At 36.9% G+C, this 133,972-nt stretch overlaps 8 protein-coding genes and 1 long non-coding RNA gene across 16 annotated transcripts; 6 read left to right on the top strand and 3 right to left on the bottom strand.

Moving 5' to 3' along the window:
* Positions 1-41,412: 41,412 nt before the first annotated feature.
* On the top strand, positions 41,413-52,738 carry LOC110850323 (mycocerosic acid synthase-like polyketide synthase). Its single transcript, XM_035851770.1, has 11 exons — positions 41,413-41,827; positions 41,919-42,232; positions 42,374-42,446; positions 42,530-42,692; positions 42,761-43,164; positions 43,237-43,735; positions 43,896-43,971; positions 44,266-45,755; positions 45,820-46,317; positions 46,424-51,860; positions 51,933-52,738. Exons 1-11 carry the CDS (start codon positions 41,673-41,675, stop codon positions 52,310-52,312), a joined length of 9,489 nt encoding a protein of 3,162 aa, XP_035707663.1. The 5' UTR covers positions 41,413-41,672; the 3' UTR covers positions 52,313-52,738.
* A 7-nt stretch (positions 52,739-52,745) lies between these two features.
* Positions 52,746-55,119, bottom strand: LOC110849691 (putative fatty acid elongation protein 3). Its single transcript, XM_022097125.2, has 7 exons — positions 54,633-55,119; positions 53,694-54,042; positions 53,508-53,627; positions 53,347-53,445; positions 53,216-53,243; positions 53,036-53,144; positions 52,746-52,961 (listed from the first exon to the last, which is right to left on the bottom strand). The coding sequence occupies exons 1-7, from the start codon at positions 54,676-54,678 to the stop codon at positions 52,819-52,821; spliced, it is 894 nt and encodes a 297-aa protein (XP_021952817.1). The 5' UTR covers positions 54,679-55,119; the 3' UTR covers positions 52,746-52,818.
* Positions 55,120-56,050: 931 nt separating this feature from the next.
* Positions 56,051-58,618, bottom strand: LOC110850322 (acyl-lipid (8-3)-desaturase-like). The gene is made up of 3 exons (XM_022097756.2): positions 58,110-58,618; positions 57,059-57,623; positions 56,051-56,770 (listed from the first exon to the last, which is right to left on the bottom strand). Exons 1-3 carry the CDS (start codon positions 58,348-58,350, stop codon positions 56,293-56,295), a joined length of 1,284 nt encoding a protein of 427 aa, XP_021953448.1. The 5' UTR covers positions 58,351-58,618; the 3' UTR covers positions 56,051-56,292.
* A 1,422-nt stretch (positions 58,619-60,040) lies between these two features.
* LOC110850321 (ankyrin repeat domain-containing protein 6) lies at positions 60,041-71,176 on the bottom strand. Of its 4 annotated transcripts, none has more exons than XM_035851789.1 (11): positions 70,920-71,176; positions 70,786-70,863; positions 70,200-70,295; positions 69,110-69,214; positions 65,620-65,632; positions 63,357-63,473; positions 63,038-63,134; positions 62,301-62,367; positions 60,965-61,534; positions 60,610-60,889; positions 60,041-60,477 (listed from the first exon to the last, which is right to left on the bottom strand). In XM_035851789.1, the coding sequence occupies exons 2-11, from the start codon at positions 70,816-70,818 to the stop codon at positions 60,344-60,346; spliced, it is 1,512 nt and encodes a 503-aa protein (XP_035707682.1). In that variant the 5' UTR covers positions 70,819-70,863; positions 70,920-71,176; the 3' UTR covers positions 60,041-60,343. The 4 variants fall into 4 exon arrangements, with proteins under 4 accessions (XP_035707682.1, XP_035707683.1, XP_035707681.1 ...); XM_035851790.1 differs by having other exon boundaries at positions 70,926-71,176; XM_035851788.1 differs by having other exon boundaries at positions 70,786-71,176.
* Positions 71,177-82,334: 11,158 nt separating this feature from the next.
* On the top strand, positions 82,335-83,667 carry LOC110850141 (hepatitis A virus cellular receptor 1). Its single transcript, XM_022097623.2, has 2 exons — positions 82,335-82,494; positions 82,609-83,667. Exons 1-2 carry the CDS (start codon positions 82,419-82,421, stop codon positions 83,547-83,549), a joined length of 1,017 nt encoding a protein of 338 aa, XP_021953315.1. The 5' UTR covers positions 82,335-82,418; the 3' UTR covers positions 83,550-83,667.
* Positions 83,668-84,647: 980 nt separating this feature from the next.
* Positions 84,648-87,943, top strand: LOC118435611. The gene is made up of 7 exons (XM_035851912.1): positions 84,648-84,672; positions 84,773-84,800; positions 85,318-85,753; positions 86,338-86,658; positions 86,868-86,948; positions 87,290-87,379; positions 87,491-87,943. Exons 1-7 carry the CDS (start codon positions 84,648-84,650, stop codon positions 87,539-87,541), a joined length of 1,032 nt encoding a protein of 343 aa, XP_035707805.1. The 3' UTR covers positions 87,542-87,943.
* A 9,693-nt stretch (positions 87,944-97,636) lies between these two features.
* LOC118435938 lies at positions 97,637-102,862 on the top strand. 4 transcript variants are annotated; one of them, XR_004835055.1, is made up of 5 exons: positions 97,637-101,126; positions 101,293-101,610; positions 101,682-101,765; positions 101,855-101,944; positions 102,034-102,862. XR_004835055.1 is itself a non-coding variant. In XM_035852480.1 (5 exons), the coding sequence occupies exons 1-5, from the start codon at positions 100,878-100,880 to the stop codon at positions 102,085-102,087; spliced, it is 795 nt and encodes a 264-aa protein (XP_035708373.1). In that variant the 5' UTR covers positions 98,844-100,877; the 3' UTR covers positions 102,088-102,862. The 4 variants fall into 4 exon arrangements, 2 of the variants coding, with proteins under 2 accessions (XP_035708373.1, XP_035708372.1); XR_004835056.1 differs by having other exon boundaries at positions 101,840-101,944; XM_035852480.1 differs by having other exon boundaries at positions 98,844-101,126.
* Positions 102,863-109,037: 6,175 nt separating this feature from the next.
* LOC118435871 lies at positions 109,038-109,917 on the top strand. Its single transcript, XR_004835043.1, has 3 exons — positions 109,038-109,118; positions 109,228-109,317; positions 109,405-109,917. It is a non-coding gene; the product is annotated as an uncharacterized LOC118435871 (long non-coding RNA).
* A 6,259-nt stretch (positions 109,918-116,176) lies between these two features.
* LOC110850099 (ABC transporter G family member 23) lies at positions 116,177-120,735 on the top strand. 2 transcript variants are annotated; one of them, XM_035852380.1, is made up of 14 exons: positions 116,177-116,563; positions 116,643-116,672; positions 117,484-117,601; positions 117,662-117,816; positions 118,004-118,111; positions 118,174-118,267; positions 118,324-118,631; positions 118,740-118,959; positions 119,018-119,195; positions 119,284-119,399; positions 119,505-119,575; positions 119,636-119,898; positions 119,958-120,044; positions 120,308-120,735. In XM_035852380.1, exons 1-14 carry the CDS (start codon positions 116,469-116,471, stop codon positions 120,520-120,522), a joined length of 2,058 nt encoding a protein of 685 aa, XP_035708273.1. In that variant the 5' UTR covers positions 116,177-116,468; the 3' UTR covers positions 120,523-120,735. The 2 variants fall into 2 exon arrangements, with proteins under 2 accessions (XP_035708273.1, XP_021953274.2); XM_022097582.2 differs by lacking the exons at positions 116,177-116,563; positions 116,643-116,672 and having other exon boundaries at positions 117,667-117,816.
* Positions 120,736-133,972: the final 13,237 nt, after the last annotated feature.

Genomic DNA, 133,972 nt, shown 5'->3' with positions numbered 1-133,972 from the left:
GTGATGGGACGACGACTCGTCTCTGGAGAATAGGACATGGAAGAGGAGATGACGTGATGTCATTTATATTCCTTCACGCCAACCACCCACACCGACAACACCACAGACACAACCCTTTCGAGCTATCGTGTTGCTTAAGGAAATCGATAAATTTTTACTTCCTTTGATGTGCACAAAGTCGTAAAGTTGTTGCTGCTGGAGAGTAAAACGTGTAACTGGAGAAAGTGGATTTACAGCCTGGGTGCGTAAAATATATGTATTTACAACTTTTGCAGAAATATGTATGTACTGTGTCCGAAAGAAGAATCGTAAAACTGCAAGGAAAAATTTTTTTCAAAAGATAAGTAGTTCCTGTTTCTTGGGTTTCCGAAATGATTTTTGTTTGGGATTCAGTTTGTTTAAAATTCTTATAAAATTTGTGATTTCCTGAAGCCTACAAGTTTTGCTGAAATCTTTCAATTAAATTTTCCTCTAATAATTGAATAATTCCATTAATTTGCCAAATTATTGGAAGTTCGTTGCATAGAATTGCCTGTCTAATACTTCAAGGCAAATAATTAAGTTGTACTTAATTTTATTAATGCCATAACAATACTCATTTATTTATGGAATGTTGTAACCCACGCACACGTTTTGGATCTTATAAAACTACCCGTCTAATATTATTTAAATATTTATTTCGATCATGCATATCCAACTACGCAATTAAATTTTCCCGAAATAATATACATGGATTTTACAGCCGGTTTAATTTTATTTAACTAAACTCCGAGTTTCGTGGACTTAATCGAATAACTGAACATTGTTCCTCAGAGTCTAACAGGACGAGAAAGTAATGAAATTCGTGAAACTATTTTCACAACTAGAGTTCTGCCCACCACTTATCTGTTGAGTGGGGCATGGAAAGTGAGGCAGGAGATGGATTTCCGGAGGACGGGGCCACTTAATTGGATCGGAAGTTGGTCTCATTCAATGGCGACTTTCTCCATAGTATATTCAAGTGTGAAATACGTATTCATGCTAAATCTTGACAGGAAATTTTCAAAAGGCATATTTGCATACATCGTTCCGAAGTTCATTTCAATGCAAAATGAGTAACATTTTCCAATAACTTTGGCTTTCTCCTAAGTTTCCAAATGTATAATAAGTATGCGACTTTGCAAAATTTTGGCCTCTAATAAAATGCAAATTCCGAGTTCATGAGATGCAAAAACGCATGTCAAACTAGCGTTGAAATATTGTAATGAATTTTGACTTGGGGAAAGTCCAATCTATAATTTTTTGTGAAGTTTGGCGCAAGTTTGATTACGTCCAAGTTACACAATTTTTTTGATTTCTTCGTAAAGTGCATTGCAAACTACTTACTCGTCTGTCACCAGTTTCTCGCGGTCTGAAGAAAAAGTTGAGTCTATAATGGAAAAGTCATTATTTTTAAAGTTAGTTTCTTCATAGTTACGTAAGAAGCACGTACTTTAGCGTCGTCCGAGATGCACTCTTGAGAAAAGTTGGTCTCGTTGACATGACCGCAGGTTTTTGTTTAAATTACTTCTGGACTGCGGATTGGACAACTAAAAGTGGTCCAAGTTATGCAACACGAATGAATCTAAAGAAAGTGAATATTACAACTTGGCAAATGTGAAACTTTTGAAGGGCAAACGTGTTCCGAGTATTTGGATGAAAAAATTATGAAATGCTGAAATTTATAGTAGGAAATATTTTGTGATTCATGTTCCTTTTAGCTACAAAAGTATAATGTTTCAAACATGGCATATTTTTTCAACTTACAATTTGTCACATTTTGATGTAAATAAATATTGAGGGTATTCACAATGTTGTCGTTTTATCCTTAGTATCGTAAAATAGTTACGAAGATAAATTCGAAGATAAAAATGGGTTGTATGTATATGGAGTAAAATTGGGAAAAAATCAGGAGTATGCATGTAGTACCGCAATTTTTGACTACAAAATCTTACGACGCTTACAAAATCTCGTACTCGTCGCAACTTATTTTACGATCCGAAGAATACTAAGGATACTGAGGAATAATGAATACCGTACTAGCATTCATGCAAGTACATATCTGCAATCAAAAGTTTAGAATTTGTTACTTGATTTCCTTTGTTAACGAGATAAAGTAAATAAGTCAGGAATCTCAATGTGCATCAAACGTTGATTGCAAAGGTTTTTGTCGGAATGCAAACTGACAGAAAATCTAACACTAAAAATGTCCCTATAGATAATCTCCTTCAAATTACGAGTGTGGGCGTAAGTACATATGCATCCGCGGAATTTATTTACTTAATTAAAAGGGAACATTGCATAAATTCTTGCGTATTTATTATGTAAGCATAACCTACATATATATTTAATTGAATTGCGTGGGACAATAGACTTTCTCCATCTTCACTATTGACCAATTCAGCTAGAATTTCATTCCAAAAAGTCAATCGAAATTTGATCTCCATTCACTAGTTCGACATCCAAATCAACTACAAACCGAGTGGGATGATTAAATTGATCACATCTGATCTCTCCAAGATCAAAAGAGAACACGTCCATTTCACTTTTTTTACGATATATGTATCTGTAATTGGTATCACAAGAGATTGGGTGGTCGTCGTGTTCTGGTACGTGGACCGCGAAACTGTTGTGCAACTGACCATGCAATTCATCCTCATCAGATAAAAAGAACAACAGTACAAGTTAAAGTGAAAGTTCAGCCATCATTTGAAAAAAATGTCTCCTGTCCCACATTTTGGGGTAGGGTTTAGCTTTTCAATTTTGCAAAAAAGATTGTCTTGCTATTTTTGCGTAAGATCTACAAAACTCCTTCAGGCTCACAATTGCATCATGCCATCTTACACTACAATCTACAAAAACCAACTTTCTCCGATCTTGCGATGTCATGGTCCACTTTATTCTTAAATGGCTTTCCCTGACTGAGAAGAACATCATTTCGGCCAACTTTTGGATCTTTTTTCTTTCAACGACTTTATAAGGGCTTATCCATATATTACGTCATCAAAAATTCTCGATTTTATCACCCACCCACCCAACGTAAACATTAAGGGATAGGGAATTTTAACATGGGAAAGATAGGAAGACCAAAACCACCCACCCACTAAAATGATGACGTAATATATGGACGTTCCCTAAAGACAACAATTTGAGTGCACTACAAATTCAGTAACGTCCCCCAATTTTATTTTAGCTTGATAAAAGCGCTCTATCAAAAATTCGTACATAAAATTATATTAGTTTCCATGTACAAATAGAGAAAGTTTAAACATATTTACAGCTGTTGCATACAAGATATAAATAATTTGCACATTAAATATTATCATCATGCATACATACATGGTCGAATCTAGTGACATACATTTAAGTAAGTAGATAGCAGTTCCGTCCAAACCAATACTTTCACAACACAAATCTTTCCAAATTTCGTAAACTGCGAAAACGTGGCAAATGTGGGGAACCAAGTTTGCAATAATCGCCTCCAGCCAGGAGGATGAAAAGTTTGCACACGATCTGGACACAGGTGCAACGCGGAGCCATTTCGTGTGCCTGGAACTTTCTTCGGAATCAAGTATCCCATATAAGTTCACACAGAAGTGTATGTAGGTCCTCGAAATCAGTCCTCCTCCGACACAATAATGTCTCTGCGTTCACTAAACTTTCTCCCGCGTCGTCCAACCTACTTTCTCCACAACGACAGACGTGATTCCCTACGTGGCCTGGGCATCGCGCCGTATTTTCTGCTCCGTACGTGGGCATTATTATCGTCATTCTGCCACATTAAATACGATACCACAACTCCCGCGTGGTCTCTTATCATGATCGTATCGATATCAAAGTGACAGTGGGACAGATAACCTCGACAGAGCCGTACCGTGAAATTTTCAGGCCTGGTATGAGCTTCAGTGCCGGGCCCTTCATGTTCAATATATTCGATATTACGTAATCGTTTTCGCTCCAGAATACTAATAGTATCTTGGAACGAAGTAATATTTTACCTATTTAGAGCACACTATTTTCCCAGATCCACGGGAAAATAGTGACAATTAAATTGTAATTTTAAATTGCTCACACACCAAAATTACCCGAACCATAATTTACGTTTTCCTGCAGGACAACATTCATGAATGTTCGTGTTTTCGGTTGTGGCAGAATTTGTGAATATATTTAAGCCAAATCAGGGTTTTTCAAAGTGATAAACTTTGACCCCATTTCAAAAATGAAAGAACATTTTTGCACATAATTACATTGAGTTTAAGAAACTTCCACAATTCAAAAACTTTTGATTTTTCGAATTTTCTGGTCTGTAACATTTTTTCAAAATTTCGAAATAGCATAAAAGTTTCAAACATTAAAAGTTTCTCCAAAAACAGTTTTAGGCCTTTTAAGATGGCCTTATAGATTTGTCAAGATGTCTGTCTGTCCGTCCGTCTGTAGACACGATAACTCTCTTTAAACAAAAGCTATCGAGTTGAAATTTTGCATGCTTCATCTTCAGGTAAAAAGTAAGGATGAGTTCGGAGATGGGTATGATCGGTCAAGTGGTTGGCCAGTGGATGTCATTTCCACCCAAATGTGTTGCCATTAACTATCAAGATGGCATTAATACCATCTTAAAAGGCCCCGCAAAGTTGCTTGGAGTAGGTTTTTATAATTTTATGGAGGTAATTTTTTAGAAAACATGTCCCTTGATTTTTGAAATAGCGTTCAAATTTTAAAATTAGCAACTTTTTGAAAAATCCTGCTTTGGCTGAAAATGTATTCAAAAATTCTTCCACAACCGAAAACACGAATATTCAGGAAGATGAAAATTACCCTTCGGGTTACTTGAGTGCGTGAGCAATTTAAAATTGGTCGGGTCAAAATTTGAGGAAACCACTTCATGCCGACGCATTTTAACCTTATACGAAATTATCATGGAATTCGTATGCGAGAATCTGTATTTTTCTCCCTGAAAAATGTCAAGGTAAAAATGAAAATTCTCGCTCACGGATTCCGTCATAATTTTATTTAAGCTGAGCATTACGAAAAATCCTGGAACACATGTTCAATTACTTATTTGTCTAAGGTTACATAATTATCGTGGTTTCGTCAAAATCGGAGCAAGACCTCTGGCGTCATAGCATTGTAGATTAAGGGTCCTAAGTTTATACCAAAGTTTGTCCCTAGGTTATGGTAAATTTGCCCCCTAGCAAGGCACATTTCAAGTTGCCATAAAACATGTAGGTTCAGTTAAAATGACGATTTTGCATATTAATTAAAATTCGAAAGTCAGACTATTAAAATTAAAAATTGTCCAGTATGTATGTCTGCCCAAATTCATACAAAAATAATTACCCATGAAAAACAAATAATATCTAGCAGTTTAACGTTAGATACATTCAAACAAAAATTATTCCACACAAATAAATTTTCTTACATGTAAGAAATGAATTTTGGATTTTTTTTGTAAAATCTTCAATACACAAAAGTCTATTATACCTAGTGTAAAGCTAGCGACCCGGCCCGGGCCCTTACGGGCCCCGGGCCTGGTATTTGCTACCACCATATACCACTGTTGGTACGGTACTGAACCTCGATAACCTTTTCCTACCATCGGCTCATAAATATAAAGGAAATACGAACAATTCTGATTTTACTTATTTTGACTTTGCGAAAGAGAAAGTTACGGAATATTTCTGGGGAAATTTTGCCACGAAATTAACTGTAGAACTTGAAGGGGAAACAGTAGTAACTACTACTTTCACTCTGACGGGGTCTTCATCTCTTGGGAGTTATTGGGCTCTTTCGTGGCATGGAGAAAGTTTGGTTGGTTTGACCGTAATGAAGGCAGAATCGATCGTACCGCACAAATATTTGAGATATTGTATTATCGACATTGAGGTCGAGGAGGAAGGAAGAATTTGATTTATTCAGTGTAAATGGCACATAGTTTCAAAGGAAGTTTGAAAAGTACGAGTGCAATGAAGTGGACGGATAGTACTCGAGAGATTTGGAAATATTTAGAAAGTTTGGTTTCCTTATTTCAATCTATTTTCAGTTCAGAGAAAAGGTGAAGTTTTTCTATTTAAATATTTTTATAAATACATTTTTATCAGTGTTTCAGTACTAATCCATCATACTCCATTAAGAAGACGTGATGCGTACATAATTCAATTTCTTTATGAAAATTTATATATGAAAAAGTATTCATAGATGAAAAATAAAACGTCTAAAACTAAAATAACTTTCATAAAGTGAGGCTGAGCTTACGATAAGCCAAATATAAGTTCAGATAGGCATGAAACTAACAAATTTATGTATCATCCAAGCCTTATTTTTCATAATTTTCGATTTGCTAGTAATTTATGTACCCCTTCAGAACACGAGAAGCTGATTTCACCCGACTTACAAAAAAGGAACTTTCCCCATAAAAATAACCCATCAACGCGGAAACAATGACGATTTAAGAATTTATTATGCAGGCCGAAGGATAAGAAGGAGGCCTCATTTTATACCAAACTTAATGGAGAAAGTCGTCTATTACTATGCATTCCAGGCCAGAATTTGACCTAACTTTCACGAACACACATTATTCTACTTTCTCCACAGAGGGACGAGCAAGATTGATGAGTGACATTCCGGGTAACTTCATTGCCCGGATTTTGCCAGGAGAAGGCTGGTCCCGTTATTTGAACCGACATTTAGAACTCTATTCCCACGACACTTCCCATTCCAGCTAAGACATTGAACCGAAAGGTGGAGAAAGGCGAAGGTGGAAGGCATGTTTTCGAATTTTGGGTCAAAGTCGAGAAGCTACAGTGTCGAGTGAAAGTCAATAAAGGGAAAGTGCAATTTTCACACTACACACACTCCCCGTGAAGTCGTGTGATTTATGAGTTTGCCAAATTCTCAAAATACCTTTGTATTTCGTGCGCAAATCCAGGAAACTAGTTGTGCCTATTTCATCCTAGTGCTGTACCACGTGTGACACATATTTGTATGTATCTACGTCTTGGGAACAAGTTCGTGCGTAAAAATTTATAATACAGTTTAAACTAGTTATATTTTTGCCTTGAAGGTTTTCGAAATTCTGAACTATCTCTTGTTAGCAATAGCGACAATAAAAAATTTCTAAACGCAATTCATTTATCAACTAGTTTGCAAACTAAACTTGCGAAATGAATACCCAATTTCTAGGTAAACTTGCAACGACGAGTAACATGGTTTTGTATCTAAATTTTGAAACACTTTACAAATTATTGATTTATTAAACTTGTGTAATTTGCGAGCATATTTACGCGTGAATTGAATACGCCCATGCGTATATATCTTCAGAATAAATTAAATTTTCAGTTTCCTGTAAAGTGGTCATGAAACGCAAGGGAACTAAAATAAGCCATGCACTAAGGTCGAATTACCAATGAAAACAAAACTAGAGCAGTTCAGATTGCAGCTCATAATTTCCACCGTTTTCAATTATGGGTAATGAAAATGAGAGCGAAAGTGCATAAAGTTTATGTAATAGTTTCTGCCATAAAGCAGAATATGAGAAAATCCATAAGGTCAGATTTATTCGCTTTCACCCTTACTTTCTCATTAACCGAGTGGAAATAGGGCAGGGCGGCAATTATTCCTGTCATAACCATGTTAATTAGACATAAATTGGAGAACTTCTCCATACATTCGTACATATGTTCATCCTGCCCAAATGTAACTTTTCATCGTTAATTGTCTTCGTGGGCCTGTCAAAGGCAAACCATGTCTGTGGAGCACGATTGCACGAATTTTGGATGGAAAATCTATACCTCAGCCAAAAAGTGTAAACAGATCTATTAATCTGTGCATAATTTTCCCCAGGATTTGATACCCAACTCAATTTCGGTTCCTCAAAGTGTCGGACCCTATTTGCATGCGAGTGAAAGTAAGTGAGTGGGCTGGTAAACTAGATAAATTGCCCGACATGAAAATGGTGTAACCTGCTCAAATGTAAGATATTACGTAGTCATGTCCCCAAATTAAGCTCAATTTGTCCACGTCAACATTTTTTGGTTGGTGAAAGCACACAAGACTGGTTCTGACTGGGGGAAAGGATTATTGGAAATGTGTGATTAATAGAACCATTACAGACTTGAGACTTCCCGACTTTATGAACACACTTACTTCACCGGAGCACAGCTACTAAAGCCTCACTTAAAAAAACAGGCTGTCAAATTCCATCACAATCCAATCCACTCCATATGACCGGATTTCCGGGGAACGTGTTAAGCTGGCCGAAAGTCGAGTCAATCATTACAAGAAGGAGAAAAATTCGGGCATCCGCACTTTTTGTAGGGATTTCGGAATCATGGAATTATCGAAGAAGTTTCTTAACCTCTTGGCTACCAATTACACACATTTGTGTAACGATTTTTTATCACTTGACTACCAGTCCATTTTTCGCAATATTACTTTGCCTACCAATTACACACATTTGTGTAGCAAAATTATTTTTCTTAGCTACCAAAATATTTTTTGGAAATTTTACGTTGTCCGGCATTACACAACTTGATAGCTTTCCATTGACTACCAGAATTTTTAAAATCCACTCTAATAAAGCGTTAGTGTTAAGTCGCTGCCTGCCTGCGTCGGTCCGTCTTCGCAATGCAACTTGCCCCGTCGTTGACTAAGAGATCAAATTTAAGTTGCATGCTCCGCTTGAACCATTGAGTGTACCCATGATGACTCTACCGCGACACTTCGTTCTCTCTCGCTCTGGATCTAATAAACAGACCAGCAATAACACATTTCTCTACGTTTTCACTCCCACCTCCTCCTCCCACTAACCCAACCAATATAGCACGTATACAACGACAATATACACACGTATATATTTAACTAATAGTTCTTTTTAAATAAAGCAAATGATAAATACGTCATGTTATTTAAAATAAATTTATTTTTGGATTTTTCCACTAACTCCCCAAGAGCTAAGTGTATTTTGCATTTTGCGAATTTTTATTTTAATAAAGCCGATTTAAAGTGGTTGGATTTAAAATATAAAGCATTTCAATTCAATTTTTCCTCATATTAATCAGTAAAGCAAATAAATAGCTTCAAGTTAATCATTTCTAAATTGTCGTGTCATGCTACCTCAAACAAATAAATTTATTTCATAACTATACTGTTACTGCCAGGTTTTAAATAATTGCCACAGCTCCTCCAAATTTTTTTACGACTATCTCCTCCCACTAAATCAACCAAGACCACCGACATAAATCAACATACATACAACTTATATAACTTTGGAATTAAATTATAGAGTGATATTTGCTACTGGGGGAATTAAATTGCAGTATAATCTGGGCAAAAGGAGAAGGGGGAAATTATTGTAGTGTCACCTGGGCAGAGGGAGGAAGGGGGAATTAAATTGTAGTGCAACCAGGGAAATTGAAATGCATTTTGACTTGGACAAACCCTCACTATTATGTATGTAGTATGGAAATGGACAGAACCTTAGGGGAATTATTAAAGTGTGGAGTTTTGGCTTTGGGCACACCCCTACACGGAGTCTAGAACCCGTCCTTTGGGCGGGCTAACACTCTTGTCCCCGATATAATTACACACATTTGTGTAACTGGTACGCAATGGAAAACGATCTCGTGTGTAATTGGTAGCTAATGGAAATAATTGTGCTACACAAATATGTGTAATTGGTAGGCAAAGTAATATTGTGAAAAATGGACTGGTAGTCAAGTGATAAAAAATCGTTACACAAATGTGTGTAATTGGTACGGAACGGAATATTCCCGAGAAATAACTGGTAACTAGGAGGTTAAGAATAATAAGATTATACGTTACAAGCTTTCGTGGCATAAATCACAATTATAAAATCAGGTCAAGTGAATTTTATGGATTTTAAAAAATTAGAAATACCCTACAATTTTGGCTACGATAGAGTACATTATTTTTTATGCAACTGTGCAACTGTCCCTCGTAAAATCCACCATGCATGAAAAAAACAAGCAAAACAAGTAAAACTGAAGTCGAGATTATGCCAAAAAATATACGCGATGGCCTAAATTTATGCGCATTAAAACGTTTTATATCCTAGCTTATAAATTCATCCGCCCGTCTGAATCGCTGTGGGCGGATCTGTCCCTCGTTTTTTGGAGATTGATGGCATTCTGAGAGAAGATAATAACTTATTTTTTCCAACAAAATGTAAATTTCACGAACCACAACTACGTACATGCAACACAAAAGCTGGATCAAGAAATACACGTAGTTACATAAATAAAGCATACTAACAACAATCGCCCATGTTACATACGTAAGTAGGCTCATTAAGCACCATGTATCATGAGTTGACTTTCACTTTTCCTACACTTTTCTCCGTTTCGTGATATTCTATGTATGCATACACATTGTCGATTTGTCTTAAAGTTATTTAGAGCGCACAATTTTTTGTTATGCTAATGTACCAGCACTGATTAAATAGCCTCGGTCATCTAATCACGCATTATTTATTATTGCCATACTTTATAATATTTCATAAGTAATTGAATATGTATATTGTTGTACGAGATGTATTACACTTTTCTAAATTAATGAGTGTATTCACTATTCATAACGAGTTTGCATGTTCGCATCGCAGCACAATTTTCAAAAAATTGTGAACTAAAGACCAGCCTTAGAGATGCGCAATTTCGAAAATGAATTTCCAAGTCATTTTTTTTGCTATAACGATGCGAACTAGTAACACCCGCAATCTACATATAAATACATACGTGTGAACAAAAGTAAGTACGATAATGCAAACCTTTAGGGGGTACATATTTAGTTTAGACTCCTTAAAATAAAACATCTCCTTTCCATCCATCAAACAGTACGCAGATGTCCTTCAACCATATAGATCCACCACTCCATAAATACCATCAAGAACATCGTCTAGTAATAAGGTGCCTAAAATACTTATTGTTAGCTATATAAATCTTCTCTCTCTGGTATCTCACAGTCTCACTTTCCCTCGAGATGCTTACATACATATTCCCCAAACTTATCCTGCCTACATACATCCCATTTTCACCAAACTTGTTGTACTATGTATCAAAGACATGTCCAATGCAGGCCTGAAAATGAATCCCGTCCAGTCCCAGATACATTAGGAGCAAATGACTTTCCACATTATCTGAGCAATTCTCTTCTCCACAGGCTGCAGACGTGACTCCCTGATGCGGCTTTGCTTTCTCCAGTCCGCATACATAGCAAATGCACAGTATCATTTAAAGCTATAATAATCACTCACGACGAGTTGTGCTACACTGCACAGGAATTTGGATATGTAGGGACGACATTTTGGGGGGATGGAAATGGGTCACTTTGCCTGTGGTCTGGTCTGGTGGGATGCTCTCGTTGCTTATTTATTCTGGGGAGAAAGCGAGATGATGATGATGATGATCTCTGGTGGGTGACAGATGACGGTCGATTTATACAACTGTCCGGTCCAGGCAAGGTTCCCACGGTGTAAGTGATCTTATCGGTTAACTGCATTTTTTTAGAGTGAAGCGAGGAAAAAGTAACGTGGATAAAAATTTTCACTTGATTCGTAAAAGTGCAAACCCTTGTTTCGGGTTTTAATCGGTAAGAAGACTAAGTAAATTTAGAAATTTAGAAATGAAACATTTTTTGTAGGTGAATTTCTGTGGCAGGATTGAAGGTATTCATTAAGGCCATCTAACAGTCTATTTGCCTACATAATGATATCCTTCTGGGGACACATGAAATAAAACCGATAAAAAAATTAGATAGCACATAATGCACTCCTTAGACGATGATGCTCATTCGTCTTCAAACAACTACAGTTACAACCTCGCTTATTTTTACGCCAGAAACAAAATTTTCTCCAAATGAATGGCACATAAAAAGTGTATTATTCCCCGCTCTTTGACTCGTGATCTACACGACTCTCAAGAAAAAGTGATGCCCCTCAAAAACCGATTTCATACAGCTGTCACCAATACAAATGTTGGAATAAACTAATTTCATAAATTCAATTTCTATCACTTTCTCCTCAAATGCATTTTCACAATAAAAAGCCAGTCACCTAAATACAATTCAACAGAACGACGTACTTACATCAAACTGACAATGTCCATCTGACAAAAAAATTATATTTCATGTCTCAAACCATGTACAATACAACTATACAGCTGGAGGAAACCCAACTACATATTTTTACACCCACTTGACAGGAAACTGACGACACTGCTGTTACACATTATCTCCTACGAGGAGAACATTCTCACCGTAAATGTCAACAACAATGCACCTCTTGCCAAAAGATGACACACTTTCACTTCATTCTCCCCATAAAAAGGGGCCATACTCGCCAGCAAAGTTACCTAAGTGGAAGTTACGATAAAGAAAAACTAAAATAAAACTGATTTACAAAGGTTTTGAGAAGACTGAACGTTTTCTCAGTTCATAAACGAGGCCAAGAAAAATTGGCGAGTTGACCTACTTAGTTGGCGAAATCTTGTCCTTATATAAATTCGCATTCTTCATCACGCCATTAATTTCGAGTTGTAGGAATTTTGTGGGATGTTTCTTTCAAAGAATTCGCCATAAAATGGTGACCTTATCGAGGAATTCTTGACCCCGAATTGCTAAAAGTTTGTACAAGAAAGAATGATGCGTTTTACCTTTTCTTGACAAAAATTGGAATTGTAAGCCATTGAGAGGGGAGAAAGTTGAAAGAGAAAGTCGAAAGTGAAAGCACCACGTCACCCGTTTGGCACAATGTCAGTGAAAATTTTGATTTATTTCCAAACATCGATTCCGTCCCTTACTCTTCATTCTGGTCACGACCAAGGTGAAAGTCGGACATGTACGCACACGAGTCTTACGAGATTCCTGGCTGCATTGTCATTACAGAGTTCATCGACAATGGGGATGGCCTACGATGACATAGATCTGATACCTAATGATATATGTATAGGACTCGCATTATGCTGGTAAAAATTCATGATTTTTTCTTACTGTATGTAAATATCTATTACTTGCAATTTTTCGAAATTCCGTTGGATTTTTTTGTGAAAATAAGCATTTTCTGACTAGTTTTAGTATAATACTATGAGTTTTTCTATATTATAAAAATGGTAATGTGGGACGTTTTCATGGGGATACGGGTTACTTGTCGAATCCTATGTCGTCGAAAAGGTAAGTCGTCGAAATCAACTTGTCGAATGAAAAACTCGTCAGAAAGGCAAGTCGTCGAATATAGCTGGCTATAGCCGTAAATTTGGGACCGCAGTTGCAACACATTTTGCAACAAAATTTGAACGAAATCTAAATTAGAATATGGGTAAGGAGTTAATGTTAATGTTACAACGGATCTCTGATATGTCCTGTTGCCAATTCAGAATTTTGAAATTAACACAAAGTTTTGTTAACCACTCAGAATTTTGTTAATGCCGCGTTGACTTGTTTAAGAGTGACATTCCGAGAATTGAAGGTATCGTTCAGTTTTAATGGTCAAACTAAACTCGAACTGAATGAATTTTTTTAGTTATGTTCAAAAAACCTACATCGGTACAGTATACGATCCACTAATGTTTCCAATTCTCTTCTGGAATGTGCACCAAAGTGTATTAGATAATATTTTCAGAACCAATAATGCAGTGGAGGCCTGGAACAGGCGGTTTGGCGTTCTTGCTGAGAGTTCTCATGTAAATGTTATTTTATAAAATTATAATTTATATTTAGAATCGTATTTTATTTAGAAAAATACTGTCGACAAGTATTATTTTCGACCACTTGCCCAAATGACGAGTTACCCTTCAGACGACTCGTCCTCGACGAGTTACTCTTTCGACGACCATGTTTTCGACGAGCTACCCTAGACCCGTTTTCATGCATTAGTTTTTAGAATAGTGGATCAGAAACGGGACGAAATTATCCATGTCTAGTCGCTGACTCGTACTTTCATGACATTTAGATATTTGAGTATCTCACAAACTACTTATCTTTAAATGCACTATTTATTGGATCTGTTTGTCTCAAAGTTTTGCCAAGTATGCCCTAAAATTGTTTAATAGCAATAAAATTGTTCCTCGATCGCGAAAAACTTGACCAGACTTTGCGAATAAAATTGCACACTGCTATGTAACAAATCTTAATAGAAATGATGTAATTGACCGCAAAAATATTCTAGGCACAGAGTGTTAATTGTCTTTCGCAACTTGTCGTTTCAGAAAGATTTCATGTTCTCGTAAATTCATCTTGCATTCTCATTTCTCGAATCGTACTGTTCATCAGTCCGAAAAGTATTCACTTCGAATGGAAAAAGTTGGGAGAAAGTTTCAACGTGCTTTTATCCTGAGAAAGTTACTCCTTTCTTCAACAGATCTCTAGCTGCACTTTCATTTTCGTACATGCATATAATGCAAATCTTGAAATACAATCTACGTAGCCTTATCTTCACTCAAGCGTGCATTCGAGAACGATGCGTTGCGTAATTTTGTCAACAAAGTTCAGTCTCGAAGAGGGCTGTGAACTGTGAAAGTATGTCTCCAAAGAAATATGTATATGCATACTTTTCGTATCCTTCCAATGCTATTAGGCTCCTCCTCTTTCATATCTCATAATGCTAAGTATTTTTTCCGTACTTCCCATCGTAATTAAACAAAACGGATGTCAAAATTACTCCTTTAAAATACACGATATTTGCGAAGCCGAGGTGCGAATAATATTTATTTGCATCTTTGCACGTAAGCTTCTCGTGATTTGTAAGGATTTAAATCAATTCATACATGCATTCGTATAGTCGCAATATTACAAATTCTTATTTACTGACTACCTTTCAAGCAATTCCTCGTCCAGTTTTATTTACATACGTAGCTATGAAGTTTAGACGGAAGTAGAGCAAATGGGAACACGTGATGAATAAATAATGAGACGACTCGCCTCCTTGGAATGAATTAAGGGCACGCAAGGCCAAATGAGACCAAGTCATTTACATGTTTTCATTTCACCCAATATTCATCCAGCTTAAATTGTTTTATATTTACTTTGATGTATAATTATTTGTTCTTGGTATAATTAAAAACTAATGAAGGAAATAGTCAGTCGTGAAATAGAGTGTACAATGTTGGAAATCTGGTAGAGTCAGGTAGGTATTGATTTCTCGGTATTAAAGTTGCTACCGTTTGGTACTAACATTAAAATTCCTACAAATTTGCTACAGATATAGTAACATTTTGATACCAGGCTATGAGTACACGGTATTACTTATTGATACGGCTTTGGTCAAGACATATATGAATATCGCTTGGTATTATTTTTATGCTGGATTTTTAAGTGTGTTGGTAGACCAAGCACAATATTTAAGTATCTATTTGCACGTGCCTACCGTAATACAGGTTGCGGTTCATTATCTGATTTTTATTACTTGTGTTTTTTGCATGTAAATTTACTATTCATTTTTTTGTCACTAGGATTCGCGAGCGCAAAGTGAGGTTTCCATAAAAAGATTCAGGTGAGATTTCCGGGAGGCATAATTGCTGATAAAAACCACACTGGTTTGCGAACCTTGCCGAAAATGTATAAAATTCTTTAATTAGCCAAGATTTCTAAGGAAACTTTCTCCATTAGTTTCCAAACTTTTAAACAATGGCTCATACATATAAGTGAAACCCACTATACAGTTCGTTATGTAGTTATATATAGGTGCAAACTCGTAATTAGTCTGACATGATTCTTCCGTAAACAGAACTAGAATACATAAACGCTAAGTACCGTAAAATTGGTCGCCATTTTATAGTGATTATTTTATATATCTCGTATGCAAATATTTACTTTAGCATAATTACATACAAAATTTGATAATATCCGTAAAATCAGTATGTCTCAGTTTAAATTGGTCACCTAAATGTTTCCTAAGGTTAGTTTTTTTTCTCAAAATGTAATTTAAAAAGTGCACAATATTTATAATTTTTTTTTCAAGAACTTATAATAGATTATTTAGAGCAATCATATTTCTTGGTAGTATTGAATAAATTTATGTATATGTTCAATCAGAACAAATAGATTAGTTTTACGATTTGTTAAATCATTGTACTGCATTTTTCGGGCAGTGTACAACATTTGCATTCACAAATGTTTATGGTTATTCTACAAACTTACATAAATAATATCAGCATGCATGATTTATAGTTTCTTAGTTCGGCAATCATTATAACCTACAAAGCAAGTAAGTAGTTAATTACACAAGTTTATGAACCGTAAATTTCTTAAATTTATAGTTAACGTGACCCCACAAGTTTTCTTCCTAGCACTTTTGCCTATTGTATGTAAGTAGGAACGTTTGGTGCGGGTAGAATTTAAACTGCGTAATTATTACACGAATCTCTACATAATTAATACATAGTTTGCATGGTGTCGCGTGTACTTAATCGGGAGATGGATCAATACTATTCTCCATACATTATTTGGAGGAAAGCGACTATGGTAGAAAATTACGAAAATATTCTTGCGAAATATTTCAGCATGCTTCCGTGTAGAATTCTTGGTGCCCTGCATGGACGGAATAATTTCTAGATAATGACTTAATTAGGCTGGAAATTGATTTATTTAAGAAGATTCCTGAAAGTTCATTTTTACACAGCCAACGTCACCCTCGATTTCCCTCCGACTGGATTAAAGATGTGCTCAACTAATTAGCACAGGGCAAGCATGCTCACGTCAACTTTTATCTCGTGTTGTATCTACTTGTTTAATGTGTAAAGAAAATTTAAAAAATATTTTCAAAATATGTATTTAGGAACACGATAAATTCTGAAAGCCAAGATATAATTGCTTTATTAAGACTTTGTGATTTTGTATTGTTTGTCATGCAAAATTTTGCATTATCTCTTCCCGAACTTATTTAACCTGTTACACTTGTGTGACCAGATTTAACAAGAACAACGCAGCGAATAGTTTGACTAAAATTTTGATTAATAAAATTCGAATGTCTACCCATTTTTAGTCCTGTTTGATCCATTTTGTTATGCACCTGTGCATGTCAACTAGAGTTGGAAATTGATACATAAACAACAATTTATACCACAAAATTATTCCGTTTACATGGAAAGTCGACAGGATATAATATAACATTGCCCTAAAAATATGTTGGCCAACTGACCCATAATTTCTTTGTCAACTTCACAACAAACTACATTTCAACCTTGTTTTTTTAACTTTTCTTCAAGTACTTTCTTCAACTGGATGATTTTTTGAGCTGGATGATTATGAGTGTCTTCTCTTCGTCAATAAAGTTGACGGTTAAAGAAACTTTCGCCTTATTTTTTTCGTTATGTAACATCAATTTTTTTCCTTGTTAAGGAAACTTCTTTTACCGACGTGACTCTGGACTTTTTGTTGACGGGTATTGTATTGCATAACGTAACAGAAGTAAGTAACATCAATTTATTCTCTAGTTTATTGGGATTTTGTAAGTACTTTGGTGAGTTAGTCTGGTGCAACGAAATTTTACGAAATGACAGTCTGACATGGTTAATGTATACAAAGGTTGTGTAATAATAAATGAAACAAGTTTTTACATGTAGATAGATAACCGCACGCTAAGAAATTCAGTGAAAATATGTGAGTTTATACTGGCGTGGTAACATCGGCGAATGATATAATGATAATGATGAGATAACCGGATAACACTTACATTCCAATCACGATATTGTTTTCACGTGATGATAAATAAACTATTTCCCATCAGATAATTGTCACCGCTACGGTAGCAATATTTTTTAGAGTGCAGATACATATTTATATAGAATTAGAATTGCTGAATCTTGTCTTCCCCCGAGATTCTACGGGAAATTACATCATCTTATTTTAGGCATTTCAATCCCCTTATGTAATGCGCCGGTGCATAAGTAATTACATAGTTTCCACCTTTATGTATTTTCAACTTTAGTCATACATAGGTATTTCATTCACCATCAAATTTTGCAAGTAAAAGTTCCAAATTACTAAACTTATGTATGTATGTGACAATAAATGACAATATTAAGTTGTTTCAAACTTGAGATATGTATTCGAGGTAAAGAAACACAAAGAATTCTTTTTTAAGGGTATTGCTTTTTTTTGTTTTCACCTGCGACTGAGAAACTGATACAGCAGAACCAGGGTTCGGAAAAACCCAGGGTTTTAATCAAAAATTATAAAACCCATGGGTTTTAATGGGTTTTACCATGTTAATTGGGTTTTATTTGGGTTTTAATGGGTTTTAATGGGTTTTATTGGGTTTAAATGGGTTTTATTGGGTTTAAATGGGTTTTATTAGTTTTAAGTAATAACTTAACAAAAATAATTAGGAATTTGTATCTATTCGGACATTATTTTTGTTTTATAACACTTGAAATCTGTGATGCTAAAGGATGGAGTCAATTATTGAATTGTTCCGAATTTTCATATATTAGAATAGTAATGAAATAAACTGCTTTAGAATGAATTGAGATAACGTCTTCTAACGTATAGGAGATGTATTTAACTTTTAGAATGTAGTTTTAAGGTAAAACTCAATTAAAACCCAATAAAACCCATTAAAACCCAAATAAAACCCACTTAACATGGTAAAACCCAGTGGGTTTTATTCATTTATAACCCATTAAAACCCATTAAAACCCAATAAAACCCAACCCATTAAAACCCAGGTCGGAATACCCTGAGCAGAACACATAAATATATGTAAATATGACAGACAGCCAAACTGAATGCGTAAGTAATACCAATTTATAAGCACATACATACATGTTTATGTAAATTTGTATAACACGTATTTATGCTAAATATCCTTGAATAAACTTCGAAATTGAAGGTAGCTTATTCTCAATAAGTGTTGGGGTCACTGTTGAATATTGTATTTCGCGTAGAATGCTGAAAGATTTACCTGCCTTGAATATAAATCTTGACCACCTGCTGCTTTTACATTACATACAGATAACCGTTACATAAGGTCAAATTTCAATCTTTTCTATTCCCCACTTCGAATAAAAATCTCTCCCGAAAATAAGTGTTGCCATTAAAATACGTTGTTTTCTGTATTCTCTCACCTGGAAATTGAACCGTCGTTATGCCCAAGGGATAACTGCTGTTGATTCTTTTTTTACGAATGGACTGTATTCAATAACATCGTTATTTACTCGTCACGGTAGAAAATCAAGTTTAACGTTGCACATTGTCAGGTGGACATTTGCATAATTATTTTGCACTCCTTACGGTGTACTGAATTCTAAGTAAGGGGAATTGTTACCTAACCTGCAGTCAACTGATGTATCATGCATCATGCATCCACTTACCAAAGACCAAAGATTTCGTAACAACATCGTCAAGTGGCAGAGGGTTTTGAGCTTCATTGTATTATACCGTTTTAAGTAGTCAATTTCCCGTATTACGTAAGCTGCATATTGCACATAGTGGTCCATTGTAGATAAGTATTAGGTCAGGTCATGAATTTAGTCCTAAGTAGATAAGTGACCCTAAATTGGATTTCCCAACACCACACCTCATCCATGATGCAACGTATTAGCTGATAAAATCCGATTTCTTCCATTTACTCATTTGCGCCATAGGTGTACAGAAAGTGTGTTTGTTATCCCAACCGCGAAATTGTTGTCTGCCCAATATAAATATTTTCTACCTTATACTGCCCACCCGACCAGAACTGTGTTACGTAAACAAGGTCGCTCTTCTTAACCAATAGAACAACCAAGTCCGTTTTTACGAAGCTATATTTTTTCAATTTCAAATAAAACGTCGTGATTTGATTGTCTTCCATTTGTGATGATTTCCTCTCCACGAATTGTGCTTTTATGGTCTTGCGAAAACATTCGTCAGTATAGAAAAGAAAGCCAACTGACTTGACTTTCTCCCAGGTTACGTCATGCTCCAGTGGCCAACTTGTTTCTTTTTTTGATGCTTTCTTTGTATGAGAGTTGTTCTTGTTGATAAAATTGAGCAGGCACCATTAACTCGATCTCGTACTATCTTTCTTTCTTTGATCGCTTCTCTCTCAAAGCTTTCTTCCGAGTAAAGTTTGAATTGCCTAAATTGAGTAAACTACAACAATTTGTCTCAACTTTGCAAACTTTATAAAGTTGGATATATTATGTATGTATGTTACAAAGTGAAAGCAGAATACGGAATATGTACTCGTTATGCTAAAGTAGAATTTAAATATTATTATTATTACGAATACATAGCTTTTCACAAATTCAGTGTAGAGAAAGTTTGTCCTTGATCTACAACTTGTACACAGGGTGAGGTCCAATATGCTAATGGTTTCGTATGCTGGGGTGTTGAAGTGTAATTTGAATGAGCAAATTTTTACAAATGGTGGAAACGTGGCAAAGTTTGTGGCAATAATGGCGAAAGAAATGGAAAAGGGTGGCAAAAGTTTAGCCAAGTTGGAGACACAGGTGCGCCACAATGTAATTTCGAGATTTTCCTTGTGAACGGAAAGAATTCTGGGATATGTATGAACTTATAAGATGAGGGACACTCAGAAGAAGCCAGAGCTCCGTGTCGTACAAGAGATATGAAAATATTAAGGATCAGTCTTGGGGTCAAATCCATAAATTGCTTATCTCGTCCGTCTAACTTTTCCCAGCGTCAAGTATGTATGTGTGGCTCATGTCCACGTCCCCATGGCATTCGCCATTTACAGCAAGTAAAATTAAATATGAAAGTTGTCACTACTACATATCATTCATAATAAACACTTAATGCTAATTTGTCATGTTATGTTCGCATTGAAACTTTCTCGATATCTTTAGAAATCACGTATGAACTTTGATAAACTCTTGTCAGCCAACAATTTTTGTACTCACGTACATAAATATGTATTAAATTATTTTCACGGTTCAGTTGGAATAGATGGCGAGTGAAAGCTTTTGAATTGAGTTAAGGACAGGGAGCGTTTAGAAACTGTATACTGTGTACCTGTTCTGCTTGCGTTGCTTTCATTTCTGCTTGTGTATCATGGAAAGTTTGGAGAAAGGCAACAAAGTATGAATACTTGATTCTAAAAGGTTGCTGTAGAATATATATAATTAAGGCAATATTTTTCTTTCTGTTGGCATTAACTTAAATCATGCACGTAAGCATGGTATCATAGTGAGTAAAGTATGTATAGTAGATGGTTAAAGTGTGATGACATTTTATATCTAAAAATAGAGTAAAATGGATAACCTGCAGGGCTGATAAGTTACGGTTTTTCTACAGTTGGTTGAATTGAATGGTGTAGGACTGTAGGATGGCTAAGTAAAATATGGATTTACAAATTGGTTACATATTTTTATTTGCATATTTGACACCCCATCGTGATGTGGGATTGTTTAATCATAATCCATCAAAAATATTGAACAGTTAGGTATGAATAAATGTTTAATGCTCTGCTTTTCAAATTAAAAATATTATGCTACTGCACTTGTTTTTATTATGAATGGATGTAGACAAGCTGTCTACGTCAGATAGGTTTAAGTAAAATGGTTCGCACAAATTCAAATTCAGGACAAATTTTGTTAATAGAATATAAGTACATCAACATTGAAACGAAGATCATTTAAGATATGTTTTAATCCAGAGATATGAAGATGTATATACAAATAAGTTCCTTGACTAAGTTACTCCGCAAGGTTATTATCTACTCTTCCACTTTCAGCCGTAATTTTTCCCCTTTCACCCACATTGAGCACACACTGCCCCACTTTCTCCAAAAAAGTACCGTCACAAAAATATATGAATGAACTCGACACCACTCCGATTTCCTAACCTCTCAGCCCTCCCAGAATTGAAAGTTGTTTGGCTCAAGCCGCCTTGTTATTTGACCCGACGTAGAAAAACTTTCTCTTCCTAGAGAAAGATACGTATCACACGAGTAGAGATTTTTGCGACGGGGAACGGAGGTGGTGAAAGTTGTGGAAGGTGTGATGATTTTGAGATTTTGGGTCAAAGTAGAACATGAGACGGTGAAAGTGAGGAAGGAGAAAGTGTGATCTTCTTCTTCACACTGCAAAAAATTTCGAGGAGAAATAATTTGATTTATCTATTTTCCACATGCTGAAAATTCTCTTATCTTCCATTCCGTCCACGCATCCAGTCAACCAGATAGATCTTATCCTGACCCCAATACCTTTTTACGACACGTTGGACAAATAACACATTTAAATGCAATTCTATTTCCCCAATTTTTCAATTCAGGAGAGAGTTTCGCCTTTTTGAAGGAGAATGCATAAGTGAAAGTCGGGTCGAGAATAGTAATATTTCTGAAACATATTTACATGCACAGTTACATATTTACTTATCATTCTATCGGTTTACCTGACTTACGTAATTAGGGAAAGGCTGCCAGATTCCTAAAATAATTGACTGTCTGGAAAAACCTGTCAATCAATTTGGTAACTGACACTAATTGATACGCTTGGTCGATGCAATACATTTCATGACTTTCATCTCATCCGTTATTATATAGTTACTAGCGTATAAGCCCGTCTCCCGCCGGGCGAGAATTTATTTGATTACCAAGGAAATTGAATGGGATAGTGCATAATTCCACCACATTACTTTTTTATTTCATCCATATTATTAGCTAGAAATAACTGTTGGCAAGGGAAGTGAAAGTAAATGATCCTCAATGGAAGCAAAAGTAGCTTCCATTTCACTTTAACTTCACCTTAAAGTACAGTGGCCAACATAACCAATATAACCATTATTAACGATTCAAGATAACCATCCAAAACGAACCATCGCCACACCCCTATTCCCAGATAACCACTACCAGACATCCAACCGCAGACGAACTGTGTCAGCTTTGCGCACAGCACAATCGTCGCCGTGACGACGCAACACAACTCGTCGACCCTGTGCTGACATGACACTATAATTTTATTTAGTGCAAACATGTGCACACTAAACAAACAGTTCATGACTCGACACTTCAATCTTGTTTAGTGCAAACATGTGCACACTGCACGGAACTGTTGGTGTAGCGGTATGCATTGCACTGACTGTTATCTGAGAGTGGTTATCATGGCTGATTATCAGATAGTGATGGTGGTTGTCTGATGTTGATTATAAGGGAGTGGTTGTTTACAGTGGATATTTGGGAGCGGTTTTAAGTGAACAATAATTTTGTTTTAACTTAAAATTTTTGAATTTTCGCCCAATTCAAAACTTTACTTTCCCCACTTTCACTTCCGTTGAGGACAAATTCCTTGGACAGACATTTCCAGCTTATAATATAGATTATATAGTTACAATATAAACAAGATAAACATCACGTGTCAAGATAAATTGTAAATTGAGCTGCAATCATACTCAATCTGTAAACAAATTTGCGGTCGTATTCAAACACTGACAAACATATTCGAGGTCTACCAAAATATTAACTTTTTCGTATTTTCGTATTTGCGCATTTTACAATAAAACGAACAACAATTGACCAAAATGAATAAGTAATGATGCGATCCTCCTTTTCGAAGTGAGTGAATTAAGGACATCCCTTAAGGACAGCAGATGACGTGCTGTCATTTGTATTCTTTCAAGACACCCGGCACACACCATTCCGCAGTAGATACTTATGTATTTACGTTGAGCCAAATAATCGATAAGGTTTCACTTCCTGGTTCACGCCAAGAGCGAGGGGAAATTGAAAATCTATGAAAAATCGAAGCGACATAATTATGAAGGAAAGATGACAAATAAATCGATCAAAAATCTATACCTGATGATGCTCATTGATATATTTGATTTATGGAGCATGATGACATTTTTGGAATCATTGATGCATAAAAATTATAGTGTTCTGTCCCTGCAACATAATTTATTTGAAAAATTCTCGAAAACCGGAATTGAATGTGGAAACAATTATTCGGACTGTGGGAATGCATAAATATTTAATCGTACCGCAGCAATATTGAAAGTGACATCAACTGGAATTAAAAGAAACACCAACATAAATATTTAACTGAACAACCGTAAAAATCACGAGGCCAATTTTTTACTGCAAGCTGCAGATATTTTCAATCCTGGGACGTCTTTTTATACGGAGAAAGTGTTACTTAACATAAACCTAAAGTTGAGCCTGAGAGACAAAGTCTATTTTCATTCCACATTCAATCAAAGTTTCAGGTTTACATTCTCTTCGTAAGACAAAGCATACTTTACCCTTCCTTAATCGGATTACAACCCGAAGTGGTAGTAAAGATCCCGTCTTAAAATCAAGATTAATGTCTAACCTTGATTAAATTTCATGAAGTAGGCGAGGCCTCGGCTTGAATTTGCAATCTTGTCTACGTCATCGTCCAATCAATGGGATTTAAGTTGATCCCGACTCATTAATCCTGGCTTGAACTACTATGTAGAGGGCAAACTCGGCTTAAATTATGCATTAAGCATATTATGCACACCGAGAAAGTACGTGATTTCAGACATTCTGAGGGAAACGACCGTTAGCTTAAGCAAATCTGGTCATTCAGTTATGCAAATTCCGTCATCTCAACTTGACCATGCGTAGAAATCTAAATCACATAAACAAAATTTCTATTCATATTAAGCAACAAAACTTCAATTTTTTCCACACAATCAATTTATTGGAGCTGAATTTTACTGAATATGAAACTCATCTGGTTCTCTTGCAGACTTGTCCCTCATTTTACGCAAGATTTATACCTTTCCACGAAATAAAAGATATCAAGCAGCTTACATTTTCCAATAAAATGTAAATTCTCCCAAAACTTAACTGCATCAGCAGATTATCTTGCACAATTGAAGACGAAGAAATCCGCAATATTGCCAGTGGGCGAAATGTCCAATATCAGCCAGCCGCCCACGTAACACAATACTGAGATTGTGTTCACTATGTGCTTTCTCTTCAGTCAGTCTGAAGGAGCCCGACTAAATTGGGTGGGACACTTGTAAGTCAGGGATAACAACGTGAATTTAGATCACACAAATACTCAAGAGCTTAATGGATACTGCAAATTGTGGTGTGATCTGCTCGCCTGCCTGGTCGTTGAGATGGGAGCAAGGAGCTGCATTGTGAGAGAAAGAGAAAGCAGTGATGTGTACACTTTTGGGTAGAAGAGAGATCTTCCTTGTTTTCCGTAATCAATGAAATGCAGCCCAGACCTAAATATCTGGCTTAAAGGAGATTCGCAATCAGGTCAGAGCGGTATGTGTGGGTAAAATTCTGGGTTTGCCAATTTTGGGAAAGGCTTTCTACAAAATTTCAGAAATTATTGTTTGCTTTCTCCAAAATTTCTGTTATTGCTTCATTCCTCAGAAATTTCGGAAATTTCTATCCTTGTTTACTTTCTCCAAAATTTCGGAAATTTCTGTCCTTGTTTGCTTTCTCCAAGATTTTTAAAAATTTCTGTTGTTGCATTCTTCATCAGAAATGCTCGAAAATTTCCTTAGCATTCAGCATGCTTAGTTTCGTCGTCGTCGTCACGTGAAATATCTTTACCACAAATTTACCATACATATTATTCCTTCGAAAATAGCTTACTTTCGCCCGTGCAAAAATAATACGTATTTTTTCACTGTATTCACATAACACTTTTGACTCTCTACTCTACCAAAACTTTGTTTCTCATCTAGAACGCAGCATGACTTTCTCCTGAATTGACCGACTTACACATTCATGCAACTCACTTTTAGTCAAGTGCACACTCCGCTGCAGGAAAGTGTCATGCATGCCCCGCATTCGGAATATTGTTATTATTATGATCAACCTACTCCACCCCGAAAGTTAGTTTGTAATAAATACTTATTCAATCCGGACAGGTCGACTATTTCTTTTATAAAGCCACTTTCAAAAATCCGGTTAATGCTCCCCACGTGAAAATGGTACCTAAACCCTAACCGATTTTTACTTTCGACTCATTCCACACTTTCCCAATTTCAAACAGGAAAATAGTCCATTCTTTAGTGGGGGAAAGTCACCAACAAGTCCATTCATAGGCAGCAGATCAGACCCAGGTGCCTCCAACCAGATCTGTCACTCCATAAAGAAAGACAACCCTTTACACCAGTTGGAGTCTGATCTTCATAAGTTACTAAATCTCCTTTCTTATGTATGTATCCAACTCTTGCTGGGAAAATCCTAAGTATTTCGTCCACACCAACAAGTTCGTTGGCTCTGCAAATATTACAACAAAAGTGAATCCCGTAGTCGCATGTTTGCCAGCAAATGACTTTCGCATTATGCTCGACTGGGCGGAAACGTGCCTCCCTGTGTAACAGTTCTATTTAGGCAAATCTTCAGAGACGGAGTAATCAGTCTCTGTAAGTATGTCTCAGAATATGGTAGAGTTTCAACACGTTGGTTGAAGAAAATGGGTCATTCTAGCTTCTCGGAGATACTTCTCTGGTGGTATTGTCATGCTGGAGGGAAAGCGGAGAAGATGATGATGATCTCTGGTTGGTGACGGATTTGGGTCGATTTAAAGAAGAGGACAGACCCGGTTCCCACGGTGGGAGGGTGAGATTCGGAAGGAAAACGCTCTTTATTACGTACTTACTCTAGATTTGTTGTCACTTCTCCTTTCTCATGAACAAAAGAAAGTGCGAGTTAAGTTTTGTGAAGATGTGCATTCATTCCTAATTATGCAGTAAATGAATACGCTAAATTGCATCATTATAGTTTGTCCTAAGTATGTAATTTCAGTGTTAAAAATTTTGTAGAGGCACATACACACTGGTATGTATTGATTTGGTAATAACTTCTCACCGGATTAGTAGTGTGTAGGTTGTTTACGAGTGGTAAATTTTTCATTACCACAGCATAACTAAAGTGTAAAGCTCGTTACTCCAGTGCAGGTACTAGAGTCATATACATATTTACTCCGATTATAATGATTTAATACCAGTTTCTAAGAGTGTACAAACAATGAACAAATTCACGAGAGACGTTGTTCTCATATTTTACACATGTACCTACATACATATACGAATAAATAGATACATCCCTCCTGATTAGCCAAATAAATATGCAGCAACAAAGGAGGAAGGTGTCATTGCTGCTCAATGCGTAGCTCTGCGGGAGTTCAGAATTTGATTTATTCCCGTTAATAGCAAAGTTCAGGCAGAACGGAGTTGATCAATCAGGGAAACATGTAAATTATGGGTGCCTCTCTTTATCCTGGCTGAAGGCCATATTTAATTTAAGATTGTGCATAAACCATGTTACTGAATTTGGATGGAGGGGGCCAGGGGTCATCTCCTCCACAACTGGCTGGAGAAAATTCCCCAAATTGGTCACATACTACATGTACAGTCTCCAATATTGCTTTTTCCTTCAGACGATACGATACAATTCCTCGCATGGATTGAGTTGATTACTTCGCTTGTTTGTATAACCGACATCCTTGCGGCTACGTTAGTGTATGTATGTACCACCCATTTCTCAAATTCATATTTGCCAATCTAATTTCCATCTACTAAATTGAGACCACAGACGAATATACATAGTGGGAAGTGGGGACATTTATTTATGTAATTTTGTAAGGCATGACTTCATATTCTGTGTGACATTGTCCAAACCCTTTATGTAATCTGCGCATTATTAATCATTATTATTCATTGTATTTCTGTACATACTTAATTTGTAGATATGTAAATTCGGCATTATTTCCTTGACATGGTTTCGGAAAATCTGCATAAATAACTTTCTCCAATTCCCACTTTTCTCAGCAAGTCTGTCGTTTCAAAATTTCCACCACATTAAAAAAGTCTAGTAAATAACACAACTATTTTCGCTTTTCCCCCAGAAACTAGGAAAATCATCGTTACAATGAATACGTCATTATTCGAAATAAATGAAAATGATGACAAAAGATGTGTCACCTTACATACTGCTCCCAATGAAAAACGACGTCACTTTCTCCCAGACAGAATTGATAGTGTCCATTTCAAATTTGACACCATTCTCTGCCAGACCATTAGATAACCTTTCTCATGCCAAGAAAGCATTTTCGCATTAAACGTCGACAACAGCACGAAAGTGTGGCAAACTATGTATGACACATTTTCACTGTAAATAGAAAGTAGCCATCCTTTCCAGGAAAGTATCCTTCCTAAATAAAATTTATTACGACCTAACATGGAAATATGTAAGGCTGATTTACGGAATGACAAACCAGAGCCAAGGAAACTTTCAGGAAAGTTCATTCATTTCCGGTTCAGTTTTTGCACAATTTACTCTCAGCAACATAAAGAGGTTCCACATCTCGTGCAAAATTTTAGGTTGGAGTGCAAAAAATTTAAACGGACTACAGTACATAAATTTGAACTTAATTTATCTATCTGGGTATGTATGGGTATCGTGATTCGAATCGGATGTCTCGGAATTTGGAACGTTTTAAGTTTTTTTTTGCACGGGAAGAAACTTAATGGATTTCTTCCGTTTGAAATTGGACTTATGTAAGGAAATGAAGATGAACAAAAGTGAAAGCGACGAGAGAAATCGCGTCAACGAGGTCACCATTTATACAGTGTCAAGCAAAAATTTGATTTATTTGCAAAAAAATCACCTAATTTACCACGTACTTATATACTTTCTTCTTACCGACCATAGGACCACTAGGGTGATACGCATAAGAATTAGTGTCGTAGGCATGAATGCGTTTCCATTGAGCACTTGGGGATCAGTTTTGAAATGAATATTATGCAATTTCCATCCCACTCGTTAGACCATATTAGTATGGGAAATTACATATGTACTTATTTAAATGATCTGTGCTTTTATTGTTGTGAATTTTTGTAAGTGGTAAATAGTTATAGTTTTTACAGATTTTGCAGATTGGTCGAGATATATACATTTGCTATACTTAAATATATATCTTTTATCTCTAAAACTAGAGAGATTAAAGTACATATGTACGACCGTATAATTTCATCAATTTTTGTGAACAATTAATTCCCTTGTGAAAGATTCCTGTTTAGCTACCAGACTTGGGCTGCATCAATCCACAACCAAGCTTCACTTGGTTAATTTCTTTGCGTTTAGATTAATTGTAAATATGAACATATTTGTGTGGATTTGTCACTCGAAATTTGCATATCTTCAGAATTATATGAGCGATGACTGATAAGAATGATAAAGTCGTGCATTTTCCCTTCATAGTGGAGCACACTTTATTCTTGTTCCATCAAAACAATTGGATTCGATATCGTGTCCATCGGGATTTGCAAAAAGGCGAAAATGGTGTGCATTCTATGAATTCGGGATTCATGGAATGCATACAGGCATGCAAATATTCACTGTTGGCGTGTATGTGTATGTTATCGAAAAAAATGTACAAACATATCTACACATTCTCACTCACTTGCAAAGCCAACAAGAAAGCACTTGGACAAGGAATAAATGTGCACTAAAATTGATGGATGTGACCCTAGAGATTTTTCTGCATGTATTTACTGCGGATTCTATCGAATATGAACTTGCCTAGTTTAATCGCATCTCATATGACAAAGATGCATCACGAATTTATGAATATGTGTTTACGAGTTATTTTGCAAATGCACATATATATGTACATTCATAGGTACATATATTTCTACACATATGCTGAATATAATTGTGTACATACCAGAGTAGTTTCTCCGTATTTTATTACCATCCCTTCCCAATCGCATGATTACATTCAATTTGAATTATTCACTTTCCTAGATGCACACCAAACCAAATTCATTAACTGAATCACCACGCCATTGCGACATGAACTTTGGAAGTTCATGGTCACCCATATGCCATCCCAATTCTTTCGACGAGAAAAAGAGTGCCAAATAATTTGTAACCGCATTGTAAATAATCTGATGAAGTCATATATTTCCTTCAAATACCCTGGTATTGATTTGGTAGTAATTTCTTACAGGATTGGTAATACATAATCTGTTTCTGAGTGGTAGGTTTTTCATTACCACCAGTTTACTTAACGGTAATGCTCGTCATTACCATAAAAGTAGAGTCGTACGCTGTCAGAAATCCAGAGTGTGCAAGGGCAAAAAGGCATGCCGTGCCTAAAATGCCTTTTTGCCTATTAGGCACGTGAATTTTGGCCATGCCCGATTGCCCGAAATGCCTTTTTGCCTTTTTGGTAAAATCGGGGCAATGTGATAATACGGTCCCATGATTAGTTATGTAGTTTTAATCTTTCACAATTCGTAATTCACTTTCACTTTCATAATTCACTATTAATCCGATTTGGATGATCGTCGACACCACTAATAAAATTATGTACATCTTGAGGTGTACAATTAGTCACAAATACTCTAAATTATCATGACCATGACTGCTTATATAAGGAAATAATGTTGTGGATTAATTGTGCAGAACTGTAGGGTTGGTAACATTTAGAACAACCGAAATGTAAAGCCAATCACATTGTTGTCACACTTTTTTGTCCATAGAAAAATTTGTAAAATGGTTCAGGAAAAACCAAATAGAAACACACGCAAAAAGGCAAAAAGGCATCAAACGGGCAAAAAGGCACGCAAAACGGCAATTCGGCATTGAAACGGGCAAACCGGCAAAAAGGCATGAATTTTTTCCCAAAAAGGCGCCTTTTTGCATACTCTGCAGAAATCTAGTATAGTCACGCAGGTATTAATTTCTTGGTATTAAAATTACAACCGCTTGGTATTAAAATTCATTGGTCAGTAAAAAATTTCTACCGATATGGTAAAACTTTAATCTCGAGCGAGTACTTGTCAGTAAAATTTTAGTAGCGTCATAAATGTATGAATATCTCTTGGTATTATTTGAATAATGGATTTCTAAGAACGTATGTACATACATACATATATGTATTCCCACCAGTAATGATTTATTTAACACCAGATTACAAAAAATGTTTTCAAATTTTATAAAAATTCAGAAACATGCCTAAACCAAACCAAAATCAGACTAATAAATTACCAATAAAATATATTCCCGCTAATGAATCAACCTTAATGAAAAATTACGACATAAATTAAAAACCCACGCCACAAATCCACCCGTTACGATGCCCAGTAGACGTCCCATCAACATCAAAATTATTCCCTGGCGAACTCTTGCCCACCACAAAAGTAAAATATTGCAACAATAACACGCACCTCGCTGGACAGGATTACGACCAAGATGATAAGATCGTAGATATCCATGACTTTTTACCCCCTGGTGAGGAGTCAACTGGAAGGAAAAGTTGTTTCTTTTCGTAATTAACAAAGTCTTTAAAAGTATCTAATTAAAACTGGGTTCGGTTGTGCTCCTGCTTAGTTCGTGGGATGGAATGTTGACTTTTCTGGGTCGTTGTGGTTATCTCGGTCTGCTTATCCTGTCATCATTTCATGTAGGGATTTCTCCTAAGCCGTGTAATTAATTTGGTTAACAGGGCTCAACTTTTTCGAGGGTATGGGGGCGTGAAATTCTGGTTATAATTAGGTTTCCTACTAACATACAAAAATTGGACAACACGGGATTTTATACTTTAAGACTTTCTCAAACTCAATCGGAGCGTAAAATTGTGAATTATCTCATTAAAATGTTCCGTAAATATGGCATGTTTTTTCCGTATAGCTTCGCATATTCGCAAGATTGTGAAAATGCGAAGCGTACATTTTTTATGTAAAAAGAATCTCGAAATAAATACGGGACAAATAAAATATGAATGAAATCTTTTTCATTTAATTAAGTAATTGAATCATGGAGAAAGTTAGTTTTAAAAAATAGAATTTTAGATACAATATCTCATTAAAAACTACTTATTATATTACTTCATGTTAGTGTTCAGCATAGCTAAAATTATAGATGAAGTGCAACCTATTTTTACATTTCCAGTTCTCAGAACACTTGGAAATGTTAACACAACTGAGAGTTTTACCAACATTTCCAACTTGTCAAATTCGCTAAGCTACTTAACTTAAGGATGTCCAAAGCCTGGAGGATTTCTGGAGGACGGGTTGAGCTAATTAGGTCGGAAGTGGTCTGATGTAAGGGAGGAGAAAATTCTAAATTTACGCCATATGCACTCCAACTTAATCTTGGGATTACACATTTCTTAAACTTATTTAATTCTCTGTAGGCCCAAGTAATAATTAAATATGTTGTTAGTTAGTCCAATACTGCAAATAACTGCAACAAGGTCTGCTGAAATTTGACATTTTAGTAAATCTTATTAAAAAAGGATTTTTACGTAAGAGTAAAATCTATAAGAGAGAGAAAGCTACTTAAATAGTTTGCCAAACAAATCAAGCATGTAATGTCGTTGAGTATGTACGTACATTAGCGAAATTACCAATGGGCCATTGCATCAAATAGAAATGAGATTACGGAGAAAGTTGACACATTTATATTAATGTTATCGACTAAGAAAAACTTTGTCAGATTGCATCCTTCCACATTTTCCTCTTCATTCTCGTCAATTTTATTACATTGTTACCTAAAGCTCCGAATGAAACTCAAATCTGGAACATTTTGTGCAACATGTGACGAAAGATCGTAAATGGCTGAATGATCGGGCAACATTTGCCAGTGGGAATTCGAAGGCAACCGCTTCTTTTCCTTTATTCAATTTCGAAGGAAAATTCGATTTGTAACATAAAAAAATGAGTTTTCGATTCAATTTTTTTGCCTGCTTGGTTGACCGAAATTGGAAAAAGAAATGAATAAAAGTTTTTATGAAATAGCCAAACTGGAAATTGCATGGTTGCTAGAGTTTTATTAAATGTTGTGTTATTACTTGTTATACATTCTCTCACTTATGTGTTCTGAAGCAACTAATTGGACAACGAATTATCCGTAAGAAAAATTATTACAGGAGTATGCAATCGACTGAAGTGTAGAAAGTTGCATGTGGAAATTGTACATATTTGTATATACATATGTAAGTTCGTACTTATCGTAAAAAATATGTGTTAAGACATGTACCATGGGTAACAAGAAATATGAAAATATCTAAGTCCTTACTAAAAAGTAATCAAATTCTTATCTTTATGCATATCAATGTTTGTAATAATAATGGATGCTTAAGACGGATAACACTGGAATACTGTTCAAAATTAGGTTTAATCTTCCTAATATTGGATTCCATTACATGAACGATATTAAGTATGTAGCTTTCATCCTCACAACTTCGCATGTATGGAAATTCGTGTGTGTATGCACATACTAATATAAATGTGTACATGAAAAATGCATCTAACCCCCTGTGAGAACAGCTCTGTGTGCATGCATATGCAAAAATTATGGCCAAGATTTTGCCCACATAAAAATTCCCCGTTCCCTTCCCAGAACAAAGATTAACTTTCAAGATCCGTATCCACAGAGATGAATGCAACGCAATAACTTTATCGAAATCAAGACCCTGTAAACAAGAAAATGTCAAACAAAAGGGCATAAAATCCCTTTGTGAGCTTTCTCAACCGTGTACTCGCTAGGGACTTGTTGCTACAGTCTGAGAATCGTGCTTTTCCCAAAAATATGTAGCTCTAACCAAGTGCTTTTTTATCCTCGTCACAATTTTTAACCCTGCTTTTTCCTTCTTTATACCAGTACAAGTATGCATTATCCTTGGATTACTGCATTGTACACACGCGATTATGTAAGACATCACAATGGTGGCCACAACACAATGCGGAGTAATTTGGCGATAACAGAAATCCGCGCACTTAGGAATGCACCACAGTGCAAAAAAGGTCGGTGCACAGCAGTAATGGGAATCCCGAAAGTGGATTGTGTTATGGAAAGCCTGGCAATGCAATGCATACTGATTCTTCCGTTGCATCATCATCATCATCTCTTTATAGGTTAACGGTCTTCTTTCAAGGTAAGCTTAACTTGTCTTGTCCACGTAGAAAATGATCATGAAATTGCATGGTAACACTTTTATCGGCGAAATTACATAGTGGACATGGTTGTAGGTATTGGATAATTGGGTAGGTCATGCTTAAGGTGCAGCAAAATCGATCCACTTGCAGAATCACCATCCTTAATTGAATACGTCTACATACATGTATGCAGGTTGATCGTGAAGGTGGAATCCGCAACCATTTAGGTGGTATATGTGTAATAGATTTGGATAGATAGATGGATTGGATGATGTTGTCCGAACCGTAAAATTGGCTGTCACCATTCCTAACCAAAAGGATTTCGTTATGTAATATGAGATTTTCAATTTTCACTCAAATCTGATATTTCGTGGTCTTTGTAACGTTTTGTTTTTATTTTACTGTACAAATTTTGAAAAAAATCGCATACAATTAAATAATCTTTGACGCCATACACACATTGTGTTAACTTTATTAATACATACATGGATATGTATACATACGCAAGATATTTACAAAATTTCCAATGCAAAAGTCAGTAATGTGATGAAAATGTATTATAGAAATATCTAATTGAAGAATTCTAGGCACAATTTCCCCCAGTTTTGTACTGCAAAATCATCCCTAAGCTAAATACAGATACCCACACCTACTTTGATTGAAAATAGTGATAGCGAACAGACGAAATCATTCATGAGTGAGTAATAATTCATCCCGCCTTCGTTATCTCAACTTTCTCTCTTAGCATCTCATTCATCATCTCAATGTGACCTTTTCGTCTTATGGAATGCTATGTGTTGTTCTAACTACTGATACAATCTCCTATCCGAATCGTGATTATAATTCTGTTCCTAGTACGATACACCAAATGGTACATACCACCAACAGAATTCTCACTCGTTACCGCAAGAATGGTGACCGATATAACATGTACCGAAACAAGAGTTCTCAGATTTCGATAGCCTACTTCTTCTTTTAGCGCAACAGTGAATCCAACCGAATTCCCAGGGTCGATCAATTCACTGGGAGAAAGTTACTTGGTGTTCCAACTCGTGAACTAGATTCACACAGTCAACAGATGCGGAGAAAGTACGTACGTGAGTGGAGTTGCTTTCTACTTCATCTCGTGGGAATTTGTTCCATACCCTGGAGAGAGTGGAAGGGAATGAGAGTGTGTAATTTTTATCTGTCTGCTGTGTGTGTACATACATTTCTACTCGTACATATCAAATGTTTGGTCGGTGGGTTATGTATGGTGGGATCGATATTTGTAGTAATGAAGGTATTGATTCTATCCTTTGTTTTATGTATGCAGATAAAGTTCAGGATCGTCTAAATCGGGAGGGTTTCGAGCGATACTTTACCTAGAAATAGCTAGTCCTTAACGGCACATCTACATATTTATTTTGTAGGGGCTTAATAAAAATTAAGTCCAATAGGTCTTCACTTTAAAATTAATTTAAAATTGCAATTTCAATAATTCTTAAAATTTCAAACAACAGAATGATCCCATATTCTTGCTTTTTGTAATATGTAAGAAAATTCAATGCAAGATAAATTTTAAAAAATGGGATAGAACCCAAACGGTATACCAGCGTATTCTTTGTTTAGATGGATAATACGCAGCATGTGGCATTCTTTGTGAAAATTATTACGTCTGGCCTTGACTTGAATGCCACTAACCCAGCCAACCATAAATGCAACTAAACAATTCCGCTCTTCACCAAGATTTTGGGCGTAATTGAATTTGAATAAGTTATGACTAAACTTATTATTAGTGATAAATTTCCAATTTTTTATTGTGAAATTCGTAGTATAAATCATGTTTGGATATGTATTTTAATGAACCATTGCTTACGACAATAATTAAACCATCAATGCTCAAACAACTATAAATTAAGATTTATTACGAAAAAGATGGAACAGTCCTCAATAAAAAAAGTCTAGGGAAAGTTTCCACTCAACATTTTGATCGTTCTCGACTCAAGTATTCCACTGTTACTCAACTTTCTCTTGTTCCAGCCAAGAATTTGACCCGACTTAAATGCACATTGTTCCACTTTCTCCAAATATGATATGCATGTAGACTTGAAAGAAATCCCGGGTCTGCCAGGGTTTTTATATATGGTAATAAAACAAACCGGTCTGGCAGGAATTTGGGCAGGTCACGTTACTTGATTTGGCACTGAGGAGGGGAGGTTGTGTACTATCAACTCCTGGATCTCGATGCCCTTTGGATATTTTGTAGTGTCCGATGAATGAACAAGAACCCTGAAGTGGTTTGATTCCATGGCCACATTTGCGCCCGCCACACCCACTCAAAGGTGCCCAAAAATCGCTTTCACTCCAGCTTTCACTCATTCAAATCCACGCCAAAAATCTAATTTTACTCGGATTTTCAAATTTCTTTCACCATTATACTCCCAGATAGTTGCTTTCTTATTTCCAACATCAAACTCAACTTTTTAAAATTCATAGTATTTTTAAAATTTAAAATTCTGAATGACCATTGTTGTGGTAATCAACAAAACAAATTATGCCTATGCAATAATCATCAATAAAGTTGAGTTGGATGTTGGAAATAAGAAAGCAACTATCCAGGAGTATAATGGTGAAAGAAATTTGAAAATCCGAGTAAAATTGGATTTTTGGCGTGGATTTGAATGAGTGAAAGCTGGAGTGAAAGCGATTTTTGGGCACCTTTGAGTGGGTGTGGCGGGCGCAAATGTGGCCATGGAATCAAACCACTTCAGGGTTCTTGTTCATTCATCGGACACTACAAAATATCCAAAGGGCATCGAGATCCGGGAGTTGATAGTACACAACCTCCCCTCCTGAGAAGAGAGGCTTTGGGAATTTCGGGTCAAAGTTGAGCGACACAGTGGAAGAGAAATTCAAGAATGAAAAAGTGCGATCTTCACTTTCACTTTGGAATGATTTGATTTATTTATTTTTCAAAATTCGGGCAATATTCTTTAACCTCTGGTTCGACCTACTGACTAAAATAGTGTATGTGTAACTGTAACTGATGAGACATTTTGTAGAGTAAAGACAAATGTGTCCCATCGAAATCGAGTTATGCATGCGAAGGACTTGAATTGTAAGCACGTCCGACTGGTCGACAAGTTTGAAAATTCGTCTATGAATTTATGGAAAATTTTAGGAATTTATGGAAAATTTTATGAATTTATGGTTTAACAACTTGTGCAAGGACGGCAAACCATTTTTTGACGTAAAATCATAGTCTTGTCAGATGTTGTATGGATGACAAGCAAGTTCGTCTGTATATATTTCTATGATATATTTTATGCTTGATTGATCGACAAACGACACGACTCTTCAATCCACTCAGGAAAATCAAAACAAAAAAACTAAATCATAACTTGTCAAACTAAAAGCAAAATGGAACTTTCACTTACCAACTAATCTTTTTGGTAAATAAATATTTATGTAGAGTTCTTTCATCAAGTGAAACCCTCTTTTTTCCCGAATCCATCATTTTACCAGTATCATGCTTCTCCCCTTCTTATAAATACTTTCTCCTTCCGCCTTTTTCCAGCCAGGATAAAAATAAACTGTTCAAAATGAATAAGTAATGGAACGATCGCTCTTCAGGGAGTGAACCTTGGACATCTAAGGACGGTGATGTGATGTCATTCGTATTCCTCCCAACCGCCCTGCACACGCCATGGCGACTGTCTAGCTACGTATCCTTGAACTCTATATATTTTACTGGTTGGGACGCAAGGACGGGAGAGGGAAAGTGGAGAAATCTTCTTGAAAGAGTCGCAAATGAGGAAGTGAGGTTGACTTTGCTGAACCTTAAAATAAGTAAGCTATAGAATATTATCGTTGGACTATGTAGTAATGAAAAGAGGGTTCAAGTGTGATGAATTAGATGTTCCCTTAAATATGCATTTACTCCTCCCATTTTGAGTCGTGTGATAAATAGATTATGGGAATATTTGTGATCAATTTAATTACAAATTTTCAGTGTTTAAGGTCATGTCACAAATTAGTCCTCTTATTCAAACGTCACTGGTTACACTCAAAGCAATCCAGTGTTAAAATAATACCAAGCGATATTCATAAATATATTACTCTACACAGTGGTATTGATATGCACGTATATAAGCAATACCATGTAGCAGATAATAGCTCGTTGTTAAATTTGTACTAAATATATCGACAAATTTTTAGGGACCCGTATAATTTTATTACGAAGCGGTAGCAACTTTAATACCGATAAATCAATATTTGCTTGACTTTACGAGATTTCTAGCAATGTGTAAATTAGGACTGTACAAAGTATGTATGTGGTCCATTAAAGTGTGACTAGAAGACTGAAAAATCTAAATACTTATGCGCAAATCGGCAGGTCATGGTCAATCATTGATCTCTCCTTAACTCCCACCCCCTCCTTTACGAGGTCTTTGTCACATGTGTTTAATGGTCCTCTGAGAGGCTCTGCGGAATCATAAGATTTGGAGTAACCAAATACTTAAGTTGTCGACTTATCACCACAATTCATGTCCTTGTCTTACATACCATACATTCTATTTCTCTCATGTCAGCAGTTTCTGAGGAAAAGAACCCCAATGGGGAAAGAATTATTGGAAATGTGTGAATAATCTAAGCTTTACAGTTTTCTGAGTGAGAGCAGGTGGACTTAATCGAAGGAAAGCTACTGAGCTGAGCTGACACGGGAGACAAGCAGTCAAATCACTTCGCTTTGCTTCACACGCCAAAGTAGAGTGCAGGATATCCGGTGAAAGTGCAAGTGTTAACCAAGCACTGGATTCAAAGAGGGAGAGAAAGTTCACTTTCTCCGATTTCTTTTACTTACATATGTATTTGACACACATGTTTCCTAGGCTGGACTGGAATTGGAAATTAAACTTCGGACGGTATTAAAATCCCTGTCGTAAAATTAAGATTAATCTCTTTCTAATTAAGTTTGGTGGAGTGGAATGAATTTTTAATTGAATTTATGTATCTACGTCATGCTCTATTAAGAGGTATTTAGCTGTATGTGGTCTACCTTAAGGTATTTTGCGTGAGAAGATTATAAAACACCAGCCTGCGAGTTTTCTGACTTGGCGTATGTATTTTGGTATGTACACAAATATTTTTATAAAAGCAGGTTTCTATTTTGTCGATTTTTCATGGCTTCTGATAGCCAATTGCATGGACATTTTAATAAAAAATAGTCCGACTTTCTAAAATAACTGCTACTTTAATATTTTTTCGAACAGACATACACAACATTTGTACATAGCATTTGGCATGCTTGGTACTATGTACACTTTCTTGATCACTTCCTTATATTTAGGAGTAAAAATAAGCTTGTTGAAAGTGAAAGAAGCTTTACGACGTGTATTCACATAAAGTGAAGATCAATGTTGATTATTTAGAATCTATTGTGAAGGTTACGTATGTGCTGCCACCCCCACACACCCCTACTCCCGGCAATAGGCCTACCGATACGGTGAAAATATTCAACTCGAAGTAAGCATGATGAAAACTGTTCAAGTGAGTTAAATGTCAAACTATATAAAATTTGAACAAAATGTGATACAAAGTTTAACCACAATATTCATGAAATTTATATCGATAAAATCGCGTAATGCAGTATTGCATTGTTATATTTACTGCTCAAAAAATAGTTTTGTTCTCTGTAAATCAATGCACATTAATGTTTTTGCATTACATGCAGATTAAGATTGAATAAAGTACTGATACATAATAGATACAAAATATTATTTCGTGTAATTAACAGTTTGTAATTATCTTCTTGATTTTAGCAATAATCGTTAACCAACTCTCTGAATGGACTTGACCTTGAGAAAATTGAGACTCGATTGCTCAAATGAGTCAAAGGCTTATATTTATTTGCATAGTTCGCAAACTTTTTTGTCAAAATTGTGTTGCGATGAGAACACTTGAATTCGTAATGAATCCCTCCCACGAATGTTTGTTAAATTTCAATAAAAGTTACTCAAATTGAAAATGGACCCTATCGTGGAACTTAATCTGTAAACTTGAATCCTGTGCAAACATGCATGTTTAAAACAAAGCAATAATTGTGTCGATTTATTTTCACGTGGTATGTGGGCACGCAATAGTTTTAGTACTCACTTTATGGCGAGTCTTCTCAAAAACACATGCATGCACAGACAAAGAATCGAGATAAGTGCATACTTTTTAGATGGTCGTACGTAAAACCTGTGCAAACGTGGTATACATAAATACGTATGTATTTTGCCCGAGTCATGAAAGTGTGAATAGATTTTATCATATATTTATTTACCTGCAGACCGACAATCAGACAAAAAGTTGCTGATAACATAAGCCACAACTTAACATTAATTTTACGATTTAAGTTGGGTATTCCTTCCATTCTGACGGAAATGTGGAATTTCAGAATTCATATCAATCTCAAGGTTAATATCCACTTTGTACAACTAAAACTTACAACCCTATCATAAAATTTGACATTCAACATGCCAGCGATAACTTTGTTATTCAAAATGACCATGCAGTGGACACGTGCACGGAATACATACAATCCTAAGTAAATAAATGCTTCGTAGAAAAAACAATATTATTATGTTGCTAAGCAGGCTACTGGATAAAAATGACAAGACTGTCGAAAAGATTCTCAGGAAATTGATTTAAAATTAGCCGCTGTCCATACCGGATGTAATATGGATTTCAGGAAAGCTTAATACTATTAAGCTATTTCGTGTCGACACGTTCAATTCGCCTGACTCTTTGGACGCTATGTGTCTCAGGATTAGTGCGATATTTTCCAACAACGTATAATTATGTATTTATATGCATGTACATATTTAAGAATATATATGCCTTAAGATGTTCATGTTTTTGTGGGCATCTTTGTGCATTGCATCAGTTAAGAAACAACGATATAGGTATGTACATAGATATTTAACAAAAATATGCCAGAAACGTATAAATATGATAAACAAAAATTCCATGGTCTTTAAGCAGATAAGTACCATAACCCGCACAGGATGTGGAGTATACAAATTGTTTTATTTGAAGTAGTAATATTAAATACTACAGCTTATTTTTTTTGTAACCTTGCAACAACTTTTCCACTACCCAAGATAAAATTAATAATTCATCAGAGCATTAATAAAATCTGGATTTGTGTAGCAAATTTATACAGGATATTAATTGGGCAATGTATATATTTACATATATGTATATGGATATGTACATAATCAGCAAGCGTGCAAACTGGACAATTGATCATAAACAGGACGTATTTTCCCCTCTCATAAAGTATGCTTGACCAATTTTAAGTACTTCCAAATTGTTCTTCTTCCACAGTACAAATACATACTTGCTTTACAATTTTGCCTACAAAGGACCAAGACGGAGTGTTTCACCTTACGTGTGTTCTAGTGCATGCCGCGTATCATTTCAGGAAAACATGTGCATGTTATGCCAATCTCTTAAAACTGATAAGAAGCATTAATGCTCAAAATTAAGTCGCATACATTGTATCATATTTTACTATTATTATTTATGTATTACTAAAACTTCCATCCTAATTCCATATTTACATACTTATATATTTCTTGTTTTAATTGCTACCTAAACCTTTTACAGAATGCTACACTACAAACAACGTATTTTCATCCTCAGAAGTGATATAAACCCTGAGTTTGTAATTATTCGCTACAGTCTGAAAGTCTGCATTTCAATACACAGAGCTTTACTTTCCTTCAACTTACAGCAGCACGTTTGAAAACTTTGCAATTTTGAAAGCATCATTTTCAGAATTGTTTTTCACAGAGATGGGAGGCTACAATGGTATCGAGTGGTGGGTGAGTTACGCTTCTAATGACAAAGAAGCGTTGAAATGTATCGGCTTGGCGAGATCGTTGAAAAGGACGCTGACCACTAGACCATTAATGGTCATCACTAGTGTCCAAGTTGGGCGAGAGATGAGGTGAGATTAATGTTGATTTAACTGAAAAATTAATGTCATGTCGAATTGTATTATATGTTCTTATCTATAAATGTACACGTGCATGTTCTAGTTTTTCTCTACAAAACGAGGTGGACAAAGTTTACGTTTTAAGATCTACCGAGAATTTGAAATTCCGATCCTTGGCTAAACTCAAGATGTATGAATTGATTGGGGGTAGAGGTCAACGACGACACGTATTTCTGGATTGCAATTGCCTACCTGTAAAAAATTGCGATGATTTGTTTCGGCTAAGTGGCGTTCAATGGTGCGGCTTGAACGGAACTGGGGAAGAATTTGCTGGAATTCTTGTGAATTCTACATCGATGCGAGGAGTTGATATGGAAAAAATTACGCGCAAGGTGGTTGAGCGAGAAAATCTACAAGGTAAAAGTTTAATTCAAAATATGAACAACTTTTGTAACAAAATATGAAGTAGATACGTATTTATTACGCAGTACGTACTTATCTTCTTATTATAAGTTTTTGGGAAATTAACTTTACTTCGTATTATTTTTGTGGCAAAAGGAGGTCACCCTGAGAAATCGATGTCGCCGGTGCTGGAGGAGATTGAGTATTGTTTTGAACTGGATATGCAAAGGTGGGTATATTGTTCTTCAAAAAATCTACATATAAATTAATTGTAAATGAATTAATAATTTATCTTGCTACAATTCACCACAGCCCAAACCCAGCTCAGCTTCCCGGAAATGAAATTAAAATGATTTGTTTTTTGAACGGTCATCCCAATGAAGAACTTGACGAAATGGGAACTGTAAACAAATGTGTCCTAACTCAAGATTTAAAAAACTTTTGGAACTCTATTATTTCTACTGAAGAAGGAAATGTCAGTAACCGAGCACAAATTGCTAAATAGACAAAAAACTAATGAAATCGCTTATGTATTTTCCACAGGAAAAAATATCTCAAATCCTTAGACCAACATTTACGCGACAGGATCCCACCTGTCCGATTGCTATTGTTGGAATGGCGTGTCGTTACCCTGGGGCGAACTCAATTAAAGAGTTTTGGAATTTATTGGAACAGGGTTTGGAAGGAATCTGCAAGGTTCCAGAAGGAAGATGGACCAAGGAAAATTCCATTATTCTCATTGAGAACGTGAGAAATACAGAAGCTGGCTTCCTCTCGTGCCCCATTGACGTTTTCGATGCCAAATTTTTTAACACAAATTCGGCAGATATGGCTTTATTAGACCCACAACAAAGGCTATCCCTACGAGTTGTTTGGGAAGCTTTAGAGGACGCTGGAATCGATCCAAATTCTTTAAAAAATTCATTAACTGGAGTATTTGGAGGATGGTATGTGCAGAAATTAAAATACAAGAAATTATAGCTCACATATGGTCATATATATCAGCCGTTTCAAAAAAGGTGGCGGAACGATTATCGAGATATAATACAAGAAGTCGGAGTCAATGATACTGACTTTCTTCGTTGTTACATGGGAAATGCACTTGGGCCACTTACTGCTAGAATTTCCCACTTTTTTGAATTGATTGGACCTAGTTTCTCCACGGAGAGTGGGTGTTCTACCTCGATTGCAGGGGTAGATATGGCTTGTGACAATTTACGAAATGAAGCCTGCGATGTGGCAATAGCCGTGGGAGTTAACTTACTCCTCCACCCATTTACGCCAGGACTGTTGGAGGGTTTACTTGCACCAAATGGGAGATGCAAGACATTTGATGCTGGTGCCGACGGGTTTGGAAGGGCAGAAGGCGTTGGCGTCCTAATTCTGAAGAGATTATCCAGCGCGGTGTCGGATGGAGATAAAATTTGGGGCGTAATTCGGAGTTCCGCTGTGGTACAGGAGGGAACAAGCAGGAGTATGGGTACCCCCACGGTAAATGTCGAAGCTAAAGCCATGCAGGTTAGAATATAATCATGAATTATTTACATATTTATCAAAATGTAGCATATATTTATATATTCGAATATGTATGTGTATATGACGACGTTGCCAGCAATGACGCACATTTACATTCGTGCTTATCGTTTCACTAACATGTCTTCTTATTTGTTTAAACCAGTTAGCGCTTGACCGGGCAGGCATACACCCTGACGATGTCGATTTCGTTGAGACACATGGGACCGGAACTCCAATAGGTGGGTAGGCACTCTATTTTTATTTCTTATAAAGTCTCGCTGTAGGGAGCTTTCCACCTTATCCACTCAGTTTGCACTTGCTCCGTTAAAAAACTTTTGACTAAAAGCTGCGCCGTAACTTTTTCAATGGAAGTGAGTGCGAACTGCGTTGACCAGAGGGAAACCTCTCCACAGCGAGATTTTATAACAAATAAAAAAGCAGGTTGGTTGGTATTTATTCAAGATTGATGTGGCGTCGGTCTTTACAATCACTTATTCATACATTGATTTCATGCAAAATTTAAATTTTAATAGGAGATCCAATTGAAGTTGCTGCTATCGCTAAGGCTTACTCATCCCCTTCCCGAAACCCACTAATAATTGGATCTGTGAAAACAAATGTGGGGCATACCGAATCTGTTTGCGGAATTACTGGGATACATAAAACTGTTCTCGCGATGCAGCACAATCTCATCCCAAAACATTTGAATTTTACTCAAATAAGCCCAGAAATCGACTTGGGTGCCATTCCAGCACAATTGCCTCTCGAACCAATTCCATGGGAAAAGAAAACAAACGGGAGACCACGAGTTGCTGGAATAAACTCATTTGGGATTACAGGAGCTCAAGCTCATTTGATTCTTGAAGAACCTCCACTTTTGGCTCCAGAAAGGATTTTCACCCAAACTGACTCACGGGAGTATAAAATTGTAACGTTTTCCGCAAAAACAGAATCGGCTTTGAATGCACAAGTAGCAGCGTACAAAGATTTTCTTGATCCATCGAACAATGTTTCCTTGTCTAACTTGGAGTACACATTGCACACTGGACGTCCACATTTCGCTCTACGACAAGTGATTGTAGGATCAACAAATGATGAACTTTTGTCGTCCATAGAATCAATCCAAAAAGGTCAGAATATCTCCAACACACCACCTAGACTCTGTTTCCTATTCACAGGTCAAGGCTCACAGTATGCTGGTATGGCAAAATCACTCTACAACCAAAGCGCTGTCTTTGCGTCGACTTTTGATTGGTGTGATTCCATTTTGAGCTTGGAGTATGGAGTGCAAATTAGGAAGGCACTCTGGGACGATGATTATGCTGATCTTCTCAACACAACCATGTACGGCCAAATTTCAATATTTTGCGTAGAATTTTGCCTCCTTCGATTGTGGGAATCCTGGGGTATCACTCCAGAGGCTGTCATGGGTCACAGCCTGGGTGAGTTTGTGGCCGCTGTTGCAGCTGAAATATTGAACCCAATGGATGCGCTCAAGATGGTTGTAACCAGATCCAAGCTCATTGAAGCCCTGCCAAGCTCTGGAATGCTGGTTGTTGGGTGCAACATGGATACTGTTTTAACAGAAATGAATAGAGCATTTGCCAACACAAAAAATTGGTTGGAAATTGCTGCCGTTAATTCTCCTAACCAAACCGTCGTATCAGGAGCAAGCCACAGCATTTACGAATTTAAGATATTTTGTGACAACAATGGTATTAAGACGCACGCTCTTGACGCCTCTCATGGATTTCACTCGAAATTTATGGACCCAATATGTCAAGAGTACTGTGAACTATTATCAAATACCAAATTCTCAACGGCAAAGAAGTATAAATTCATATCCGGCGTGGAGGGACGAGTTCTGTCCGAAGTCGACAAGAACTACTGGTGGCGACATACACGAGAAAAGGTTTGTTTTCTGGACGCCAGCAAAGCAGCTGAAAAAGAAGGACTGGCCATGTTCCTAGAAATTGGCCCTCATCCAGTTCTCTCGGCATTGATTCTAACTAATCTAGATGAGGTAATCATTTTCTCGCTTACCGCACAGTTCAAGGGCTTTATAACCTTAGTAAAAAATATTTCAGGTATCCACCGAAATCTCAGCAGTCCCTTCGCTACGTCGTAAAGCTGATGATTGGGAGACTATGTTATCGTCTTTGGGGAGGTTATACACACATGGCATCCCAATTAATTGGAAAAATTTTCACCGCTATTCTAATCGGGTCAAGATTGAAATTCCTGGCTACCATTTTGAAGATACCAGCCACTGGATTGCAATTAATGATGATGGTTCTCTTCCTTTTCACCCGCTGCTTGGTGGATTTGTTCATAATCCTAGTGCAGTAACCATCTTCAGAAACAGTCTCAATGTCAATCGTATTCCATTTCTAAAAGACCACGGGGTAGGAGATAAAATCCTGTTTCCATGTGCAGGATATCTGGATATGTGTATAACAGCTGGATACTGTGCAGCGGAGTGTAAAAATGGGGTATTTACGAAACCCTTAACTCCTTTGTGTCTCCAAAATTTTGCTATCCATACCCCAGTCTGCTTAAGCGAGATGTGTCCTACCGAGTTTCAAGTAAGATTATTTAGCCAAGTATTATGTAACTTTGCTTCTCATGTTATTAATGTATGTAGTCAAATTGGTAGAATGGGTAATCCTAAAAATTCTCGTTTATCGACAGGTAACCGTAGATACATCTGCCGATGGACAACGGCAGATGACCATCTACACAAAATTGATTTTGGAAGATAAAAAATGTAAATGGATTCGAAATGCTTCCGCAAATCTTGCAACGGCCATTCCATTTTCCCCTGATCCTGCCTTGCACGACTTTACAACCATTCGAGCTAGATGCGGAAACGCGGTATCTGAAAATAATAAATACGATTACGATGAACTTCTGGAGTATGGGTTTAACTTTGGACCATCACTGAGAGTAGTTCAGGATGGTTGGAAAAATAATTCCAACGACGAGTTCATCTTTAAGTTTAGGACCTTTGAAACAACTGATGATTTGGACAGATTCATCATTCACCCATGGGCAGTTGATCCAATGTTACAAACCCAACTTGTTGCTCTTGGCCACTTGAATCAAAATCATCACAAACGACTGGCAGTGCCTATACAAATTGAAAGTTATATATGGTGGGGGCCAAGTAATGTCTACGAAGGTTCTGGATACGTCTACATAAGAAATTCCTCAGCTTCCGCACTATTCGAGTCCCATTTATATAATGAAAAGGGAAAACTTATGGTCTCCATGATTGGAACTGAATACGTGGAGACTACTCTCCCAAATATCCTTGCGCTTATAGATTCTCATCGTAACCCTTACCCAACTTTGGCAGAAGTTGGTTGGAAGGAGTGGCTTGGCCCAGACGAAAGACGAATAGAAAATCAAGAAATCCCCGGTTTCCGGGAGTATGAAAACATGTCACAACCATATGACAATTTAACGGAAGATGAAGCTCAATTTCATTCGGATATTAATAAGCTAGCAGGGTTGTATATTCAAAAGGCAATAGTGGAATTAAGATTGGAAGCAAATGTGTGGGAATTATCAGATGTCGGTGAAAAATGTGGGGTAACCCCACATTTGCGTAAGTTCCTTCGATATATGTTCGTTGAACTAGTGAAGGATGGATGGTTGATACAGATTGAGGATAATCGATTTATCAGAAAAAAAATTCTACCAACTTTGCATCAAATTTTGAAAGATATTCAAATTCTTCGTAGCGGCATGACTACATTACCATTGCCTTGGGTTGACACTGTTTGGGAAAATTTATCACAAATACTCACCGGAAAGCTTGAGGCGTTACCATTATTGTACCCAGGACACGAAATGCCTGGGCCAGCTGAACTATTCTACAAAGAATCCCTCATGTTTAAAAAGAGAGCCGCCCTAAACCATGTTGAGTATAGCATTCTTTCTCGATATGCTAGCGCTGGAAGCAAAGCCGTGGTGAGGGTTTTAGAGTGTGGTGCTGGAGTTGGGTCTTCTACCTCCTATCTAATTGACAACATGGTTACAATTGGTCCATCACATTTTGAATATACCTATACGGATATTTCACCCGGGTTTTTGGAGAAAGGTGAAAAGCTGTTTGCAGAAACTGGAATCCCGGCAAAATTTGGAGTTTTTAACTTGGAGGAGGATCCATTTCACCAGGGTCTAATTTCTGGACATTACGACATTATTGTTGCTTTCTTCGTAATTCATGCAACCCGTGATATTCAAGAAGCCTTGATAAATGTGCGAAAATTGTTAAAACCTGGAGGAACTGTACTTATAACCGAGCTGGTAAACCCAAATAGAGAAGTAAACCTAACGTTTGGGGGGCTAAGTGGGTTCTGGAAATTCGCCGACGTTGCTTTGCGACCCTGGAATTGTGAGCTCTCGATAAGCAATTGGACCAAGGTTCTTGAAACATGTGGCTTTGAAGATATCGTTTCGCTTAAAAGCTATGTCGGTGCTAACGCTTTACTCATTGGAAAATTGAATTCAGATTCTTTAAAAGACTGCATGCCTCCATGTCCTCGGTCGGATTACTGGATTGTATTCTCAGATGAATGTCAAATATCCCATGAGGTGATTGATAAGTTACACGGAATGGACTTTAAGGTTCAAGTGGTGACCTGGGACAACCGAGACGACATTGAAACCATATTGGGATCTGCATCTGCTGGTGATGATTCCAAATGGGTTGGCGTAATCTACTTATGGGGACTTCGTGATCATGCCACAACCGAGGACGTCTGTAAGCCCTACCTAAGTGTGTGCAAACGCTTAGCAAAACTTCAAAGTCCTCTAAAATTACTGACGGTTACGAAAGGAAATTTGTCGACTGGAGCAACAGATTTTTCTCAGGTCAATCCAATATCCTCTCCTTTAATAGGAATGACCAACGTTTTAACGAATGAGAATCCAGATATTCAGTGCAAGTGCATCGACGTTGATGCTTCCACAAGTTCTATAGAGTTAGTTGCTGAGATGAGCATGAACGATGTCGATGTAGTGGTTGTATATAGGAATCGAAAACGCTTTACTCCAAGATTACGTCCTTACAAGATCAAAACAAATTGTTTAAGCATCCCATCTTCTGACAGATTTCAACTTGTTCTACCAGAATCCCGTGTAATTTCTGATCTTTATTTTACTCCGGCAAAGGTTGAGCAATTTGGCCCAAACGAAGTCGAGATCGAGGTGAAAGCATATGCTTTAAATTTCCTGGATATATTCATGGTTACCAAGCCAGACCCAGTATTTGACAAATTCAATTACTTGGGTGTTGACATTGCTGGAATTGTCACCAAAGTTGGAGCATCCTGCGAAAGAAAGATTGGGGACCGAATTGCTATGGCCCGAAAAACGGGATGTGCAATGCCAAGCCATCTAGTGACAACCGAAGATCTAATAATTCCAATCCCAGATGAAATGACGATGGCTGACGCTGCGACCTTTCCAATGGCTGCATTAACTGCAACTAATTGTTTACTAGATGCAGCGATACCTAAAATGGAAGACGTGGTTCTAATTCACACTGCCTCCGGTGGCGTAGGATTAATGGCCATTCAAATGGCACAATACATAGGATGTACAATTGTTGCTACAGCGGGGAACGATCGAAAACGTAACTATTTAAGAAGCCTTGGGTTGAAATATATTTTCAACTCCCGAAATACAGATTATGGAAAAGATATCAGAAATTCCCTTGGGCGCGGGGTCACAATTGTACTTAACTCACTAACTGGACCCGGATACAAGGAAGCGACACTCGCGCTATGTGATAGTGGCGCCAGATTCATTGAAATGAGTAAAATGAATATTTGGAGCAAAGATGAAGTTAAGCACTTGCGGCCAGATGTACACTACAGAGTTGTTGATGTTTCCATTATTGACGAACAAAAGTTAAAGAATCAACTAAAATTGATAAAATCCAACTTGTTTGGAGAAACTGACTTTAAACCGAAGCCACTACCATATACTCGTTTTTTCTCATCCGAAGTTCGGGAAGCATTGGAGTATATGGAGCAAGTCAAACATATCGGGAAAATTGTGCTAACAATGCCTGAGCTTGGAAACAGTGGCGTGGGGACCCACAGTTTTACTTTATTTAATTATTGCTCTACGTACCTTATAACTGGAGGTTTAGGTGGAATAGGACTTGAGGTGGCTAAGTGGATGGCATCCTCTGGGGCGAGGAACATCCTTCTGGTTGGCCGATGCTCTCCTTCGCCTGAAGCCTTAGCTAAGATTGCAGAAATACAAGGTCTGGAGGTGAACGTGTTTGTCGAACTATGCGACATAGGGAACCCAGACGATGCAGAGAGACTCTTTGTTCATGCTGCAGCAACAATGTTTCCCATTAGGGGAATTATGCATGCAGCTGGTGTTCTGGATGATGGAGCATGGGACAAACAAAGCTGGGAAAAATATCAGAACGTATTTCAAGCAAAAGTGGACGGAGCTTGGAACCTACATCAACAAAGTCTCAAACTACACTACCCACTTGAGCACTTTGTTCTATTTTCGTCTATGACAGCAACTTTGGGAGCAATTAGCCAAAGTAATTATGTTGCGGCGAATCAGTACCTCGATTGTTTATCACACTACCGATATTCTCAAGGACAACCGGCAATTTGCATAAACTGGGGGCAATGGGGCGAGGTAGGTCTTGCCAAAAATTTAACACTGCCCTCGTTCAAACCGTTTACAATAAATCAAGGCCTTGCCGCATTGGAACATGCACTAGGATCCCGAAAAATTCAAGTTGCTGCATACGATGCTGATCTTGGGTCTTTAATGAAAGTTCTAAATTCAACACGTGGGCTTCTGTCCGAGATTGAACAACGTCAGGCTAACAGCCTTATTGAGATCGACTCGGATGAATTTTGGAAAGAATATGACGTACTTCAAAATAATGAAGAAAGAATCAATGTGGTTAAAAAGTTTATAAAAAAACTGCTTCGAATTACTCTCAAAATGGACAAGACGGAAGAAATCGGTGATCACGTCAACTTCCAAGATCTTGGACTTGATTCGCTGTTGATGGTGGAATTAAAGAACTCACTTCAATCTTCCTTTGGCAAGCGCGTGAAAATTTCAATAAATTCTGTCAAGGATTGCAAAACCGTCGCTGAGTTGTCAGAGAGGTTGGTTGAGCTTATTTCTGGCAAAGAGGAACTACCACCACCTACCAGAGAAGAATTGAAAGAATTAATTTCTCGGGATGTCGACTTACCAATCACTATTAAAGTCGATAATCAGCTTACATCAACACCTGTTCCAATCTCTCAGGTTGAATGTGTTCTACTGCTGGGTGTCACTGGAACTCTTGGGTCGTATATGCTAATCGAGTTGTTGAAGCAAAAGTCAGTTAAGAAAATCGTGTGCCTTTTGAAGCACAATCCACTGCAGTCCTCCCGAGAGCGATTCTTGAAATGCATGTCGGAAAAGAAATTGAACAGCGAAATCGACATGGGAAAAATTGAATTCGTAACAGGGGATGTAAGGAAGGCAAAACTAGGGTTACATGAATTCGTCCATGCGAAACTTGTAGATGAAGTACACGTAATCATCAACCTTGCGGTCAAAGTTTCCTTTGACGAGATTTACAGAGAAACCGATGATCCAAGAAGCAGTCGTGTCACAAATGTATTCGGAATGAGAAATGTCCTAGAGTTTGCGGTGAGTGGGCGGCTTAAGTACGTTTACCACTCATCTAGCATTGTCACGGAAGTTCGCGTAGGTCCAAGTGACCGACTTTGGGAAGAATGGGTAGATGAAGGACTTCTTGAATCTGCCCCTAACTCGGCCTATGCCATCTCTAAGCTAATATGTGACCGATTAGTGGGTAAGGCCGTGGAGAATGGGATTCCGTGCAAAATCTTTCGACTTCCCCAAATAGGTGGAGACTCTGCTACTGGAGCTAACGTACAGATCGATAGCGTCCTGATGATGCGATTTTTTGCTTACATGTATCTCGGAATAATGCCGGCACAAAATATTCCATTCAGTTTACTACCAGTCGATCTCTGTTCAAAGTTATCTGCTCAAGTATTTTTCGACTCGAATGCCGGGAATGAGATGTTTAATCTACTCAATCCTCACTTGGGTAAGGCATAATTCATCAGATTATCTTCAATTTCATTAAAATTTATAATCACGCCATAAATTTAATTTTCAGGTGATGAGAGGGACTTTGAGGAACTTGCAGGAGAATTTGGGGTAAAAATGGAAGCACTGGACCCGGACGAATTTGTTAAAAGGGTGGAAGATATGAAACAAAATGAAAAACTTGACGCTGATATGATGCAACTAATTCAGTTTGCATTTACTTATAAAGCTGAAGCTTATAGTCTTGAAGACATGGAGATTCCTGTGTATATGTCATGGATTCGTGGAAACAAAAACATTTTTTTGAGTGAAAAACTGGAACGGTTATTACCCTCAGAGTATCCATCATGTATCCCTAAATCATGGGACGTTTTGCGAAAAAATCTCCAACACGCAAAAGACATGGGTCTGTTCGATCGCTTCAAAATCAAATACACTAAAGAAAATTAAAATTGAGCGGTGCCGACATCATGGTAATTAATGTGTCGCACAAATAGAATGAACACATACATACCTACTTATGCAGTTTTATGACACTGCAAACGGCACCAATAATTAATACCCATTTTTAATGAAAAATTATTGCAATATTCATAACCCTTCTATATGCATATTTTTAGCTTAAAAACATCTATGTAGTTTCGCTGATATGAAGACAACCAAAAATGATTGACAAAACTCAGGAATAATTTTGGTTTCTTCATTATCTTCATAAATATATAGCGAATTACTAATTCATTACAGCATATTTCTCTTTAATAAATTCACAAATAAAATCTGTACACCGATTTTGTTGATCTATGGTATCTTACAGACGAATTTATGTTACTGATATAAATATGTGCATAATTACAATAAAACGCAACTTAAACACAAGATGGGATTTGCACATTAAACTTCTATTTTTTTATTTTTGAGTTTGATCCAAAATGGAATGCATTATCAATGTTGTCCCTTTAAGTCTTTAATTCATTCGATTTTAAATTAGGGCGTAAATAATTTCTATAAAAGAAGTGCGAGAAGAGGACGAAGTAGGAAATGGATACCATTAGTGTAACACTACTGCTTTCATTAGATATCGCGCATAATTGACCACTCACTGGAAATACACAAAATGACCAAGTTATACGATAACACGACAAACATAAAATAATTCACAGTAATGACACTTACATTTTACACCAATTGCGTAGAAATGGACACCCATAATAAAGGCAAACTGAAAAACTTGCATGGCTGTAAGACACATTGCGAGACGACGCGGTGGTTTGTAATCAATTGCCTGCAAAATTAATATGCGTTCATTTCAATACGTATATAATGATTCATTATAAAAGTTTAGTTGTAACTCACCGACAGTGCAAAATAAGTGTACATTGCCCTTGTTAGAATGAAAATAAACATGTTAACACATCTATTACGTATCTATAGATATATAATGAAATTGAGTACCATAAAACTGGTAACTTTGTTGTGGTACTTACGTGTGCACCAGGAAGTTAATAGATCCATAATACCGGTTAATGGGTTCCCCCTGTACGAAAGAACTGACGCAAAGAACATACGTGACGGCATGGTGATAACTGTTTACAATTTGCGATTAAATTCTATTCAATCTGTTACTAAATTTTAAGAGATTTCATACACATGCAAAAATGTTAGTGGTCTCTTTCTCAACACAATGAAGATGGTGTCCACAAATTCTGCTAGTTTAGACCAGTGTGCCACCACCAACCAGAATCCGGACGAGATGTTTAGCGTGTCCCTGAAAAAACGGAGAAATGTAAGTGGTTAAGAAGTTTTAAATAAAATAACATGGTTCAATTTTCACCTGACGCAGACTGATCTATGAAATCCATTCGGACCGGAAATGACATCCAAAAATTCGGAAAATACCCGACTCCAACCAACCGCTGAGAAAACAGCCAGTAACAAATTCCAGACAAATAACTCTTTCCGAAGATTGTATGGCTTCCGGTTCTTCATCCACCAGGCCAAGCCAAAAATCCCGATTATATATGTGACCGCAATTTGGACGACGAGGTACGAATTTTCCCACCACCACTTTCGGGAAAAAGATAAATTTGTGTAGTCTCGCTCGAATGTGAAGGGTTCCATGGTCGGATTTAAGGTGTAGTCCCATTCCACGTAAGAAGTTTCAAAATTTGGGAAAACCCAGGCTACATTTTGGAGGAAATACATAAAAGTTTAGTTATATAAAATTATTTTTCAAATTCCAAAATGTTGTAAATAAAATTCGAATAAACACATACGTTCAAGTTTATTTATGTGTGTATGCATGTATGTATGCATATTTATATGTAGAGGTGATTATTTAGATAAATATTTCTCTCGAGTATCTGTTTGAATCTCAATTTTTAAGTATCTAAATGGAATTTTTCTCGAATACCAGGTGAATTATGGATTTCATGAAAATGAACTTGATCTCGTCTGCAGAATTGGGTGAATGAGATATTTTAGAGAATCGGAAAGCACATTTATATGAATTGGAATACAAAAATGGTAATATATTTAATAATGTTAATAATATAAGATAAAGATAATAATATATATATAAATATATTCCCAAGAACTATAATTTCTACTTATTTTTAATACGAACAAATATACATATATGCATTTATGTATGTCAACATAAATTGTTGCTGTGTTAAAAAATCTTGAAAATTGTCTTCTGAAGTACTGACAAGTATACGTACATACCTATGTACATTCGTGTGACAAAAATTAAAAATCAGTGGAAACTTACAGATTATCCAATCCATTACTCGAGGCATACCTGTTGAATTAGTCATGTTTAAGTATTGACGTATTTACAGTCAAATAAATACTGTTCTCAAGTGAGTCGGTAGCCTCAAGTAGATAAGTTGTTGAGCTAGTTATTAAAAGCAAAGCTAATTGATGTATAGGAAAAACCGTGAGAATTGCAAAAAACAAGAAAATGCAAATAAATATATATATGTATGTATGTATATACATGTTGCCAATCTATGGAGTAATAATGAGAAAAATGCACTGGAAAAATGTTCCTAACACAATATCTATACGTTTTTGGACACTCATGGCCGCATCGGACATAAAATTGAGACGCTGACATTGCTGAAACAAGCAAGTCATACGTATTTATATCAGTGTGTATTGAAGTAGACTACTTCATCACGTTAACTGTGTTATGGATTATTTACCCAGACAACCTTTCCCAGTGTCTTGATGTGGAAAATCCTTCTTTTAACACATTTGTCTTATAAGACAAATGTACATACATTTATATGTATATTTAATTTTTATTCTGCTTTATTAAAGTCATTAATCTTTGAATTACAAATTAACTGAGCTATAGCGTATCTACTTATAAGAGTATTTAACAAATTCCTTATTCACGTCTGCACATAATACATATGTACGGTGGGGAGCCAATTAAATTGTACGGTAGAAAAACTGTTCTATCTCGCATTTTGATGAAGATAAGGGCTAGAAAATTTGCAAGGTAGTACCCCAGAAAGATTGTCGTTGGATGCCGTTCCTGTTTTTGAAAAATCTCAAAAAGGTCAAAGGTCACAATTTTTCGCCCAAAAGCTCATTTTTCAACTCTTACAGTGATTTTTTTTCCTTGGAGGCATTATTTTTTAATCGATATCTCAACTCAATGTGAACATTTTGATATCTTGTTCAGTTCTCTACGATTTTATTGAAGAAGTTATGAATTTTTGAAAAAAGTGAATTTTGCGGATTTTACCAAATTCTCCCATAAACGCAATGTTAAACTTTTCAAAATTCACTTTTTTCAAAAATTCATAACTTTCTTCAAAAAAATCGCAGAGAACTGAACAAGATATCAAAATGTGCACATTGAGTTGAGCTATCGATTAAAAAATAATGCCTCCAAGGAAAAAAATCACTGTAAGAGTTGAAAAATGAGCTTATGGGCGAAAAATTGTGACCTTTGACCTCTTTGAGATTTTTCAAACACAGGAATGGCATCCAACGACAATCTTTCTGGGGTACTACCTTGCAAATTTTCAAGCCCTTATCTGCATCAATATGCGAGATAGAACAGTTTTTCTACCGTACAATTTAATTTGCTCCCCATTGTATACCTAGTTTTAAATGGTTTGTTGAAATTGTTTTTTGAGTATCCTGTAGGCTTGTTAGAGGCTTTTTAACTAATTTCGTTTGGAAAGATTTGATTATTTATTTTCAAAATTTGTTTGTCAGCGTTGCAAATTTACAATCATGCAAACCTACCTACTCCTTCGCTCATGGAAAAATTCTGGGGAAATTTGAACATCAGTTTGCAGTAATAAATATTACCTAATTTATTTAATTCGCAAAAAATACAAGTTAGATACCCTAAACTATCGGTCTGGTGTCACTTTGCATAACGCATTTTGCATACAAAATTATCCATTCTAAAATATACCTAGTGAGCCGCCCCCACTCGCTACGTGATTTCCGACCTCTTCCAAATTTCTGAAAACTTTACCCCACGCTTCCCAAAATCCAAGCGTCTGATAAGGAAGGTCATATTTCTTCGCCAGTGCGGCCACTCTGTCTCTGATGAGGTGATTATTATACTGCGGCATCTGCGGAAAAAGATGATGTTCGATCTGGAAGTTGAGATAACCCATCCACCAATCTGTTAACGGGGTGGAGGTGATATCCACGGTGTGCTCTAAGCCGTACTCCACCCAACTTTTCTCCTCCTCGGTGACTTCGAGGTGGGTGTGGTTCAGCGTGAAGGTCCCCAAAAGGTAGATAGCGGTCAGAAAGTGGATGATGAAAATATTTACCGGATCAAGAAATGAGGTCAGGATGAGATGGTGCAACGACATGAAGACCGCGTCGGCATAAGCACGCTTCTTGATAACATAGCGAGGATGTAGAAAACTGGAAATTAGATTTTTAAAAGTACATAATTTTAACAGTATGCAAATTTTCCAGCATATGTATTCCTGGAATACATATGTAGATGTTCGTTGTCAACATTTTCACAAGCGTGCAACGCTCAAACACAAACACAAATGTAAATTTACTACCATTCTGTTACAGTAAGGATCTATCTAGGTCCGTCATATATATTTTTAATTTCAAAATGGTATTTTAGGTAATGTTCCTGAAAAAAATATGCTTGAAAATGTTCCTGAAAATATTATCGTTTCAAAAGTAGATACTTACAATCTCCAATAAAACACGACCAGAAAGGTATCCACTGTGAGAAACAATTTCGCTTGGTTCCGAATAAAGAAATTATTCTTAAAAATTCCACCCAGTTTAGAATCTTTGATTACTTTCTTGTTAAACGCGATTAGTGGAAGGGTTTCCAAGTCGACGTCGTGTTTGAGACGTTGCGGCATCGCGTGGTGTCTGTTATGCTGACTGTTCCACCAGGATGGCGATAATCCGATACTCATCGCGAATGTGAGTTGGTGGAGAAATTTATCTATTTTGATATTTCCGGTTAGTGACCGATGTCCAGCTTCATGCCCGAACCACCCGCACCGCCCTATGCCAAACGAGGTGGTGAATAGTCCGATCCATTTTACGAATTGGGAGGTGCAATGGGTCAAGTAGATTCCGTAAATTATAAGAAATAAGCATTCCATAAAGCGGAGGAACACCCGGAAGTAGGACGGAGTGAAGAGACCTTCTGCTTCAAAAGTGGATTTAAGAAGGGATAATTCCTGGTTAAGGAGGACCTCGTTTCCTTCGCGAGATTGGTTCTCAGGGGAAAATTGTGTAGCTAGGGAGAAAAAATAAATTTGTGTATTCATTTATTTTACAAAATCTTGCAAATATTTCTGAGGAAACTTATCTACCAAATTTGTGTAACTCAGATTAAGATCAGACCCTTTTTATTTTGCACAAATTTTCAAAAGTATTTTACAAAAAAATTGTGGATTTTACAAGGAACCAATAACTGCGTGAAGTGCTTCATTAGTAAAAAAGTATGCGTGTACGTATATATACTCACAACATTTTATTTCGCATCGAAATTCACAAAATAGTTAGCAAAAAATCTTGCTGAGTAAAAATATAATGGTAAAATTTTGTAACAAAAATTCCATGGGTTTTTCAAAGCAAGGTTTTTAATAATCTTGAAATTGTGGACGTGTAAAATGTTTAAGATTTTCAAGTTTATGAATCTTGTCGTGAGTATGCCTGGTATAATTTGTCTTAAATATCTAAAACATTGAATATCAATTTGTTGTCAAAAACATTAACGTACGATTTTCCATGGCTGCGTCTCGTTTTGGTAACTGCTTCAAGAACTTTGTCACCTTTGTGATGCATCTCCCATGAAATTGATCAAATGCTGCTGATGCATCTTCACCTTCTTTCGTGTAGAATTTGATAATTTTGCCCCCTGGGTGACGAGGTATCCAATTTGTAACGTCGTAGTAATGCGAATTAATTAGGATTTCTTGCTTCGTTTGAAATTCTGCTGGAGCTCGTAACCTTGATCCCATTTTATCAAAGCTATTGTTATCTATTTATTTAAATCTGAGACATATACATACTAAAAATTAGGATATTGATACAAGACTGTCTATTATTTTGTTCTTACACTGCATAGCTCTGTAAGGAAATATTTATCCCGTGCATTTTTTCTATGCAAAATACATACACCTGATACGTCGGTTGCTTTACTTTGGTGTGATAGTGGCAAATACATATGTAATTACCAAATTGTGCTTGTTACATATGTAGGTATGTAGGTAATAAGTATTTAGCGTAAACCTTGAGGATTACTTGATGGGAAAATGTTGAAATTTAAAATATTATAAAATGATTATCTGCAATCTTTGATTGAAGTTCGTACAGCGTTGGTTTCGCATGCTGTGTCGTTCTCTGTATGTATGAGTGTGGTTGATATGATGTGCTGCAAGGACGAAGGGTTGAATTGTGTGCGAAAATACTTGTAAAACACGTATAAGAATTATCTAAATCAAGATCTTTATAAACTGATAAATACACAGTAATAAATATGTATTTTATATGTAATTTTGAATTTTTATTCCATACTGAATAATAAGCAGAATAGATAGGTACATATACTTGAATTTAGATATTTCGCAATTCAAACTAAATATTTGCTATTGAAAGCTTACAATTTTTCGAATCAAAGTATGTATATACAACATACGTAAGCAAGTTACTTGGAGATTTATGTATACGCATACATATGTACATATGACTAAACATCTACGTATTTGCATATAAAATACATATAAAATACTACACGTACTTATTTTGATATTAAAAAGCTAAACGATTTTACAAATTTACTTATGCAATTTTATTAAATTCACATATTTAGTTAGACCCAGGCTATATGTAAAGTAATGTTACGCTTGAAGATTTTAAGAAATCCGGAATTCTTGCTTCAATTTTTCTGAAATAAATACGAAGATATCATTGCGCTGGTCAAATACCCCATCATTTTCAACATTTGAGGATACGGAATTCTGAATACGCTGGAAATGGAAATTTGAACAACACCTTACTTATTTATTTCTTCCAATTTATCTAAATACCGTTAACGTAAATTAAATTTAAATTTAATAAATAAAATCAGGCTAAATCCAATTCCATCGAAGTATAATCGGATCGAATTAAATAAATAACCCACAAACCTGACACAGCAACAAAGTCAAGCTCCTTCAATATGACACACAAAGCGTGCACATTGGCTCGGCTCCCTTTCCTAGAGCTCCATTCGGTCAACATTTTGTTCGTTACGGAATATGTCGAAGGGTCATCGACTTTCCAAGAATTACGGCCAGCAGCTGGGATTCCTAAGGTGTCGTCCTTCAAGATTTCAGCCCCTTGTCTTCTAACAGTGCCATCTGCTAGGCACGGTTTCTCACATGTTTTCCCCTTCGTTGGGGTCTCGGGGCATGCGTCGGTTTAATTTTTATGAAACGAATTTTATTTTTATGGTATGTTATAAAATAAGAAATAAACGCATTCGGAGTGCTATTTTACACTATTTAGTAGGGTCACCACAGGTTATTTCCATGCTTTTCTTCTCCTTGACCAGGAAATGATTGTCGACTTATAATCCATGTGCCAATATCAAGAAGACAAAGATATGCACATACTTAAGTTTGAGGTAACGAAGTACGCAAATAAGTATTTACTCATTAAATTCAACAATTTTTCGTTCATGTATGTATCTCTAACAAGTAGATATATTTATTACAAATAATTTGTGAAACTTTTACCCTCTTGGAGGTGGAAATACACATTTTTAGTTGAGTAAAAAATTATTCATATGTAGCAACTATTTAAAATAATGCCATATATATATTTTTAGTATTCAGAGTTCTTTGCTGATGATGAGTTACTTAGAGTCAATCAATGTCAGCACAAAAGTCTAAATGATAAAGCTAAAAATCATGGAACACAGAAAGGTGAATTTTGGTGTCTTTAAATCATAAGGCCGGAATGAGTTTTTAGTCATAATCCGCTATCACTGTCAGACTCTTCGTCTGCTGCTGGGGATGGGGGCGAGGACGTAGGCACCATGAGGGCAGATGCATTTTCCAACAGCTCATTAGCCTGCATCAAGGCTTTTGGGTTTTTTGATAGCTCTGAAATATGTAAAAACATACTTTAAATTGACAAATATTTTATACATATCTGCATACTTATGTAATAATGTGAATTGCTATTGGATCATTAAATTTTGGAATCTCTCAGTTTATCATATTCAATTCATATACCTTTCCGAAATCGTCTATACTGTCGAACCCAATCCTTCAGTTTGTTTTGGTCATAATTGATTGGATTTTGACTCGTTTTTGCGACAAGTTTCTCATTCAGCATGGCCTGCAGGGAAGAGAGTTGGGCTTGCGTGTCCAAGTGAATTTTGGCCAATTGGCTGGTCAAAGCGTGAAGTTGGTCTTCATAATTTTTCGCACATTGGGCAGGATTATCTTTGGCTGTGCAGACCGGTTGAAAGAACTGAGAACAATAGCACCCTTCTGAAACGCCAACGGGCCCCTAAAAACCAATCACTCATAAATATATATCCTGTTCACGTTAATTATGCATATTTGCATATGCTAAAGTACATACCTTATGGATATTTCCAGCCAAGTCCAGATAGTAAAGTTCCCCACTTCTTAAAGGTTCATTCGGCAACGAGTCAATTTTTGGGGGAGGAAATGCTTCTGGATTCGGATGATAATGACATCCGTACGGTGACCAGTTTGGCGTTATATCATCGGGATCTTGATTGCTATTTGACTTAGGATGACTTTTCCTGGAACCTCCTTCCTTTGACTTTTCCGGGTGTTTATGCCCACTGCTTCCACCACCCCCACTTTTCTTGTCTGAATGATCTGACTTGACCTTGTTATTATTACTGGACTTTTTCCCTCTGGAAATATTTCCCGTTGAGGAAGGTCCGCTACTCGCAGATTTGTACTTTGAGGCTCTAATTTCGTCACGTTCGATGGGAGAGACGATGGGTGGTGGGTGTTTGAGTAGTTCGGATATTTCGGTAAATCCTTTCCGATTGCTGATGTCAAGCGCTGTTTCATTTTGATTATTTCTCAAATTTGTTCGACATCCCGACGCCAGCAAAAGTTTGGTCAATTTTTTTCGATTTTGTGCACACGCGATGTGTAAAATTGTGTCTCCGTTCTAAAAAGAGAAAAGCATAGTCAATCACACATATACATAGGTAATTTATACTGGAGTTGATATTGATGCTATTAACTTATCAAGAGGTGCTTTTGCCGTAAGTAAATTTGAGCATTTATCATAAGAACTAAATTCTCTTTAATTTTCACTCCTGTCATAAATCTATGATGAGCAGTATGGTTTATTCTTAAAGGAGGCAAAGTCTAGAATTTTATTGAACCAGAACATAAGAATTACGACCCCTATAACCTAGAACCAGCTTTTTAAAGTCTCAGCCAGATCAAGTTAAAACTTTATTGCACATTTAACTAAATTCATGTACTTATTTGCTTTGTAATATTCAATAAGTGACGTTTATGTTTAGCTTCTCTTCTTCCAAGTTTACTTTGCTCTCACATCGAAAATATTTACACCCCCTGCTGGGTCACTCTGTTACAAGCTTTATACTGAATTCAGATATCAGGTCATTGCACACCGTCAACTGGTCATCCTCCATTTTTGGAGCTAACATGTAAAGCTTAATGCAATCTGATTTGATATGATCTAATTTTCACGAGATGCTCTTCATGTCTTCATTCACAAAAGGAGCATTGTGTGTATGTGACAGACAGTCAAACTTTAACAAGTTTCCAATGTACACACACTGTTCTTAAAACATGACGCCTTTTTTGACACATAAGATAACGAAATTTATGTCATTCTGCTTACTGCTGACATAGTAATACATGATTTCCATTTAGTAAAGCGTACAATTTGGAATGCATACCTTGTTCTGTAAATTAGGGGCTGCTCGAGCAGATAGGAGGATCCTTGCCACCCCCGCGTGGCCATATCTGAGGGAAGATTTATTAATTATATATATATTAATATTAATTATAAATTATTACGCTAGCTAACATCGGCGGGATAGGGGAATGATTGACGGTCGTTTGGCGAAAGCTAGTTTGGCGAAAATTTATTTTTTTTTAATGTGGTAAAAAATAGTCATGAATGTACCAAATGGCGAAATTATTGTTACATTTGGCGAAAAATTCGTAAAATTACATTTGGCGTTAAGCTTCTCATTTATTTATGTCAAATCACTTAAAATTACAATTAATTTTTATATTGTAAGGTAAAATGACTGGGGAAGATGATTGATAGTAAATAATATTTCAGAGTTGTTGAGCAAAGAATGTTAGCATGTTACGATAACATTCAAATATATTGAGATATGAGAGTATCTCAAGATACCAGAATATAAAGATTCTTATGGTAGTATCTGCATTGAATTTTCATGAGTTAACATTTTCATACAACGCGACATTATTTTTGCCAAAAGGTACTTTAAAAGCATTAAGGCTAAAGTACTGTGAAATGCATGAAATTTGCTTTTCGCCCAATGGAGTTTTTTATAGCGACATTTTTTCGCCAAAAGTGTTTTCGCCAAACTGACCAACTTCCTGGGAAAACCCCCTATCTTGCCAATATTAGCCAACGTGACATAGTTATTGACATAATTACCTGACCCCCGTGTGGAGGCAAGAATCGCCAAACGTATTAACGACGTTAGGACTGGAACCGGCCAGTAGTAACTCCCTCGTGGATTGATTATGACCAGCTAGAAAACATAACATTTTAATTATAAAGTGATGTCTCACAAAATCAAATTTCTCCTCGCTTCGCCATCACTCGATATACTTCTGGGGGAAAGTACGCACCCACTAAAGTGAGCATAGCAAAGCTTCATGTCGATAAGCGTGGATAAAGAGTACCCACGAATTACTTGTATAAGATTATGACTACTCTACAATTATGTATTGATAGCAAGATAGAAAAATACCTTGACACGACAAATGCAGAGCAGTGAAGCCTCCATGATTTTGCTTATCCACGGTAGCAGGAGAGCTCAGGAGTTTGACGAGTTGGGAGTAGCCCCGCCAGGAGGATTCATGCAACGCAGGAGGTACACAATTACCAAAAGTGCAAGCGCATTTCGCATCGATTTCACCCAATTTCACATAAAAATCGGAAATTTAACTTTGGAAGGAAGGATCAATATAGCACAGCTATTTTTGAATTATGTGCAACCCACCCCTCCTACAAAAATTTGGGAAAGAGGAATAGTGAAAAATGAGAAAGTAAACGTACTAGGTACAAAAAAGAATTAGACCCCAAATTGCAAGTGACGTTTCAATTCCCCTGTAAATACGAACATTTTAATGCACCAAGAGTTTCAAAATTCGAAAATTGGCATCGTTCTTTGCCTACACATAAATCGTTAAAAAAGTAATGATTCCAAGCATTTCACTTGACGACCTGATGCCAGAATTTTCTCCTTGGGAAGAGCTACATTTTCTGTTGTCCCAAAGGGAAATGCTTGGAATCACGAGTTTTTTGGGGTCAAACTTTCTGAGGAGCGGATTGACTAACTAGGTATACTATTTAGATGGGTGGAGATCTCAACATCTCACTATGTGCATACAATGCACACTATATCGGTTTGAAACAATATGCGAAAATTTCCGTGTCAAAATCACTTTTGAAAAAGTTGTGACCATTTTATGGACGCCTGTCTAGGAGTTTTCTATTTTGGATACTTTTGTGCATTTTGGACATTTTGGACGACTGTTTAAGACAGACATTAGAACCATAGCGAAACAATGTCTTCACCAGATTTGGAGAGTGTGGAAGCTGTAAAAGTCAAACGAGATAAAAATTCACCGCATTGAGAAAACTCCTAGACATGTGTCCCTAAAATCGTCACAACTTTTTCAAAAGTGATTTTTACATGAAAATTTGTGTATATTGTTTCATACCGATATTTTGTGCATTTCATGCGTAAAGTAAAATAACTAATCATGCATAGTTAATTAAATGGGACTGAGAGAGAGACCCAGATGCGCGATGGTGTTGGATACCCACCAAAATCTAAGTTTTTTTTCTCTACATCTACTCTTAAGTTAGACCGAGGGAGCTTACGCTATTCGGCGCAGGTAGTGGAGATTGTCATTTATGAATTTAATTTTTCGGGACATAATTGCATGGGCTACGAGCTGGTGTAAAGCATTTTTTGTTAAAATTGCGAAGTTTAGTAGCAATCGCTGTGAAAGTGAAAACCTGGCGAATCGAGTTTTTCACAACCACAAAATCGCCGCTTGTCTTAACCCGAACAAGACGTCACAGTGCTTGAAAACGGAAACACGTCACAAAACGACAATCGACCTTTATATTTCGATGTATTAGGATGACAAAAAGTGAAATTAAAAAAAACACTCGAGGCCACCACTCGTCATAGCCACCCATCAAAAAGTGGAAGCCATAAAAAACTCTTTACCACGAATCCTTCCGGATCAAGTCCTCCGGATGCTCAGGAACTGAAAATCTCAAAATGTGTGTCGTGCAGCATTGAAGTACATAAACTGGGGAATACAGAAAAAATCAAACCAAGTCTCTGAAAAAATGGTCAGGGCCGAAAAACCAGGGTGCAAAAAAGTTGCAAAAAAACGAGTCGACAAATGTCATGAAAAATTTTCATCAATGATGAAGATACCCACGTCGATCTGGAAGCTTCAAAGACTTCGAAAATCACATTTTTTCACTCAGGCAACCCAGTGAGGGTAGAGAAGTTGTATATGAGATCTTAATTCCCTGTAAAATTCCAAGCAAGGCTTACATTGAGTCAGGTGGCCTTAAAACTGAAAACCCTCTAAATGTCTCTTTTTGCGAGAAATTGAAAAAATTTGAGTCTTTTGCAAAAGAACGCACTCCAACCTTCGCTCCAAGGCGAATAACGTGATAGGATTCGAACGTTAATAGCAAAAAATCAACAAGGACATTTCGGAATCTAGTGGAAAACTGCAAATTTGAGTTTTGGTGCGGAAAGTAGGTTTGGTGGCGAAGAATGAAGAAAAATAAGTCCTCCGCAGCAAAAACTAGTAGACATGGTTCCTACCTACACTACTTAAAAGGTTTTATAAAAAACTTCTGAGCAGGTCGAATTCCACAGGTCGTGGATCTCAGTCCAACTTAAGAGTAGATAACCTATATCTTTGCACAAAATGGAAAATAGCCTCTTGCACTTTTGGCTTGGTTTTTATTTATACCAGTATTTCCATGCTGAAATCAAACGAAAAACAAATTATTACATGACAAAATAAGTAATTATATTTCTCACTACAGATACGTAGTTTTGGTAGTACGCATGTAATCTGTACATATGTACACACGATTGTGTCGATCAAGAAGATGATAAAGGTACAGCAATGCAATAAAAAATAAATCTGGTTCAATCTCAAACTCATGCAAATAAATAACTACACTAACTGAAGCTGTGTTGGTGAATTAAAATTCAACAAGAGTTTTTGACATGACTTGGCGTAACCAGGCTGTTGATTGATATCGTGCGAGAAATTATGACGATGAAGACTGAAGGAGGAGAATGCATACGTGATAATTCTAGGCTGGATGTGGTGGTCAATTATTTGACAGGATCAAATTACTTTGGGGGGTAGTTAGCAAGTGTTCAAAAGTAATTGCTGTACCCGTCCCTAAAACTTGTACACATTTGATTCAAAGTGATCCACAAAGATGTTCCGATTAGTATATTAAATTGTGTAGAAGTATACACGTACATATGTAATTCTGCGATATGCATGTAAAATTTATAAAATTCCAGAGCATTCACCTGAATGAATCAAACACAATTAGATCTTGTATCCAAAGGGTGCGGCAAGTAATAATACTAATGTTATAAAAGTTGGATCAGACTTATTGAATACGGAATTATGTAATGCTGGATGGTTGATTTTTGTACGGGAATTGGTTTACAACCTTGTTAAGAGTATAAGCTTACAATGAAAACATAGACAATCAACAGTTGCAGAATAGTTTGACATTTATCTATGCTTCGATTGTTTGGACGGACGGAATATAATGTTCTGAGCATTAATGACTAAATTCTCTTAGCAATTTGTCTAGTTAATAAATTACTTTTATCTTATTTTATTCTCAAGAAACAGCACCCGAATGACCGGTCCAATCCAACACAATCAAGTTTTATCAAATTGTTCAATCACAAGAATTCTTGCTTTTAAGTGTATTTTATAGAAAAACAACATCGTATTTAATGCCTGCCCTGCAGAGTCGAAACCACTCGGTAAAATAAAAATTTCTTCATTTTATGTTGTCGTTAGATGGTGAATTTATATGACTTGAAACACGTATGCAGTCTATCCTTCCCACTCTCAGCAAATATTTGCATCTGATTACTTGAGATAAAGGGTGGCCCAAATGTATCTCCCGACTTTTTCTTTCAAAAGAATAAGACCCTATTTTTCAAAACCATGTGACTTGGCGAACCCAAGTTTTTTTCCGCACATACCCCAGTATTTGGTCTCTCAACAATTCACCCTAACAATGTTGTCATCGCTTTTGTTGAAACTCTATGATGATTTTTCCAAAGTCATTTTTGGTATAAAATTACACTTTTCTTGAACTTTCGTTGTTATCTCTGCTGTCAAGCATGGTTCTGGATCCATGTACATATCTTACTTAAGTATTGCCCATTGGCTATCCAAAACACCCACATCCGGATTTTTAGCAGACTACACCCCCTTGCCCCAAACCGTTTTACTCTATCCTTCATTTTGCGCCATGGTCGTTTTTGAAGCGTGACTTGCAGCACCATCCTGCAGGAAAAGTACGGACTAACATTTGGAAAAAATTCCTTGTTTCTCATGCTATCTAAGTGTTTAGGTTGCATTTTCACTATAAAATTCTTTACCTTGATATGTGCCATACTTGTATACTATGAAAGGTTTTTAAGCCACGCGCATAAAAACACCCGCAACCATAACTTTCGATACCAATTATAACACACGTATGGGTGGTACATCCGATTTTTTTGCGGTTTTGTATCTCATATTTTGTAGGTCGAGTTTTACATGCAGCTTAATTCGGGATTCAATTGTCCAGAGGAAATGACACCATGGTTCTTGACCTTGCATTTTTTCACTAAAATCGCCACTTTTTTGAAATATTTCTCCAAATTTAAGACTGTAATTAATGTTCTTTCGAGATAGTAATGTTTTCCTGGTTAGCTTATAAGTTGTCTGACTAGAATTCGTTGATTTTGCAACCTACTACATTGTACCATCGTAAATTTACTTGTTAATAATCTTCAAGCATTTTGAGTCACTTCGTTCTTTTGAACAACTAAGTACCGAACTTCGGTTTTCGGGTAAATCTTGAGCTTAATTGTTCTTTTTCGGGTAGGTGACATCTTTCCACGTTGGTCAGGCCGCTTTTTGTATTTGACAAAATTTCTGCTGCTGCGTAGTAGTACCATTTTCCCGCCATATCACAATTTCTCCAAATTTTGATTAATTTTTTATTGCTACGCAACCAAAATTTTTGTCTGAATTCTATGATAGTCCCGATCGACCTTCCATATTGGACTACTTATGGTAAAATTTTCAAAATGGAACATTGGCTGGTTCAAGAATTACAGCCGATTTTATCTTAAACTTTTGCAGAAAAATGGCCCGGGAGATACATTTGGGCCACCCTTTAGTTTGTAGCTACTTTTGCCATTAAAAAGAAATAAATGCCAGATAGCTGATAAGGTTTTAATCTTGGTCCCCATAAAATTGTCGGACAAATCAATCAGCCCGAAAAGAAACAGCTTGGACAATTACAACAGATACCAGTTTGGGACTGGTAAAAATCGCAAGGAATATTTATTTTCGAGTCGAAATAATTTGTCAATTGGATAAAATTGACAGCAACACCAAAAACTCTTCAACAATACTTTAAGAACTCCAGTTATGCAACTACAATTTAAGGACATATACCTATATATGTACACTCAAAATAAGGTAGTAATGAATCATTACCACGCGGAATGACTATGTGGCTCTACCTCGTCGGTTACGATTTGTCGTACAAATGGTAATAATAATTTCAGGGAAATTCAAATGCATTACCAAATATTAAGGAAGTGAATACCATTATGTATTAAATTTGAATTTCCCTGAACTTATTATTACCATCTCTACGATGAATCGTAACCGACGTGGTCGAGCCACATAGTCATTCCGCATGGTAATGATTCATTACTACCTTATTTTGAGTGTACACATACATACATATGTATAAATATATATGTATATAGATGTGAAATAATATGATAGAATAATATGCTAAATTCTAGACTCCCTATCACATATTTATTATATGTAGCTACTTGGGCGGGGGTCAAAGATGACACATATTTATGCAGGGTAGCATCTTAATAAGCTACATAATATAGATCACTAGTTCGTATCGCTCAATTTTGAAAATATATACGAGTGATGAAAACTATTAATAATCTATGTGCAGACTACTTGCTTGTTATCTCAATCTCATCTTTTGTATCAGAGTGAAGAGACTACCAAGAAGAAAAGTCAAATTAAAATTATATGGCTTCGTTTAGCCAACGTATTACTACGCCAGACGTATCTTTGCATATTATCAGAATTGAAATTGATCCCAATTCAGAAGTCTGGCATTTATTGTTTGTGTGCCTTAATCCAAATGTAACTTATAACTTACAGACGAATCCTGTTTTTCTGGTTTAGCTCCATGTTGTAGCAAAATTTTGACGATATTGATATGGCCTGAAGCAGATGCTAGGTGGAGAGCAGTGCATCCGCCAGCCTGCAAACAGGAGAAGAAATGTTCATAAAATATTAATGAAGCAATTGCAAATGGCATGAAAACATTCCTCCTTCTTCTTGTATTACTATTTGCTGTTTCAACTTCTGTCAGTTTGCATGTCAAACGACGCCTGCAATCTTTAACGTGAGCTCCTAAATTAATTTACAAATATGCTTTAGGGGTGGTTTCGGGTGTTAATTTGTAGTTAATGAAGGATTAACACCACTAACTTTCAATTATTATTGTTGTTTTTTAGCACTCTGAAAATTCTATTCGCACACACAAGCGGGTTGTAGATAGCATTTCTACACAATTCTACAATTCCCAGGTTTTTGTGTATATGCACAAGAAACAACAGACTTTGCTATTTTCCCATGCATTGTTATAACTGTTTTGCATGCACATGTGCATATATATTCTAACGAAGAAACCTTAAAGTTCAACCAAGTTTCCGCAGTTCTTTGTTAACAAAATTCCGTCACGCACTTATTCTACTTCCGTACTTGTTGTGAGCAAAACAAACACACAGACAACTACAACTTGGTTTTATATCGTATTAATTTAATAAATAATCAGAGCTAACAGACAAATCAGATTTCATTTTGCCACAATATGAAAATCCATGTTCTTGTGTAATACGATAAGGTTGTCTTATTATTCACACGCTATGATTTAAATACTTCCACAAGCAATACATGTACATACATATTTACGTATACATACATATGTATACGAGTAAATTCTAGATACGTATGTACAAATAGCTAGAAATCAGGCAAATCTTACAAATCTGTCACTGCCTTCGCTTTCTCTCGGCTTCTCAAAGTGTCATGCGAAAACTTATTTTAATTGTTATTTGGGAAACATATGCAAAATAGCTCAGCAAAACAATTGTGAACATCAGTGGATGGCATGTACATATAACGTATAATTTATTTAAATTTCACCAAAGCTACTACTATACGAAGAAATGGATTACACTTACAAAATCTTCCTGGTCTACGTTGATCCCTTGAGAAAGAATCCGAATCACAGCTTCTTCATCGCCAATTAGAGAATAGGTTAGAAGAGGTGGTCGAACCTTGAATTAATCAGCTTTTATTAACAAAGTTGTTAAATCCTTTATGCAATTACACATTTTCCCACAATCACTAACCGCTGAACACCTACATGCGTATTTTTAATTATTTTACAAATACTACAGGAAGTGAGCCCTGGAATTTATTATTTGACTAAATTCACTAGTTTAGCCGACTAGCTGCAGTTTAATTTGTGGGATATTTCATCTGACAAATTATTTTCTGTAGAGCAACCAATAATTAAATAAATTTGAGAACGAAATGTAATCACGTTTAACATTCATTTAAAATATAGATGCTTAATCACAAAACGCATGAATTATACTTCTTATAATTTATTCTCCCAATTATTTAATCAAGATGTGTTAAATCTACCCCATCAATCATAGAACTCATCACATACAGTAACAGCAGTTAGATTCGTTTAATTTTACTGGGCGATGAAAAACTGTACTAATAAGCTCTGTACATATATATGTACATACACACTACCTGTTGATTTGGGGAGGATTCTGTCTCCTCCATCCTTAATCGAATCCAAATCCAATTTTTTTAACTGATCCTTTAGGCCTTTTTGTGATAAATCAATCAATATTCACTCCATTCATTCGCAAGGTTACACTTACACTCACTTAACCAATTCTCACTTCTCCTCACACTAATGTCGACTTGTTGCACATCGTGGAAACATGGATTATTAAGCGATCATCATTTTTATTCACTACGCCAAAATATTGAGTCAACTTTCACAATCTCAAATGAATGAAGGGGGCTGCTGTTTTGCGCAAATAAATAGAACGAATAACTTGTTTATTTATTTAGCACGATGAAACCAACCACCAAACGGACGCACTACATAATGATGACTTGCTTGATGCCCAGATCGCCCAAAACTAAGTTTGTCTGAAAAAGGTAACATACACGCGATGCAGGGATGTGTGTGCAATGCAATTTACTACGTACGACCAAGGAGCAAAAACTCTTATTACGCTATATCGAAGCAACAATACGATGTTATGTATTAGATATGCATATATCGTCCCCATTAACTGATGTGGTTTCCCCTGGGGCATCCGTTTTTTATTGGTTGACGAGGAAATCCACCCTGCATCCATCCATCGTCCCTTTGTAATAACGAGGCAACATTCAGTCTGACTGAACACCTTTCCACAATCGACCATCAACAATACCAACACAATGCACCTACCTTATTGCCGAGGATTTCAAAAGAGTACTGTTGTTCGTATTATGCATTGTAGTCCGTGTTGGCGTGGTGGCGTATTCAGCAGCATGTAATCTAGAGTATATGTACATACATACATATGCACTCGCTCAGCAATAGCTACAAAATATTCTAAGATGACAACGAAGGGTCGTTTACAAAATATTTCTATTACTGTAATTATTATGCGATAATTTTTTAATTAATTTTCAGCGCAGCGTATTTGTTCAAGCTGATCCTCGCTAAAACAACAAATTTCATGTTTCCTCCACCCGTGCCAATTTTTCCCCATGCTTTTCACGTTTTTCATGCAGTTTGTTAATACAAAGATTCATTAGACACGCTGTTTAAATGAAACGAACTTGGTTCTTCTGAGAATAATTGAAAACTGGGTGGACTTTAAATTGAACGACTCGCTAGGGAAGAATAAGGAAGTTGTTGATACTTTAGTTCATGTGATGATCTTGGGATTCGGAATTGACGGAAAATGCTTAGATTTGGAACAATCATAAAAAGATGATGGTTCGTAAGATCATTAGACTTTCACAATCACTTTTGATTCAAACAGAAAGGAAAACAGAATGCTCAGGAAATGAAAAGTCATTTGAGGTTTGATTGTTTATTTATATTTCCCTGTATGTATTTTAGCAGGGCGCATAAACTTTTTGTTGTCCGTGGTTTCTCTTAATGGGGTGATGCAGGGATGAGCATTTTTTCATAAAAATTAAAAAATTAAAAGTTCGGGAATTGCATGCAATTTTCACATGAATTTGGTTGTCAACCACATATTAGAAATGAAATAAATAAATCTTATCTTGGTCTTCATCTCTGAAGATGAGGAATAAAGTTCGACGATTGATAAGATCCGTCAAGTAGATAACCAGTGGGGGCCATATGGGTCGGGTGAAGCCCGTGGTGCAGAATATTATCATTTGTAAAATTCGGTTGACAACCAAATTCATGGGGAAATTGCATGCAATTCCCGAACTTTTAATTTTTTAATTTTTTTGAAAAAATGCTCATCCCTGCATCACCCCCTTAAGAGAAACCACGGACAACAAAAAAGTTTATGCGCCCTGGTATTTTAGGGACTATTAAATGATTGTGTACTATTATAAACAGTAATTAGCGACACAATCCTTCATGTAATTTGGTTTTGGGTATGCAATAAACGAATGTTTATCTCATTGTTTACCACTATTTACTTATTTTTGAATGCATAAATTTTGTTATATTTATTTATTTATGTATTGTAAGTAGGTATTTACCGAAACGCGAAATGCGAACACAGACTACCCGTCACGGATAATTTATATACACGAAAACGGTGTTATTAATTGCATTTCTTCGCAACCGTCAATTTTCATCCTGCATGACGAAGTCTTCCCCTCGTAAATGGCTTTAAAAGTAGGGGATTGACTCCACAATTGAAGCCGAAAAAGTTCAATGATATTCGAAATTGAACATCCTTTAAACTATAATCAACATTCTGCAGCTACCGTCGTCGATTTGTCTCAGCAGCAACTGCTCCGAGGTAGGTAGGAATCTCCAACCGACTAAATGCAATGTCGGATGTGGCTACAAAGAGGCATCACGACCAAGAAATAATTTACTCCCAAATTAGATTTTATTGTTTTTTTAAATAATGGTCCCATACTTACATAAGAAGCTAAAGCGGAATATTAAGTCTTCCTGCATATACTGACAAAAAGTCTCTCGTTTATGCTTACTAAAATAAATCCATATAAAATATTTGTGAGCATTGCATGAAAATAATAGCGATCTTAATGGTATTTTTGATTGGCAATTACATATATTCTGAATTTTCGATGAAAAAATAAGTCCAATAGAAATATATAAATATATAACGTCAGAAAATGTTAAATGGATGAAACCGAACAATTTTAAATTGATCACAGGTTTTTATTTCGCTTCATATTTACTGTGCCACAATTACGTATAAATATATCTTGCGATCATTAATTTTGCCCCAATTAATGATCGCACATCTTTACAAAATAAATACACACCTCTCTGGCTCATGTTATTTTTGGTATAAACGAAACGATGTGATGTCCGAATTGCACCAAAATGAGTTTCACAAAACTATTTCAACGCTGACTAAATTAGCCCGACGGGGGTTACGTACTTAATGTCTCTAATGAAATAACAGGATCAACTTACAAATTGTTATAATACAATTAGTGGTAAAATAAAAAAGTTGACTAAAATTTAAAAATAGTTTAACAAAATTAAACTACGCGAGAATTTGTATTTTTCTCCCTTATGAGAAAAATTTCACGGTGAAAACGCAAATTCTCGCTCACGTTTTCCATCATATATACAACTTCGTTTAAATTGAGCATTATGAAAAATCCTAAAACATGTGTTTAATTATTTATCTAGGGCTACATAATTATCGTGGTTTCGTCAAAATCGGAGCGAGACCGCTGGCGTCATCGCCTTGTCAGTTTTCATGAAGTCCATGTCGCCCTATAGTTGTACATAAATATTTCCTGCTACTTTGTTTTTATTATTCTTTGCATGTTTATAACGCAAATACAAACAAAACAAACGAATAACTTATCACAACGGGAATAAATTATGGATGTTGTACATGACACAATTTTTAAAATTCAATTCTTCTCGTCAATTAGCAAAACGGATGCTTCTTAGCGAAATGTATGAAAAACTTAAAGGCTACAGGATGATACATCTAATAAAAGCTTCGTTTAAATTGTTAGATTTAATATTCACAGTGGTCAATCAATTTGACAATGACCTTGATTTGAAATAGGAATTGTTGCATGAACAATGCTTTTACTACTACAATTGGGCTGTGTTTGTATGCAAAGAGGGGTAATAATGGTGGTTGTAGTGGTAATTGTTGTGACGCTTCCTAAATCATCATGGAAAACTAAAAGCAAAACCAAACAAATTAAACACATGGTTGACTTAGAACATAAAAGGGCAAAGTAATTCAAAGTATAATATAAAGCGTAAGATAAAAACATGAAAATAGAATCACAAAAACAACGTACATATGACACTGTGCTATACAATCGCTTGAAAGGTTTCTCTGCGATGCAAAACTTAGGTAATCTGATATGTTTAAATGCCTAATCATTCTCAAAAGTTCATCGACTGCATTTAAGTAATTTCTAGCATGCTTTAAAATGTGCGACTACATATACACCAAATTAATTTCCCTCGTAGATTATATAACAATTAAGAAATGCGTCAACATCACAGGCATATACACACTGTTACATAGAAATCTGATAAAGTCACTGGATTTCTAAGAGTACACAACATACGTGCATACCATGATTATTTGATACCTTATCAATTGCAAAGAATGATAAAGTAATATTGCGTACATACATGCGTAAGTGCAGGTCTTACATGTTTCTATTGTGCTGGTTGCTAATGGAAACCGTGGACTTATGATAAGTATGAATAACCAGTACAAGTAACTGGTTCCAGATGCCACCAGGAAAAGCTTTTCATTTTATTTCTTATCCGATCTCGCTCGAGTTTGTTTTAATTGACGCGTTATAGATTTTTACATATTAAAATAATGGTTTCGCACTAGCATTGCATGGTAAAAGTGAATTTGCGAGTCGTTTTTAAACTTTAAATCGATTTTAAATGCACAAAAAATAAGGCTCTCATGTCCATCGTATTGACGCCCGAAAATCACTATTGATTATCATAAGATGTGATTTCACGCATGTACTCCATCCACGGAGAAATTTTCACCTTTATGGTCTCTAGATGACAACGTTATTACTTGTGCCATTTAAGCTTTGACTACAATTATAAAAGATAATAACGGTAGTCAAACCAAGTTAATTGTAAAACGGGCTTGAAATACTGCATATCTACAAACTCACTCATGTCTCTACATGATACAAATACACATTTTCTTACAAAACTATATATGAATGAAAACCTTAAAACCGTATGTATGTACTAGCCTCTGTTCCAAATAATTAATTCATACAATAATACAATCGTCCTCTCTGCAAATTAAATAGTGACCGCCAAAATAAGGCACGACTATGTAGTCACGAACAACTAAAGTCAATTAACTAAAAATTAAGCATTTAACCAAAATCCAAGATAACAGGTGAGTAATTTATCTCTGACTTTTCCCCACTAAATATTTATTGCACTTGACCACACGACTTTCTCCGTTAACCATGTCCATTTCTCCGACGTCACAGACTGGGAGGAGGGGAGGATCAGCTTCATCCCGATTTTGGTCTATCCAAGAATAATCAGGTGGGGGAGAAGAATCGCCCATTTTTTGTGGAATCTGCAACAAACCGAGGGTACCATGTTTTCCAAAACTGCTGTCAAGATTCAACACTGGTTCCTCCAGTTTGGATGTACTACTCATTTAATACGTAAGAAAAGTCTGTTTTTTTATAATATTGAATTAGGTGGTTTATTAGTTTTTCACTAATAGGAGGTGATATAATATTAATATTAGAGTAATAGTTCTATTAGTACTTATTTCCGAAATATGTTAATTTTCTGATGAATATGAATATGTATGTCATTCGAATTTTCTTTTGCTTACAGCTAACGGCAAAGGAGATCCGAGAAATTCAATTTGTTTAAATGGCATCATGTATAAATCAGCATAAATACATACGTGGGTCTAACCACCTTTAGGGCGGCATACATAAGAACGTATGTAAGGAAATTTACAAGTACATACAATACTTGCCACAATTTCAGCAGCGGGTGTAACAATTTAATTCAATTTCGTTTTGATTTGGAGAAATAAGTATATGTACTTATCCATGTATGATGCTAATCCTAAGAATGACCCTAGAAGTGCGGGGCAGGGACAATGTCCCCATCATCCAAGGTTAATGAGATCTGTTTTGCAGTCAAAGGACAAATCAAGGTTGTCTGACATTGCTTATTATCAGTTTGGTTACCTATCAATTAATTTAATTAGCGAATTTTGTTGACGAATTTAAACTAATTTTGACTACATCAAATGGAAAACAACTACCAGCTAAAACCCTGCTAGAATGTGCTTTAACGTGTTGAGAATGCTTTTTAGTAATTATGACCAATGGTCATGAAGAAATATGTAGGAGTCACGGCGAGTAATTACTGAAATTGATGAATCACAGATTTTCAGATATTTATTCTTAGGAAATAGACAAAGTATAATTTAGAAATTGCCAAAACAAGTAGAAAATGCTTTGCAATTTTCGCGATTGCCGTCATTACCAGTAGAAATAACGTATAGGAATTTTCCATACACTTCCAAAATTTAAACCATAAATTAATCTTGCAGCATTTGAGTGGGACAAGGAGCGTCAAATTATGAAGGGGAGAAAAGCTGCCAACTACTATTATCTCCATGTCCTCTACATCGTGATGATGAACATTTTCGTCGTATCTAGACTAATTCTCAACCTGGGCGTTAAGTTGCCTTTGATGATCAAAATTCTGCATTTCATCTGGGCAGGGGCTTACTCCTTTACGTCCGTCCTCCTCTTGCAATACCATCTACTCGGGTGGGTCAAAATTCGTATATACACTCTTAGAAATCCAGTATACAAATAATACCAAGCGGTATTGTATGACTTTACCAAAATCGCATTGGTCACCGTGTAGTAATAGCTCCGCATTAAAATTTTACTATATCGATAGTAAATTTTTACGAGCAGGTATAATTTTAATACCAAGCGGTAGCAACTTTGATACCGAGAAATCAATACCTGGTTGCGTGACTATACCAAATTTCTAACAGTGTACATATTTAAATACTTAAATTTAAATAAGGACCAAAATTATTTTAACTATCCATTTTAATCCAAAATTTTCTAGCAAGGATATGATGGTCTTATCCAACACGATCCTGGCTCACCTTCGACAATCGGTTGACCTGAAGGAAAAACAGGACACTAACGACTCCAAAGTGTCCGACCAACCTGCTCAAGTCGAATTGTCAATCTATTTCTACATCTCGATCGGTTTTCTCCTTGTGAATCCCTTGTTTCACGCGTCCGTCGTGTCCTCCGAGCCTTGCGCGCCTCAATTCCTCTCCTCCCTCGTCGCCAACTGCACCCAAGGTCGGAAAGAGATCTCCCCTCTCTATGCGGTCATCTTCTCTTGTATAGAATTCTACGGCGTGACGGTCATGCTCTACTGCTGGTCGTTCAATTGGAACGTAATATTTCTGGGATTGGCGTGGATTTTTATGGAGCTGAAGAAAATTCGGTAAGAGGTTTCGACTTAAGTTCAAAATGCTTCGTAAAGTATTTGTTTACGCGAAATGATTATAAGTCTCATGATTTGTGGCTAACGTTAAGCTGGATGACGCATCATCAAAATTGTCAAAAAAAGCCTAAACATTTTAAATAATTTCACAGATCGGGGAATTTATTTTAAAATTCTGGATGACAAATTTGCTGATTAATGGAATTAGTTTTTTTAATTAAGATAAGTCGGTTTCTATGAATTCTAATTTTTCTGAAGGCTTCTTAAACTGGAGATCTCCTTCAAAAACAGTCAAAATCTGGAATGTACATTTTTTTCAAAATTGGCCACGACCCGTTTTACAAATTTGTCATCCAGACTTATTTAAAAATAAATTTCCAGAGTCAATTATTAAAAATGTGCTGATTCTGGCGATGATTTATCGAGCCTAACGCTAACTGTAAATGTCTCATCTTCCCCAGGCACGCTATCATTCACCGGTACAACGATCTGTTTAAATACCGCGCCGTCGAGCTGATCGCTCTCACTCTGAACTACTCGGTGGAACTCTACCTCACCGCATTCCCCACCATGCTTTTCATCGTCCTCGCCCTCCTACTTTTCGGCACGGTCCGACTCTGGCATCTCGACCTCCGGGGGAATTTTTTCTTCCCCTCGTGCGGAGTCAGATGTGGGTACGAGGCCATGTCCCCACTCGCGCTGGCCGGCCGCGTCAACTCGGAGTCAAAGCGGCTCATCCAGGCGTGGAAGTTGAGGAAAGGAAGCCGTGCCATGGAGCGATTTAAGCGGTCTTGTCGCAGTATAAAATGCGCGGCGGGGGCGGTATACACATTCGAAAATTCCATCCTCATAACCAGTCTGGATAATTTGGTCGCTCTTACGTGCAATCTACTAATTGCGATTCATTAAATGCTACTTTTGGCGACATCATACATAGTTGTGTTTGTGTAGATGACATGTTCATGAATGTATTTACCAGGAGTAGTAGTTCACTTTGCCTATGAACGTTCAATCTTAAATTACATACAATTTACGAAGGACAAATTTTGCGATGAAAAAAATCCCCATTCAATTTTCCACAAAACCTCATTTTTTTCCAGTAAAAAGCTTTGCAAAATCTCGGAAATTTTGTGACAAGTGATGGCCAATATGTAAATACATATGTATGTGAAGGGTACATATGTATATATGCTAGTATGCACATGTTGAATTAGCCCAATATGAAAAATGAAATATATGTCTAAAGTTCAGAGTTGTATGTAGCAATGCTAGGGTAGATTATCGTATAAAAACGCACTTGCATACAAACACAATGCAAATAAAACTCACGTGAAATATGTAAAATACAGTGTAATCAAACTACTTGCTAAAGTGACATTTATTTATTTTTGCTCTATTAACCGAAATTTAAAATCTGCAGATTTGTAAAACAGAGAAGCTTCTTTTACATTTTTATTCTCCACCCATTCGTCCCTCCACCCAGTGAGGTTTGCTTGATTGCCACGCTTTCAAATACTGAGGTGCTGTCCCCACCACGGTGAACATCCACCCGACCAAAGGTTCCATCGTGACGCCATCCAATCTCACTCCATATCCGACATGGCCCGCATAAAGGGTGGCATTATACTTTGGTAAATCCTTTGCATACTCGTCTGTAATTACAATCGGTGCACTTACAACCCCCGGAGTCAATTTATCCACATCCAGGGTTGGCCAGCGATTCGCAAATCTAGGTTTCCTCGTGATAGTAGGGTTGTGATAATTAAAATTCTTATCCTCTTTGTCACATTTGTCAGTAAAATGTCTTTGACTTATAAAGTTTTGATTTTTATCCCGATTAGTTTGCCACTCCCCTTTTTCATTAAACACGCTAAATACTGTTATCCACCCATTTAAGTATGTTTCCCCGGGCCCGCCGCAACCTTGTTGGGAATAATGGCGGGCAATGCTTTCCCAAAACGTGTAATCAATTCTGCCCGTTTCCTTGACTTGGATAAAGTTGTCGACCACTTCTCGAAGTAAAATGACCCACTCTTTAATTTTCTGACCCCCCGGAAGCTCATACTTCTCAAGGTGCCCCACTTTCGCCCTAATTTCTCGCCAATCTTCCAAACTTCCCAATAAAGTTATTTCTGGGATGCCGCACATAATCGAGACGAGGTTATATTCAAAATACGACTGCAATGTAGACATCATCACTGCTCCCGCTGTTACCATGTCATCCGGCGTGGTGGTCGTAAAATTGGGCATTATCCAGTCTACAACATTTTCGTTCACGTTTTCTCTAATTTGGTCGACCGTTCTGTTAATAAATTCATCTATCGGGACGAGGTGAACGGGAAGGGGAAATACTACATGGAGTTCTTTCTTGTCCGTAAAATTCACAAATTTTGTCCGCAATTGTTCTGCATGGGCGTTCACGTAGTACGAGAATTGGACCAGGATGGCAATCCACACATCGTCGGGACGGATGACGAGGTTGTGATGGTTTTTATACGCGTTAAACACAGTGTCAGTAAATCCTTTTGTGGGTATTAAATATTTGATGTCTTGGTTAAGTCTGGACATGAAATTGGTGGCCTGCACAGGGATAGACGCGTTTCCATGGTGATAATTCAAGTAGAGTCGTCCATGTTCGATTAAATGGCGATTGAGCAGGTCGTGGTGTAATGGAGGCTTTATTTTTTCCGGGGTGACGAAACGTGACGATTTAAATGTTATTGATTGTACGGCATAATTTTTGAAACTTGTTAGTTTTAACGAATTGGAAATATTTTGAGTCGTGAGGATGAAAATTATGTAAATTTGGATCAAATTTGAGGAAACCATTGTGACAAAGTTCGACCCGGCGAGACTAATGACAAACTGTGATGGTATTTGCGATTGAGAAATGACCGACGTTGACACACGAATACGAGATTAATCCGAGGCATGGGAAAATCTTTTTCATGATATAGGTAACGCCAAAGACAGGTATGCAAATCATTTCCAAGTATTGTGTACTGGTTTTTGAGATATGAACTTTGGGATTTATTTAACCCTCTCACTCAAGAAAATTATCAAGCAGCTACATACATACATACATACATACATGCATTGTCCAGGTTGTTTATTATGTATAATTAAATTCTACAGCTAGTATAACCTGATGAAGGCTCGTACATAAAGCACGTGACAGGTTTTGGCAAAATTTTGTAAACTGACGTATGTATGTTTGTACCTACATACTACTTATCAATTTATTTGTGCACCCTCCCTATTGGATGGAGGACATAGTGCATAATAAACAACAGCATATAATATATGCTGTTGTTTATTATCCGGTCCGGCTAATATATGCCATATATTAGCCGGACCACGTAAGAGCAGGACAGCGAGCAGACAAATGTGCAGTGGAAACTATTTACCGTCCGTAAGAAAGACATGGGAGACCAGTGGTGCACCACCGCCATGTATTTCTTACGGACGGTCAATGGTTTCCACTGCACATTTGTCTGCTCGCTGTCCTGCTCTTACGTGGTCCGGCTAATATGTATTGTGATATTCCAGGGATTTTGCACTTGGGGGTTGCTAATTTGGGAGATTAATTTGGTGCTACTAATGCATTTGCAACAAATTAATCACAAGGCACAATCCTTCCAAGTGCAAAAACCTTGCTGATATTCCATGAACAAGGCTCACAAATGTTACATCTTTGTTAATTGTGTATCTACTTTTTTTTAATTTGGACTGGTCTTGCATGATATTTTACAAATAACATCTATGTAACTTATAGATGTACTTATCCCACATAAAATCCATTTGTCCAGAATATCTATTTAAATACAAGTCTCCGAGTTCATGAATAGTATTTTGTGTATGTATGTACGTACAACGTTCATAGATAAACCGAAGACTATGTATGTATGTAAGCACGAAATTTGTGTGAAAGTCATCCCAGTTATAAATTGATTCTCGGAAATAAAAGATTAGTCATAGATGTACATACATATACATAGAGAATAAAAATTCGTGTAAATCTTATCTCAAATGCCTCAAATAATTTAAATAAAGTGTATAATTACATATATGTGTACGTATGTATATACATATTTTGCAGATGAATTTAATACATCCTAGATCAAACCGCTTCCATCCATGAGTCATAAATACTGTGAATTTTGTTTAGTTGAGAAGCAGACTTTATGTAAAATTTAGTGTGCCATTAATGAATAGCTTAGTCCAATAATACATAAGCCATGCATCCAATGTATGACACGCTTGAAAGTTCAAATATATGCAACCTACTGAATACATACATGCATGCATATAAATATTTGAAATTTCGGGTTTAATATTTCCTGGAATAAAACCAGACCACAAATGCTGGTCTAATTTAATTGAAAATATATCATTGTAATGCAGACTTTAAATTATAATTGTTGACGCAAACGACAGATGTATGATTTTAGATTCTTATTTTGAGCAATAGCACCATATGTGAACAAAATAGACTAATTATAAAGTTGAACTTTATCTGGTTCGGGTACATATGGTCATGATTTATAATTGGTTAAATAATTGGAAATTCCACCGCCACTAACGATAACAATATAAAGCCTTCATGTCATTTTGACGTGAGCAGATTAAATCTCGATCCTAACCTGGAAACATGAAGATCTTTTTTATCGTAGCTGCAACGCTTGTAGCAGCCGTCTCGGCTGGAACCGTTCCCCATGGGTTTTCAGGTAAGTATTTTTGGCTAAAATTCTTATGGGAAATGACATCTCAAATTTTTCGAGCGAGGGCACTTGAATATTTTGCCTTTATTTATTTATGCATATATTTACATATTGTGTTAGATGGCGAAAAACCGAGCAAGGGTATTAAGCACTTTGGAGGTGGAAGATGGAATATGAGCACAGGGGGAGGATGGGGTAATCAGCAAGGGGTGGGAAACGGTTGGGGCAATAACAGGCCAAACGGAAGTTGGATTTCTCAAAACAATCGTCCTAATGGTTGGGGTTTGCAAAATGGGCGGCCAAACGGTGGGTGGGGCAATAATAATGGATTCGGAAATTCTTGGGGCAACCGACCACAGTGGGGAATTCGACCACCATATCGACCGTGGCACAACAGGCCAACGAGACGACCATATTCGACAACCGCGATTCCCTCGACCAGTCCCGCAGCGCAGAACATAAGCACGACAGCCGGCGTGTCTGACCTTCCTTCAACAACATCTGTCGTAACTGATGTTCCTTCAACAACAGCTGTCGTAACTGACCTTCCTTCAACAGCTGTCGTATCTGACCTTCCTTCAACAACCGCTATCGTGACTGACCTTCCTTCAACAACCGGTGTCATAACTGATGTTCCTTCAACAACCGGTGTCGTATCTGATGTTCCTTCAACAACAGCTGTCGTAACTGACCTTCCTTCAACAGCTGTCGTATCTGACCTTCCTTCAACAACCGCTATCGTGACTGACCTTCCTTCAACAACCGGTGTCATAACTGATGTTCCTTCAACAACCGGTGTCGTATCTGATGTTCCTTCAACAACAGCTATCGTAACCGACCTCCCTTCAACAACAGGGGTAGTAACCGACCTTCCTTCAACAACCGCTGCAGTGACTGACCTGCCTTCAACAACAGCTGTCGTAACTGATCTTCCTTCAACAACCGCTGTAGTGACTGATCTTCCTTCAACAACGGATGTAGTGACTGATCTTCCTTCAACAGAAGCTGTCGTAACTGATCTTCCATCAACAACAGCTGTAAATATACCTGTTTTCCCTTGAACGCAGGCTAATCTTCAGCTTCCTCCTTTCAACGTTATACATGTCTCGGATATATTTATTTGAAGTTTAATAAAAATTGTCTTAATTTCAAAATTTCTACGGGATATTGCAACCAGAATGTAAACTACCTTAATTAATTTTCTGGTAGATATATTTGTGTCCATCCGGTGGTTGGGTACAAAATTTTGTGCGGTTTATTGCTAAATTTATTAAACTCAGGTAATTTCCGGTGCATATCTATATTTATTTCATGGAACAGTAGTCGATTTTAGTTTTAGTAAATCTCTGAAAAAAATAGTCAATTTCTAATCTTCATAAACTGATTACGGTTGTAAAAATTTGATATGAATTGCATAGGGGTATATGTAGCGAAAGGTGGAACGGGTTATTCGCGGATCCGTATATTTAGAAAAAACATCCGAAGCAAATTACAATTTCCTTTCATATCTTTACCCTATGAAATGTGTGGGTAAAAAGCTTATGATAATTTTGTATAGTTTAGTATTTATGAACTAATTAACTAATTAAACTGATAAAACATTTAATCCAATTCACACTAAAACCCATGTGTTTGACTTATGTATGTGTAAATAAGTAAATACACAAAATAATAATCTTACAAACAAGTACTTATTTACATTGCAAAAGGCAAAAAGACATCAATTCTTTTCGAACCACGCCTAGCTGCTTTCATTATTCTTTATATCGATCAATTAATCGATGATCAATTAGCTGAAATACATATATTTTTATTAGAAATACTTTTACATGCTTTTCCGTACATTCAACTCCAAACTTCCATCAAATCCAACCATCCTCCAATCCTTATGGAGCATATATTTCCTTTGAAATTCCTCCCCGTAAAAAAATTTCTTCCACCCCAACCACCTGGTTTGACTTATCAGGTCATCCCATTTTTTAAGCTGACCCGATTCCTTTCCCGGTGTCCTTTGACTTTTGAACGTGTTCGGGACAAGAAACAAATCAGATTCAAATTCGAAGTGTGTAGCGTATCATTTGTGTTTTCTGTAATTGTCGCGCTATTTTTGCATATCGCTTTATCAATTGTGCACCTACAATATGGCAACTTTCTTAAGCATGACTTATTTCAAGGGAGCGGAATGTGAGTAAATATGATCACTACACTGTTAGAAATCTGGTAAAGTCAGGCAGGTAGTGATTTTCTGGTACTCAAATTGCTACCATTTGTGTTAAAATTATAGCGGTCTGCAAAAATTTGCTACCGATGTGGTAAAACTCTAATACCAAGCTATTACTACACAGTGTTACTCATCAATAACACTGTTGAAGTCATGAATGAATATCGCTTGGTATTATTTTAATACTGGATTTCTAAGAGTGTAGTAAAAAAAAATCCGATTCATTAGCGTTGCTGAAACTGGCTTAATTTGAATTGCAATCTTATAACAATGGGGACGCAACTACAATAATGCAGATTATTTTTTGGCCATGTTAGTTCGAAATAGCAACTATATGGAAACAACTTTTAGTGCGGCACTTGTGCAGATACGAAAAATTCAGCAAGTTAGCGAAAAGGTAAGATTTTCCTAAAAGTTGCGCTTTTTCGCGAACTTGCGGCGCCCAGGACTTGCTGAATTTTTCGTACCAGTGCTAGTACGGCACTACATATTGTTTCTAAAGAATTACTCTTCCGCACTAAGAAAGTCAAAAAATAATCTGGGTTGAACATGGTTTGCGTCCCCATTGTAAGTATAATTTCTGATAATTTTGTAATTGAATTACACAGTTGGCCGCCACCAAAATTGAAACTTGTTTACAACGTACAAAATCACGTCTCTGCATTTTCTTACGGGTTGATCACGTCCATCAGTTCGCTGTACGTTGTCATCTCAACAATTGATTACTTAATCGCTTTCATTAAAGCACCCGAGTTATCAAAATTGCTAAATAATTGGAATGACATTGAGGATACCATGCAAAAAATGGGTTTTGGTCGGGATAAAATAAAAATACAATACTTTCTCCACTATTTTATTCCGTTCTTTGAACTCATACCAACCCTGATTTTTGCAAGCATGGTAACCCTGTCGCGATTTGATGTCGGATATCCTATTAATTCCGTATTAGCCATACTCTACGGATACCTGCCTCACACCTGTTACGCTGTGGAAGACTCACAGACGCTAATTATGCTGAAATGTTTGCAAGTCGAGTTCCGACAGGTTTTTAAAATTTCTTGAAATTATGGACTCACTCAATTTTTTTCAACGTAAAAGAACCATTCATAAATTATGTAGCACGAAGAAGGAGGGTCTAAGGCTCCAGTTATATCGTGCCTATTTGTTGCAGGTTAACGGGGGGAGGGGGTCTAGAAAGTTGAGATTTTTGCGTTACATAATTTATGAACGGCCCCTCCGACTCAATGACTCATCTTCAAAATCAGCACATCTTAAATAATTTCTCGGCTCTGGGGTCCTATTTTAAAATTATGGGCGACAAATTTGTGGAGGAAGTCGTTGTCAATTTAAACAAAATACACACTCCAGATTTTGACAGTTTTTTGAATGCGGGGATCTCGAGTCTTCAGAAAAATAGGAACTAATTGGAACTGACTTGTCTTAATTAAGAAACCTCACCGCCACCCTATTAGCGAAACTTTCTGACTTCAAATTTGCAGTCTAGAATGTCAAGATAAATTCCCAGAGCCGAGAAATGATTAAACATGTATTGAGTTTGATGATTTTGGTGATGAGGCATTCAAAGTCCTACACTAACTTTTTTAAACATGGTTGGCACTTTTTTATAGGTGCGCAGTTTTCTTGAGAAAAACTTGAACGAAGGACAAAACGAAGTACCGATTCGAAAAATTCACCTGATTCTAGTTAAGTTGCGATTACAAGCGAAACGTTGCGGTGAGTTTTTAGCACCTCAAGAACTCCTCTCGATCTTCATGACGATGTATTCCACGGGTGGGTCGTTCTTCATCCTGGTGACCGTTTTAAGCGATCGGTCTATTGAAAATAGCGTGGGGGATTTAATCATGATTGCGTTTACCTCAATCTGGCCATTGCTGGGGATAAGTCGACTCGTCGCAAAAATTTGGATGGCAGTGACAATAACGAAGGAGGTGAGTGAGTGACAGCCAGATTTGTATGCTGTTCTTCCAAAAAATCGTGTCATCTCATTTGCATAAATATCACAATATACTTATTTTACGGGTCTTCCTTCAAGTATATGCTAAGTAAATAAAAATCGAAATATGTAAATGAGATTACAGGATAAGTCGGTTAAATTATGCCCCAGCGATATATTAATAATTGTGTTTGTGACTAACAGGAAATGGAGATTGCATCTCTGCTGAAGAATGAGGAATTGCAGTCAAAACTTGGCACATACGGAACCGAGTATTTTTCGGAGGTACGTTTTTGCATTCATGGTTTTTATTTGAAATATTAAATTACTAAGATTAATGTTCATCCAGCCAGAACCAGGGCTTGTGTAATTGTCATGTCCGTCCATCCGTATGCCGGTCTGTCTCTTTGTCAATTACTCTAGAAAGCATTGACCGAGTAGATATATAATCCTGAAGTCTAAAGTAAAACTTGATTTTTTTTTTGGCTGAGCTGAAGCTAATTCATGCAAAGTGCTGGAGTCACAGTGGAAAATATTCAGACAATTTCATAGCTGACGAAAACGTTTGCTAATAAATCCTGGTTCGGGCTATGCAAAGCTGTACTGAAAGTTTTTTTATCTCTTAGCTACGTCAGGTTTACAACTTGTTGACAGCCAATCCCACCGAGGTGTCCTTTAATAATTACGTGAAGTTGAACAACGCTTTGATTTTGGGGGTAAGTATAAATTTATGTATTTCACTTTAACTTATTACAAATTATTTATGCATCTTGAAATGAGATATTTCATGAAATATTTGTGCATGCACATAATATTTATTTGTGTAGGTCTTCCAGCAAATCTTCACACTATTCATTATTCTGATGCAGTTTCGTTGACATGCCTTGTCTTGAACTTGCGATACATACACCTCTTACTCTTAGAAATTACTTATACTTTACATAGATGCAATATGTCTGTTATGCTTTAATACATGTACATGTGTCAGAGCTAATTGAATTACGTATGTATGTGTACGCAAAAACCATTGGCGAAAACCCATTACAAAATAAAAATCGTAAAATAAAAATAGAATTTCTATACGAGAAATTAAACAACTTACATATATATTTCAAATTTGAACTTGTAGATATTTAGTTTCACTAGACCAGCTGTGGGGAAGAAAAGTATGAGTGAGATTTGACGGGTGCATTGATATGGTGGTCGCGTAGTACAAAGGAGTACGTCTGGGGCTATACCGGGAAATGTTTCCTTCGATGGAGACCGGGGTCACCAAATTTTTGCACTATACCGTTATTTCTCATTCCTACACAGCATGTACATATGTAGATGGAAACATGCATATTAGTTATAACTGTTATAAATAGATAAATACACGTATTCAGAATGCCTGATTTCTCCTATAGTTTAATTCAATAATTCTTTATTTCAGAAATTCTTTAAACAAATCAAATAATTTTATGCCATCAAATTAAAAAACGACCAATTTCTCTCGGTAATAGTTAATTCGGCTCATCTTCTTTTTTCCCTGTTGGTTGCGTTCTAATCACATCAGCGTTTACACGTGTGACCGGAGGACCTGTAAAATAAAGTATGTATTCATGTACCCTCGTAAGTAATTTGAAAATAATGCACTACTACAATTTTTCTTCGTGTATGTATATTCTTACGATTATCGCAACACCAGTCGTATTCACAACAGAAAAACACCCAGGTTGATTTACCACAAATTTCGCAACAGTCGTCACACTCACTTGGACTGCTATAGTAGTCCATCGTGATTATTATTCTGATTCTTAAATAGAAATTATCGTAAAATTTATAACATTAGCTTTGTTCCCCAGCCTAAGCTATATATTTAAGCTACGTATTATTTTTCTGTCTACCACTAATCCTTAATAATTTAATATGCACTGAGACGGTAACGTCGGAATATTGTTGTGACAAATTTCCATCCAGTGACTCATTTTTCACATGCAAAGTTGTTATTTTAAACTTATGTATTCAAGTATGTATATAGTCAGCTTTTCCTCAATATTTATCAAAGTTCACTTAATATTAGTGAACTGATCGATATGTATATATGTATGTAAGTATATACTAATTAATTGTTTCATGCATGTTCTAAATATGTCACAAGAAATATAAACAACTTGCATATTTCAAACTTCAACTTATAGTTGCATTAGACTAACATGTTTGCATTTGCATGCAAATATGCATATTAACTGTTGTAAATCGATAAATACACGTATTCACATGCACAAGCAGAGACGAATGCTTAATTTCCCCTATAGTTTAATTCAATAATTCTTTCAGAAATTCTTTCTACAAATCAAACAATTTTATGTCATTAAATTAAAAATGGACCAATTTATCGCGGTAATAGTTAATTCGGCTCATCCTCTTTTTTCCCCGATGGTTGTGTTCTAATCACATCATCATGTACACGTCTGAGCGGAGGACCTGTGAAACAAAGCCTCCTAAATAATTTGAAAATAATGTATTGATACAATTGTTCCTTGTGTGTGTATTCTTACGATAATCGCAACACCAGTTGTGTTCACAACAACAGAAAAATACCCAGGTTGATTTTCCACAAATTTCGTCACAGTCGTCACACCCACTTTGGCTGCAGCAGTAGTCCATCGTGATTATTATTCTGATTCGCAAAATTTATAACATTAGCTTTACACTACCACTAATCCTTAACAACTTAAAATACACTGCGGAGACAACGTCGGAATTTTGTTGTGCCGAATTTCCATCAAGTGACTCATTTTTCACATGCAAAACTGTAATTTTAAACTTATCCAAGTATTTAGATAGTCAGCTTTTCCTCAATATTTATCGAAGTTCACTTAATATTAGTGAACTGATCGATATGCAAAACATTTAAATTACATATGTATGTATTTATATTTACTAGTGTGTACTTATTTCTTCACGACACGTCGAGCTTAAAGTGTCGCGATGGAGAAGATTATATGTAAAGCGAAGTTTAATATGTCATCAATCATACTTATGCGAAGTTTTTAGCGGGTCGATATTGATCCTGACATGAAATATGTTATCAAATTAACTGTCTCATCTGATTTACATAGATACATACGTATGTACATACGGATGCATATACCTCATAGCTTTTCAAATGTTCGTAAATGTAGGAAGACTAAACTCGTGACCATTAAGGTTGGGGTGGTTTTGTATGTATAAATACTTTTAGGTTAATTTGATCATATGACCCCAAAAACCTGTGTGTACTTAACTTACTTCAAGTATGTATATATAGTATAAACTTTAGACTTTATTACAATGGATATATGTGTGTGTATATTTATTTATGTCCATCTTAGGCATTTAGAGATGCACGCATCAATACTGAATTAATGGCTTCCGAGCATAAATATGATGAATAACAAGCAATTGATCAGTTTGAGACCATACATATTACTATTTATCTCACGAATTTCATTCCTAATGTATGTATCGTTACTGTCCATTGTAAATACACACATCTTATGTACATATGTACATAATATGTGGCTGTCTCCATGAAAAGGGACCTTACTTTGCTCATTTTCCACAAGCGGCAAAATACCACAACAGAAAACTTTCAGCGAAACCCATTTTGTCAAAAAGCTGAATTGGCGAAATAAATATTAATGTTAAGCATTCCACTTCAAATTTAAAACTTAAGGTTGTACAGGTTTGCTTTACCTAATAAAATAATGAAATTTGCGCCTTGACCTTTTTGAGGACCTTAACGTGACCTAGACACTTAACCTGGGGCGATAAACCTGAAATTTAAAACGTAAGGTCATTCAGGCCTATGCAAATCTATTATTAGCGCCATATGAGCTACAATACTAAATTTTAAAACAGTGTTCTAAATTTAATCAGTATAAAAATTTTCGCCAAAAGGTCGTTTTGCCATATTGTCGATGCAGCACTTTGAATTTAAATAACTTTACTTGTAGTTAACAGATTGAGCTAAAATAAATGGCAAATTAAAGCCTGAGGCAAGAACTTTCATAAAAAATTAAAGTCGCTAAAGTAGATATTTGGTGAATAAGGTCCCTTTTCATGGAGACAGTCACATATTTACATACATGTAAATAGTAAACATACCGTAAAAACTCAAATAGTAGCCGTTGCTCAAATAGTAGCCGTGCTCAAATAGTAGCCGGGTCTATTTTCATAATTTTGTAAATAGTGACCGTGCTCAAATAGTCGCCTTGCCCAAATAGTAGCCCTGCTCAAATAGTAGCCTTATTTGAATAGACGCATCTCTATCTCCATACAATCACACTACTTGCCTGTTCATTATGATAATTAAATTATAATTCCACATAATCGCAGTTACACACTATCGAAACGATGAGTTGATGACAGAACAAGAATTTAGCTCATTGAAGAAATTATTGAAGAGCAGGTCGAGCAGAATAATATTCCAATGAACTACGACTCTAAGGGCAAAATTGGCGTTGTTATTAAAATTTAATTTGAGCTTGATTCAGGAAATAAAAATAATAGTCGTATGCAAATAGTAGCCGTGATTCTCTCTTCATAATTTTATAAATAGTGACCTTGCCCAAATAGTAGTCTTGCTCAAATAGTAGCCGGGTCCTAGCCACCTATTTTATAAATAGTAGCCCCCGGCTACTATTTGAGTTTTTACGGTAATTGTTTCATGCATGTTCTATGTCACAGAAAATATTCTGCATTTCACACTGTATGCCGAAAGTAGATATTCGCAAAATAATGAAATATGTAAATACATATTTACTTGTCTTGTGGAACCCTAAAGTTCAATCAAGTAGATAATTAATAAGGCAAAATGGAAACTCCACCCATCATCGTACTCAAACCAACATTTCTAATTAGCATATTAGCTGAGCAAACTAATCCAAAGTGTTCTCAAATCATTTATTGATCATTTGACATTAAAGAAGATGACATTTCCTAAGAAATTCGTCCCATCGAAGATTTTTCCAATTTTCGAATGGGGAAGATTAGTACACCCACCCACACTTCCATTAAGTAAGCAGCTCGTTAATTTCTTCAAATTCTCCCGCCACTTTGCCCGGTGTCCTTTAGAATTTGAAAGTGTACCACATCAACCACAGATTAATTATAAATTCAAACTGCGCAGCGCAGCATTTTGCTCCTCATTAATTTTTGCCCTTTTACTGAATTTATTATTGACCCTGGCCCTACTGAAGTATGACAGTTTACTCGGACATGACATATTTCTAGGGGACAATTTGTGAGTAAATATACTGGTTATTCACTTATTATTGTTATATATATATACAGTCAGGTGCAAATCTTTAGAGCCACCCTTATTTCTGTCATAAATTTTAATCGGGTCATCATTAAATTACCAAATTCGGCAATAATGTGTGCAACACTACCCCACACAAGTGACAGGAACCAGGAAGTCGAAATACACCGCGCACTATTCTTTTCTTACTAAATGTAAAAAATGGGGGGTGCAAAACTTTAGAGCCACTCGGAAAATCTGGCTATTAAATACATGTGTTCAGTTTCTGACCAATACGAACACTTAATTTTGATATCTAGAACCCAATACACTTCCGTTCTTCGAACTTAGTCCAATCCAACTTAGTCGGATCCTGGTTAGCATGAAGTCAGCACATTTTTTCCCTGTTTTCACTATCAACTAAAAAAAATCTTGTTTCAAGTTGTTATCGGCGTCGGTTCAGCTTAAACTTTGTTTATATTTTCTTAGCAGTACCTTACAATGCAGTTGGATAGAATTGAGGTCAGCCGGCGATTTGAGACCGCCCCGCAGATGGGTCTTATTGTCATCGAAACCTTTTCTCGTGGCCTTAAGATAAGGAATATTGGCCCACATTCTTGAAAAACGAGTTTCCTTTGCCCATTCTGGCTTGATTCTTCGCAGTCGGATTTTGGCATAATTCCTGACCACCTTCCGGGTCCATTGCACCACGAGGAAGCTTCCCCTTGCTTGTAGTGTATATCGCCGGCGACCCTCGAATCATTACAAAATCCTCTATCGCTTTGTTTTACGAGAAACCAGTCGGGTCTCACCAAAATCGTGATAAAATGGAAGAAGACTGTCGAAGGCATCCATTCAGAATTATTTCATATTTTGTGAGGTACTGGGTGAACGAAACCCTATACCCACTAGCGCACTTCAAATCGTTGGTTCGTCCATATTAGTTAATGGAGGCTTGCTTCCTTAATTTCGTTAATTCGAGTGAAGGGGTTAGTTCAAAAACTCCTCTAGCAATCCTTTTAGAGTGAGCAAGTTGAAATTTGTACTCGTGAGAAAATCTTGTCGATTGCTGCTGTCAAATTTAATAATTATCCATATGGTTCCCGCTTAGACCTCATCGATCGCCTTTTGTTTTACCATAATGTTAAATGAATATTACCGAATTTCGGCTGAACTAGCAATTCTGATCTATTTGCTTCTAAATCTGCTGGGGAAGAGTACCAGATAACATCAAACCCGATATCCCGATAGCTTCATATTGAAATGGTCATCATTCCCTTCCAATGTTGACATAAATGCGGGAAAAAATTGTAGTTATCCCAAAATGCACACCGATCGGCTTAGAAACTCGTGGTATATTAGTTAAAAATGCAAATTCTTTAAATTCCTTCTCAGACCACGAAACAGAGGATCAATTCGAAATAGAACCTAGGTGGCTCTAAAGTTTTGCACCCCCCATTTTTTACATTTAGTAAGAAAAGAATAGTGCGCGGTGTATTTCGACTTCGTGGCTCCTGTCACTTGTGTAGGATAGTGTTGCACACATTATTGCCCGATTTGGTAATTTTATGATTACGCGATAAAAATTTATGACGAAAATAAGGGTGGCTCTAAAGATTTGCACCTGACTGTATATGTACATATTACAGGCCCGTAGCGACCTTTTGTCCGGCCTGGAGAGTTTGGCCGTGGTACGGCCTCACATGCCCTCAAAAAATATTGAATCCCTGATTTTACCTAGTGTGTTTTATTGCTGACTCTGATTTTACCTAGTGCATTTTATTGCTGACCTTGATCTTATCTAGTGTATTCCATTGAATCCCTGATTTTATCTAGTTCTATCTCTCTACCTCTCTCCACCGTCGCTACGGCGCTGTACATATATGATGATACCGTCCTCGTAAGGATTTGTCACCGAATATAAGTAATATAGGTGCATATGTAAATGAGCAATATAAACCAAAGTTTATCATTGTCCTCTTAACCACTTCAACCCTAGGAGACGAGTTTTTTCATACCTTTCACCCCTAGTAACCGCGAATTTTTACCTCCCTTGACCCCGAAATTTTTATCTACTGCATGACGTTAATTCCTGGGCCATGAATTAAAAAATTGGTGTTCCCACCGGAATTATTCTGGACACTTTTTTTGTGAAAATTGGTATGAATAACCATTCAAGAAGGTATTTTGAGTTGTAGTTTGCATTTTTGAGTTGTGGCGAACCACCAATGTTTATAGCCAGAGAACACCGCGAAGCACGAACGGAGCAGCTACCTGGATTCCGCCCAGTGTCTGTTTTTTTTTTAAAAGAGGTTTTTTTTCAAAATTTTGGATTCCATGTTGAGGTGAGTGCAGTGCTACACCCACCCCGACATGGGAGGAAGTTGCCGCTCCCAGGAAAGTACCTGGTTGTGGAGGAGGGTGAGTGTGGGGGAGAAAGGACTCCCTCCATATGTTTTGTATGGAGAAAGTCCTCACCCACGTCCTTTCACCCACCACAACCTCTACATTTATTTTTTTATATTAATTATGTGGACAGCCATAAGCCCAAATTCTGTGGGCTTATGGCTGTTATATATTATTTTACTTTTTTTTGTAAATACCTCTCCTTCCAGGAACGAAGGAGAGGAACTTATGGAGGAGGAGGAGATCCTCAAACCTGAGGGCGAAGAGGGAGACTTACCTCTCTCCTTCGTGGTTGAGGAATCACTCCTCACAGATGAGGAGCATCCCCCTTTTGAGGATGCGGTTTGTGGTGGCCAAGGGGAGGAGATGGAGATGGGTGGTGATGCAGGGAGTGGAACACTGCCACTACTCCCCATCATCACCACCAAGTTCAACAACAATGGCCCCAACAGCCGTACGGTGAGGAGGAGGGCGAGGAGGCAAAGGGCGAAGGCACTGCGGGCTGGGGGTGCGCCTCCTGCCCCTGCATCCAATGATGACGTCACTGCCACCGCCACCACCACCATCACGGCTCCTACCACCACCACCACTACTACTACTACTACACAAATTGCTACCAACGCCACCGCGACTGGGAGCATTGTCTTCTTCTCCACCCCAACGACTCGGGGAGGAGTGGAGAGAGTGAAGAGGGTCAATCTTCACGAAATTGACCCCTCACTTAAAAAAAAAGAAGCTGCTGGGTCTTCTTCCTCGGCCACCACCAACAAGAAGAGAGGCAGGGAGACCCCAGCCTCCAACAATCCCAGGGAGAAGAAGAGGCCCACCACTTACAGGGATGCTGCGATTGAGGGCAGTGAAGTGGTCATTACTTACAAAGATGACCCTCACCGCCCTCTTTCCAAAAAAGACCAAGAAGTCATCCAGGAGGGACTTCGCTCTGCCATTTACGCTGCAGCAGAGAATACCCAGCTTAAGTTTGGAGGAATTGTGATCCGGGGTGAGGGCATAGTTCTCACATGCCGTGACCCTACCACCAAACTTTGGGCCGAAGGGGAGGTGGACAAGCTGGAAGGGGGGAAATTCGCCACCTGCGACCCTAAACCACCGGAAGAGGAAGTGAAGGTGAGCTTTTGGGTCAGGGAGGCGACACCACCTTTAGCCAAGGTACTCTTCCCCACTATCTCTCGACTCAACAAGGGCATGGATACGACCACTTGGAGGATGACACATTCGATAAGGTCAGGTCAAGGTCATGTCTGTTTCTGTCGCGTCCCTAAATCTGGTGTGGCGGCCTTAAAACCGCCCGCTGAATTTAATTACTATTTTGATGAGTTGGTGTTTCGGGTAACTGAAACACCCCTTCAAAATTAACTTCGCGTCATAACCCTTACTCACAATGACTAACAATAACATCACAAATAATACACCATCACACTCATCTACATCTCTTCGAAACGGGTTGTCATCATTCAATATGACAACCAAAAGTGTGAACTTGGTGCAAATTAACTTGCAACACTCAAAACAGGGTACGACTTCTCTATGTCTCACCCTAGCAGAGTTGCACACATACATTTGCCTAATACAAGAACCGTATTGGTATAGAGGCAAAATACGAGGTCTGGGGGGTTGTGGCAACCTACAATTTTTTTGTCGGGATGCCCACTCCAGCAGATCCTGCATCATCACAAGTAGGGACATCAAAGTGTGGCCCTTGCTTGACTTATGCTGTAGAGATGTCACAGCCATCCGTACCCAGTGGGTGGGAATTGGAGAGGTAGTGATAGCCTCAGTATATATGGATGGAAACTATGCATGCCCCCCAGAGGAGATGCGTCGGTTGGTCTCATACTGTGAGACCAACGGTCTACCTCTGGTGTTAGGGAGTGATACCAACGCCCACCACACCATGTGGGGAAGCACCAATATCAACAGCAGAGGTGCACAACTATTGGATTACATTACACAGGTGGATCTGCACCCCATTAATAGGGGACACAGAGCTACCTTTGTTGTATCCAATAGGAAAGAAGTATTAGATGTCACATTTGTATCCTCCCACTTGCTGGAACGAATAAAAGCTTGGTGGGTCGATGACAACGAAAGTTGCTCCGACCACAGGTATATTAGGGCCAGCCTCAGCCTTGGTCCCCCTGACCCTATAATCTATAGGGACAGGAAGAGAACAAGGTGGGACTTATATAAGTCAGAATTAAAAAGATTAACTGAACTTGACCCTGCGAGTACATGCCCAATGTCACCTACGGATGAAATTGAGGCGAGCGCTAGTAGGGTCAGTAACTTTATCCATAAATCATACGATGTGGCCTGCCCTGAAAAAGTACTCAAATCCAGGAGGAAGAGGGTACCTTGGTGGAGCCGTGAGCTGACTTCTCTTCGGAAGGAGGCTCGCAGGCTTTATAGGGTTGCCCGCTTCGGAGGAGAGGAGGCATGGGCGGAATACAAAGCTGCTCGTAACTACTACTCCTACGAAATGAGGAGGAGGAAAACTGCCTCGTGGAGAAGGTTTTGTGAGAGTGTCGAGGAGGCACCTGTTGCTGCCCGACTCTCGCGCATCCTTCGCAACGATGGCACAATCAAACTGGGATCACTGGACAAGGGTGATGGTGTTTACACCAGGACCCTTTCTGAGACCTATGAATTATTATTGGACCAGTCGTTCCCGAGGGACCCTCAACGGGTTCCATGGGAACCTGATCATAGTAAAGTAGATGATGAATCTATTAATCTGATGATTACATCTTCAAAAATCAGTAACATAATTAACTCGTTTGGCCCACTAAAAGCGGCTGGAAAGGATGGTATCTTTCCAGCCCTTTTACAGCATGGGCTAGCCGAGTTAATTCTGTATTTGGTTCCTCTCATGAGGGGGTGCCTGACCTTTGGCTATACACCTCTGAAGTGGAGAGAGTCCAGAGTGGTATTCTTACCAAAGCCAGGAAAGGAGAGTTACGAACGGGCGTCCGCTTGGAGGCCCATCTGCTTAACATCCTTCCTGCTCAAAACACTTGAGAAACTGGTAGATGGCTGGGTCCGCACGCCTGATCTTGTTGATAGGCTGCAGAGACACAGTCAGTATGCCTATATGAAGGGCGTTTCCACGGAGGCTGCCCTTCATCAGATCGTTAGCCTTGTTGAGGGGGCCCTTGACTCTGGCGAGTACTGTATTGCAGTGATGTTGGATGTTAAGGGCGCTTTTAATGAGGTTAGATCTGATACCATTATCCGTAGCCTTAGGAGGTTTGGCGTCAACGAGGTATGTGTTCGATATATTGAGCACATGCTTCGGACACGAACCACTTGGGTAACTGATTCTACTTACGAGATTGGGAGGGTGGTGGAGAGAGGGTGCCCTCAAGGGGGTGTCCTCTCACCGCTTCTCTGGGATCTGGTCGTAAGTGAAATTCTGCAAAAACTGCATCATCGGTTCCCTCAACTGTACTCACAGGGCTTTGCCGACGATCTCACAACAGTGGGACGGGGCATTGACCTCGGTACAGTGGGGAGTCATGTGCAGAGAGCAGTAAATCTTGTTAGTGATTGGTGCAAAGAAGTGAGCTTGTCAGTCAATGATAAGCTTGCCCTGGTACTATTCACTAAGAAATACAAATTCACTGCTCCTGTGATCAAGTTGGATGGTATTCCCATCCCTTATCAAAAGCAGGTAAGATATCTTGGGGTCTTATTGGATCACAAGTTGAATTGGGGCCCACTATGCAGGGCTAGGGCACAAAAAGGTTTGCGTGCCCTGGCCCAGTGCAGGAGGGCCATTGGTAAAACTTGGGGTCTTTCCCCAAAAATCACAAATTGGATCTACAAATCCATAATTCGCCCGGCCATGGAATATGGGTCACTATTGTGGGCTCCGGCTACACAGGTGAAGTCCCACATGGCCCAGCTGCAAAGAGTACAAAGGTTTGCCATGCTTGGTACAACCGGTGTAATGTCTAGCACTCCTACTGCAGCCCTGGAGTGTCTACTGGGGCTTGCCCCAGTGGATATCCGGGTACAGCAAGTTGCACTACGTACCTACCATCGCCTCGCTCACCACGGCCAATGGAGAAAATGGTCTGGGGGTGATCGGACGATGGTGCTAAAACATAACAAGTTTGTAGAAATCATGGCATCTGGCATTCCAGAATTCCAGATGCCATGTGAGAAACTTGTTAATCCACCAGCAGAGAGGAACTTCTCAACCTCCATCTGTTCGGCGCAAGATTGGGAGGATGGTAGCGTGCCCACGGATGCCGCTGATGTGAGCTGTTTTACAGACGGCTCACGGATGGGCGAGAGCTCGGGTGCGGCTTACTACTTCACATACAACAACCTTGTCCAGGAAGCTGTGAGGTGCTCTATTCCTCTGGGATGGGCACCCACGGTTTTCCAGGCAGAAATTATGGGTGTTATCAGGGCCTCTGAAATGTTGACCGACAATTCTCAGAACTATGGCTTGAACGTTGACTTCTTCATTGATAGTCAGGGTGCCATTAAAGCAGTCACTAGCCCATGGCCAGTTTCATCACTGACTGCTGAGGCTATTGAGATGCTAAATCATATTAGGAAGACTAAGAAGGTAACACTTCATTGGATCCCCTCTCACCATGGATATGAAGGGAATGAAGTGGCTGATTTGTTGGCCAAGGAAGGTACTCTTACTGAGTATCTTGGCCCACAGCCCTCTATTCCTCTTTCCAGAAGCACTGTAATCTCCAGCATTGTAAACTGGGCAAGATTGCAGCATACCAAATCGTGGAAAAGCAGCAAGGGTTGTTTAACTTCCAAAGCTTTTCTCTTTGCCCCTTTATCAGGGCTTAGCAGAAAGCTTTTAACCCTAAATCGAAATAATCTGCGATCAGTAATACAAACCTTAACCGGGCATTGTACTTTAAACGGGCACCTTAGGACAATGGGATTAGTTGATGAGGCCACGTGCCAATGCGGCCGTGGCCCTGAGACTGTATTTCATTTTCTTGGATCCTGTGATCCTGTGACAAGTACTGTGCCCTAAGGTTAGAACTCTTTGGGAGGCACGATTTGCCACCAGAGCAAATAGTTACTATGCCTCTGCCCGATCTGATTCAATTTATAATCAGATCAGGGCGGTTTGTTGATCAAGCTAGATCGGTAAATCGTGAGAGTCATAACTCTGCACAGTAAGCGGTGTATACGGGGAGACTGCAATAAGCTCTAGTGCTTGCGCAGCTGACGGTCCAGTCCAACAATGGCAGGATCGTCACCCCACCAATACATACATACATACATACAATGTTTATAGCCGAAAATAGCCAACACGCCGAATTTTAAAAATGATTGTAATTGCATGAAAAGTTAAACAAGCATAGAGTAATACTTGCATAATAGTACGTAAACTCGCAAATATTGATTATAGCGCATAAAGCGCCTTAGGAGCCGATTTTGGGCGGGAAAACCAAAAATCCTTACAATGACTTTAAATAGACAGCAATGACAATGAATAATTATCCCGTGAGAGGAAATTGCTCGAACATAGACTATGGCGCATCTGGTGAATAGAAATCAATTTTAAGCGGGAAAATTAAATTCTACTAATTCCTGGCAATCTCTCAATTTTTAATTTTCCCGCCTAAAAGATATTTCAGCGGCACCCGGTACGTAATCATTAATTTTGACGTAGTTTACCCTACCGGCAAGATTATTTGTGGTATATAATTAAATCCATGCAATGATGCAATTCATCAAACTTTTAGTTTTCTCTCCCAAAACGCCCATTTGTGCTACATGCGAGCAAAACAATTTCTCTAATCTTATCGTAAAGCGTTGTTGAAATAAATTGGTGTCGAAATTTCCTTGCAAAAAACAGTTTTCACAACTCGGCGTGTTGGCTAGATATAGCCACTTGGCTATAAATTTATTTTGCATCCATTTCTAATATTATTTCCTAAGAGACAATTTATCTTCCCGCCTAAAGGGCGGGTTCTTGACTCATAACTCTTGCTTTGCTTTGCTTGGAGAGGCAATGACCTAATTTTTTTCCGGATACGACACATAGTCGTAGGCCGGTGTGAACGGAAAATACGCCACATAGTCGTATCCGTTGTCAAGGGTCAATACGACACATCGTCGAATTCCGGTGCCAAGGGAACCGGCGCCACATGGTCGTATTCGGTGTAAAGGTCAAATACGCCACATAGTCGTTATAGGGGCGAAGTGGTTAACCATTGCTAAAGCAAAAAGATTTTTTTTTGTACAAGTATTCCTATTTTTCGGTATAAAATCTGAGCAAACATGACAGAATTCGCTACTGCCAATCCTAAGTTACAGTAATTATCTAACTCCACCATTAATTTAATTACAGGTTTCCTCCATCTATTCCTTACAATAACCATTTTGAAAGAAATGTAGGAAGATTCGGATATGCCTTGCTTTCTCCCATCACCACGATTTACGCAGTCCTCGTTACAATCGATTACGTCATAATTTTCTTTAAAGCCCCCGCGTTGGCGGAATGGCTAAATAATTGGAATGCCATTGAAAATGAAATGCAAAAAATGGGCCTTCCCCGTGACAAAATTAAAATTGATTCATTTCTCCTCTGGTTTATCCCAACGTTCGAATTTGCACCAGCCCTAATTTTTAAAATCATGGAAACAATAGGGCGGTTGAATATTGGATATCCGATTCACTGCGTACTAAGCGTCGTTTACGGATGTCTTCCATACATCTGTTATGCTATTGAAGATTCGAAGGCATTGCTGATGCTGAAATGCTTACAAGTTGGGTTCCTTCAGGTGAGAATTGTCATAGTCGGTAAACGCTATGAATTTATTTTTGAAGAATTACAAATTTAACTTTTCCTGCGACCATTAATTTCGCACAAACTTATGTACGAAATCTTGTTCACCATTAGTTTCTTCACCCTCAGTATTTAATTTCGTCTTCGTACATATTTACCAGGTCCGCAGTTATCTCGAAGAAAACTTGAAAGTCCATCACCAATTTCCTATTGAAAAAATTCACAATCTTTTGATTAATCTTCGTCTGCAAACGCAAAATTGTGGCGATTACTTGGCCACTCAGCAACTCTTTTCCATCTTAATGACGTTGTATTCCACGGGGGTGTCATTCTACGCATTTGTGGCCGTTATGTCGAACGAATCGGTCGGGGGAGGTGCCGAGAAGACAATTCTGTTGGTATTTGTCTCTATTTGGCCATTGTACGCGAGGAGTCGACTTTATACGAAAGTTTACATTGCGGTGAAAATAACTAAAGAGGTTTGGCCATAATTTTCACAAATTTATATTTTTGCACAAATTTATCCTGCGAGTTGATGCTTTAAAAACAGGAAAAAAGGATTGCGGACATTATTAAATTTGAGAAGCGAAAGATGAAACGAGGAACATTCGGGTCGGATGAGTACTCTTCCGAGGTAAATATTAACATAAATAGTCGATTTTTACATACACATAGGTACAAATGTATGCAAAATGGCTCAAAAAATAGATGTGCATTATACAGCTACAAGAAGTCTACAACTTATTGACCCTTGAACCTACCGAGGTTTCCTTCAATGACTATGTGAAATTAAATAACCCTTTAATTTTGGGGGTGAGTGGTATTTAACACGATATAAAAATAAACCCGTATATGTTAAGCCTAAAAGTATGCATATGCTGAATGATACTTAAATGTTGCAGGTGTTTCAACAAATTTTTACCCTCATCATTATTCTCATGCAGTTTCCTAAGTAACGCACTTCATTTCAGCACGAGATCAATTATTTCAGACTAGTTGTTGTTCGGATTGCGAGTTGAGGCACGGAAAATTCTTCACAAATCTCCACAAATTACGAATGAATTTTGGTTACGAAGATCCACCACACGTACATAAATGGAATTATACGTATCTTCACAAACACTTCAAAATATTTATATTTAAGTAATTATTTATCGATAAATTTGATCTAATTTTCCCATTATATTTTGTTATAAATTGTTAGCAGATTCTTGTATCTAAATAATGAAAATGTATGTAAACGTATGAAATTTGTTCATGAAATTAGGCAAATTGGGACTCTCTGTTTTTGACTTTTGCTTCTCGGTTTCTTTTACACTACAAAATGCAAGACCAACAAATATATAGAAGCAATACGCTCTTAGAAGTCTGGATATATTATAGTCAGGTAGGTATTGATTTCTCGGCGTTAATAGTGCTACTGCTTGGTACAACAATTTATTAATGAGTAGCCTGGTCGCTCCACAAGTAGATACATACATACATACTCAAATATTAATGACTTCCGAGCATAGCAAGTAATTGGTCAGTATGAGACGATTAATGTTGTTATTTATCTCACAAATTTCACTCATGATGAATGGGTATTGCCCATTGTAAATATTTACATGCACGTATAAAAATTTTTCTTATGTACTAAATTTCACATGAAATATTCTACATTTCCACATGTTATGTGTGATACAAGGAGATATGTATTAGCCAACTAATGAAATACATATGTATTGCAGAGATCGGAAGTAATTAATGAAGCTAATGCGCTCTATTTTTATATATCACTATTCACTAGGTAAGGGAACGTTCATTCGTAACCTCATAATGCAAATTTTTGTTTTTTTAGATATCCACCCACCTCCAGTTTAACGATATCATTGGGCTTAATCATTCTTCGTTGAATGTCCTCTAAGCACTCACGCTGCCAAATTAATATTTCCAATTATCATAATAACTAGATAACTACTATAATCCAATTTGCAATTACGTCAGTCTTTGACCATTTGGCACTGATGGAGATGACGTTCCTTAAGAAGTTCGTTCCATCGAAAATTTTTCCAATTTTCCAACGGGCAAAATCAATCCACCCAACTATATCGCCAGGATTAAGCAAGCAACTCGTCAATTTTTTCAAATTCTCCCGCTACTTTGCCCGGTGTCCGTTAGCGTTTGAAAGTGTGCCACGTAAATCACAGATTAATTTTAAATTCAAACCGCTCAGCTCATCATTTTGTATCGCATTAATTTTTGCTCTATTGCTGAATTTCTTATTGATCCTTGCTCTACTGAAATATGACACTTTAGTCCGGCATGACATATTTCTAGGAGGAGACTTGTGAGTATATATACTGATATTCTCTCGTAATTGGTGCATATCAATGATCCCATACGCAACGATCTGTGACTAAAACGTTACATAAGCTTGTCATCGTCCTCTGAAATATTGTCAAAGTATTTTAATTTTGGCAAGTCTTCAGTTCAAAATTTTTGTGAATTTGACAGAACACGGGAAAAATTCTAAAATCATATTGACACACTTTTGACAAGAAGTTATTGAATTTAACGCGAGTCTTTAATTTAATTACAGGTTTCCCCCATCCAATCCATACAATGACAATATCGAAAAAAATGTCGGTACATTCGTGTATGGTTTGACTTCGTCCATCACCACGATTTATGCAGTCCTGGTTACAGTCGATTACGTCATAATTTTCTTTAAAGCCCCCGAGTTGGCAGAATGGCTAAACAATTGGAACGCTATTGAAAATGAAATGCAAAAAATGGGTCTTCCCCGTGATAAAATCAAAATCGATTCATTTCTCCTCTGGTTTATCCCAACGTTCGAATTTGCACCCGCCATCATTTTCGGAAGCTTAGAAACAATGTGGCGATTCGATATCGGGTATCCGATAAACTGCTTGTTCAGCGTTATTTATGGGTATCTTCCATACATCTGTTACGCCATTGAAGATTCAAAGGCACTGCTGATGCTGAAATGTTTACAAGTTGGGTTCCTTCAGGTGAGATTTATCATGTAGACAGTAAACGCTGGAACAATTCCGAATGTTAAGTGTTCCGGGGGGAATTAAATTTGAACAAATTTCAGTCAAAATTTTTTGAGTCAAATTTATTGCTAATAATTGCATCTTTGCGCATGTTTATCAGGTTCGAGGTTATCTCGAGGAAAACTTGAAAGTCAATCACCAATTTCCGATGGAAAAAATTCATCATCTTTTGATTGCACTTCGTCTACAAACGCAACGATGCGGCGATTACTTGGCGACTCAGCAACTCCTCTCAATTCTAATGACGATGTACACCACGGGGGCGTCATTCTTCATATTTGTTACTGTGTTGGCTAATGAGTCCGTCGGAGAAGGGACCCATAAAAGAATTGTTTTAACGTTTGCCTCTATTTGGCCATTGTACGGGATGAGTCGACTTTATGCGAAAGTCAGCATGGCGGTCAGGATAACTAAAGAGGTATGTGCATACATAGTTATGGGCATATCTAAGTTTCAATTTGGCACAAATTTATCCTGCATTGTTGATGCTTTGTAATCAGGAAAAAGAGATTGCGAAATTTATTAAGTTAGAAAATCTAAAAATGAAACGAGGAACATTGGGATCGGAAGATTACGCTGCCGAAGTAAATATTTATTCTATTTTTTAACTATTTGCAGTCGATTTTTACATACATACAAACTAGCTTAAAGGATATATGAATATAAGTATGGATTCTTACGTATTCATTTGTACTCATTTGAATTATGCAGCTACAAGAAGTTTACAACTTGTTGACCCTTGAACCCACCGAGGTTTCCTTCAACGACTATGTGAAATTAAATAACCCACTAATTTTGGGGGTGAGTTGTATTTATCATGATATACATGTAAAACTGTATATCTAAAGCAAAAAAGTTTGCATATGCTGAATTACTTTAATGTTGCAGGTGTTTCAACAGATTTTTACCCTCATCATTATTCTCATGCAGTTTCCTAAGTAACGAACTTCTACACAATGTCAATTACTTCACACTATTCTACGACACTATTCTACTTCTACGACAATCGGAGCAGCAAGAGTTGAAGGCACCGAAAATCCTTAAGATCTCTAAAAATGACAAGTGATTTTTTAGAAACATTTTTGAAATCGTTCATAAATTGAGTCATACCTTCCCAAAAATAGGAATAATTGTACATAAGCATATGTATGTATTGATTCTGAAAGGTTGAAAATTGGCTGAGGAAAAGTAAGACTTCATTTACTGCACAAGCCGTACGTATGTATTAAATTCGTTCTGGAAATGAGGCAGATTGAGACTCCCTGTTTTTGACTTTTGTGCTCCTTTATTCTTCAGCTTCTTTGAGATAATAATGTACAGAACTGTTCTGTACTTACGTACGTTTTTATTCACAGGGGAGTCACTCCAAGTCAAAACCTTCGATTGGAGGAGAGTCATGAGAGCGGAGATGTTGCCTCTCCACTCCGAGCGACACTACTGATGGTGGTGCTCGCCAGCTGTGGGCGTAGCACGGGTTGTCGTTTTGTATGTTGACACGGCCAGGGCTAATTTTTTTAAGTTATAGTTTTTGAAGTCAGCTTTCAAAATAATCTTTATGGATGTGACACTAGAATTTCGTCACTAAAAGTTTTGTTTACGCCCCTTGTTTTTCTATCATTTTGGGAATATTCCCACCCATAAGCTACCATGTGTCAGTAAAATCGCAATAACTTCTTGCCCCCACTCATGTTTGGCGTAAATTTTTTTTGTTAGTAACTATTTAGTCACTAGATCATAATTTCAAAAAATTGAGAAAAACATGGGTGGGGGCAAGAAGTTACAGCGCTTCAAAATTGTCATTCAAAATTTTGAAAATTGCAAATTTTCAAGTTTTGAAAATTTTATCGAGTAGATTACGGCAAATAAAATAAAGTTTAAGTTGAAGTAAACTGTGTCAAAAATCTGGTGCACTTGATATTTAAAATGCAACGCGGTTTTAAAATTTCGAAAAATAATAATTACTCGGCCAATATTTGAAATTAAATTTTAATTTTTTGGACGGTAAGTTCCTTTTCATACTGGAGATTATTGATAAATTCGAGGACAAAATCTAAGACCTATGCCGCAATTGGAAACAGGCCTTCAAATAAACTGAGTCAGGGTTGATATTAAAATTATACCTGCCTGTAAAAATTTTCTGTCAATATTGTGAAACTTTAATCCTAAGCAATTACTACAGTGAGGATATTATTTATCAATGTCACTTTCGTAGAGTCACATACGTAATGTATGAATCCTTCTTGGTATTATTTTAATACTTGATTTCTGAGTGTATAACCATAATAAATGTACATTTGTACATAAATATTAATGACTTCCGAGCATATGGTGCATTACAAGTAATTGATCAGTATGAGACCATAAATATTGTTATTTACCTCACAAATTTCACTTGTGATGTATGCTTTATTAGTGTCCATGGGAAATACATATATAATTGTTTCTTACGTAATTTACATATGTCACGTGAAATACTCTGCATTTCCTCATTGTATGCTACAAGCAGATATGCACTGCAAGCGGAAATACACCCATTACGGAGATCGGAAGTTCAATTAAGTAAATTACTTAAAATAATTAATAGGTTTATATGGAACTCCACCCATTGCACTCTATTTTTATGGACCACCATTAAGTATGTAGATAAGAATATTTCCAATAGCATATTAACTGAGCAAACTAATCAAAAGTGCTATTATATCCCTTATTGGTCATTTGGCACTAATGGAGATACCATTTTCTAAGAAACTTGTTCCATCGAAAATTTTTCCAATTTTCGAATGGGGAAAATTACTCCACCCGCCCACATTGGCAGGATTAAGCAAACAACTCATCAATTTTTTTAAATTCTCCCGTTACTTTGCCCGGTGTCCTTTAGAATTTGAAAGTGTACCACATAAATCACAGATTAAATACAAGTTTAAACTGTGCGGCGCATTATTTTGTTTCTCATCCATTTTTGCCCTACTGCTGAATTTCTTATTGATTCTGGCTCTACTGAAGTATGACAGTTTAGTCCGGCATGACGTATTTCCAGGGGGAGATTTGTAAGTACCTAAATAGACAAATTCACACAAAACTGTTACGTAATAATGATCCCATCATACGCGCAGCCACGAGAGTTGTCAATATAATATATGGGTGGACATTCCATATAACCCTCATGGCGGCGCCTGTGGATCCTATGTATTTATACTGCATTCGTAACGGTTTTTCACTGAACCTTAGAATAAATAATGGGAATGGCATCTTTCTCTGAAACATTGTCAAGGAATTTTGAATTTGGCGGACAAATGTTCGGTTTAACATCGTTGCAAACATGACAGAACACGAAAAAATACTAGAAAGTTGATGTAACTGTGAAACCAAATTATTTCAATTAATTAACTCCATCCTTAATTTAATTACAGGTTTCCTCCATCTAATCAATACAATGACGATCTTGAAAAAAATATCGGAAAATTCGTGTATGATTTGACTTCATCCATCACCACAGTTTACACAATTATCGTTTCAATCGATTACGTCATAATTTTCTTCAAAGCCCCAGAGTTAGCCGAATGGCTGAATAATTGGAATGCTATTGAAGATAAAATCCAAAAAATTGGTCTTCAACGTGATAAAATTAAAATCGATTCATTTCTTCTCTGGTTTATCCCAACGTTCGAATTTGCACCCGCCATCATTTTCGGAAGCTTAGAAACAATGTGGCGATTCGATATGGGATATCCGATTCACTGCGTATTAAGCATCATTTACGGATGTCTTCCATACATCTGTTATGCTATTGAAGATTCTAAGGCACTTTTAATGTTGAAATGCTTACAAGTTGGATTCCTTCAGGTGAATAGAATTATCATGCACACAGACAGTAAACGCTACACTCTTAGAAATCCAGTATTAAAATAATATCAGGCGGTATTCATATGACTTTGCTAAATTGGTGCAGTACAGCTCGGTATTAAAGTTTTTCTGTGTAAATAGGTAACAAATTTGCACGAACCTACATATACATATAATTGGACTACCAGGTCATAGCAACTTTAATACCGAGCAATCAATACCTTCCTCACTATACGAGGCTTTTAATAGTGCACTTTTGTAGAATAATTGAAAAGTTTCATACTTTGAGTTTCTCGGGCCAATTAATTTGGAACAACTATGAACTCTTCTTCAAAATTTGTTCAATCACCCTCACTATTTAAGTGTTTATTTACATACATATATATGTATCAGGTGCGCACCTACCTGGAGGATGAATTGAAAGGAAATCACCACCAATTTCCCATGGAAAAAATTCATCAACTTTTAATCGAGCTTCGCCAGCAAACGCGACGTTGTGGCGATTACTTGGCGACTCAGCAACTCCTTTCGATCCTGATGACGATGTACACCACGGGGGCCTCATTCTACGTATTTGTTGCCGTCATGTCTAACGGGTCAGTAGAGGAAGGTACCGGAAAGACGATTTTGTTAACGTTTGGCTCTATTTGGCCACTGTACGGGATGAGTCGCCTTTACGCGAAAGTTTGGATGGGGGTGAAAATAACTAAAGAGGTATAAACATAATTTTCACATATCGTCGCCGATCGTGCTAACGTTTCCGGAAGTTATCATCTACAAAATCAGCTGTATACAAAAGTTGTCGGACCAATTTTTGGGAAATGTGAGACTTCATAACCATAACATAGTGACACTTGTTTCCTTATTTTTATCCGACAACTTATGTTACCACATGGTCTTTAATGCGGAAGCTTCTGTTTCTGACTGGTCTCTCAACCTACAACCTTTTCACGAACAAGGATGATACACATCCCGCATAAATGTATGCTTTATATTCATAGGAAAAAGAGATTGCGAGAATTATTGAATTAGAGAAACTAAAAACGAGACGGGGAACATTCGGGCTGGAAGATTACGCTGCTGAGGTAAATACTATATATATATGTACTTAACTTATGTATTTCTACAAAATGGGTAAAAAATATATCTTGGTATGTATACGTTTATTAATTTTTACTCATTTAAATTATGAAGCTACAAGAGGTTTACAGCCTGTTGACCCTTCAACCCACCGAGGTTTCCTTCAACGACTATGTAAAATTAAACAATCCACTGATTTTGGGGGTGAGTGCCACTTAAAACGACATATGCATAAATCCGTATATCTAAAGCCCAAAAGTATACATAAATATGCTGAATTAAATGTTGCAGGTGTTTCAGCAAATCTTTACACTCATCATTATTCTTATGCAGTTTCCCAAATAGCGCACTCATTTACTTTTGCATACCTTGCTAATTAGTTGCCCAACAACTGTGGAACAACGGGATGTGTGTTATAATTTACAACTTCTTAAAACCTATGCATATGCATCGTTAAGTACAAATCTATGTAACAATCGTTAAGACATTGTTTAAGCCCTGGATCAAAATTGTGGTCACTTTTGTATGACTTTGAAATTACTTTCTAGGGGTTGGGTTGGAAATTAGGAGAGTTATTGACGCACAAAATATCCGTTAACCTTTAACATAACCAATTATTTTTATGAAAAGTTATTAGCGATCGATATTTATCCTTACCAAATTAACTAGATACATTCTAAACATTTCCTTAGATGAGATATATCTCATCTAATAAAGGGAAACGTATACGTTTGCAGATTTGTTTTCAAGCTCAGTTTTTATCACTAATCAATTTATTTTTTCAATGAAAACTTTTCACCAATAACTGCGAATAAAAACTTTTGCCACATTAAAACATACTATACACATAAACTAAATTATGTATGTACATATATACATACATGTTTATGCATGTACATTTAAACACAAATATATTAAATTTATATAATGTACATATCTACATATCGACATAGATAGTATGCTATTTATTTATCTTCAAAGTTCAAAGGGCAAGGAGAGGTGAATATTAATGATTTATCTATGTACTTACTATATGACGCATGGCAATTAATCAGACTGAGACCATAAACATCATTATTTATCCAATGAACTTTACTCCTACTTTCACTCGTCAGGTAAGATATGTCGAGTATTCGTTGTATGTGTAAATATGGAGATACTTAATTGTTTCTTAAATACATTCATACATACATACGTATTTTATATCACATGAAATAATATTACGAATGTATGTATGTTCTGACTATATACGTACATACATATATTGGTACATGAGGCTTGCAGATACTGGGTTAATAACTAATAAAATGTATATTTAGCATACAGACACCGGAAGTTTAATCAAGTGATCAATAAAGATAATTGAAAACTCCACCCATTATATTTTTATTGATGGCACCATTAAGTGGCTGCCGTATGAATATTTTCAATTATTAAATGAACCCAACGACCAATCCTTCTTGATTAATCGTTCGGATATGGAGCTAACATTTCCTAAGAAAATCGTCTCATCGAAAATTTTCCCGATTTTCCAATGGGGAAAATTACCCCACCCACCCACATTGCCAGGATTAAGCAAACAACTCGTCAAATTTTTCAAATTCTCCCGCTACTTTGCTCGGTGTCCTTTAGCATTTGAAAGCGTGTCACATAAATCACAGATTAATTATAAGTTCAAAGTGTTCAGCGCATCATTTCTTTTCTCCTCAATTTTTGCTTTACTACTGAATATTTCATTGATCACTGCTCTAAAGAAATATGACAGTTTATTTCGGGATGCTGCATCTCCAGGGGGATATTTGTGAGTGCATTTATTACCAAAGTGGTAATAAGTTCGTATCCTTAGTATTCCTCATACTGTGTAATAAGTCACGAAGGTTTTGTAAGCGTCGTAAGATTTTGTCGTTCAAAAACCACGTCGCTAAGGTTCCGATATTTACGAAGCTTGACCCCTTGTTTTTTTCGCAAATTATTTTACGATACTAAGGACATGAACAAATAAAAACCGACCTCACTATTTGCATACTTCGTCTATAACCTACTTATATAATTTCAGTTGGCCACCATCTAACCGATACAGTGACAATCTCAAACGACATGTCGGAGGATTTATCTACGGTCTCATTTGCAGTGTGACTACAATGTACACAATAATCGTTACAATCGACTACGTCATAATTTTCTTCAAAGCCCCCAAGTTAGCCGAGTGGCTAAACAATTGGAATGCTATTGAAGATGAAATGCAAAAAATGGGTGTTCCCCGTGATAAAATCAAAATCGATTCATTTCTACACTGCTTTATCCCGACGTTTGAATTTGCTCCTGCCCTCGTTTTTGGTAGCTTGGAAACAATATGGCGGTTCGATTCCGGATATCCGATTCATTGTTTGTTCAGCATCATTTATGGGTATCTCCCGTACATCTGTTATGCCATTGAAGATTCGAAGGCACTGCTGATGCTGAAATGTCTACAGGTTGGGTTCCGGCAGGTGAGAATTATCATTATTTACACGGTAAACGCTGTTTGGTTAATTTAAAAAAAATTCAAATTTTAAGTTTTCAAACTTTAAGAAATTTTAACATTTAACAAAAGTATAAAATTTTGTTCAAAATTTGTCAAATCACCCTCAGTATTTAGGTGTTTATTTGTATGCATTTACTTATCAGGTGCGAAGTCATCTCGAAGCAAATTTGACAGCCCATCACCAATTTTCAATTGAAAAAATTCACCATCTTTTGATCAAGCTTCGTCTGCAAACGAAGCATTGTGGCGATTATTTGGCGACGCAGCAGCTCTTATCGATTTTGATGAGTATGTACACAACCGGGGTGTCGTTCTATGTATTTGTTACCGTCATATCTAATGAGTCACAAGGGGAAGGTGCCGAGACGACAATTCTGTTAGCGTTTGCCTCTATTTGGCCACTGTTTGGGATGAGTCGCCTCTACGTGAAAGTTTCCATGGCGGTGACGATAACACAAGAGGTGTAATTTTCGGAAACTTACATACATATACATATCTAACATTAAGTTATCCTGCGTTTTTGATGCTGTATTAACAGGAGAAAAAGATTGCAGGCATTATTAAACTAGAGAAACTAAAATCAGTCGGTTCGGGAGATTACTTTACTGAGGTACATATTGAAATAGTCAATTCTTGAGAATAAAATGACTTGCAATATGTAAATATATCTATGTATACATATTTTAAATTTTTATTTACTTGAATTCAGTTACAAGAAGTCTACAACCTGTTGACCCTTGAGCCTACGGAGGTTTCCTTCAACGACTATGTAAAATTAAACAACCCCATGTTTTTGGGGGTAAGTAGTATTTAACACGATATATTTATGGATTACCGGTAAGCTGCTCGCGCTCATGTGCACACGCTCATCTGCTCACGCTCATCCGCACACCCTCGATTGCACACCTACACATTTTGCACACGAATGATTCTGCACACCCTCAACGGCACACCCTCAACTGCACACGTACACATTCTGCTCACCAATCATTCTGCACCTAATTATTCTTTGTTAAAATTTATAAGGGTTATAACGATGGTCACAAATATTTTCGTCCCAATTGACGAAACACGCATTTTACACGGAATTTCCTTCAGTTTGTTGAATAAGTCGTGTATTGTGGTTATTTTGGTACATGTGTCGATCCTTTCATTCATGCATGTGTCTTATATAGGTAAATTAAGGCATTCATTTAATCCAATATATTTTCGGAATTTAGAAGTATTCGTACCAACTTACATAAGTAAATTGTAATAAAATTTTAACCATAGATAAATTAAGTGCTCAATGAGTAATGGGTTGATATTTCAGTTCAAATATGAGAAGAGTGAGTAGCAGCAGATGAAAATGTACCTCCCATATTAAGCATGGGCGAAAGTGACCGCTCCGCATGTGATTAAAGTGGTCATAGGGTGACCAAATTTTATTTTAATACGAAAATTTTGTCACACCACTGGAATTAAAACAATACGTCGAATTTATATAATTTATAAATTTATATCACTTACCTATTTATAACTTGTAATTGGCTTGTCAATGGCAATATTACACTGAACCACCGTCATTAAATATTAGCAGCAATAATTTTACTAAATTTTTTGTAAAATTATTCTGGCAAATTTAGTCCTAGGAAAAATATATCCTAGGACTAGCATAGTCGAAACCCCTCATACATAAATATTAACTAAGAATAATTAGGTGTGCAGAATGATTGGTGAGCAGAATGTGTGCGTGTGCAGTTGAGGGTGTGCCGATGAGGGTGTGCAGAATCATCCGTGTGCAAAATGTGTAGGTGTGCAATCGAGGGTGTGCGGATGAGCGCGAGCTAATGAGCGTGTGCAGATGAGCGCGAGCACAATGTAGGACACCATATTTATGCATGTGCTTACATATGTATGTATATGTATTCTGTAAATCCAATTAATGTGTGTATGAACCACAGATATATAGTAGCACAGATATATACTTGTATATCTGTGGTATGAACATACTCGTACATATGTAGAACCTATGTACATATGTAAAACCCTATAAATTAACCGACCGGGTTTTGATCAGGCCCATCTGCAAAATGCTGAAAATCTTAATTCTAAGTTTTTCACTTGGGGGAAGTCAAGAATATACCTATATGTGGCGAGATCAAGCTACTATTTTGAAACAATAGGGTGAAAATCAAAGGTCATAATTTTTTGCATATGACCTAATAAATATGGTAAACAATAATTTTTTTGTTTTGGTGGTGCTATTTTTATAATTTTGGACCAACTCAGATGTGTGGAACACTTCTACATATGCAATTTGCTATACACCCACAGTAATATTATGAATAGTGGAGTTTTGAAATACTTCCCCACAAGTAATGTTATAACTTTCCAAAATTTTGCTTTTCATAAAGTCACTTCTAGGGTGTAAAAGAAATTGCACAGAGGTGTTGAAAACGTCAAAATGTTACGGATTTGTTAACTTCAAAACTAATTGTACGAGTGGCTGAAGTTAGTAGTGGAATTTTGGTGGTTAAAGGTAAAAATTGTGAGATCAGAACCTGGTCGGTTAATTTTGGTTTCCTACTGTATCTAAACCCTAAAAGCATACATACATATATAGATATTAAGTCCAAATAAATGATTGCAGGTATTTCAACAAATCTTTACCCTCATCATTATCCTCATGCAATTTCCTAAGTAATGCACAGGTCAACACGCAGGTAAATTATTTCAGATTAGCTGTATGACAATCCGAATTCGGAGGAACAATAAGTGAATTGTAGGTACAGAAAATTCTTAGAAGCTATATGGTACGTAATGCCACAAAACGCCTAAGCTAATGGACTACTCCTTACAATGGGGGCAGTGACACGTGCATTTCCAGATGGTATTAAATAAATCAGCTTTAGTAAATCGTGCACAAATTGATAAGTCAGTAATATTTTCACCAACTGATCAAAATAAATGTATAAAACTATACTCATGTACAGTGGGTTGCCAAAAGCATTGGTGGTGCATTTTGCGCTCGGTACCGTGTTCGATATTTTGTCCAAGGGATAACCATTTCGCCGTGATTTAAAGTGAAGTATCTTTGAGTTGAAAAGCCATTAAACAAATGCATACATAAACTGAACAAAAGTGGACGGAATCAGTTCATCATGTAAGAAAAAATAACTACATATTCAATGTTGGTATGATAATGGCAAGCCGGCGATAAACTTAAGATTGCATAAAGTTTCACGTTGTACAATTGCATACATACATACTTGTATGTGCATATTTTCGCTTTCATATGTACATACTAGATATGTACCTTCATCTCTGCACCCTTCGTCACCAAGGTACATAAAGAAATTAGTAGTCATTGCTAGGGTTGCCGCGGGTAGCGAAAATGCTACCCGTTACCCGACCCGCTACCCGCAGCACAACTACCCGTACCCGCACGGGTACCCGTGCGGGTACCCGTTACCCGCTACCCGTTATGAGAATTAGGTTAAAAACTAGCCACGCTTGAGAATAAGTTGGATTTGATCAATTATTTGTTCATTTGAGTTGATATGTACTTTGAGATAGTGCTATGCAAGTAACGCATGCCTTTTGGCTTACAATTGGATCGTTTTTCAAGTTATGTCGGTATTTCTTAGCGATTTATGCATATCAAAAAATTAAACCAACAAATAGGAATTACATTGCACTAATTTGTCCATTGAATGAACAGTTTAAAGGAAACTATTGCAGAGTTCAAAGTCCACCATGGTTTTTGTCCATTGCAGGAAAACGATACAGAATATTTCCTTAAAAATTAAACTTTACAGCCAATGTTATTCTTCGAAGAGGCCATTTAAAGGAAAGATAAGTATCACGTGATTCCTAATTTTTGGCTTGAGTTTTTGATAAAAATATACTCGCTGTGCAATTTTGGTTTAGCTTGAAAAAGGTTCAATTTTTTGTTGGATTTTTTCAAATTTTGATTTAACTGAAGTTTTCATTCAAAAAAATTGTCTACAAATACATTTTTTGCTTTCAATCGGATTCAAGTTTTTCATCCTCAAAGAACAAATTAAAACCTCGGCAGTCTTACATAAACAAATACACACAAATACAGGTCAAATTATTACTGATATCTTAGAGCAGGCAAACTATGCTTGAGAAACAATATGTAATTATTCCGCATTTTCTGAACGTGAAAAGTATTTTAGGCCGGCATAGGCTTCTGTGGTTTCCTTAAAGATACGCTGGTTATAAACGCTTGTTGCTGGCAAATGACAAATTTTGAAATGGAAAAATAATAAATTGACGCTTTTGTGCGTAAATGGACTAACTTGCTGCTAACTTTCTTTGTGAACTGATTTACGTTGAAAATTAAATAAAAAACTAAACTACCCGTTACCCGTGCGGGTAGTCCTCGCTACCCGCAGATAACGGGTACCCGCAAGAATCGTGCGGGTATGCGGGTAACGGGTACCCGACCCGTTACCCGCGGCAACCCTAGTCATTGCTCCTCTGCAGATTGGCGAGGTTCTGCCCGTGCATTTAATACAACCTAACGACATTTCGAACTAATCACGAGTTATGAAACGGTCTTGAACTTTGTGAAAAGCAGTTTGGAATATATGTATCTACATATTTGACCTACTTTTCTGGTTAATTGTACGTATAAAGTCTACCTGAACAAAGGATTTCTTGTTAGCGTTGCACTCACCACCAGTTTTTGGTCAAGATCGCGCTCTCCAAGTAAACACTCGTGAAACACATCGGTTTGCGTCAATCGGGGAAAAATAAATAAATAATCGTGCATTGTGTCAATTAGAGAGTTGAATTTGTTATCTTGTTGCTTATCATAAATATGTCGGCTGTTCATGTACGGAACGGGTTTAAAAAATATGGAGGCGGAAATTTCGTACTTAACAACTTAAACGTTAACGTCGATCGGGGGGAAATGTGAGAAAAATCAAGCAATTAATAGATAGTATTAGTTTCATCGGGTTAATTGAATCCTCTAATTTTGAAATGACTTTAGCTATGCACTACTCGGAGCGAGCGGTTGTGGGTAAGTGTCAATTAGCATTTATTGTATTTTTTGCAAACTGCTAGACAGGATTTCTTAACCGATACACTTTTGTATTCATGTATGCTTAGAGATTGAAAATGACTTAAATAATGCACTTATGTATGATTACATTATTTCACCTGAATAGTATTTGAGACAAGGATAGACAGTAATAGACATATTTATAAACTACCTACATATTTATACATACCCAAGTATATGTGTAATGCGTATGTACGTAGAGACAACCATCGATGGTCAAACTTATTTAATTTTAGTACCTATATCAAAAATTTTGATTTAAAACAACAACTCATGATTCACAAAAGATATGCACGTGCTTCATTCATAGCTGGCACTAAATTGGTCCATGATCCATCGATGCATTTGAGTCGAAGATCATAGTCCATTATGGGCCAATTTTTTTTTGGTCCATAGCCCAGTTGACCATGGTCCATTGCGAGCTATGATTTCATTAGGTTTGTGAAAATGTTCATGACTAGAAAATTTTCATTGAATTTCTGTATGCGAGCTAGGTAATGTGTGACTTAGCAAATTGGAATTACCAAGGGAATTTCTACGAACTTAGGAAATGAATTTCTTGCAATTATACAAATAAGAAGTAAACACCCAAGTGTATGATGATCAGCCAGATTTGACAAAATTACTACCCGAATCCATGGGAGCATATTACGAAACTGCTCCTTTAATGACATGCTGATAAATTAGCTCACATGTGTATTTAATCAATTAAAAATGTAAATTTAATAACTACTCTGCGCAACATTAAATTGTAACTTTGTACGTGTAGGAAGACCACCTTGCTCTCTTGCATAGTCGGGCTTCGTGAACTGGACATGGGAGAAATCACACTTTTTGGTCAATCTCGTCCCCACAATCTTGCTCAAATGCTGGGATACATGCCACAGGTTTCGTCATCGGATAAACTTTATGAGCTTATTATTTACTTAATTAAATAATTCTCACAGGACAGTGCGCTTCTGAACTTGCTAACAATCGTGGAATCGCTGCAGTATTTTGCAATGATTTATGGCATGGATGAATCTGAGATTAAGAAACGGATCGATTTTCTCACCGGTTTCCTTGATCTGCGCAAAATAAATAATGTAGTGCGTACTTTGAGGTGAGAATAATTCTCTAAACTGCTAACTTTTATTACTACCAGTGTTAGTGTTGTTTGTTTTGTGAACTCCTGTCATCTAATAATAATAATATTAGCATAATTTCTTTAAGAAATTTTCTTAACTTATAGTATAGATAAATATGCAAATGAATATATAAATATGTATGTATGTACCAAAATGCCGAAGCGGTGGACAAAAAAAGCGAGTTTCACTGGCCATTGCGATGATTCATAATCCACGAATTCTTGTCCTCGATGAGCCCTGCGTAGGGCTGGATACTTTGTTGAGACAAAGGTATGTAAAGATTAGCATATTATGACAGATAAGCACCACCTCCAATATCCATAATCTTGCAGGATTTGGGGATATTTATCTGACCTCTCAAAAAATTATGGGGTCACCATAATTGTCTCGACACATTATCTAGAGGAAACTAAACATTGCGACACGGTAACAAATGCTTATGAAAATGAAAACCTGACATAATTTTTCACTGTGAAATACAGGTCGGGTTGATGCGTGGAGGTCGACTACTGGAAGAGGATAACCCTAGCTCATTACTACGTAAATGCAAAGTTGAAACCATGCAAGAAGCGGTTTTGCACTTGTGCAGACAAGACGAGGTTAATTTATTTGCTGAAAAATTTGAATCTCAAAATGTCACCAAATTGGTCTCAAGTGCAAGATTGAGTATTAAAGCGTCGAGGAAAAACAATATCCACGCCATGTGCCCGCCACGTGCTAAATCAAACCACGCTAAAATTATTCAAGCCCTTAACCTCAAATGGTTGACTCGGCGCAGGAGAGATTGGAGGTTAATGCATTTATTTAATGTATTTCTTGATTTAATGTATCTACATAAAGTATTCAACTAAATGGAAAACATTTTTATGAAAATTAACGGATTGCTTAAACATGTTAGGTTATTATTTGGAGAGCTGATTTGTCCAATTTTGCTTTCGCTGATCTTCAAAAATATCGTCGGACCCGAACCACACGGAGTAAAATTTGGGATAATCCACAATGATCCCAGTTTCAATATAAATGATCCAACTTGTAATTACAATAATGCGACAAAGTGTTTCGAAAATGTGGGACTTTGCGACTTTCTGCAGAACTTTGAAACTGATAAATTTACCTGGGTAAAAAACATGCTATCTTCACCAGTAATGAGTTTTAATTAATATGCAAAATTTACAGATTCATGTAAACGCATACCACGATGGCATCCGTTTAGTAGAAAAGGGAGATCTTCTTGGGATAGTGGAGTTCCCCGCCAATTTTAGCCTGCACATGAGAAATAGAATGTTACAGCGCAATTTTGCAGATAATAAGACAATAGATGGGTCCACGTTACCAGTTCAAATGGATGAGTCAAGTAAACCTCGTTGATTTAATGACTAAAATTACTACTTAATTATACAAATATAAATGAATTTACATGCTCATGTACATATGTTTATCAGATAAAATATTATCTGGTTGGGCAAGGAAAATTATAATGGACAAATACCTCATGTTCATCGAAAACATTGCTGCGGCTTGTTCTTTCAATGTGAGCATTTCCAAACCAGGGCTGCAGGTTAGTAATACCAAACAGGCGATAATAATTACTTTTTTTAAAGTAGATGTACATTTGTACTTATATAAATATTTATTTTGCTAAAATTCATATAACTCAATTCAGTTTAGAGCGATTTATGGGAGCATCGAACTATTTGATGTCATCTCTTCTTTCAAACCTGGTGTAATAATGTTGTAAGTAAATTTTGTGGGAAAATTCAAATTAAATTTGTTGACGTCTTACTTTGGTTACAGACACGTGTTTTTGTTCCCAATGGGAGTTGCCGTAATTTGGATGGAAGACCGAGTCATCGGCTTCGAGGGGAGAGAATATATTGCCGGAGTACACCTCTCGCACCGAATTATTTCGGCTATTTTCAGTCAAAGTTGCATAATTTTGATACAAATTGGGATATTCCTGGGGGTAATGTACAATTTTTATGACGTGGAGATCAAAGGCTCGTGGGTACTGGCAGTGGGTTTGATTTACTCTTGTGGCATAACCGGGTTGATATTGGGTAAATATTGTAAAGTTTGGAAATTGAAGAGTGATTTGTCTAGATAAGCTTGTTTTCAGGGGTTATGATTGCCGCATTGTGTAACAGGATGCTTGACCTTATCTTCATACTAATCATGCTTGCTCCAGGACAATTATTTTGGACAGGTACTCGTAAATTTTTCCATATTCGTACACTGTGCGGTACCACCCATTGTTAGGGCCTGTAGACGAAGAGTTTTTGAAGTTGGTAACGATTTTTTAACCGCAAAAAAATAATTGTCTGCGGACTCAACTTCTTACATATATTCCCCGGGACAATGAAGTGACCGCTCGTAAAAAATCGTTACCAAGACGTCGTTTAGTGTCCCCGCCTGGTGATAATGTAACTATTTACAACGAACGTATTTATTGCTGTCATTGAAACACAGGAGCAATATGGCCTCCCGAAATGGCACCATGGATTGTTCGTCAAGTGTTCGCCTTCGTACCGATAACCCAAATGATAAAGGCGCTGAGATCAATTTGTACGAGAGGATGGGGGATTACGAATCCGGTCGTGGCAATGGGTTTCCTCCCCGCAGTTGGCTGGATAACGGTTTCCTTGATTGTTTTAGTGCTAGCAGAGCGACGGAGATATAAGTAGACGAAAATGTACATACACATTGGTGTCTATGTATTTAGGAGTGAATTACGAATATGTGTCAAGATATTAAATTAAATTAATCTGAAAAAATTCCTCACCCGTCACTTAGGTCTTAAATAATCGGTTAAATATAATTACCGTGATGGGATATTTTGAATTCATCTTAAAAATATATATATTTTAAACAAATACAGTACGAACCAAAACCGTGGAGATGCGCATTCTATGTACTTTCTTTATTCTTCACTTTACAACGTTAATTCTAACAACGCCTTCACCGTGTAATCGATTATCGCCTGGTTGTATAAACAAACAAATTCTTTGTTTATATTCATCCGCGTTTCTCTCCCTAATCCGACATATATTTCGATAGGTTTCATGGCCTTTAATCGTTCCCGATGAATTTTTCCCGCCACCGCGCCCACTCTTTGCTCAGCATCACGCATCCAAAACCTGATCAATACAGCACTTAATTCTGTACATTCAGCTGCAAATCTTAACACTGTATTTAACACGGTTGTGAGTAGAACGACTATAAATGGAAATATTGGGTATAAGCTTATCGGCAAATGAGTCCTCATCCGTACGGTGACGACGTTGCAGATAGTAATTGCAAGTCCACACCCAACGAGCATGCCCAGTGCAATGACGGCAAGGTAAGGACCGAGTCTGGCGAATCCGATGACAATCGTGTTATACATGATTATGTAAATCCTGGAAGAAACGAATGGTAAACATTTAATTCAGTTCAATCGACTAATTTTATAAAGGGGGTATTCACAAGTTGTGAATCACAATGAGTTCGCATGTTTGCATCGCGACATGATTTTATTTTTAAAAAATGCGAACTAAATACTACTATTGGAAATAGACAAGTTGGCAAATCGAATTTCAGGCCAAAGCGTTTTGCCAACTTGCAAACATTAAATGTTTGCTGAGGTTGTTAACTATGCGAACTTGAAATGAGTACCCCCAATAATGGCTATATTATTGAAGACAGGAGATTAATACACACGAGACCCTGACGAAGACAACATTTGCTGTAGAAAGCTTGGTCAATTGAAAATAAAACTATAAAGTTTTGAAAGTCTGGTCCTCATAACCGTTTGAAAATTATTTTAATATTGATATTGTTAATTAATCGTTTTTAATTAATCCACGGAGTTATTAAATTTTTGGCAATCGCGGTGTGGTAGACGAATAATTAAAATTTAACAGAATACAAATTGTATTCTGATAAATTATATTCTGAAAATATTCTGATAAATTGTAAAATCATCTAATGTAAAATAATGCTCGGTCATGTCATCATGAATAATTAAGTACTAAATTAGTAACTATAGTAACACATTGACTTACCTGACATTCCGGATCCAAACTACCCCTTCATTTCCAATGGCGTCATAATCCTTCCCCAACATTCGAATATTATGCTGTAAAAACCATGCGGGAAAGATAAATATGCACGCCACCGCGAGCAATATCTTACTCGCAGAGATCACCGCGGCCGTCAACATGATCAAGGAAAAGGTCTTAAATCCTAAAAACCTGACGAGTTGATACCTTCTCCAATCCGGCCGGAAATATCTCTCCACCACAAAAGTGAGTGGATCTAGACCATTGACCACTGCAAAAATTGCAATCGCTGGCGCCAAGTAGAGCGCAAATAGTGGAACATATCCTAAAACTTTTGCAAATAAGGCTTCTTTCGGGGTAAACTTATCTCGGTAGTCTTTTGCCCTGTGGTGCACTAGATTTCTACGGGTGACTAAAACCTGCTCCATGTCAAACAGCGAATTTACAGTGTGCACAATTTCTCTGTTAAATAGGAGAGCAAAAAATGAGATCGAGATGGCGCCACCACATGCGAGCAGAGCCACGGCGACGGATAATACTTGAATTGGGGTAGCAAATCTATCCCCGTCAGGATAGTGGCCAAGTTGCAAATATTTTCGCACGATGTAGATAAATTGGGCGAATTTTGGGATTAAGACACACAACCCCATGGTAAAAATGCAGCCGATTCCCCATCCTAGCAGTTCTTTAAAATTACGGATGGCAACGATGCGGTGGGTCTGTCGGCTCCAAATTATGGGAAGTTTTGGGAATTTCTCGAAAGTTTTGTAATATGAGTCTACAATTTGATAAATGACTTGGGCCATTTTGTGCAGGGAATGGTTTTCATGGGAATAACGGCGAGTATGGGCAAGTAATCTTTCTCACTTGAATTTCCATACTGTGACGTTTCTTCGAAGAAAACAGTTTGATAAGTTAATGCTAATAAATTGGGAAATTGGTCCTACTTAGGATTAGTTGTTCTAAGAATTTAAATTTAGGGTGAACTTTTCCCCAGTAATTCCAAATATGCATGCACATACCAATAGATACAAATGTTCGAATTTTGTGAGACAATTCATTCGCTTTCTCTAATAAACGTGTATGTATTCGATAACTTTTATAAGAAAATTTATAAGACTGCGATATATTCTTCTAGATCGGATTTAAATACTTATGTGATTCAGTCTGTGACGCAGGGGTTAAATATTTTAGTACGTATTTATGTAGATTATTTACTGTAATAGACACAAATGCACGGATTCGTTTACGGTTTTGTAGCGTAGCTAGGTTTTTAAGAAAGCTTATTGAAGAGCTATGAAATTATCATAAGAACAATAATATGGGTTTTGTAACCCAGATGCATAGACGTAAATAAATACATATAAATAATACACAAATTAAGGATTTAGACTCTGCCTTTTAGATGTTCACATTAAATTAAATTATTATGGGGGATTTTGTTTTTGTAGAGTTGGATTAAGGAAGAATATGTAAGCATTATTTTCAGATCTACATAAATACCTACATACTTGACAAAACATTTCCATTAATTGTTGTACATATGTACACTGTTAGAAATCTAGAATAGTCTCGCATGTATTGATTTCGGCATACATACGTACATAAAATTTGCTACCGCTTGGTATTCCGGACACCGGTCCGTAAAAATTTGCCACACAACTGGTAAAGTTTAATCCCGAGCTATTACTACACGACATTACTTATTGGTACCACTTTGGCAGGGTCACCTACATTATACATAAGCTGGAAATGTTAGTCTGTAACGCGAGCAAGCAAGCTAGGCGTTATTAAAATTGCTAAAAATACGTGTTTCGTGAAAAACTGTATGGTAGGAAGCTGACTTTTTTGATATTTGTCTTCAGAAATTTTCGAATTTTCCTTATACCGATCAATGGCAGAAAGCAGATTGTAATGATTTTCGTAAAAAAAACTCAAAAATAGAGACCTGGTTGAAATAAATATTAGTCTCTTCTATGAAATCATGGAAATTTAATTATTTTCTACAAGATATACCAATAAATTCAATATCGTACTTGAGGGACTTTTTTAAAAATCATGGTCTCCGTGAGGTTAAACAAACATAGTGATCAGCTACTGATAGAACATTCTTTCAAATCTGGCTTTACTGTGTTCCATTCTCCTCCAATGTATGGAATTGTGGAACAAACTCCATGCAAAACGTCCATGCAAAATTTTTGGCATGGCTCAGCTAATATAAACATGAAACGAATGTACCTCACTGAGCTTTTTGCAGTTAAGTAATTCTGGTGTTAAAAGCTTACAAGACAGTATTGCATTTAACATGCGATAAGAAATATGTTGTATGTACAAGAAATCATTAAAAATGGGTTTGTACATATTTTAACATGATTTTTTATGAAATAATTTCTGACTTTTTTCACGATGCGAAAATATTTCCACTAAAATAGAGATTCTTCAAGTAATTGTTCTACCGAGATGAAATTTTTCGCTATATTTTTTTCATAATTTAAAAATATCTCTACAAAAATTTAAATAGGCAATATTATAGATTTAATTTTAGATTGTTTTCCCGTAAATAATTCTACCTGAAAATGAATATCGACAGTTTGTATACATATTTTGCATGATTTTTCTACGAAATAATTTGATTATTTTCATGATGCAAAAAGATTGCCACTCAAATTGAGATTTTTCATGTAATTTTTCTACCGAAATGAAATTTTTCGCCCTAAAGTTTTTTAACATCGCACTTGGTGATTGCCTGTGCCTTTTAGCCTGCCGATATATCCCACCTTATGACAAACAATCTCTCTCACAGAATATCTGTGATACTTCAAATAATTTAAGGTTTGGATGAGAGCCAAGACCCTCAAATACAATTTTAAAACATCAACATATTCTATAATTTCTTAATCTTAAATACATTATAAATGTACTGTATACACGCCGATCAATCGTCAAAAATCGAGAAAAAAATGCTTGAAGAATGCAAAAAGCCATCAAAAAGGCATGCAAAAAGCCAAAGGGGGTTTGAAAAGGATAAAAAGGCTGCCTTATTGCACACAGTGACGCAAATCATTACGTAAACTTTGGAAACAATTGCCTTACGTGGCCATCGGCACGTAGCCCGTTCGAAGCGCTGCCATTGTTCCAAAATAATGGGAATGCTATTTACACATGTTTGACGTATGCAAAATTTTTGCACACGGCTTGTTGGAATTACGTGGCGCGCGATTAAAATTTTTGCACACGGCCGTACACAGGGTTTCACACGAGATTTGATGTCAAAATCACTATGGTTGATATTTTATGATTTTATTTGGATAGTTTGGATATGGTGTCACCCCCCCCCAGTCGGCGTCTGCGGGTGTGCGTGTGCTAAAGGGAAATGTGTTTACAGTGTTTAAATCTCAGGTTGCAACCCATTCATTTTCATTAAGGTGGAATTGTGTGCAGGTGTTTGTTTGTAAATTTTCCTTCTTTCAGGTATTCAAATGCTCAGCCTGTCGGAATCGGTAAGTTCAATATTTGCAAAGAGTCGAAGTACTAATTAAATTCCCAAGGTGTAATAATTTTTTGAAATTCTTCAATTTGACGACCCCACGTCATGTATTCAGGCTATTTTATTTCACAAATGAAATGTATTTCACAAATGAGTCTCACATTTGACTAAGTTTGTATGAGCTCCAGTCATACCGCTTAAATTTATTAAAATTACCCGAACTTTAGCACATTTTGAGCAAAAACTCCCAACGAGCCACCAAAATATTAAGTGTTACTGACATTTATGGTCATGAAATTATGCAATTTTTAAACTACTCTAAAGCGACATGGTCACAGCACGTATTTAATTTATCGGTGGAACTTGTTTAAATCAAGGTGGCATTGTACGCATGTTTTGAATTTGAATCTTGGATTCAAAATCAAAACCTGCACGCAATGAAACGATAATAAATAAAATTTGTTTTTTTACAGAGGAGTCGGTGGGTGCGGTCGATAGTGTCGGGATGCCCCAGCCCGTGGAGGGTAACGAGATGCGCCCACGCTTCCGACGCTGTGGCAGGGACTGCGGTTAAGCACATAATTATCCCGGCTGATTTTCCCGATTACGTCCACGACCAAAATAATATTTCCATATTTTTAATAAAACTAATCAGAGAATAATTGATTTGCCTTGGCCAACTAAAAAATAAGAATAAATTGTAGCAAATGAATATGTTGAAGTATTTAGCTCTAGTCTCACTGGACCCCAAACAGGGCGGGATAACTTAATTTCATTGCATTTCATCGATGCTTCAACTTCAACTCCAAATCCAAAATATTCAATTATCCAAAATAAAATATCAGCTACATATTTTGCCATCAAATCACGTACGAAACCCTGTGCAAAAAGTTTAATCGCTCGCAACGTACGACGTTCCAACATTGTTTTCGAACAATGGAAACGCTTGAAGCAGGCTACGTTACGATGCCCATGTATATAATGCAATTGTTCCCAAGATTTACGTCACTTCAAATAAATTTGGCCAAATTCGCCAGTTTTCGCGATACGGCATAACGTGCGAATTTTTTGCAAATTTTGAGTCAAACTCGTCCAAATTTGGTTTAATATGACTGGAAATAATTTTAAACGTTATTTTGGACTAGAATTTATATATACGTAGCAGTACTTAATATTTATTTTTCAATATGTACATAGATATAACAATGCATTTATTTACTTACAATTTATCATACAGTTTCGTTTTTATTTCAATACAAGCATGTAACATCTATAACAAGACATTATAATTACTTTAATTTGTTATCAATATATGACGAGTGGAGATATACAGATCCAGATATACAGATATTTCTAAAACCTGGACAAAAACACTTATTTAATAAATATGGACATGATTCATGCCTAAAACATATACCGAATTATAAACCAATTATAATTTCCAATCCAAATGACCCAATCGCAATAATGCACGCGAGATAAAACAATGCATAGATTTCTCTCAGATTTCCGCTCATTTTCAACTTTTCCCAGCGTTTCTTCAAGCGCTCCGATTTCTTAATAAACTCCGATACTTCCTTCTCCTTGGTTACTCGATACCACGTCTGCGCCAAGCCTGACGACATCATCCCCGATATTCGTGCGAGTACTGTGGCGTCTCCCCAATTTGACACGGCCCAACTTTTCGCCATCTTTTCGAGTGGTTGAACACTCCTGCTAACAGCATAGCCTGGATTAATCGCTTCCAAATTGGCATGCAAAAACTTAACATGATCAGACCACGAGGCCAGTGCAATTTTTTTGCTACAATTTGCAACAAGTCCAATAAGCGAATTCCGCCCGGATACTATTTCGCTGTAATTTTCGGGTACTTTCGTAATATTTCGAATTTGGTTCAACAATGAAGACGAATCCGTCTCATTTCCCTCAGTCGCGTTGGGAAATACTGCTAACAACGAGAATGCGAAATTAATAGCGTCAATTTTATCCGAGTCGGACATACTATTGACGAAAGTTAGATATAACGACGTATCGATTGGAATGGTATAAATTATGAATTTATGTGCAATCAGTTCTTCAAATCGGGAATATCTCGATACGGTTCGTGGAACAGTTTGACGTTTCACGTACTCTCCTTTGTACGAATTTGAAATGACGAGACAGCCGAGGATCCAACAGCTGCAAATTATTTGGGCAAAAAGAGCTCCACGATAACCTGCATTCTTTTTTGGATACTCAGCCACCTGGTAAAGTCGAGATTTCTGCGCGCCGAATTCAAAACATGAACTGAGTTGCGCCCAACTGTTACTTTGTTCGAGGAAGACTGCATAACTGACGTACAACATATTTTCAAAAAGAATATTTGTACCCCACCCCAAAATAAAATATCCGATCGATAAAGACACAGCGACGAGAATTCCATTGACCAGGATAAGTAGCCATGTGGCCCCATCTAATGGCGTGATCAGGCTGGAAATTCCGCCAGAATTCCTATCTTTCTGATGACACGTGGTAAATTCAAGCCCCTCAATTTTATAAGGGAGCAAGTTCACTGAAAACACGTCCAAGATGACCGTTGGGATATTTGACACTTCCCCTGTAATTCCGGGGAACAGACTGGAAATGAAAAATTTCTCATGCTTAACATCCTCTGATGAGTTCTGAATTTGGGGCATTGTTTTACAATCATCTCCTAAGCCAGACACTGTTGCGTTTGGGAACGCTACCTTGAATAGGATCATGTCCAACGGCATGTCACTCTGGTGTTGGCGAAAATATAGATATTTGAAATTTGGGGATTTTATTGCTGCACTGATTTGCGAGTATTTTCCTCCAACGTCATCGGCATCAATGGCGCGATGATGAAGTTTCCAATGGACATTCAGTACTGATCTAGTCTTAGAAGAAATGTAGGAGTTCCACTCCACCAGGGAGTGAAAATTTGGTGAAAAGCGGACGTATTGAAGATGACATTGGACACACAGTTCACAAATAAAGTAAAATTGTGCGATTATGTCCTTGCCTATTAAACGAGCTTCGCGCTTCGGGAAGTGCTAGAATACATAGCAGACTTGGGTTAAGAAGAGACATTTTCTTCACATTGATATGAAATGCCGCCCAAGCCGTCCATTTAATTGAGTCGAATACGCCCGTAACTAAAATTCGGTAGTATGTATTTTCCCAAGTTTTAAACAAAAATTTGGAATATTCGTCGTTCCCTTCGTGGTACAGATCTCTTTCGGGGGCGAGACGCAAGAGATCCGTTGTCTTGAGGGAATTTTTCAGCTGCCCAGATTGGATGGGAGGATACAAGTGAAACTCGACGGCACACAGGATTCGCGGTATCGGTTTAAGTGCTACGGTCCTTCCATCAATATATGCGTACAACATTTCATCGCCAGAGGAGTTGGTGTCGGTGCGCAAGTATGCGTTAACTTTAAGCTTAAATCTAATTATCGGGATGGAGGATGAAACTGTCCAATTTGTCTTTGCGTAGTCTAACAGCACGATAAGACAGGATTGAAATACTTGCAGCAAGTTAGCAAATTCTGGTGAAGCGACGGTTAGATTTTGGGAGTTTTGTAGGGTCACCAATATGGTTATAAAAATCCATGAAATGTCCTTCAATTTAAACATTTTGGTGTATATATATATAGATGTGCAACTTTTATGTTTCCGAAAAAATGTTGTACCATACGGGGACAATTTTGAATATTTGAGGAGACGTATATATATTATGGAAGTGGAAGTAATTTAGAAATAATTTGAATAGCTTCATGAACGTTTTGAAGGTGTATCGGATACACCTTCAAAATGGATAAGTACGTTAAATAACAGGGTGAAAGAAATACTTGACATTCAATTCAGAGTAACAATAATTCGATTCAGCATCGAGATCCACCACTAATTTTAGAATTCGAAATCAAGTATTTTAGCATGTTACTATACTCTGTGTGTGATGATTAAGATACATTTTTTGGAGGGGCAATTACCCTGGGGGCCGTTATGGACTTATAACATGGTGAATATTGGGGAGCCGATTTCTCTGGAATGGGTGAATGGAATTGCAAGTTCTTTTTTTTGTTGGATTCTATATTTAAATAGCTCGGACCCATTTTTGTATTTTCCCGAAATTCGTATTTTGAAATTTCGAAAACCAACATCAAAATTTTGATTTTTCTGTTTTCATCAGATTAAGTTTCTTTAGCACTAAATATGAATGCAGTCTTGTATAATGGCAATAAATACAGTTAGCAGGACTATATTCTTAAATTTTATGAAATTTTGAACTGAGCTATAATTGCCGTATGCGCATTTTTGCGACAATAATTCAGTCGACTGAATCAATAGAGGCCAAAAACATGGGTATTTTGCTAACTACTTTCATTGTATATATGTATTATATGAGGAGGATTCCTGCCTATAGGCGCAGCAGTCCAGCCGCTCATGTCACCATTTGGACCTATTGCAGACACCTCAATGCACTCGAATGCGATTATTGTGTTAGAGCCTCTCTCGATTTGATTTAAACCTTTATTCACGTGTTAATAGTTATCAGTTGCAAAACTGGATTCGATTCGCCAGCTACAAAGCTGGCGACTCTGCCAGACCTCAGAAAGCCCAGAACTTTTTTGAGAGGATAGGATACTCCCTTACTTCCTTAAGGTAGAACAAATGAAGATTTTAAATCTCAGGGCGCTGTAGGCTTTACAATCTGTAAGTATGAGCCACTGACTCGTTCTCCTCCCCGCTGGTGGGAGATTAAACTAGGCTTACCTTATTCAGATGCCCATTCAAACTGCAGTGTCCTGTGATGACAAAAGTATACTGGTATCCCGTGGGCCCAAGCGATTTCCCACACTAGTACGGTATTGGCAACGTCAACTTTGAGATCTTACAATTAAGGAAGTTAGACCAATAGACCAGGTGATCTATTCTGAGCCCATTGCTTGATACCATATTATTGCTGAGATTCTTAAATGTGATGAAATTTTGAAATAAATCCGAACTGACCGACTTCCCTCTAGTGACATGGCTCGAGTAATACTGGTCATGAGTTCCTTCTCAATGTCTTTGAGCTCGTGTATTGCCTTCGAATGTTTTTTGTCTATTGATTCAGTCGATGGAATTATTGTCGCAAATTGTCATATTGTCGTATTACTGCAAGTGGAATTTCTTGGATTTTGCAATTTCAAGTTTGCCGTATTGTATTAAAATCCCGAATCAACAGCCCTTTACGAACCCCATCACCATTTTACGGGGTAACAAATTATCCAAAGAGCAAAGCGAGATGATTTAGACGAACTATAATATAATTTATAGAAATATAATTCAAAAAATGCGTATACGGCAATTATAGCTCAGTTCAAAATTTCATAAAATTTAAGAATATAGTCCTGCTAACTGTATTTATTGCCATTATACAAGACTGCATTCATATTTAGTGCTAAAGAAACTTAATCTGATGAAAACAGAAAAATCAAAATTTTGATGTTGGTTTTCGAAATTTCAAAATACGAATTTCGGGAAAATACAAAAATGGGTCCGAGCTATTTAAATATAGAATCCAACAAAAAAAAGAACTTGCAATTCCATTCACCCATTCCAGAGAAATCGGCTCCCCAATATTCACCATGTTATAAGTCCATAACGGCCCCCAGGGTAATTGCCCCTCCAAAAAATTTATCTTAATCATCGCACACAGAGTATAGTAACATGCTAAAATACTTGATTTCGAATTCTAAAATTAGTGGTGGATCTCGATGCTGAATCGAATTATTGTTACTCTTCAATCTATGTGCATATACCCATAAATATCCAGTGTGTATAAAAAGAGCGACTTGCTCATTGATTTTTTAAGTCTGTCACTCTCCCAAATTGTTTGCTAACGATAAGTAATTTGATTCGTTTCTTTCACTCGTATTACTTCAGCGTCCTTACTGAAATGAGCTCGGTGTCCAAAATGACCTTCATATTTAAAGTTACTTTCAATTTTAATGCCAAAAATAATCCAATTTATTCGAATTATATTTTGTCTAAATGTAGAAGATGGTGCACTTACTAATGCAAATATGTACAATGCACATATATGCATAATGTATGTACATATTATGCAGATATGTAAACAATCTGTATGTATTCAGTATTTTTATTCCGAACGTCAGATTAAAAGTTTGTCGTCAACAGCTCGGAAAGAGCAGGGGCATGAAGTCATGAACCAAATTGAAAATTTAATTCCACCGCAAAAGTTTGGCGTCTCACCAACCAAATCGTACTTCCCAGATTCGGAATTTTCAAAACATTCTTAAAACCGTCTTGGAAAATCGGATAATTCGAAAATCGGAAGCTAGACAATTTCAGGACAGGAGTTCAGATATTCTTGGAGTCCACGTTCATGTCTTGTCCATGTTTCGATGTTCCAATTGTTCGTATTAATTCCGCTTCCCGCTAAAATCGTCTTGAGGGCACATATTTACATAGACACTCGTGTGCTCCATACTATAAAAGGCTTGGTTAAAAAATATCTGCAATTAAAATTAAGTATACACTCCACGACAAAAGGTTAAAGGCACCCTGCGTGATGATCATATCTCTTGACCCCTTGAACCACGGTCAACGAATTGTATTTTATTTAGTAGCTAACTAATTTAAACAATTAAATAATAATTAAAATCTACCAATTTAATTCGTACAAGCGGAAAATGAGACAAATTTTAAAAATCGGAAAATTCATGCGCGTCAAAAGGTTAAAGGCACTTCATAAAAAGCACTCAAATCATTTTTTTAAAAAATATTTTAGTAATGCTCCGTTCCACCATGATTCCAGATGACTTCAAACGTCTATTTGGAAAAGATTTAAACCGCATAGTTACCTCAGATTGAGCTAATTTTCGCCATAACTTGACAATAGCTTTCTTTTGGTCATTTATGGTCTTAAACTGCTTACCAATTCTATGCTAATGTTCCCCGGAGATTATCTATGATGCATTGGTCAGGTGACTTTGCAGGGTTATCAAAAATCCTTATCTTTGTCGCAGAAAACAAATCTTTCCTTTTTGGTGACAGACATGTGTTTTCGTTTCCAATGGCAGTCGCCGTATTTTGGACGGAAGACCGAATCATTGGCTTCGAGGGGAGAGAATTTATTGCCGGAGTGCACCTGTGGCATCGAATTATTTCCATTATTTTGAGTCAAAGTTTCATAATTTTGATACAGATTGGGATGTTCCTCGGAGTAATGTACAATTTTTATGGCATCAATGGTTCGTGGGTACTTGCAGTGAGTTTGCTTTACTCTTGTGGCATAACCGGGTTGATGTTGGGTAAATAACGTAAAGTTTGGTTTAATTGAAGAGTGATTTGTCAAGATATGCTTGTTTTCAGGTGTTGTGATTGCCGCATTATGTGACAAGATACTGGACGTTATTTTCATAATAATTCTGGTTTCTCAGGGGCAAATATTTTGGACAGGTATTCATGAATTTCTCCACATCTTGGTACCGGACAGTGCACGAATTAAATTCGTGCACTGCACGGTACCAAAATAGGTAGACACAGAGCCTGGTAACAATTTTTTAACCGCAAAACAATATGTAATTGTCTGCGGAATCTACTAATATTCCCCTCGACAATCAAATGACAATTGGTAAAAAAACTGTAACCAAGGAGTCATCTAATGTCCGTGCTTGGTGACAATGTCACCACAACACACATAAATATGTACTTATTGTGATCCTTTTAAACACAGGAGCAATATGGCCTACCGAAATGGCGCCATGGGTTGTCCGTAAATTGTTTGCCTTCGTACCGATTACCAAAATGATCAAGGCGCTGAGATCAATTTGTACGAGAGGATGGGGGACTACGAATCCGGTCGTGGCCACGGGATTTCTGCCCGTTCTTGGCTGGATAACGGTTTCCTTGGTTGTTTTAGTGCTAGCAGAGCGGCGGAAATATAAGTAGACGAGCATGTATTTATAGTTCGAGAATAAATTTACCTAGATAAATACCGAAACCGATACCCTCACTTAATTGAGTCTTTTTTAAATCCGGTCAAAATAGGATAAATAACCCTGAATATGCTTAAAGTAAAATGTAATCTATGTAATCTAGACATGTAAAATCTTTTACATGTCTTGATAATGAATAGTAGATAGCATTCGAAATATTGACAAAATAAAGCACATTCTTTTTCTTCGAGTTTTCCACTAAAAACCCGTGTAATCCAATTATTAAATAAAATGTATTCATTTTCCTATCATAAAAATTCGACATTTTCATACACATATGATTCTAACAATCAAATTTCAAGACTGGTCCTGTTTACCTGTGCCGTAAAATTGATAAAATTTTTGTTTAGAACAATGTATGCAGACAAATTTTTTTTTTGCAAAATATTAGATAGAATATCTCACTCATGACTTTTGCATGTACGTTTATTGATTGAACATTACTTCCATAATTTACTTGTCGTTTAATGAATCAAACAGTGAGCGTACCTTCTAATTCAGCATTGTAACTGATGCATTTAACAAATTTACGAAGCTCGAAAGATTTGTGTCGTGAAAGTTTTCGCGTTCATAAAACAAGCATGAATCTGTATAGACT

Source organism: Folsomia candida, unplaced genomic scaffold (assembly GCF_002217175.1).
Source record: "Folsomia candida strain VU population unplaced genomic scaffold, ASM221717v1 Fcan01_Sc005, whole genome shotgun sequence".
Taxonomy (NCBI): domain Eukaryota; kingdom Metazoa; phylum Arthropoda; class Collembola; order Entomobryomorpha; family Isotomidae; genus Folsomia; species Folsomia candida.
Note: the sequence above shows the minus strand (reverse complement) of the source record. Positions and strands in the feature narration are given on the sequence as shown.

Bases quoted from the DNA above. Each gene is read 5' to 3' on its own strand.
- LOC110850322 (XM_022097756.2), bottom strand. From the start codon at position 58,350: ATGGGATCAAGGTTACGAGCTCCAGCAGAATTTCAAACGAAGCAAGAA. The intron at 57,624-58,109 runs GTACGTTAATGT...TTTTCTCCCTAG, and splicing joins AGACGCAGCCATGGAAAATC to CTACACAATTTTCCCCTGAG. The intron at 56,771-57,058 runs GTAAGTATCTAC...TCTAATTTCCAG, and splicing joins GTCGTGTTTTATTGGAGATT to TTTTCTACATCCTCGCTATG.
- LOC110850141 (XM_022097623.2), top strand. From the start codon at position 82,419: ATGAAGATCTTTTTTATCGTAGCTGCAACGCTTGTAGCAGCCGTCTCG. The intron at 82,495-82,608 runs GTAAGTATTTTT...ATATTGTGTTAG, and splicing joins CGTTCCCCATGGGTTTTCAG to ATGGCGAAAAACCGAGCAAG.
- LOC118435611 (XM_035851912.1), top strand. From the start codon at position 84,648: ATGACTTATTTCAAGGGAGCGGAAT. The intron at 84,673-84,772 runs GTGAGTAAATAT...TTAAAATTATAG, and splicing joins TTATTTCAAGGGAGCGGAAT to CGGTCTGCAAAAATTTGCTA. The intron at 85,754-86,337 runs GTTTTTAAAATT...ACTTTTTTATAG, and splicing joins TGCAAGTCGAGTTCCGACAG to GTGCGCAGTTTTCTTGAGAA.
- LOC110850323 (XM_035851770.1), top strand. From the start codon at position 41,673: ATGGGAGGCTACAATGGTATCGAGTGGTGGGTGAGTTACGCTTCTAAT. The intron at 41,828-41,918 runs GTGAGATTAATG...TGCATGTTCTAG, and splicing joins CAAGTTGGGCGAGAGATGAG to TTTTTCTCTACAAAACGAGG. The intron at 51,861-51,932 runs GTAAGGCATAAT...TTTAATTTTCAG, and splicing joins TCTACTCAATCCTCACTTGG to GTGATGAGAGGGACTTTGAG.
- LOC110850099 (XM_035852380.1), top strand. From the start codon at position 116,469: ATGTCGGCTGTTCATGTACGGAACGGGTTTAAAAAATATGGAGGCGGA. The intron at 117,602-117,661 runs GTTTCGTCATCG...TAATTCTCACAG, and splicing joins TGCTGGGATACATGCCACAG to GACAGTGCGCTTCTGAACTT. The intron at 119,196-119,283 runs GTAAACCTCGTT...TATGTTTATCAG, and splicing joins AGTTCAAATGGATGAGTCAA to ATAAAATATTATCTGGTTGG.
- LOC118435938 (XM_035852479.1), top strand. From the start codon at position 100,878: ATGCAAAAAATGGGCCTTCCCCGTGACAAAATTAAAATTGATTCATTT. The intron at 101,127-101,292 runs GTGAGAATTGTC...CATATTTACCAG, and splicing joins TACAAGTTGGGTTCCTTCAG to GTCCGCAGTTATCTCGAAGA. The intron at 101,611-101,681 runs GTTTGGCCATAA...CTTTAAAAACAG, and splicing joins CGGTGAAAATAACTAAAGAG to GAAAAAAGGATTGCGGACAT.
- LOC110850321 (XM_035851788.1), bottom strand. From the start codon at position 70,818: ATGGAGGAGACAGAATCCTCCCCAAATCAACAG. The intron at 69,215-70,199 runs GTAAGTGTAATC...TCCTGTTTGCAG, and splicing joins ACGTAGACCAGGAAGATTTT to GCTGGCGGATGCACTGCTCT. The intron at 62,368-63,037 runs GTAATTATGTCA...ATCTTCCCTCAG, and splicing joins TGCCTCCACACGGGGGTCAG to ATATGGCCACGCGGGGGTGG.
- LOC110849691 (XM_022097125.2), bottom strand. From the start codon at position 54,678: ATGACTAATTCAACAGGTATGCCTCGAGTAATGGATTGGATAATCT. The intron at 54,043-54,632 runs GTAAGTTTCCAC...TCCAAAATGTAG, and splicing joins AGTAATGGATTGGATAATCT to CCTGGGTTTTCCCAAATTTT. The intron at 53,145-53,215 runs GTGAGTTACAAC...TTAATTTTGCAG, and splicing joins ACACTTATTTTGCACTGTCG to GCAATTGATTACAAACCACC.